Source organism: Hyposmocoma kahamanoa, unplaced genomic scaffold (genome assembly GCF_003589595.1).
Source record: "Hyposmocoma kahamanoa isolate Upper Pololo Valley unplaced genomic scaffold, ASM358959v1 185, whole genome shotgun sequence".
Lineage (NCBI taxonomy): Eukaryota > Metazoa > Arthropoda > Insecta > Lepidoptera > Cosmopterigidae > Hyposmocoma > Hyposmocoma kahamanoa.
Genome location: NW_020653715.1, coordinates 3,051,519 through 3,195,697, shown reverse-complemented (window position 1 = coordinate 3,195,697; position 144,179 = coordinate 3,051,519). Strand labels below are relative to the sequence as shown.

At 37.1% G+C, this 144,179-nt stretch overlaps 4 protein-coding genes across 7 annotated transcripts in view; 2 read left to right on the top strand and 2 right to left on the bottom strand.

Annotated features, from left to right (window-relative positions):
* LOC113226249 overlaps positions 1-10,366 on the top strand; it is a 46,575-nt gene extending 36,209 nt beyond the window's left edge. Inside the window, exons 2-8 of the mRNA XM_026458811.1 lie at positions 6,193-6,315; positions 6,413-7,147; positions 7,298-7,564; positions 7,653-7,785; positions 7,979-8,109; positions 8,523-8,715; positions 9,394-10,366. Coding sequence (XP_026314596.1) covers positions 6,220-6,315; positions 6,413-7,147; positions 7,298-7,564; positions 7,653-7,785; positions 7,979-8,109; positions 8,523-8,715; positions 9,394-9,422 — 1,584 coding nt within the window. The 5' untranslated portion in view covers positions 6,193-6,219 and the 3' untranslated portion in view covers positions 9,423-10,366. The remainder of the gene's footprint in view (positions 1-6,192; positions 6,316-6,412; positions 7,148-7,297; positions 7,565-7,652; positions 7,786-7,978; positions 8,110-8,522; positions 8,716-9,393) is intronic.
* An 18,972-nt stretch (positions 10,367-29,338) lies between these two features.
* On the bottom strand, positions 29,339-80,072 carry LOC113226252 (proline dehydrogenase 1, mitochondrial). 2 transcript variants are annotated; one of them, XM_026458813.1, is made up of 12 exons: positions 79,818-80,072; positions 57,046-57,167; positions 53,794-53,880; positions 48,010-48,200; positions 44,962-45,026; positions 43,218-43,396; positions 36,851-37,025; positions 35,938-36,042; positions 33,591-33,728; positions 32,377-32,487; positions 30,326-30,488; positions 29,339-29,821 (listed from the first exon to the last, which is right to left on the bottom strand). In XM_026458813.1, the coding sequence occupies exons 1-12, from the start codon at positions 80,019-80,021 to the stop codon at positions 29,616-29,618; spliced, it is 1,746 nt and encodes a 581-aa protein (XP_026314598.1). In that variant the 5' UTR covers positions 80,022-80,072; the 3' UTR covers positions 29,339-29,615. The 2 variants fall into 2 exon arrangements, with proteins under 2 accessions (XP_026314598.1, XP_026314599.1); XM_026458814.1 differs by lacking the exons at positions 48,010-48,200; positions 53,794-53,880; positions 57,046-57,167; positions 79,818-80,072 and adding an exon at positions 45,856-46,086.
* A 21,399-nt stretch (positions 80,073-101,471) lies between these two features.
* Positions 101,472-118,336, bottom strand: LOC113226256 (HIRA-interacting protein 3-like). Of its 2 annotated transcripts, none has more exons than XM_026458819.1 (15): positions 118,232-118,336; positions 117,925-118,140; positions 116,673-116,839; positions 115,751-115,838; positions 113,634-113,720; positions 112,246-112,290; positions 110,749-110,827; positions 108,996-109,074; positions 107,387-107,601; positions 105,654-105,870; positions 105,395-105,466; positions 104,552-104,735; positions 103,797-103,970; positions 103,279-103,442; positions 101,472-102,193 (listed from the first exon to the last, which is right to left on the bottom strand). In XM_026458819.1, exons 1-14 carry the CDS (start codon positions 118,332-118,334, stop codon positions 103,279-103,281), a joined length of 1,890 nt encoding a protein of 629 aa, XP_026314604.1. In that variant the 5' UTR covers positions 118,335-118,336; the 3' UTR covers positions 101,472-102,193. The 2 variants fall into 2 exon arrangements, with proteins under 2 accessions (XP_026314604.1, XP_026314605.1); XM_026458820.1 differs by having other exon boundaries at positions 113,634-113,690.
* A 3,038-nt stretch (positions 118,337-121,374) lies between these two features.
* Positions 121,375-141,772, top strand: LOC113226248 (cellular tumor antigen p53). 2 transcript variants are annotated; one of them, XM_026458809.1, is made up of 8 exons: positions 121,375-121,511; positions 126,110-126,207; positions 134,536-134,689; positions 135,500-135,598; positions 135,978-136,164; positions 137,408-137,639; positions 138,534-138,726; positions 141,212-141,772. In XM_026458809.1, exons 1-8 carry the CDS (start codon positions 121,488-121,490, stop codon positions 141,371-141,373), a joined length of 1,149 nt encoding a protein of 382 aa, XP_026314594.1. In that variant the 5' UTR covers positions 121,375-121,487; the 3' UTR covers positions 141,374-141,772. The 2 variants fall into 2 exon arrangements, with proteins under 2 accessions (XP_026314594.1, XP_026314595.1); XM_026458810.1 differs by lacking the exon at positions 121,375-121,511 and adding an exon at positions 121,672-121,722.
* The last annotated feature ends 2,407 nt before the right edge of the window (positions 141,773-144,179 follow it).

Genomic DNA, 144,179 nt, shown 5'->3' with positions numbered 1-144,179 from the left:
GGGTTGCTTTTTAACCGACTTCAAAAAAGGAGGAGGTTCTCAATTCGACTGTATGTTCTTATTTTTTTTTTGTATGTATATACCATTTTAAAACTGCTATTTCAAAGTTGCGATGCTGCTCATTGCTTTATAATAAAACTCTTGTGGATTTGCACTTCACATACAATTCATTGACATTCTAATGAAAAATATTGATATCTTGTATATTTTACTTGTATTTTAAATAACAATAATTTAGTTAATGATAGCATTACAAATGAGTTATATTTGTGTATTTATAATCTTTGTTTTGTGTTTATTCTTCTTTATTGTTATTGTTTTTATTTGTTTCGTTTATAACTTTTGATTTATTTGCCTAGATGGAGAATGCCGGTTTACGATCAAACCAAAAATGGTTTTTGTTATACCCTTAGCAGCTAGACTTAAGTTTTTCTTTTTGTACCTAATTCTTAATAAAATAAATAAAGAATAATTATTATAAACAAATAGGGTCTGCTGGTTTATTCCTTCGTTGCTCTACTATGTACCCATACATTATAATAATATCTGCTAAAAATAAATGACTCATTTTGCCTATCTCTGTTCTAGTTAATTTACTTTGAATAAACAAGTACACCATTGTACAACAAGGACACCATTTTGCATCAGACTACACATTTTTGTTCGAAAATCGCCTCTAGTGCAACGGAACAAGATACGTCAATATGTAGCTTGATATTTATTGTGTTAGCGAATAATTTCTAGTCCTATAATATTATGGTTACTTATTTATGTTAGAGCCAGCGCAAACCGGCGGGCGAGAAGGCAGAGGAAGTTAAATTTATCAATGTAGATTTTATGCTATTTAAATTTAAATAAGAAAAATTTCAATGCCTTGGGAGGATCGGAGCATGGCAGCGCATTAATAAAAATCTCGCCTGTCACCCATTCAGGGGTAGGCAGAGGCTGTTCCTCCATTTGATACGTCCATAAATAGTATGTTTCATTCATCATTCTAGGTCAAACGACAATAGTTTTGTTTTGCCAAAGGGTTACGCCTTTGTAACACAAACTTTTTTTTATTACGTATATAACCGTATATTAATCTTAAAATAAATGTCATTTGAGTAGAAATAAAATCACGCCGTACGGCATGACTCTATAGGGCATCAGTCGTTTTAGTCCTTTTAGTCCTATAAGTCTTTTAAGCTTCCTAGGGTTAAAAGACTTCGACTCGAATTAGTATTCAGTTTTAGTCTTAAGACTCAAGACTTGAGGGTTAAAAGACTAGACTAGTCGTGAGGCTTCAAAAATGAGTCGAGTTTTTTTAAAAGGCCTTAAAAGACTGAGTCTTTTCACTCACAATTTTACAATCACTGATCTTACTTGATGCGTCGCCAGTGCCCATAATGGTGCAGTATTCCGTTAGTTGCAAGAATAACCAAAATAATTTTAAAATTGCAAAAAACAATAAATTAATACGGTTACTGCCAGTTGTCTTTCGCACATGCATGAAAATTACATTAAATAAAAATACAAAATTACAGAAAAAATACATAACTAGACGGAAGGAATTCTGGAATACTGTTCACTGGTTTGATACACCGTGTATGACATCGACGTCCACGTTGCATTGAAAGAATAATTTGTTCTAAATCTGTCTTTTTTTAAGTTTATTAGATGAACATAACAGTCGACATCCATACATACATACATACATATACTTCACGCCTTTTTCCCATCGGGGTAGGCAGAGACAACAGTCTTCCACTTGCTACGGTCCTGACACACATCCTTCGCCTCATCAACACGCATCAATGCTTTCATACACACTCGTCGGTTAAGGGTACTCTTGATCTGGCCCTTCTTTAGGATGGCCTCAATTTGGTCATGATACGTTCTCCTTGGTCGGCCCATACCAACTTGCCCGCTCACACTCGCCTTATAAATCTGTTTCGTCACTCTTCTTTCATTCATTCTCTCTACATGTCCGAACCATCTAAGCATCCCTTTCTCTATCTTTGTCACTATATCTTCTTCCACGCCGCAACGCTCTCTTATCACACTGTTCCGTAATTTATCCATCCGAGTCACTCCAGCCATACTCCTCAAAGCTCTCATTTCTACTGCATTAATTCTACTTTCATACTTCTTCTGCCAAACCCAACATTCACTACCATACATAAGTGTAGGAACCAGCACCCCCCCATGCACAGCCAATCGTGCCTTTTTAGACACTTTCTGGCTACCCATGAAGGTATGCAAGGCACCATTCACCTGATTCCCTGCATTCACTCTTCTTTCAATGTCTCTTTCACATTTTCCATCACACGTAAACGTAGAACCCAAATACACAAACTCTTTCACTTGATCCACTTTCTCTCCTTCAATCAATATTGTGCAAATCGTCATATCTTCCTCTCTTTCAAAAACCATTACCTTTGTCTTTCCCACATTAATTTTCATTCCTTTCCTTTTCAGAGCACCATGCATAATATTTACCATCTCCTGCAACTCCTCCACTGACGACGCTAATACCACTGGGTATTGGGCGTATAGGAGGCACTTGATGAGTAAACCATTCATTCTCAGCCCACACGTACTCTCTTTCAAAACTTTCAAACAATTGTCCATAATTAGGTTGAACAGCCATGGCGACGCTACACATCCCTGTCTAACACCTTTCCCGATATCGAACCAGTCAGTGTAAGCACCATTTATTCTGACACAGGCACTGGAATCCTCATAGAGAGATTTCAGTGCCTGAACTAGACTGCCGTCCACCCCATACATAGGCAAAGTCGACCACAATTCTTTCCTTGATACTCTGTCGTAGGCCTTCTCCAAGTCTATAAAAGCGCAATAGACTTTTTCCCAAAAAAGTCTTTTAGCCAAAAACTTTTCGGTTATGTTACGCAAGGAGAAGACCTGATCCATGCATCCCATTCCTCTTCTAAATCCCGCTTGCACGTCCCAAATTTTTTCTTCCGTTTCTTTCATCACTCTCTCAATCAATACCTTTGCATATAATTTGCCGACAATGCTAAGAAGACTGATTCCGCGGTAATTTTTGCAGTCTTGCTGCGACCCTTTTCCCTTATATAATGGTATGATGACAGCCTTGCCCCAGTCTCCTGGCACTCGGCCGCTTGACCAACAAAGGTTGAAAAGGCGGTATAGCTGACTAGCGATCACACCCTGTCCAGCCCTCAGCATTTCAACAGTAATTCTGTCATATCCCGCAGCTGTACCAGATTTCATAGTATTCAATGCCTTTATAATCTCTTCCATGCTTATACTTTCATTTTGACTTCCGCTCGTCTCTATGGCGATCTGAGCCTGCATTTGTACATCTTCCTTTTCAAACAAACTTTCAAAATACTCCTTCCATCTCTTTAATACGCATTCTTCTCCTTTCACTATACTGCCATCGTGGCCTCTGATTTTTTGCAGTTGCGAGGTTGTGGTTTTGCCTCTAGCTGTTCTTAAGGACTTCCAAAACCACTTAATGTTGCTTTGAAAGTCATCAGATAATCTCCTGTCAAACTCGTCTTTCTGGCACTCTTTCTTCCTTCCCACAACATCTTTCGCTACATCTTTTATTCTTTTATACTCTTTCCTTGCCTTGTTTACATCCTCTTTCGTTGCCTTTTGTATTCTTTCATTAGCTTTCATAGATAACCAATCTAACCACGCTTTCTTCTTATCAGACAGAACATTACGGACATCTTCATCCAAACAAACATTCCTCATCTTCAGCCCTTTTTTCCTTTTGGATACTCCACACATATCAGTAGCGACCTCTACCATTCCTTCCTTAAATAGCTTCCATAAATCTTCAATCCTACATACTTCTTCTATTCCATCAAACCTTTCAATCAGTTTACTCACATATTCATTTTTCACATCTGTCTTCTGCAAATTCTCAACTTTTATTCGTTCTAGCACACTAACAGGTTCCTTCACTCGATGCCGCCACCTTGTAAAAAGACCACCTATTCGGCTAACCACCAGAAAGTGGTCGGTGTCGATACCAACTCCACGGTATGCTCGCGTGTCAAGCACCTTTTTTCCTAATCTTTCATCCACTATTACAAAATCTATCATACTCCTCAAACTTCCTTCTGCTCTTGTATACATGTGGATCTTTTTGTGTTGAAACATGGTGTTTGTCACTAAAAGATTCCACTCCAAACATACTTCGAGTAGACACTTTCCATTATCGTTCACTCTTTCATCTCCAAACGTTCCAAACACATTTTCATATCCATCACGCTTCACTCCTACCCATCCATTGAAATCTCCTAACATGATAATCCTTTCATTTTGTTGACTTTTATTCAAAACCTCTCTTACACTGTCCCAAAATTCCTCTCTTTCTATTTGGGCTTTGGTGATCTGCTTTGAACCCGTATCTGTCGGAGCATAAACCCCTAAAATAAAGATGCGAGTCAGGCCAACTTTCAACCTCACCCATAGGAGTCTAGGGCTTACACACTCAAACTCAAGAACACATTCATTCATTCTAGAAGAAAAGAATACGCCAACTCCTTGGCACCCTCTGCAGGTTTCGGGCACTCCTGACCAGTACGCTGTGTGCCATGCGTCGTCGTATCGCATCCTTTTCTCTTCGTCTCATTCACACAAAGAACATCAATTCTTCTTTCATTCATCATCTTACATACTTCTTCTATTTTATCATTCATACCTCCTCTAACATTCAAAGTAGCAAAGTGGCTTTCTGCTGTCCACTTTCCGCCCCCGCGGAAACCGAGACGTGACGGGTGGCGAACCACATCGCCGCCATTTTGGTTGTTATTTAACAAAGTAACCATTGCAGTCCCACGAGAAGCTGGGGAAAAATATAAGTCCATCCTGGCAGTGCCCCGCTTGCCAGGGTAAAGCTAACCTATTTCTGGGTTCGCTCGGTCCCAGGGTTTGTGGCACACTTTCGACTAGGCATGCCTCTAACCACGCATCCATAGGCACGGCAACCGTAGATTGGCGGAGGGGAAGGAAATAAAAATAGGATTGGTAAAGGATGTGGTCAGGGGGGAAGGAGAAAATGGATATTGGGAAATGAAATTTAGGTATAGGATACTACTGTCTCGGAAGGAAAATAGGAGATTAGAGACGGTAGTAGCTCGGGGAGCCGGGGTCACATACCCGCGTACTTGTTATGGAATTACAAGTACCCCTGACTAACATCCAACATAGATTAACACATTAATTTGTTTAAAACTAGATTTTAACCATAATGCCAACCAGGAGCGTGTACGTACGGCATGTTTATGAAAGTTACTGTCAATTAAACTACAAAATTTATACCAATATAAATTTTGTAGTTGTTTGTTTTGAACCAATTCCAACATATAAAAGAAAATACACAAAAAGAAAGAAAAAGTGTTAAAATGAATATAATTATTATTTAAATTTTTATAGTTTAACTGTACTACATGAGGACATCTGAGACAGACTTTTTAAATACGTGACACTTAGAATAAAATATATCTAGTTGTTTATTGTCCTTAATAAGGTCATTATATGTGCGACACATTTTTGTTATGGGATTGTAAAAAATGTGTTGTTTTTAAAAACATTTAGGTCAAAAGCCTTTGCCTTAAAACTGTTATATCTATAGACATTCTTAATATGGTATACATTTAAATAATAGTTCTCTATAAATGGTTTTACAAAAAAGAAATTGTTCTTATAGACTTATTTCACTCAAGTCAAAATTTTAACACCTTCTTAATACCAAACAACTTAATTAAGTGTAATCTCTATTAAGATTTACTCTTATAGTCCTTATTTTAAGTTCATCTGTAGAACAACTGATTATTAATAGTAAAATTGTTCTATACACATCCAGTAAAGTCTAATTCATACTCTAAAAACTAGTGTATATACAATACTATATATAATACTTATATTGGATGTTACATAGCCATGTTACTAAGCAACATAGACAATACACGTAATATACCTAACACAATTATATAATATAAAGAAAAGTTAAGAAAGTCCATAATAGGCAAGCGATAAACCCGCTGCGGTCAAGTGAGGAATGTGATACAAGAACTAAGTTTAACGACAGCTACCAGTAAACAAATCGATCCGAAATGCATCGTCAAACAATGGAAGACCATATAGCCCGAACGCCGCTGTAAGACCTTCAAAGTATTTGTGTCAAATTGTTTTCAAATGTTACAGATAACCTGAATATATAGGCGTCGGCGCATGGGCAGCCTACCCGAACTAACGGAGCGCGCGCGACCGTCCCGCGCCGCGCGAACCGTCTCCGACCCACACCGTCATCGTGCTATCATCACTCAGGTAGATATACATTTTAATAGATTGATTACAACTTGCGACTGTGTCTCAGTCTCGCTGAGTCTAAAACGTGTTACAATCTTGTGACCATTTTTTCCAGTTACCAGTCAGTACGATATACAAAAAAGAATGGCTTTGGAGGAAGCCGAAAACTCCGTTGCGGGCAGTGCCCGTTGCGCCGAATCGAAGAAGGGATTCTGCCACGTCCTCTGTTGGAGCTGCGTCAGTGCGCCGTCTAATCACTCGACAACCACCGAAAGTCCCACAACCTCTCGTCAGACGATTCACTCTACTCTGCATATCAAGCGGTCTTTGCGCCACTGCCCTAGTTCCGTTCACAGCCTTTGCTGGTGCCGAAGCTGGGGCCATGCCTTTAGCAGTCATGCACAGTGTCGCAGCAATCATTGCTCCCTTCTCACCCCTAATTCTTCAAAAGACTGGAACTAGAATAGTCATAACATTAGCTCATTTATTCGTTTGTGTTCTGTTATCAGCGCATACTGTTGCGACTCCACTATCGGTGCTTCTGCCCTTGTACGGGCTATGTGGAGTTACGTTGTCGCCGATGTCTTTGGCATTATCAGTGTCAGCCACTAATTTAGCACAAGCAGCTGGTGATGAACGGAGAAGAAAAATTGCTCTGAGAAGAGCTTTACGAGCGCTTCGAGCTGCTCAAGATTTGGGCTTGGTATTCGGTGCTCTGATGCTAGGAGGAGCGTTGACGATCTGGCCAGAAGATTTGACACCGCTGTCGCTGACGCCACTCCCGACGAACACGTCTTTACCAAAATGGCCTCCAACTGAAGATGAATATTTTCTGGAAGATGATTATGAGGTTTGTATTTTTAAGTTAATTATGATCAATGTGTATTAATTCTGTGATTAAAAATACATATAACAAAGCGCACGCATATTTCTCAAAACAGTTTCCAGACGCATGTTATCGAATGATCAGATTTATGATGGATATCGAAACTGTTTCAAGGAGCGAACATGCGGTGCTGCGGGCTGCCCAGATACACAAGCCGTATTAGGCACTGTATTAAGCGCAGAGGGTCGAAGGATCCTCGTTGCGGCCTGGGCCTTTCTGGCCCTCATAGCGATCGGGCTGGGTGTGTATGGGGCTACCTCGTCTCCCGCGCCGCCACCAGACACTCGCTCTACGCTGCGAGATCCGAGAGCGCTGCTCGGCGTGCCGATGGGATTCTTCATCGGTTTACATCAGGGATTCATATACACTTCTTATATGAAGGTAAAAGATTTCTCCCTGGGCTGTTACTATTATCGCCATCATCCTGAACTTAATACTTCAATATTTCTTCGTGTAATTGAATTTGCAGTGGTACGGCGTTTGCGTAGGTGGTTGGGCATGCGCATGGCGTGCTTTACTGGGCGCGGGGGCACTGCAGTCGCTCACCGCCGCCACACTCAGTATGGCAGCCGCCAGAGGGCGTCGCATCGCACTAGCTGCAGGTTAGTTTTGATTGTGTACCATCCTACTTAATTGCAAAGAAAAAAAACTAGCGCAATGATAGGCAATGAGATTTAAAACTTACCTACCCATTCATAATGTTAAAATACTTAGAAAGCGGCATTACTTACCACTAGTGGATCATTTGTTTGCCAGTTCGTGTACCTACCACGTGATGTTTGCATTGTGTGACAGGCGGGTGTGCGGCGCACGCGTCTCTGATGCTGGCGCTGCTGCGCTGGCGCGCGGCGCGCACGGACCTGGCGCTGCCCGCGGTAGCCGCCGCTGCGTGGGGCGCTTGCGCCGCGCTGTGGGACGTGCTGCAGGTAAACAACGGTCTGCGCGACCGTTTTGCGATTCCCGTATAAGCGAGCTGTCAGCTGAAATAAGCCTAAAGCAATATAAAACCTCGCTATCGTATATTACCTTGTTGTAATGTAGTCTCGACCGTCATATCGACGCGGCAATCCGCAAAACGCAACTATTTTTTTTTGTACAAATGTGTTGTACAAAAAAATATCCGAAATCCCACTAAAATCGTTTAAATATGTTTGTTTTCAATTACATAGAAGCACCAACATTACGCACGTAGAAGTAGTTTCACATTTCGCATCGGGCCGTGGTAGACTACCGCCTACATCCCGTCCCAAGATCAGACCAGTGCCCAGCACTTGCCTCAGGCGTGGTGGATTGGTGATGATATGAGTAGGTTTTACGCTAACGCCCACCTGTTCCGCAGAGCGGCGTCTGCGTGGGCGGCGCGGGCTGGCGCGGGCCGTGGGCCGCCACGCTGTGCGCGCGCCACTTGGGGCTGGCGCTGGCGTGCGCGGCGCGCCTGGCGCTGTGCGTGCGCACGCAGCTGGCGGCGCTGGCCGTCGCGCTCGCCGCCGCCATCGCCACGCACGCCGCGCTGGAGCTCAGGCTGCGGAGGGGTCAGTAACCTGTCCCGCGTAAACCTGTCGGATCTAGTGAAGTCATAGGAAATCTGCAGAAAGTGAAGAAGAGCATGTGAAAAGAGCTTAGAGCGTATACGGAATGCGTCTTCCGTGTCCGCAGGTGCTATCGAGACCAGAGAACAAATAAGTAATATCGAGACGATCGTCAAGTGCATTGAATTTAACTGCATCCGTGGCCGAACGGTTACCATGCCGGACTGACACGCAGAGGTCCCAGGTTCGATTCCCGAGCCGGGAGAAATATTTGTATGGCCTACAGTTATTTCTCTCGTGAGTTTGGGTGTAATTTGTGGTTGTCTATGTGTGTGTCCATGGCACCCGCGACACAGGGTTTCTCTAGTGCGGGGCTATGTTGACTGTGTGCGTTATTATTTATTGAATCATCAGACGATCGCACATCACAGAGCAAATAACACAACCTACATAGTCTCTTAACAGTGTTGGGGGTTTCAAGCAATGCAAAAAATCTCAGCGGTTGGACAAGACTTTACGCGGGAAGACCCGGCTTCGATTTTCGATTCGATTCAAAGACATTGAATGTAAGGTTTCGTTATCATGGGCTTTACTTTTCAACGTAATTATTTAATTACTTTTTTGTAAACTGTAATTAATGCTTTATATTTTCAAGAATTGTAAAGTGTCCTTCCTGGCCAGGAGCGGAAGCAGCTCGGCACAGGTCCTAGCGAAGGGCCCCGGCGCATCAGACGTTGACCACGTCCCTGACAGCCAACTCGGACGATGTCGGCGGCATCGATGAGCCCGTGCACATCATTAGTTAACCTATACCATTGCTCAACCCCTCTCAGGGTGTTACCGCACTTCTCAGGCATTTAACATCTTAATGGTCTTCGCTCATAATTATATACTCGCGGCAAACGCGTCAGTGTACCACGAAACATTGAAAAGTGAGCTTTATCTCTCGAACCGTATAGTAAAATGGAAAATACTTACCTATATAAAAGCAGAGGTATGCGGTTGTCTTTCATTATACTTTCTTATATACATGTATTTTTCTCAAGAGTACTGCGACAAACCCTTCACGATTCCAAGGCTTTATCAAGGTACCCCCTTAGGCCATTACTTATACCAGTTGAGTCGGTTGCATTTACCGCTGGTCCTTTCTAGTACCAGGGTCCAATAACTGAAGAGGACTGCTAATCTTCAGACTACAGATCGTGGCACTGAAAAAGGTCAATATTTCGTCTTATATCTACATGGCGCTGATCAATAGCCTGGAAGAAGTTTATAGTATGTAAATTGCCGTGGAAATCAATTAATTCTTCTTAAATATGAAATATAAGAAGTTATAGCGTGCGACAGGCTTCCTCCTAGGTCAAGTCGGGGTAGACCCCCGGCTCGTTACCAAACTGATTGAACCGGGGGTCTGCGTCGATTGGACACTGGCATTTGGACGCGCCCATCTCCCACGCCTGTTCTACCTTTTTCTTGTAATTTTGTATGTGTTTCGAGTGTCCTATATTTTTCCAATACTGAAATTCCATACGTGTAAGTTGTCAGTCTGTAATTAAACCACGAGTGCCTGAACTTGTGCTGTGTTTTATTTGTGCATAGGACGTTTAGCACGTGTGCATAGGACGTGTGCATAGGAGAGTTATTCAACCTTATCCCTTCCTCTCCTTTCCATCAGCGGACCACCCGTGCCGGACTGCGTTGCCACAGTTGGACGGTCAGTTTAATACCGTCCCGCACTAAAAAGTTTGGCAATTCGTTCTTATGCCGAACCATCAAATTGTGGAACCAACTCCCGGCGCATGTATTCCCTCCCCTCTATAACATCGGGTCCTTCAAACGTAGTGTGAAGAAGCATTTGGCCAGACCGGCAAAATGATAGTGACGGAGTGAAGATATTTGTGTTTTCCATCCGTTACTCTCATCTCTGGACTGTATTCGCACTTTCCATCAGGCGCGGTGCAGTCATTTTGCCGAGTCACAATAAAAAAAAAAAAAAGGACATCATAGGGCCGCTACATATTTGGCGCCCAACGTGGGGCCGAAATGTCTCAATAACTTGAAAGCTTTTTAGTGCCACACAAACGCCACAGCGGTAGAAAGCATTTAAATTATTTGTTTGTATTATTCAAATATTGATCATGTGCTAAAATTATTTTCTGAACATTGAGAAATATGCTTGTCAATAGATGGCAGTGTGTGATACAAACTAATTTATAAATTGACGCTTCCTAATATGTACCCATGGTCCTAATCCTAAACGAAATAAAACAGCCGGCACTATCCATAAAAAATCCATGCAATAAGCGCAATCTAGTTGATTTGTTTGTTCTTCTTCTTCTTAAGGTGCCTCTCCAACTAGTGAAGGTTGGCACTCGCTACCCCAGTCCACTCTCATATGTTCCTCAGCCTCGATTTTTGCCTACGACCAGCTTTCCTTTTACCAGTGACATTTCCCATCGTTATCAGTTGCAGAACCTCGTATCTGTCATGCCTAAGTACATGACTCAGATAGGCAACATTTGTCTGTTTGATGGTCTGCAAAAGTTTTGCAGATCACGCTTCTGTCCAACTAGTCGCAGAACTTCGTCACTGGTAACTTTCCGAGTCCATGATAAGTGCTGCCACATTTCAAATGCTTCAATACGTTTCCTGAGATGCTCTTTTATTGTCAAGGCCTCACTTCCGTATAAAAGTACTGGCCAGATGTAACACTGAAGAAGTCGAGTGCGCAAAGGAATCTTAGACCACGGCAGCATAATACTTTCCTCATAGTATTAAAGGCACTAATGGCAACTTCAATGCGGGTTTTAATTTCAGTTTCACTGTCCCAGTCTTCAGTTAGCCACGTGCCTAGATATTTGTATTTGCAGACCCGCTCAAGTCCTTATGATTTTTTAGAGATAACCATGAATTTAGTAGAAAACTACCGGCCTTCACACTTGACATTAACATTTGTTTGTTATCACTAGAAATTAGAGTAGGTTTGATAAATTGCAACTTGTCAATGTAAAACAAATAAAGTTACAAAAATAGCCATTTGGTACTCGTCGCGACATCTAGTGTACCAAAAGGTTCTAAATACACGACTACGCTGTCTTGTATCACGACTAGCACTCCCATCTTGACACCTAGAACCTCTTGAAGTCTGACTTTTGTAAGTGTACTTGTACATAATAATAGTAAAAAGCTCTCCTTAAAATTTTTCTTCTTCGCTACATTACCGATCAAAGGAATAGTGGTACACATGAGTGATGACCAAAAGCAATCTTGTGTATGTAAGAAATCTGTATAAAGTGTCACTGCAGAACGTCATGTTAATGGCGTAAGGTATAATTTTCAAGAAATAAAGTTTTTCTATAATGAGATTCATGTAGATGTAGCTTCACCTGTTATCTACTTTCTATCACTTGCTAAGTGTTCCAAACACTTATAACTGGTGTGATCTACATAATTAAATTTCATAATTTTATGAGCTGCAAAGATAATAGGATATGAGATTTTATGACGTACTCCTATAAGGATGTTAAATGAAATAAATGGCTTTTCAGGCCCAAATTGTGACTAGAAAGTAACTTAATAAAATCTCCGTTGTATTGAATTTTCTAACACAATATCTAAGTAAGTACTATTTTCTTAGGAATAATGTGATTCAAATATAATATTAAAATAAGAATTGTACCTATCTCTCACACGCAAATAAAACACACACACGCACGCGCGCACACTCACGCACGCGTGCACTCTCACGCACGCGCGCACACACACACACACACACACACACAAACAAACACACACACAAACAAACACACACACAAACACACACACCTTATTTTGGAAAGTCAATTATAATGGCTAGATAGAATCTCTGGTAAGGTTAGGTTAGGTGAGATGGAGGTCATGTGGAGTGACCTCCATCTCACCCAATAGAAAGTGACGATGAAGCATGTACACCTAAATAATGTCTATTCACTCTCGCCTTGAAAAGGCCCAAGTTATAACGTTCAGGGAACAAATCTCCAGGCAGGGGATTTCACTTAATAATAGCCGTGCGCCACATAAACGTGGAATAGAAAGGAAGAAAGAAAATACATTGATTTGTTTACCACAATGACACCACAAATAAAAAACCAAACAAAATAGAAGAAAAACAAAACATAATCAAAACATTCAAGGTTAAACAAACAAACAATTACGAAACAAAAACAAAATAAAAAAATATAAAAAATTTGATTAAATTAAAACACGCACTATTTATTCACACAAAAAGCAAAAAGAACACTAGATATAAAGATGGAATGGGGAAGGCGGAACTAGATCGTGCAATTCCCTCGCACTCTCCGTGATATATCCTGTAGAAAACCGATAAACAGGTAACATTCCGGCGGTATTCAAGACTCTGTAACTTTATCTCTACTAATTCCAAGTCACCTATTCCTAACACACTTTTCAACTGAATCTAAGGTGCCCAGTGTCCTTTACACACGATTTCCACGTGGGTCCTTTGGTGTGCCGCTTTTGCATTTTCTGCAAATACATACATATTATTCTGTTATATTTATTATAGTTATACGATCTCCCACTGTGGTTGGCAGAGACTATGCAAACATTTTACGGCAAATAATTCCTGTAAATATAACAAAAACTATTTTAAGCACATCAAAAACTATTAGTTCTAAGTGCGTAAATATTAAGGATTTTAAACTTTTCTATACTCGCACAGTATGACTCTTCACCGTTTTCTAATATTTTTAAGCTCATCTATCAAATTTAAGAAAATACATGTAATAATTGCTTTTATTTTCTACTTCAACTCCAATGTATAAGAAATATTGTTAAGTGGTTTGAATGTGCTAGAATAGAGTTGTATTCGAAACAGATGAATAAATTATTGATTGTTGACTGATGTCGTGTTTCTCTCATATCGATACGGAATCCTATTAGGCCGGGCAAAACGAAGTAAAAGTGAAATAACTTTTATTTCATAGTAAGTACATTACACTTGAAATCGTCATATTGATTAAATAAATAAATAAATAAAATGTTTTGTTTGTTCATCGTGCGAGCGTGCGTGCGTGCGTGCGTGCGTGCGTGTGACGTGCGTGAGACGTGCGTGCATGCGTGCGTGTGTGCATATTTAAACAAGCATGCATGCATGATTAAGCTCTACTACTCATTCGTAAGGCAGATTCCCCTGAGATGAATGAGCAAGAAACTGCAGGAATTACTCTTTGTAAATAAACATTTGTACACATCATACGAGGATTTCGCCATAACCGCAATTTTCTGTGTCCATGCACCAAAATCCACTTATTTATTAAAACAAAAATCTACAAAAAAAAGAGAGTACAATATATATCGAAAGCTAACTGGAGAGCACAAAATTTTCCCAATAAACCTTTCGGACCTTATCGAAAAAAAATCCGAAAGGTCTAAAACCTGACAACGGTGGCGTGTCTCGAATGCAGAATCACAAAGTGTCATTTTTCTCAAAATTGAAACCGTAGGTACATCAATATTAGACTTTACTTCACGTATAATATATTAGATCACAGTACTTCTAATCTGAATTTCACAACAAACTACACAATAGTTTTATCACAATACTAAAATTGCTGCGTGTCCCAGGCTAACGAGGTAATTCGGTGGTAGTGAAGTGAAGCATTTTAGAAGCTTCGGAATACCTTCGTATAGTTCGTCCATCACGCCCTTGCGGCTGGATCTTTCCAGTTCCTGTTGTTACAGGTGGACGATTTGTTGACGATTTTAGGACTTTTTGCGTATAAATACGTAACTCGGTGGATTTGGTCCAGGTTGATTTTTGAACTCGGTGTATACGATATTTCAAACACGAAATTTTATGGTTGTATGTAATATTTTTTATGCTATGTGTTGTAACGACTAAAATATAATAACAATTTATTGGTTTTACAAGAATTATCGTTTCCGAGTAATGTTAAAAATATTTATATTTTCTGAATCCCGTGTATTGGATTCGGTGGATTTTATGTCACCGAATCAGGAAACTTCCACCGAAGTCGGAAAAACCTGCCATAGAAGCCATATTTTTTTCAAAGCAAGTACTTTATACGTTTTTTCATATAAACTTTTAGTTAATACTGTTGATTTTCACAACTTTATATTACAGAAACCAAAAATTGGAAATCAAAAGAATAAGGAACGTGCTAGAAAAGCAAAGATAAAAAGCAATCCGATTATATATGAAAGGTTTAAAGAAAAAGATAGACGGAGGTATGCGAAGGAAAAGCGGAAGGAGCGCTATTGTGGTCGAGTTATGAATAAATTTTAGTTTTAAAAGCCTAGTTTAATAGTTAATCATATTAGTAAATGTTTATCTAGATTATTGAATATTTTTAATGCCTTTTTCATAATATTTACACAAAAATTACGCCTTTTGTCAAGAAATATGTGGTAGCTGAATTCGGTGGATCAAATATGTCACTAAGTGTTAAGAATCTAGTTGCCCAATTAACGGAATCTTATGTAAGTTTGAGTTATTTTTCCTTCCCGCTCAATGTTTTTTTCTGAAATCAAGAAAAAAAATTCGACCACTGAAGTCAGAGAATTTAACCCTTTTAGGAGAAATGCCCATATGCAATATTTACTTCAAACATCATAACGTCGAGACTACCTGCAAGAGCTAAACGGGTGGCTATCTAGATATGTGTCTGTGGTCGCTATATACGATGAATGTTTGTCGTCGAACCACGCAGAAAATGTATAATAATAATCTTTAGTGCTAAAGATAATTCATAAACATCACCTACAGTGAAACAAAAACTATACTAGTTTGTTATAATTATTAATACAAAGATCGAACACTCAGAAAAAAATCCTTCGAACCGGTCGGATTCGAACCGACGTCTTCTTGCATACCGTGCCAGACGCTATACCAACTAAGCCACGGAACGAACCAACGGACCTCACGAATTTTTCTATGTGATTGCGTCGTGTCTAGAAGACATAGTTTATAGAAGTTATAGTATAGTTTTTAGAAAAATTCATGAGGTCCATTGGTTCGTTCCGTGGCTTAGTTGGTATAGCGCCTGGCAGGGTATGCAAGAAGACGTCGGTTCGAATCCGACCGGATCGAGGGAATTTTTTCTGAGTGTTCGATCTTTGTATTAATAATTATAACAAACTAGTGGAGTAATTTCACAAAAAATAATTGAATACCAATTCAATAAAAATTTAAAAACTATACTTATAAAGTTTTTGTTACACTATAGTTTAACCTCGTGAATGGTGTATTTTGAGTAGGTATCAACCGGAATATTGTTATAGTAGAAGCGTATACATTATCCCTTAAATGTATTTGTGAGTTTGTGAAGTCGAAGGTCAGAAAGAACTTTATATCCATATTTTTTACATTGTAATAGAAATGATAAATCTTTCCAAGAGATAACATTCATCGGTGCATATAATATTTCTTCAACTATAAATATGGTGAAATTACAGGTACAGTACTTGTCAACTTGTGTCTCAGGGTGACGGGCGCAGTGGCAGTGTTCCTCAGATCTTTGCGACTTAAAGCTCTGAGTGGCACTGCAACTGTTATAGACAGGCGTGTAGCTTACCATCAGGCGCACGACTTGTTCGTCCCGTCACTTGATATTATAAAAAAAATATAGCTTTTGCACCCGATTAACTTTAAGGCTGACCAACCGACGACGTCAACTAACAATCAGACCACAATACTACTACGGTTTTAAGGTTAATATCGAAATAATTATATGAGTTAAATTAAACACGGCTCCATGACACTTTTGAGCATTTTGCACATCCCATTGTTTCATATTTAGCCGTCCACGCCCTGTTTGTAATGTAACTTTAAAAAAAATGTTGTATATGTAAATGTAACCATCCGGATAAAAACTCGTACAGTCTAGCTTCCCGAGACACGGCGTATAGTCTAGCTTTCCGAGCAGGATGGCTATCCGGTTGTTTTATTACACCAAACGTCGTCCGATGGAAATCAAATACATACTGTAATCGTTTGTTTGTATCTTACTCTGTTTACACTGAAACTGAATACAAGAGGAAAGGCTTACAGCTCTAAATTCCATAGCAGAAATCTATCATCAAAACAGTTACAATGTTGCTCTTCGCACTTCTACTTGCGTGTCCGAACATCTACGCGCTAGGAACGTTTAAATTAATTTACGAAAACAAACTTGATGAAGCAAATGGTGATGTGCTACAAGTCCACGTTTTCTTTCGCAACGGCGTCAAACAGCCTAAAGAGTTCTATCCAAACGATGCCAATGGAAACGAACCATTGTGGACCTTTGGACCTAACGGACTGACGATCATCGGAAAACAACAAGGATACGAATTGGGAAGAGCGCTGCGATTAAAGTATTACAAATTGTTCCCGATAGCAAGATCGTGGAATATCGTCCGATCGACTTCTTCGAACACTGATAGAAATATAATGAGTAGCTCCATGGTACTGGCTGGCATGTTACCGCCTAGCTATAACGACTTATGGAACAAATATATACAATGGCAACCAGCTGTCACATACGTCGATGCCTTACTAACATGTGAAAACTGTATTCGAAGGAATTACGTTTATAAAATTAGTGATCATGTGAAACGAATGTATGAGAAAGTTACTCTTAACTCAGGTACAAAGATTACAAATCCAAGTGAAGTATTGGACATTTACGAATGTTTAGAGATTGAGAATCAAAATAATATTTATATACCAGACTGGACAAACGGTCTGTTGGATTTAATGAAAACTGAAGCGGTCAAGGCTTTCGATTATAGCCACGAAAATGTTAAAAATAAAGTCGGAATAATTTTAGAAAAATTGTCAATGTTCAATGAGGCTAATATCACTCATAAAATCAATTTGTATTCAACACACGGTAGTATTATAGGAGGTTTGTTAAGAGCCTTAGAAGTGAAAATAAAGGAGCCGCCAAACTTTATGTCCGCGGTAATTATAGAATTCCGGCTTACAAAAGACGGTAATCGTCATGCTCAGTTTTGGCATAGATTGTCACCAAATCAACCATTCATACGAATAGCATTTGAAAACTGCGGTGTCAGATGTCCTATAGAAGAACTGAAGACAATACTGAAACCACATTTTCCTAAAAGAGTTACACAAGCTAAAACAACCATATATGACTGTAAACAAAGAATTTTCGACATTGTTTACTTTCCAATAAGTCTTAGTTGTGTATTAATAAGTTTAATTGTGTTTTCTCTTATAAAAACATGGAATATTGACTTGAAAATTATGCTTCTGTCCTTATGGGCTAAAACGTTAAAACTAGTTACGAGCAATTTAATTTACTATAATGTTATAAAATTCTTAAAAGGTTTCTGTAGGCATATAAGTGGCAGTAAGTGTAATAGTTTGAGAGAATCACGTATTTTCTAATATTGACTACTTCTCTGTCGTATTCTTCATTGCTGAAGGTTGTGTCCCCGAAAGGTGTTCGAGACTTTAGTAACGTTTTCCTTCCACCTGGTTCTGTTTTCAGCTTATCTCTGGGTAATTGCTTAATAGGGAGGCCAGTGACGGTAGTCTCTTGGTCCCACCATCCTTGGTCATTCTAATATTCTTCTTCTTCTTAGTGTGTCGCTTTCTCTACGAAGGTTGGCGACCATCATGGCTATTCTCATTTTTGAAGCTGCCGCACGAACGAGGGAACGTGTGCTAAGGTGGAACCAGTCTCTCAGGTTCTTCAACCACTAGGTTTTTCTTCTGCCTCGACTACGCTTTCCTTGTATTTTCCCCTGCATTATTGGTTGAAGGATCCGGTATCTAATATTAATCGTTATTTTTGCACGTTTGGTCCCTTACATCAAATTTTGACGGAGATGCGTCTTTTACTTAGTTTCATTTAGTCTTATGTTTTGACGTAAAGAATTAATTGCCATCAAAATTGTACATTACATTCAAAGTAGTGTAAGAATCAATATTATTTACGTCAGTAATTATCTACAGGCATGATATTTTAAGAGCTATCTACAGTAATATCTTGTATTTAAAACCCGTAATCGGCCCATAGGTGTTCGGCGATTATACTTATCTTGGATATCGTTTATCCTTTGACCAAAATCCTCAGGTTAAGAACGAAAGGCGTATTGGTTTGGGATGGGCTACTTTTAGTAAGTTAGACGACGTCCGTCTTTAAATTGTACTCCCACATTGCGTGAACACCAAGACCTACAGCCAGTGTATCTTGCCGACCCTCATCTGGACGATGTAGAAACACGGACACTCTCTAAGCAACTTCGACGAAAAACGAAGGTTGATGACGTAGGTAATCGCATCACGGGGCTAAGATGGAGATGAGCGGGATATTTGGCGAAGCGTGACGAGAAGTTGGACAATAGATCAAAGCACGGAATGGTGGTCAAGAGGAGCGAAAAGACCAGTGGGACTATCACTAGCCCGATGAAGCGTTAACTAGTTGAGTAATTATATTTTATTATTAATTATATATTAATGATGGCAATTTCTTTAAATAAAATTATTATTTCATGCTATTTTTGTATGTCCGTCTCCTTTGTAATATTAATAATTCAGTGTAGGTATAACTCAGTAAACATTTAGGTACTTCTTTAGCGAGAATTGAAATTAAATCGAGGATGTTCATAACATGTTACATCACTAGTGAATAGTGTTAAGACTTCACGTCTAGGGAACTATAAAGTAGCGGTCAAAAGGCTCCACGGGTTAGTAATGAAAGTAATTAATAAAATACTTCAATTTTTTTTTGAAGTTCGGACATAGTAGATGAACATAGTAGACGGACATAGTAGTACCCACTCATTTAGCGAAACATAAACATATACGTGTAGACATATACATATATGTATATTATTTTTGTCGTACCTATCGGAGAAACTACCTTGCAATGGTCTGACAATATCGGCAGATATGCGGGATTATGTTGGATGCGGATAGCGCAGGACCGGGAAAATTGACACATAAAGAAGAGGTACTATACACAGCATTGGGTTATCGAGTAGGCTGAATACGATGATGAATCAACCTACATGAATAAATTCTGTCTTCCGTGCGATTTTCCATTGACATGTGTCTACTAAATTAATCTTAAGACATCGACGCGTATCATAACTCCTTATTTGGACGCGAAATGGTACGCGGTTATGTCCAAACTAAGTTAAGCACCTCGATGATTATTTACTACTCATTACAGGCCGTACAACCATTTGTTCTGTGATCTGTAAATAAATAAAACTCTCAATTTTAACATTAACATTTATTTTCACATTCAATACAGTCCCATTTCACGGCACCCGAAAAGTGTTGGTTTCATAATAGTGCGTGTACCAAACCAAGGACCAGTAGATCGACAAATATATCTATAGGTAGTTAGGTAAAGGACCCAAAACGCAAGTACATTGTAAAGAAAACATTTTACAGTCCAATACAACATGGAAATGTCAAATATTTGTTGCATTTGTATGATATATTTTTATCACACACATATTTCATTGTCCATCGCCGTCCACACTTGTGTTTATCCTATATCTGTGACGTATCACAGACGCGTATCAAGATGCTAGTTTGGCGCGAAACATGTTACGCACGTCGCCTCTACCTGACTTGAATAAATGTGGGCTAGGCCTAAGAAAATCTAATTTTCTTATAACTTTTTCGGAAACCGCAAAACAAGGGACAAAACTACATCGATATGGGCATGATACATACATATACGCTACTTTATTGTCTGCTGTTCTGTCTGTACACAAGCTTAAACTAGAACACATTAATATGAAAAGCGCCAGCTGTTGAGCTATTTAAGGCGCGATATTGACGCTCCAACTTTGCTGGCCAACATTTTAATCGACCCGTATTAATACTGTCTGACACATTTCATATAGGTTCGAGTAAGTTTACTTTTGTTTATTGGAACGTCAATATTTAGCTTTATTAATTGACTTAAAAACTTTGTAAAACAACATAGCATTTTTGCATCATGAATGCACGTTTCGACATTAATAAAAAAAAGTTTGGTTTAAATTTTCATTAGAGTATTTTGAGGGTAGGTAGATGAATGAAGGGTGGGCGTTCATACTATTTGAATTGACTGTCGGAGAACAGTTTAAAAAAAGCAGATTTCTATCAAATGTCACTAATATAGAGACGCACAATAATGTTATACAGATTCAACAAAGTTAGTCGGTAAAAAGGCAAAATAGCTAAAATTGAAAAAAGAAATTAAAAGAAAAAATTAAAACCAAATTGTCTTTATTGAAAGTCTATTCGTTTAATTATCTTAAAATAAAATCACATTATTCGCGACCGTAAAAGCAAAGATAAATTATTTCAACTACCTGTAAATAATATGCTTAATTCATAATGAACGTTCCATTATGAACGAAACAAAGGCTAGTCACAAAACAAATAAGGGCTGAATGAACAAAAATATGGCTTAGAGGTTTACGGTATCATAAATTAAAAACTTAGAACGAAATCATAGGAACTTTACTGCAATACAAATGTAAGCAAAAACACACAGCCAACTGACTTTAAAAAAAAATTACTCCAAAATTTTACCAATTATGTAATACATTTCTCGAAACGCACTAATGCACATTACAGCGTGGCGGCAGAAATAGGTATAAATGGACGAACTCTTTCACAAGGAGGTCTACTGCTTACAAAACCTTCATCGAAAAGTTTATAGTAAATTAACGTCATTTATTTTTCCAAAACTCTTCACAAAGACAGTTATGCAGTTGCTTTATATGGTCATCGTTGATCACTAGCGTAATACTTTTGGCAAAATTGAACATTGAGTTTTCTATTTCAAGCGTTTAAGAAGACAACTTATATTGAATACTCTCAACGAAACAGTGCGTAGCGAAGATAAAAGACAATTATTAAAAATTAATAGCCTCCATTTCTACTCTTTTTGTATGATATATAATCTCGACAGCCACAGAAAGTCCGTTAGACATTTTTTTATTTGTTCTGACTAACGGTACGGTGGTGTATCGGCCAAATAGGTCAATGCACAAAATTACTAAGACATACAACTTTACAGATGACCAAAGTATCTTATGATTATTGAACAGAAACTTTATAACGGCAACTGCTTATTTTATGTTTTACCTTAAGGTATTAAATTAAGACGAGGAACGAAGTATTCATAAATTTAAAATTATAGTAAATAATATTTTACATTATCGTTACTTCATTTAAAAAATCACTTCATTTGTCGTATAAATAATATTCGAATATCGTTCCAGTCGAGTGTAAAACAAATTAATGGTAAAATTAACACCAAAAAGATATTAACAATAACATGATAAATATTGGCTAAATCGTTTCAAACATATTTTGTCTAAATGTTAAAATTTTCATTCCTAAATACTGACTATCAAAAAAACATTTTCTACAAGGTTATACAAAACATTAATACTTTCATTATTTATATCCATGTCCATACCAATAGGTCCAAAAAACACTTGCATAATCCCGATGACAACATTTTTTTATAACATTGTAAAAAAACAGAGTAATTCCAAACAACGTCCTGGAGTTTTCAAAAATTCATAGGAGTTCCGATTTGTTGTCAAAAAATACAGAAATACTTGACAGCAACAGACGTGTACAGGTACTTTATTTTCTTACCTATACCTAATTATTTTTTGACAATTCAGAATACCAAGAAGACGTTGTTCAGAAGTAAGTTTATTATCTCGTACATTAATAATTAATTACTCCTATAGCAGTTTCTTTTCCAATGCTAATAACGCTTGTTCAACATTTACATTAGTAATAACATTTATTTTTAATTTCTATGTACTATATCACTAAATAGATTGAATTAAGCGACAGATTAACTTACGATTCGTTTAAAAGAAAATACTGTAAATTACATTCATAATCTCAGAATTTATAAACATATACACGTGGAGGCTACAAATGTTAAAAGGTACAGTTATGAGTTTGACATATGAAACAAATATCGCTTACTGACTTACTATTCTAATGTCACATAATTTGTATAATTATGGCAGATCTTCGGTAAACTAGAAACGCAAAATGGTACATAACATAGTCATGGTTAAGGCGGCATCACGCCGTCAGTGATTTTACAGATTCCTTTGCACGACTGACGATCAATCAGTTACAAATGGACTTATGCACCATCAAGCTGACTTCCCACGGCCCGTCCCTTCACGGCTCGCGCCAACGCGTCAAGGGAAAAGTGCCGCATGCCGTCCGTCCCGACACACGATATATGGCGAATTCGGCGGATCCCTACCGGCGGCAAGTCCGCGCCGGCGCCGCCGCGCAGCTGGAACGGGCGACAGTCTTCCCACGACCTGTCGTCGCGTGCTCGAGCAGCGAGGCCCGTGAAATCACGGTCCATGGGAAGCCGCACTCACGACTAAGTCTGCATTACTTTACTTCTCTTGATGTACGGATGCGAGCTCGTGCAAAGTCGCCTTTACACGTAATTCGCGTCTTATGTAGCCCACGTGTAACAATCATTCTCTAAAATAATACAAATTTGAAACCAGTGTTCAAATTATTCACAACATGATAATAATTGAAATAGATCAAATGGTTTGACTTTATTATTATAGTTTAAAAAAATTCGTTATATTCTAAAAACGATATCCACATAATTCAGCAAACTAGAGTCCGACTCTTAAACCGGGTTTTCACTATACGAGTACGCTCGGTACGAGTCCACTCGGATGACTACTCAGACGCTACTCATAGCGTGTAAACACGTGATCCGAGTATACTCCAAGTAAGAACAAGTGGAATGAACAGGTCAATCATCACGTCTTAAAATTAATTTTCAGGCCCCGATTTTTCTCTTGCTTTGTTTTTCCCCCTTCCATGATTTTGTACTCTAGCCATTATCTATATTATCTGCTACAACTCATATACCTCGCAGCAGCAGATCAATCGTGATCATTTTGAATGTGCAAGGAGATAAATGCTTCTTGAACAGTGATAAACTTATAAGGTGTAAACCAAAACGAGTGGACTCATATACGATCTAACTGGTACGAGTGCTTTCGTACACGAGCACTCTCGGTCCGAGAGCACTCGTATAGTGAAAACCCGACTTTAACACATTCTGAGACTCTGAGAAATTCTTAAGATTTTGTCAGTGCGTTGTATTAAGCATTACAGGCACCGCGCCCAATGTATTTCTAAATTTTGGAAAATGCAAAATAATTGTGGATAATGGTTTTGATTCATCGGTTTTGATGTTCAAACTAATACAGGCTTCGGTGTAGCGCTAGACGGTCTACAGGAACTATTTTCTACACCGCAACTTCCCAATCGGTCGTAAAGACCTAAGGTTAGTCTAACTCTCTTCTGTCATCGATTGAAAAACGTGAATTTATTTATTAGAGCCTTGTGGATGACGTCACTTAGCAAACAACACCGCTCAAGTAATTTTGAGTAATTTTAAGAAAATGAAAAGAAAAAGCTGTGTATTATATTAGGTATATTGTATCCATTACACGGAACAGCTTTTCACATGGCCACCGGCCCATAAACCAAACATTTTGTCGGACGAAGATTTCTAACTGTACGAATAAGGTTTATTTTGAACCGACTTCAAAAAAAGGAGGAGGTTCTCAATTCGTCTGTACGTTTTTTTTTATATATGTTACGCGATAACTCCGGTATTTGTGAACCGAGTTTCATGATTCTTTTTTTGTTGGAAAGAGGGTACCTTCATAGTGGTCCAATTTAATTTTGAAGAAAATCATCCACCTCTAAGGGTGGCTATTCGCGCATGAAGATTCATTTTTATAAATAGCGTCTAAATTTTATTATAAGGAGCAATTATTTTAATGGTTGATTTTGCTGTTCTCCAATTAAAGGCGTTTTTCCCTCTTAATAAGTAAAATAGTAATATACTTTGAGCAGTGAGAACCGATTTTTACTATCTCCTGTGTCAAGTTCCGTATAGTAGCGAACTAAGAGATGAATCCGGGTTTGCGTACTTTCCGGTAACCGATTTCGATAAAACTTGGTAAATAGATGTAATTCCACGTACTATCGAGGTCGGTTTTTAGTACTCTGTACTGAGATTATTTTACAAATTATTAGTCGTATACCGATAAACTATGAAATAATAAAAATATTAAGAGACTCAACATACCTAGCTTGGTCACTGACATAATGCACTTAAATCGATTTTATAAACGTAAGAAATAAAAAAAAACAAAACTGACGGTAGTTAGCGACTCAGTATTTTTACGAGTGGTGTGATTACATTATTACGACTACGCCGATGTATATATTTTTAAATACCCTAATTTTGACATTTGAGTTTTGAGCATTAGCTTGTACGGACGGGCCGCAATGTTCGCCTATCCATAACAGTTGCAGTGTCACTCAGAGCTTTTAATCGCAAAGATCTTACGACCACTGCCACTGTGCCCGTCACCCTGAGACATAAGTTGACAAGTCCCATGTGTCTGTAATTTCACCAAAGTTTCTAGGTATAAATGTTTAATTTGCTAAGTATAATTGTAATGGTAATATAATGTCTCTTTTAATCTGAACAATTCCAAAAAAGACCCTAAAATCCTTTTTGCAACATTTTCTCAAAATGCTGTGTATAACAGTGTAAGTTTAACATGGTAGAGGTCTCTATGTACTTTTTATGTGTAAATAATTATATGTATTTGCGTTGATTATATCATTTTTATTAATATTAACGTTTTATTTTTATTTACGTAACGTTCTAAAGTAAATGCCGCCAATTTTCGAGTTGTGCGGTGTTACTTGCTAAGCGACGATATAGCAAAAGAAATAAAAGCAAATCTTGGGCTACAGTGTCTCTTGCCACCAATGCCAAGCGTGACATTATATTCTCTTCCGATGAGATCTCTGCCTATTTGTTATTATAGGCAAAATAATTGCAAGCAAATTAAATTATACGACATTTCGAACAACAATAAACTTTTTTATTTGATTATTATCACAGCATACAAAGTTACTATTTAAAAATAACATTAAATAATCGAGTAATTTACAGATAATAATAAGAAATTATGAATAAAACACACGGTTCAGATGACACACAAACGAGATTGTTATTCGCGAATGACTAGATGGGCTTATTTATTACTATTTAGGACTTTGTATCGACCCATCAGAGTCAAATTCATAAAATTTACGTACGCTTTATTCTAAAGTAAAAAGCCGACGCAAGCATTAAAACGCCTAAAAATCAGTCTTACTTCAAAATTATTTTTTAATGTTAACTACACGTGCAAATGATTATAGTATTAAATAATAGTGACCATTGCACTGTACATAGCTGTTATAATTCTTCATTGCTCATTGCAGTGCGATCGGGTTTATCCTTTATGAGGGTAGGAAGACAGTTTAACGTAATTTTGTAGTAAGACCAATTGTTATTTAAAAATCTCCTATAATGTACAAGCTTCTTGCTTTCAGTTATAAAAAAAAGAAGTACAAAGAATAAAAAATAATAAAAATTTATTGTCCTGATCAAAAACAACGATTGAATATGTTGGCAACTTAAACTCAATGCTGTCTGTGCAAAATGTATTGCTTTTTTATGTCAAAAACATCTTTGATTGCTACTTCATCGTATTATATTTATTCGCGAGTTAACCAATTTACAACGTATCTCAAAATTATAATTACAAGACAAATAAAAAACTCAATAATTCATAATTTAAAAAAAATACAATCAAATGTCATATAAATATCGGTGTATAAACGGCCGAAATGTTAAAAAAACACACTGACAAACAAAGATAAGAACAAATATACTTGATAGCCTATTTCGTAACTTAATGGTGACGGTAAATTCGCGTTACAATAATTAAAATTTAACGTACATTTTTACTACACACTTCAAGAGTGTCTAGGAATCAAGGGCGTTTTTGCCAACTAGGTACTGAAAATCAGATTTTTTAATTTTTTCTTTTTTAATCGATGGACTTTTCCCTTTTCAATTCCTTAAAAAACTTGATTTTCATTCATTAACAAAAAAGTGGTGATCCCTATATATAACTGCAATTAATCTGAATACAAAATGAAAGGGCACTTAAATAAAGGCATAAAGCGAATAAGTCCATCGAAATCACGCGGAATGGCCGTAATTGTGTACTATTTGAGGTCAAATACATATAAGAAATGCCGGGGGATTGTGAAGAGGCAAGTCCACGAGTTCGAAGAGCAACGTAAAACTCAACTCGACGCTAGACGTGACGAGATAAAGGCCCGCCCATCCTCTGCCATTAGCTATAGCTACGTTGGCGATGCACTCACGTGCCCTCAATGTGCACGAGGAGGGTTCGCCGCGAAGATTGGCTACATATACGGCGACGGCGTATCCGAACACGGTCAGATAGATACAATCTGATATTTAAGGTCTCTATAACAGAAATGTGTTAAAACCCAATGAACCGGCACGGGTTTTAACCTATTTCTGTCCAAAATCGTGAGCAGAAACGGTGAGTACTATAACAAATTTCGATGCAAAAAAATCTTTTTTAGACGAAGGAGGCAACACCACACAATACGCACCTTGCAATCCTGGGGATTCTCACTACTAAGGATGCACAATTCAATTTTTATGAAGATCGATTCAAGTGCATACGATCTAACGATTTTTTGTATCGATTTTCAAGCGTATCGATTCAATAGAAAGGCGAATCGAATCGTCCAGACAAGAAAGCAATAAACATTTTGTAATAATTTGAACAAGACTCGACTTACAACAAATATTTAGTTGTGAATAGTTTTACCCTCGATTTCGGGCATTCATATAAAATCTCTGCTTCCTAATAAATCGCGTGTCACCTATGCCTCTACCATGCGATTGACAGTTATCGCTGGCGACCGCGCAACATGTTTGTATACAAAATGTTGTTTTTTCTTGTAACGCTAGCGGCGCTGTATAATTTGTCATTTTGCGTTTGTGAAGTAATTAACGCGGTCGCTAACGACAACGATCACAGTAAACTCGTGGTAGAGGCACTAATTGCGACTGCCTCACGCCATCGAAATAACACACAATTACGACATCCATTTAGCTGGAGAATTCAACCTTTGGTGTTATCTATAGCTAACAGTCATCTTGCATGATCGACAACATCACGTTTGAACACGGTAAGAACATAAAAAGTATTATAAAGAAAAACTTCAAACTTTTGTAAATTAACAATGTTTTACCTTTTTCAAATGACCGGCCGCTATCTGCCGTGTATTTCAAGTACAGGCCATGCCCCAAGATAATTGACCTTTTGGTACCTAGAGCTTTGAAATTTGTATTCTGTATTTAAGTAAGTATACTTTAAAGCTCAAATTGGCTTAAATTGTTTCTTAGAACATCATTCACTAATGATAAATAACGTAAAGCACACGCTCAAAGCCCCGCACTAGGGGCCACACACATCCAAACTGACGAGAGAAATAAATGTAGGCCATACAAATATTTCGCCCGGGACCGGGATCGTGGCAAACCAGCATGGTAACCGTTGAACCACGTAAACAATTAATGCAATAAAGAAGTCTATACCAAAATGAATTTTACTTTTATTCCCACTTATCTACCCAGAACCAAAAGGTCGGTTGGAAAGTCAGGTATCATAAGGCATCAACTGTACATACAAAGAACACGTTTTACAAGACTTAAAGCCTATAAACTATATCTTCTTAAAATTAGTCAAATAACGATGAGACAATATGAATTCAAAACAAGAAATAAATATTCAAAAATCGACACAAGGACCAGCGCGGTTCGCTTGCATACGTGTAAAAAGTGGACTGATGAGATATTATAGGTAGTACTAGCTTGGTACACCAATACTCACAGAGCCGTCTTTAGATAAAATAGGGTCCATGGCAACTTAGACAGGGAGTCCAACAAAAGCAATTTCCTAAATAGTTGCCTATGTAAAGTCCAATTACACATGACAGAATCATAATATGAAAAGGTGTCACAAAAGAGTAAAATTATTTGCCACGCCATTTATGGGGATGGTTCCCGAACTAAACAGGAACATCCAAAACCTCTGCACTTTTCAGAGGTGTACGGTGTAGGGCCCCGGATTCCCGCATGAAGTATACATGGTGTTCAAATTGTTTATGAATAAATTCCATCAACATTTTTCCTTCAGTGCCAAAATCAGCTAAAATTATACAGTTGTTTGATAAATTCGTAATTACTTTTAGGGGTTACGCGATCGCGAGGACCTTGCCTAAAGACGGCACTGTGTCATATGTTTATTAACCGACTTCAAAAAAAGGAGGAGGTTCTCAATTCGACTGTATGTTTTTTTTTTGTATGTATGTTACGCGATAACTCCGTTATTTCCGAACCGATTTTCATGATTCTATTTTGTTGGCAAGAGGGTACCTCCATAGTGGTCCCATTTAATTTTGAAAAAAATCATCCACCTCTAAGGGTGGCTGTTCATTTTTACATTTTTATAAATAGCCCCTAAATTTTATTATAAGGAGCAATTATTTTAATGGTTGATTTTGCTATTCTCCAATTCAAGGCGTTTTTCTCTCTCAGTATACTTTGAGTAGTGAGATCCGATTTTTATTATCTTCTACGTCAAGTCCCGTACAGTGACGAACTAAGGGATGAATACGGGTTTGCGTGCTTTCCGGCAACCGATTTCTATAAAACTTGGTAATTATATGTAATTCCTCGTGCTTTTGAGGTCGGTTTGTTTAGTACTCTGTACTGAGATTGTATTGTCATGTCCAAGTCGAACTTAATAGCATTTGAAATTTATAAATTCGCCAGTTAAAAAAATTGTACCTACCGTGCTCAAAATTTGTTTTTGTCGTTCCACACGCACACGAACACAAATCAACTCTCCAATACACCAGCATTTGAATAATGAATCTAGACTGGTCGGTAATTTCCCACGGGTTTGTAAAACATCTGTCCGGAGGACACCCTGCGGAATATTTCTTTGAGAAGCAGGTTTTTTTCTTTCTTGATCTTGGAGAGAAAGCCTCTGTTCTCATTGGCTCGGCGGGAAAGGTACGGGAGGACTTCCGTTACTGGACCATATGGGACGTATTTGTACGCTGAGTAGCCTGCTTGACCTGAAGAACAAACAATGTACCTATATATAATTATTAATAAAAAGATCGAACACTAATAAAAATTCCTTTGACCGGACAGGATTTGAACCTATGACCACGCTGTACCGTAGCGTCGCTCTATCAATTGAGCTGCAGGTCGATAAGTATAAAATATATTGTTTTACTAACTATTTTTGAATTTTTATGCCTTTTACATTAAAGTGCAAATTTATAACATGTCACATCACTATATAGTGATGTGACATGTTATGAATTTCCATATGTTATGAATGTTATGAATCCATAGGCTTGGCGTCTAGACGCCACGTTTCTGTCAGTGGCGATAAAAAGGTTAATTAATTAGAATACATTTATTGTGCAGTAAGTAAATTAGCAGACTTTATCTCAGCGAGTGTCGGTTGGAAGAGAACTCTTCTATAGATAAGCTCAACTTTGCATGTCCTATGTTGCGTATGCCTTGTACAAAAACAGTGATAAAGATTTCTTAGAAAAAAGAAGACATACCTAGCGGGAAGGTTACATGGTCGCACATGCCCAAGAGCTGCCCGAAGCAGACGACCTTATCCTCGGGCTTAATGCCGTTCTCCTTCATCAGATTGATGGCATACCGGACCGTGTCCTCGTTGTGGGACGCGATCATGATTCCGACGCGCCCTTTCATGTCACCCTGTAGAAGAATGTCCTTGATAATTTTGATCTATGATGATCAATGATCGGAACTAGGGGATATAATTTACCTAAAGTTTGAACGTTTACTTAGTATGGACATATCCATTTCCGCGGTATAACCAAAAAAATATCCCAGGATTCATGTCACCATATCAACGCATATAATATTAGGCGACGAATAAAATTAATATAGGCATATTATTCAGTTTTATTTATTTCTATGTATTTCATTACAATAATTACAATGTTTATACATACTAAACGTACTTACTAAGGAATTGTTCTCTCAAAAGACGAAATCAAGATGTCAAACAATAGAAACCGTCAATATACCTTGATTTCGTACTGTGTGAAATGTGTGTGAAAGAGAAAGCCGTTACTTCTTTCTACAGCGAAATATGCGAGCGAAAAAAGCGCTCTTGTAAAATGTTTTGCTGAGCAGGAATCCACATATAAAAATACAACTATAATATTATTTTTTACCGGTTTCAAAAAAGGAGGAGGTTCTCAATTCGACTGTATGTTTTTTTTTTGTATGTATGTTACGCGATAACTCCAGTATTTGTGAACCGATTTACATGATTCTTTTTTTTGTTGGAAAGGGGGTACTTCCATAGTGGTACCATTTCATTTTGAAGGAAATCATCCATCTCTAAGGGTGGCTGTTCACACATGAAGATTCATTTTTATAAATAGCGCCTAACTTTTCTTAAGGAGCAATTATTTTAATGGTTGATTTTGCTATTTCTCCAATTCAAGGCGTTTTTCTCTCAATGTTCTTTGAGTAGTGAGAACCGATTTTTATTATCTCCAGTGTCAAGTCCTGTATAGTGGCGAATTTAAGAATATTTCAATAAAACTTAGCAAATAGACGTAAGTCCACGTACGTTTGAGGTCGGTTTTTTTAGTACTCTGTAATGAGATTATTTGAGACAATAATTCGTAACAATTTTCATTAAATAATACGCATATTCAAATTTAGGCAGTTCCGGGATTTGTAGAAGGGATGTCCACATTATTATTTACGTTGCTGGAATTTTAGGTTCTTTAACTCCCTCGATTCCGTTCACTGATGATGATGATTATCATGGCGTTTCAAATGTCTAGTTGGTCATTTTTTTACGACACCAGGTGATGGGACGTACAAGTCGTGCCCCTGGTGGTAAGCGACACGTCTGTCCATAGTAGTAGTGTCCCTATCGAATTCAGTTCGGTGCCCGGTCAGAAACGGACGCGTCCAATACGCAGTGAGAATTATTATAATTCGAGTTTCGCGCGGCATAGGCCGCTGCGCGTAAGTGGCAATGGGTTCCCAACAACTCATAGCCAATGAGCTTTTGGCGTTTGTCCCACACGCCATCGATACTATGGACGAAGTCAGCATCGTGCAGATTTGCAAATCCAACTTCAACGAGAGCCTCGGCAAAGCTGAGCAGATGCCATCTCGCCGGAGGGATGGAGGCGTGAAGAGTCTCCAGGATGTTATCACACTCCTGAAGGATACTGACCCGGACGACGGGCCTACATTCGTGGCGAAGGAGCTACACAAACTGGCCCCCGTCACGTTCGACCACGTCGATATTACCAGGTTGCTGAATGATATCATTTCCCTGAAGTCAAGCCTGGCCAAGGTGCAGTGTAGATTGGAGGCTTCAGATAGGACCGTAAGTGAGCTGCGTGCCCAAGTTGCGTTATTAAGCAACGCTGCTTCGGTATGTAGTTCAGTACATAATTAAAAAAGCGGGCCTTTTTAAGAACACTCTCAATTTGATCTAAGAATGTTCTTCGTGCCCTGTCGATTGCAGCAGGCTTTGGAAAATCCTTAATTTTTGGAGGTACTTCAAGACAATTGTGAAAGTACAAATTTCATAATTTAGTATAAATACCTTGTATCTGGAAAGGATCTCCTTGATGCACTTGTGGTAGGAGGCGGTGGTGGCTTCATAATTGGGACATGTGGGATCCTCATAGCCCATCGCGGCCGCTCGCGCGCGCTCCTGCGCACACCAGCAATTGTTTTTACTAAAGAATAACTTTTTTGAAAGGTTCGTTTCTTAAATGTGTAAATCATCCCCCGACCGTCAACGTCGTCAAATTATTTAATAGTCTCCGATAGTCCCAATATACCAGCTAACGACCGGTTACTAATATATAGGCGACATCATGTATCACGAGTATTTTGTACATATCGTAAGTATTTTGTGTCTGTCTAGTGACAACCCTAGTGCACAATTTTTGGAAAAATAATAATAATAATAATGAAGTGCGGGTAGTTACAAAAACTGGCATGGCTTTAACACCCGCCTTTTCAGTCCTTTCGAGACTATGAATGTTGCAACACGCCCGAAACGTCGAAGTAACAGTAACAAAACTGTATATTTACATGATTAAAGGTGGTTTTCCACCGGCGCGGCGAGATGAGACCAATTGCCATTAATAACACGCGCGAGTTCGCGCGAATCATCGCGAACTAGCGCGAGTCATTGTGAGCCAGCGCGAGCCATCGCGAACTAGCACGAGTCACCGCGAGCTCGCTCTGTGATTGTGGATAGTGAAGATTCAGTGCTGCTCAGTTCATCTAGCGATAAATACGCGATGGCTCTCGCGAGTCCGCCTGAGAAATCGTGTTTCCGTTGCAGAGTATATTACTGAATGTAGGCAGCACTACTGTTCAATATTACAACCACAAATATTTTAATTCTCGCCTCGCCCCTATCTTCGTCAATGCGGTCTGCATTTCCATCAAAGATGGGCTACGAGAGAATTGAAATTTTGTCATACAAGTTTCAGTCCTCGTCTCACCTCGTCTGGCCTCGTCGGTGGAAAACCACCTTTAGTCCCGATTTTAATCAAATTTGACCATTAAAAAATTACCAAAACCGTTAAGAACATCGTGTGTCTCTAGGATCCGTCACGAGTTAATGTACAGACGGCATCACATCTATTTTTTTTTATAACATCTAGCTACACATTGGCGGGTACTGTGCCGTTGCACTAGAGGCGATAATCGAACAAAAGTGTATAGCTTAATGAGCTATTGACTGTATCAAGGGGCGCTCCTGAGTATAATCAAAATCATATATTGTTATTATATGTTAACCTGTTCCATGTAAGCGCCACGCACGCATTTGGCGGCCCAATAGAAGTTCTGCCGTTGCGCCTGCTCCAGGTCCGCCACCAACTCGTTGTACGTGTGCTTCAAGTACGTCTGATACGTGTTAAACACTAGGAATTTGTCCTGACAACAAAAAAAAATCATATTTACATAGTAATAAGTGAGGATGTTGTATACTAAATCTTAATATAAAATACGAGAGACGATACATTTTCTACCCTAACTCGTCCAAACCAAGATACATAATTTGAGGTACCAGGTACAAAATTGAGACATCGTACTCTGGAGGCTGGCAAAGTTTCCATTTAGTAGAGCCAAACTTATTCTTAAAAATTAACTGGCAAATTTTGAATATCAACAGAAATCTTACTACAGAAGCGTATAACATTTCACCTTAGATAAATTTGTTGTGACATTGGAGTTGACTGTCTAGAACGAGAAAAATTACTATTCTTCGGAAATTGAACAATTTTTTAGATCTAAATCACCAGAGGCGTAAAACTAATCGTTAGTAAAGCCGGTCCAACATAAAAATCTACCTTAACAACTACTTATTTTTCCGTTAAAAAGCCACCTTGTGATACTTATTAGCACAGAAGATACTATATAACCCGATGGTTTTCGAGTTTTCAGCCGCCATTATTAGATCTTATCCTACAATGGTTTTACAGCAAACTTTTGCAAATGTGTGTATTTCGATACGGGCGTCTAGGTTTCATGAATGAAATAGAAGCCGGGATCCGACCGGCTTGCGTGATAGACCGCGCCCTGTGATTGGCAGATATGACGAGATCCACCATACTCCGTATTATTGAATATTTTGAACATAAGTTTTTTAAGAGGCGGGGTATATACGCGTTGTTTAGTACAATATTGTGGTAATACGTGGAAAATTTTAGGGAAACCGGGTGGAATCGAGTTATGTGGACGCCTCGGCACTGTAAATACCGTATATTTGTTTTTTTCAAAGGTAGCTTTCCAAATGAAATCGAAAAATCATTTATACCATGGGTAAAATAAATTTCCAATTGAAAAACGACATTTTTTAAGCTCGTGCTCATTCCCTGTGCTGACTTCCCTAAGAAAAACGAGCAACAAAATTTTAATCAAATCTGTGCGGAATCTAGAGCCGTCTTCTTCCCATACATCTTTATCTAACAAGTCGTCAATTTTGTAAAATACATTTTCAGTTAATGTAAATTTTAAACTTAGGCAACAATAATCTTAATATATGCTCAATTCCCCAGAAAAAATCGTGTACCTTAGTTAAACCACAATCGTTTCAAGACAACAATCGAGGGAAACCTGCTATTTTACCTTATGTAAGAGGTGTCACAGACAAGATCTAAAGAGTCCTCAGACAATGCATCTATCAAGACCTATTTCAAGCCCCTGTGGAAAATTTCCCATTTCCTCGTGAAAACATCCCCTTACAGGATGCAGGAGTTTACAAGCTTGAATGCGAGTGCGGTCTCTCTTATATCGGAGAAACGAATTAAAGTATTTGTATCCGCGTCAAAGAACATTATAGCTGATGTCAAACACCGTCGCGTAAACAAGTCTGCAGTCTGTGAGCATGCTTAGATAAACCTATACATTTGTTATCGCTAAATAAGATCCAACTTATTTCACTTCGCTTTTATTGAGATTAAATTCACTATTATTCTCTAAGTTCACCATCGGATCAAGACTGATCTAACCCTTACCACGGGTATTTTATGACTCATTAAGGTGGTAGTGTGAAGTTAGGCGTGAATACCTCGTCAACAAAAAGTCGTTGAAAAACCAAATACGAAGATCCGACAACAAGCACAATTCGTGAGGTCCGCAGGTTCGTTCCGTGGCTTAGTTGGCATAGCATCTGCCACGATTTGCTAGGAGACGTCGGTTCGAATCCGACCAAATCGAAGGAATTTTTTCGGAGTGTTCGATCTTTGTATTAATAATTATAACAAACTAGTGGAGTAATTTCACAAAAAAAAATTGAATGTTAATTTGATGAAACATTCTGACTTTCAATAAAAACTTAATTACATTCAATTAAGTTAGAAAAAACCATGTCCTTGCAAAAGAAATCCATTATCTACTTAGGATGCTGCGAAACAACATCCTAATTTCAAAGGAAAGATGGTTTCTCGGTACCACCATTTTGTAATCTCACGTTTATTATCGAGTTCAGCTTTACGTTGCTCTTCAAACTCGTGGACTGCTACTAAACAATAACTACGTCTACAGTAGTTATGAGGGAACCCACACCTCTTTGCTTAACTATAGTTAGGAAAATATTCGCAACTTAAAGAAGTTAATTATAAAAATGTAGATGGAAACACACCTTGTTGTACGTACGCATCATCTCCATCGTGATTCGGGAGATTGCAGGTTGGAAATACACTTGCTCAGCGTCGATCATAATCCTCACGTCCACTTCGTTGGCAATCTGCAAAGCGAAACACCGTATTAGATTTCAGTTGTGGTATACAAACCAGCTGGTAGGTATAAATGGCATTACCCGTGGCGGTATTTCGTATCATCGGAAAGTCTGATTTTAATAAATTTTAAATAGTCTGTTTATCGAAATAATTTGTTTGTTACAAGAAACGAAAGTAAAGCTTATACAGGGGTATGCAGTATGGTCGCTTCTTTTTTGGAGAACTAAATTAATAACTCCAATTCGACGTCGTTCAGCAATTAACCGCTAGATGGCAGCACATTGATTTAAATTTCTATATAATATCAAAACGTCGTCACTTGTAATAATAGGTATTGAACATTCAACGATGTGCCAACAGGGTAAAGTTTAAATTATATTAACAATCCAGAATTTGTTATTTCTTTTTAAATTTGAAACTACGTCAATCAATATCAAGATTTTGTAGTGTTTCAAATTAACAATGTGTGAGTTTTGGCGACATCAATTCTGATAGTAATCGAGCCTTAAAACACTTCCATTAAAAAAACAATTATTCCGTGGATAGGACAGTCAGTGACGAAAGCAACAATTTAAGACGCTAATTATAAAAGCAGCAAAAGAGCGCCATACGCCATCCGATATCGGTCGATCCTCCTATACATATTGTATATGTTGCAGCTGTATTGTGTAAAGCACCGTATTACATTACAAAAGCGCGCTGTTTTCTAATTTCGAAGCCGAAGCTAGGCCTGTGCATCACTATTACAGATTAAGAAAGTTCTCTAGATCGATAAGGTAAGTTGCTTTATCGCGGACTTGTTTAAAAGTAGCTTACCTGGATGATATGGTTAAGCCTAGCCAACATGTTTCTGAACATGGTCTCTTCTTCCTTGGAAATCTGACTGATGAGTCTTCGCATCTGGCCAGTCTTAGGGTCCGGCACGCGGAACGTATCGGATAGATTCATGTCCTTGTCCAAGATATTTGACCACGGGAACAAGTGGACGATACTGCAATTAATAATTATTATTTCACCTCACTAGCTCGGAAAGGCTTTCTTTCTCATTAGAAACTAAAAAAAATTTGTAGCAGTAGAGTTTTTGTGAAGGAGTTCGTCCAGGAAAGTACTGCCACCTTACCTACTTCTGCCGCCAAGTAGTAATGTCAGCATTACTTTGTTCCGGTTTTGCAGGGTAAGGGTGCTGGTGAAATTACAGGCACATGGGACTTGTCAACTTACATCTCGAGGTGACGGGCGCAGTGGCAGTGCTCTTCAGATCTTTGCGATATAAAGTTCTGAGTGGCACTGCAAGTGTTATGGACAGGCGTGTAGCTTACCACCAGGCGCACGACTTGTTCGTCCCGTCACTTGATATTATATAACAAAAAAATAAAATAAAAAAAAGAAATCTGCGCGGAAAAGCGTTTTCCACGCTAGCGTGGAAAGGTTTTTGAAATTCGAACTTCACGATGGATTGTGGTGTACCTAACTTTTACTTTCGATGAAAAAGAACATAATGACACGTTCAACTACGCGATTTGTCTCATACATTATTTATGTAGTATAAATCCGTTGGCATATTCTATTCTCATTTTTGTTGACATAGACAACGATAACTAATTTGTTTAATAAAACTAATTTGCTATTGTTCAGCTGTTTTTCTTTCATCTACCATTTTCCTCTAGTGAGGTGAAAAGTTGTGTGTTTCGCTCGGCAGCAAAGTTGTTTTGCGTCTCGTGTCTTGAAACCCTCGCTACGCCCAGGATTCTATTATTTAATCACTCGCGTCCTTCCCTTGGTCAGGTTTCAATACAAACACTCGCGTCAAACAACAATTTCGCAGCCTTGCATAACAAATAACTATTGTTACGTGAAGAAAATCATAATATTTATACTTATTTCATAAGTAGGTAAACAAATCACACTTGAAATAATCAAATTTCAATATGTTTTACTACCACTATATTCAATTATTTTTTGTGAAATGACTCCAATTATTTGTTAAAATTATTAATTAACACAAAGATCGAACACTAAGAAAAAACCCCTTCGATCCGGATGGTTTCTGGCGACCCGAAATCGAAGGAACTTTTCAATCAATGTTACATCGCTGTGTTGCTCAAATTTCGTTATTACATTTCGCAGATTCATTCTTAGCGATCTATTAACAGATTTATAGCCAAGTGACAAGTCTCCAATTTCAATTGTAGGTAATCGAAATTCACGTACAGATAAGCTCATTTGATCATCAATTTGATTAATTTGTGTAGGTATTATATTTGATAATCGCGAAATAGTATAAAAAATTTCGCACTATCCATCTCGTTTTACAAGCATGTAATGACGCGTGTTAAAACAAAAGAAGTAAAAACATAAATCATAGATTAATAAGCAGCAGTTTCTGACTACACAACAATAAAGTATTATATGATTATAACAGTTACTAGAGTTACCATATAAATTTAAAAATTACAAAAAAAGACTCAACGATATCTATGTACTTGACTAGGCTGCATGGTCTAAAGATCTTTGCCTTTCAGCAAGGAAAAGTACATAACATACTATCAATAATTTCAACAACTCGACTGTATGTACCTTTTTTCTTTTACTTAATTCGTTTTTTTTTTTTAGTAATATAATAATTATAAATAGTAAGCGGAAGGCCCCTGGGTCAAATGAAAATGGAAAGTATTGTGCAACTATTAGCGAGTTTGCTAAAGCTTTACATTAATTTCCCAACTACGGATAAATACCATTGGTAAACACTCAATATTATCTGCCTGCCCAGGTCATCCCCAATATCACTATTGATAGTGTTTTGTTTGGAACTATTTATCTATAGATTGAAGTCGTTGACTTGTACCTTATCCCAAAAACAAATCGATTAATTGATTGATTAGAATAGAATAGAATAGAATAGAATAGAAATCTTTTATTACTACGCTACAACAAAAATATACACAGTAATAAAGTGAATATAAAAAAAAGATGAAGCTACATTAAAACAAAAAATTAAAATAAAAATAACTGGAAAAAAAGGAATAAAAATACAATCATACACAACAACAAAGCAAACATGAAATATTTAACACAATTAGATTAAGTGTCATGTGCGCGGCTGTGGCGTATGTACTCGTAACAGGACTCAGCTATTGTCACCACCGAGAAAAGGCTGTGACGCTGATTTTCAGTGGGCCCTAAACTTGACGTAAATCAATTTGTGATTTTTTATGAGTGTATTCCGACGCCACGGTGTCGCGTCGAGTCCGAGTGCCTCGGGTCTGTACGTCACAGTTAAGACACACATTTGGCCTGAAGCCAGTATTACGATCTAAACTGATTCATTTGCAATTTTTAAAAGCTACCGCTCGCTATTGCCAAGAGCATTGCCCTGCATAATGCCAGTTTACATAACTATCGCAAGAGAAAAGTCATAGGACCTTTCAGCGCCTGCTCGGACAAGAAAAAACGTGAAAGATTTATTTTTATAATTATTAAACAAAGATAACGAACACTTAGAAAAAATTATCACTTAAATCCAGTTGGATTCGAACCAACGTCTCCCAGCAAACCGTGCCAGACGCTATGCCAACTAAGTCACAGAACAAACCAACGGACCTCACGAATTTTTCCATGTGTTTGTTGCAGATCTTTGTTTTTGGTTTTTAGCGACTTTTTAGCCGGAGCGCCATCTCTTGAGAAATTTATGACGTTTTTAAACGATTTATTTTAAATGAAATTTATTTTTGCACCTACCTACCAATTGGAATTTACGTTCACATGTGTTTACTTATAATTTGTAGATAAACGCTTACGACAATGCCCAAAGATGCCAATCTGAACCTTACGATAACTCAGTTGTCGACCGATCGCTTTTCATTTTTATTCACAACATCGAACGTCAAACTGCCGCTACTATACGCTAATGAACGTTACCAAACGTCCTATTGTTTACAAAGCAAGAACGTTATATGGAAATATCTTATTATTTTAAATGAAGTCTGGATTTTATTCAATTTTATTAATTTATTTCAATGCAAGAGGAATTCATTCCTATATTTTTAAAGTCTTAAAAATGTATATAAAGGGATTTTAGGTTAAACGACGATCCCTAAAATACATTTTATAATATAATATGACTTCCTTCTTGCATCACTAGTACCATTTTCCACATAGACAAGAGGTTATCTATGATTTTCCACTAAGCGACTAGCCGCGAGGGACCGCAGTCGTAGTGGCTAGTTTTACTTCATAGTCGCAGCCGCGTCAATGGGTATAATGCACAGACGTATATGGCATAATTACTTATTTGGATAAATAGGATACGCGCGCGGTCAGCCACCTGCGACTAGCCGCTTAGTGGAAAATGCGTGTTAGCACAGTATTACAATATCTTCCCTAGTTTTAGTCTTCTTGCATTATTAACTGCCTCAGTGGCCGAATGATTACCATGCTGGTCTGCGTGATGATTTTGATTAAAATCGGAATCGCAACGATCGAGTAGTCTCGTAATCAGATGGGTTTCCGAGCGAGAAGATGAACCGGGGGGGCCACTCTCGATCTCCGTCCGACATCCGTCCGAAACAATTACTGTGAAATAAGTAATATTCGACAAAATTAAAAGGCAAGTATCCAGTATGAAGCTTCATTCGCATCACGCGTCTTTTCATTTGGTCAAGTATTGCTTATTTGGCAATAATTGTTTCGGACGGATGTCGGACGGAGACCGAGAGTAAACCCCCCATTCCAACTATATCTTTCTAATTTGCGAGTTAAATGAACCATTGTTCCGATTTGAAATGTCAAAGTTTCCGATCGGCCAGTTGTGAATCGCAATTATGCGCCTCGACTCGAAAAAGACGCAGTTTCCAATCGGGAGAGGCAATCAAAATCAAGCTGCTGGTTCGATTCTCGAACCGCGGAAATATTTGTATGACCTATATTTTATTTCTCTCGTGAGCAAGCGAAGGTTTTAAGACACGAAACGCAAAATAGCCTTGCTGCCGAGCGAAACACACAACTTTTCACCAAACTATAGCGAGGAAAATGGTAGATGAAAGAAAAACAGTTGAACTTAACAAATCAGTTTTAATAAACAAATCAGTTATCATTGTCAATTTAATGTCAACAATAATAAGAATAAAATCAACCAACGGATTTACACAACATAAGTAATGTACGACACATCGCGTAGTTAGTTGAACATGTCATTATGGTTTTTTTTCATCGAAAGAAAAAGTTAAATACATCCTTAGAGGATGAAAAAAAATAAGGATGCACCACAATCCATCGCCAAGTTCGAATTTCAAAAACCAAAAAACGTTTTTGCGCGCAGATTTCTAACGAGAAAGAAAGACTGTCCGAGTCAGTGAAGTGTAAAAAAATTTTTATTTACTGTTGGCCATGCGTGCATAATATTTTATACGGAGCACAGACAGTACAATCATGAAGTATAAACGGTACTATTTGAGAGATTTGCCTATTTTACGTGTTGCCAACTTCCACTTGCCTGGATGCCAAAAAAATATTAAAAAACTCGGGACATTGACAAATCCACGCCGAATCAACATCCATTTCGGAGAACGGATTTCGTCTAAGGAGTTCAGAGCCGTTCATCGATAAAGCAGATTTTCTCCTATCTTTTTTGGTGGAATATCAGGCACATGGGACTTGCCAACTTACATCTCAATTTGACAGGCATAGTGGCAGTGCCCCTCAGATCTTTGCGATTTAAAGCTTCAAGTGGCATTGCAACCGCTATGCACAGGCGTGTCGCTTAACACCAGGCGCACGACTTGTTCATCATGTCACTTTGTATCATAAAAAAACAAAACAAAATAAGTGGGTATTTGACCTCCATGTTTGAGCATGCAATACCTACCCAAGACCCCCAACGTTATAGCGATTCGACCGATGATTGGAGATGACTCAGCGGTGGAGTTTGGGAATTGATCGAAAAAATTCGTCTATCATAGCTTAACCACGTGTTCATCTCAAATGCCAGAAATATTATTCTCGTGGTAAATGTCAACTGCATTGCTAGCGTCCCAAAGAAGCGTAATAAAGAAATGATTTACTATAGTCATACGTATAGTACAATAGTCGGGCAATATCAATTCTATTTTTACGAGGGCTGCAAGCGAAACAAGTGGGTGGCATGACATACAGGACAGCTGTCAGCTCGCAACGTGTCTATCGGCTCACATAATTGATTTGCTCACCTCCTCAAATTGATCAAGTTCGTCGTAATCAACTTCATACAGCCGAGATCTCGACTGCATGAAGTTGATAACGACTTCACTCATTAACTGCATGCAGTTGTAACCGTCTTCACGCATTAGATCGGTTACACACGGCGATTTTAAGCAGTGATGCAAACGCGATGTAAGCGCACGACTGCATCGATACGATTCATTGACCGTGGTCCTACTGCGTAGTTCTACTAGTAGTACCAAGGGCAACGTTTCTTGCTCGTGGTTCTACCAGTAGAAGTACAGGCAACATTGTATGGGCATTGGACCTACTGATCGGGTAGTACCTCTAGGTAAGGGGTTGGTATGGGCACTGGTAACTGGAATACTTAGAATTTATAGTCTTATTTCACCCTAGACCGAGTTTCTTGGCCTGATCAGTCGCCATTCCAAAGCATTCATCAGTGACTGCACGCACCGCACAATATTTTCACTTAAAAGCGATACTTACAGAAATAATTTATAAAATACATTAAACAGTGCACTTTATTACAAGATTATATCCTGCGTTTTTTTGTGAACTGTCACAGGGATCATCCTAGAGAACAATTGTAGTTAGCTCAGAACCAGCAACATTATTAATATTGATGGTGACTGTATTACCCGGTCCAATGCCCATACTATATTGCCCGTAGTCCTATTGGTAGAACCACGAGCAAAAAACATTGCCCTTGGTACTACTAGTAGGACTACGCAGTTGGACCACGGGCAATGAATCATCGATACAAAGGCGCGATTTCATCGCTACACTTGGGATTTATAGGCGAATGCATCGACATCGTTTGTATCGATGCAGTCGCGCGTTTGCACCGATTAAATCGCCTATAAAATCCAAGTGTACTGCTAAAAGTCGCCGGGTGTTTTACTCTTAACTGAAAACATGAGGTAAATCGATTCGCAGCCTCATAGTGTATGCCATCGATACGATAAAAAGAATAATACACACTTACCCCTTACTATCGGTAGTGATTTTTTTCAAAAACTCTTGTACTTCTGGTTTGTTTTTGTTATCTCCGAAGTAACGGTTGAAGTCGTCGATGGTCTTTTTCTGCGTCATGACGTTCCCCTTACCGCCACTCATCTGCTGCATGTAGTTACGAGCACGCATAATCACTTCCGATAACTGCATCTGGAAATTTAACGAAATTGAATTTATCCTTAATTCTTTAAATATAAAGTTTCGAATGTCGTAGGGCGTTGGTCGACATCTATACCAAAAGCAAAAAGACAGCCTCGCTGGTCTGCAGATTGCGGGCCAGCGCCAACTCCATCCTGATGACGTTGGTAGGGAGACGTGATTCCCCCATTATGCGCCATTTCCTTCAGGTGCTTGTTAGCAAAAGGTGTTTGTGAGAAAAAGAATTTGCTGACAAACACCATTAAATATTAGTATTAAGTATTATTTCTGCTAATGTTTCTTTTTTCTTTTTACTAACATAGTCACTAAGAAAACTGTTACTAACCAATTTATGGACCCCGTTGTCTGAATGAAAGAAATATAAAAAATTAAATAATATATACCGATATACTAACCCAACAAATTGTGAAAAGCTAGCGCACGTCCGCGCAGTACGTTATCTCAAACAGCCGATCAAGACTGCAATTTGTCAATATCTATTTCGAGGACGATAATATCGTTGACGGTATTATCGGTGTCAAAGACATAGCGTCCAAGGGTTTAGATGTAGGTACGATATTCCACAGCCACCAACTTGATTGAAAACGCTCGTATTTTTTGTGGCCCGGCAACCGATTCTGTAGGTAACAATCTGATTTGATTGATATTTATTTGCATAAAATATATTTTACAACAGATGGTGTATAGTAACAGTTTTCATATTTTATTAAAACTGACATGTAAATTTTAAATTTTATTACATTACAAATTTTATAAGTATGATGCTAATTTTAATAAAGTAATTAGAGTTATTAATTATACATGTTATAAGTAAGTAATAGTCATGTCATATAGAAGTACAAATAAAAAAAAAATATAATAAATTCATGTCATTTCAGGTCAAATTAATTATACTATAGTCAAATTTGGAGAGCTTTATATGAAAAGAAGTTTTTATCTCTCAGCCATGACATCAGCTTACGTTTAAATGAATTATTATTATTTATATCAGAAGGTTAAAGTATTACATATTTTCAAATACATGGCCCCAGATTGTCTCTGGTAGTGACTTAATTTGGTAACTACTGTGATTAACAATTATAATCTATCTGTGTACCTTAGAGAACCCCCATATACCCACACAGCGTCGTCGACCCAAGGTCCGTGCCCGCGACACCCAACGCAGTATCACTAACTAATTTGTGGATTTGCATCCACACATGGATGCAACGCCAGCACTGAGCGACTGCTGAATAGCGCCGACTGTCGGGTACAGTCAGGTAGTTGGTAATGGTTGGTAGCGTCGAGGTCGTGTGGACATCGCGTCAACGCTGTGCGTTTGTTGGCAAGACGCTATCGCTCGAAAGACGCTAGAGTGGGGGGTCTCTTACATTTCTATTGTGAACATCCCGAGTCCTTTTAAAAAGTTTATAATTATTCTTTACAAAAATAGACACTTCAAAAATGTACATACAAGGCTGTCACCATATTATGATTTTACATAAACTGCTTACTATTCATGAACACTACAGATAATACATAACTAATAGTAAATAAATACGCATGATGTAACTTACAAGTAACTGCGGCCTTCCGAGAGCGGTGAGCTTTATAGCCATTAACCCAGTGCTCTTTGTGGCATCTGAAAATATTGATCAGATATGTAACTAAAGATATCGCACTATTAAATCAATAGTGTATTAACTCAGAAAGTGTATTTTCTCAGAAACGATGAAAAACGAATTACCCACTTCCCGTGAAAGATCATTAAAATTTATATATACGTTATAGTTTATGACAGACGCGTAATTTCCTACTAATAGTAAATTCCAAAATAAGGACTATTTTGGCCAGTGGCTCATTAGGAGTTAAGTAGATATCTTACAGACAGACTTTCGTTCAAACACCTCCGTTTTCCAAAAACACGGCATCAAGCAGCGTCTGTCTACTGTGGTACAAACTCGCATCCTGAAATTCCTCGGTCACGTCTCAAGACGGAATTTTGACTCCATAAAGCGTCTTGTTGTATAGAGGTCTTGTGCAAGGCAGAGTGGAGGGCACTAGACTGCGCAGATGGTAACCCATTCGATGGACCGACCAAATAAAATCTGCAGTGGGCGGTCCTTTACATGAGTGCACGAATGAGTCCACTAACAGAGAGAGATAGCGACATGTCGTGAGGCAAGCCATATCAGCTGTTAACTAACGTGTACTCTTGACAGAGTGGTTGTGGTCGTTACGAAATGATATATGGAAGAAATGATATATGGAAGAAATGATATATATATATAGATGATACAAAAGAGAAGGAGAATCTTTTAATTATTTCTTACAATATTCTAACGACGGTTTTATTGACGTATAGAGAATCAAGTTTTACGTTCAATAATTATATAATATTGAATTTCACATATTTTGAGTTACAACACTATTGTAACAACAGTGCGATATGTTGAGCATAAAATTTCCACCTAATAAAAAATAGGCTACACCGCGAAGAAAGCTAAGCTAACTTAGCTTAGCTCACGTAGCCGGGACATCTACTCATATGTAACCTCCTTACGTCGTCATCCCACCTTTTTATCGCCTTTTCTCCAGTTCCTGGCCACTCGTTTTTAAATTTTGAATCGTTCTTTAATTCCTTTGCCACGCCATTCTGATTTTCTTTCGTTCCATCATCGCTCCCTGCTCGATCGCGGCAGCGTACAGTACTGGTAAAGTTTCAATTGCGTCTAATTTTGGTTCCTTTACCGGTTATAATACCGATTAGTAATAGCTACTACTAATCGTGCACTCATCATACTTAAACACACACACACATATACACACACACACATACACACACACATACACACACTTACAATAACGCACATTTAAACCTTCACACATTAACTTGCATGTTAGTTTTAAGTTAATTTTGTATTCTCAACAGTTCTTTTATTCCTTTTCTTGATTTTATATAAGACTAGTCTGAGAGGGCGAGGGCCTGGTGAGCTGTAATACAGGTTTAGTTGCCTAGTACGGTCTCCAGTCTCTCACAAGTGTTTCAATTTCTCATATTGTTAGTCTAATGAAATTTATATTAGTTTAAGTTCTTGTGTTGAGAAAAAATAAATAATCATTTCATTTCAATCATTTCATTTCATTTCAATCATGTGCCAATTTTGATAACAATTTGTGATAACTACTGCTAATCACTTGATTAGCAGCTTGATTGGCACTTGCCAATTTTAATACCAATCTGTAATACCGCATAACTCCGCCCTTTTGGTGTAAGTGTCTGGACTGTTTTTGTTAATCCGTAGTAAGAGAATGTTTTATACTGTTGTACCTGTTTTTATATACCCTTTCTTGTCTTTTTACAGCCTTTTCTTTCTTTACCATCAACTTTACAATAAAGGAGTTGTTCCTTTAGTGGTACTAAAATAAATGGAAAATTTAACCAGGCTATTAGTTGGTTTTTTGTAAAGAGCTCTCAAAAAATCTCGAAAGTCTGAATTATTTTTGGCCTGCAATTTCCAGAAAATCGTTAGGCATTTTTTATACTATGTAAAGTAAAACGGAACGTAATCCCACGAAACGGAACGGATTTTTATGTAATTTTTGGTTAATGGGCCAGTGGCTAAAGCCATAAAAAATATTGACACATCAGGGGGTCTACTCTCGATCTCCAAGTGAGCTTTTAAATGCTCACATTACTGCTTGGCGACAGAAATAGGTATAGTATACATTTATATATGTGACACACAGACGCTGCCGGTGCGTGGCGACGCAACGCTATGATTTCAATGTACGTAATATCATACGAACAATGCGGTGTCGCAACGTAACGCCACTTACGCATCTCAACACCCCTCGTCTTCTGCCGTCTTGTCCGATACCCACGCGTTACGTCGCCGAGCGCCGTTTCAACGCATCATGTGGCATGCGATTCTAATTTTTATGCAGTACAACGCAGCGTCACCGCTCAAGTGTCGCAACGTCGACGCAACGTATCATATGGCATCGCTATAATAAGTGAAAGCTTTAAGTAGATTAGTCAAGTGCACTTACTGTACTTTGATACCGATTATGTATTACACGTTTTCGAGAAACCTTACCGCGTAACTCTAACCAAGTATTAACCTTATAACTAACAAAGTTAAGGTACACTTTTAATTGCAATGAAATTTCATGTCTCGTATTCCGTAATAAATACTTCTGAGGATTGTGAGCTTTCTCTATTGTAAGAGAGTATATTACATTACTGCATTCGTCAACTTACGTAAAACACAAATTGCTTGGAATCTCAGATTATGTGATAAATCATGAACTTGAACTTCGGAAACATAATTAGAGGTGTTGGGTAACCCATATTAAATCCAGTTTCTTTTTTTCACAGAACGAACTAGTCGTGATAAGCGACAGCCCTGTCTGAACAGTGCCACTGACAGGGGCACTGCCATTACGCGCATCGCTGATACATAAGTAGACAAGTCTCATGTGCCTGTAATGTCACCAGCACTCTTACCCTTCGAAATCGGAAAGCAGTAATGTTTATATTATCACTTGGCGGCAGAAATAGGTAAGGTGGCAGTCCTTCCCTAGAACGAAGTGCTATTAATTTTTAATGTCAAAGTACATACCGTGTACAGCCTCAATGCTCTTTAGAAAATGTCCCATGTTCTTCTCGCAAGCCGCTTCATTTGTGTAGAAGTATGTCCTAGCACTCGTGACCTTGTACCGTCTGTCCGCGAACCTCTGTTCTACATTGAACTGCTTCAAATCTCCCTCTTTCTGGCCGTCGTTTGGTGTCTTCACCGATGAGGTCGTAGCACTGGAAAACAGGTTTTATTAATAATAATAATAAAGTACAAATGAAAAGGTAACGAAAATACTGAACCCTTTGCGCTTGACAAGTTTTAAAATAAAAACAGCAACGAGCGCTCAGTGAGTGAAACCCTAACACAACCATCAAGCGAATAGTAATGATATTTATGATTTTCAACATACATATATATATGTACATGACATACAATATATTGTTTCATACGCTACCCGGAACAATATAAAATAATTTACTTATTATTACTTATGTCTACGCTTTATTTTTATTGCACATCATTACGTTGTTACTAATTTTGTAAAAATATTCTACTAATTTGTTATTATTATTGATACAAAAAACGAACAACACAAACAAAAATCCTTCGATTAAAATGGACACGCACTAGCGCAGCTCCCATTGCTTCAATGTGGCTACCAGTCAGATCGAAAGAATACGTTTTGTGATCTCCGTATCCATAATAATAACGAACAAGAGTATAGTTCGTAAAATATAAGGGAAATGCGATACGGGCGTTGTTTCGGCGTTGCGTCGTCGTAACTGCGTTGTACTACATATAAATCAGAACGACATGCCACACATGGTGCGTTGAAGCAGCGCGTTTCGATGGAACAGTTCGAGTGACACTCAGTCCTTTGAAATAATAGCGTAACGACGCAACGCACCGGCAAAACCCGTGTGGCATCACCCTAATTTTAATCATCGGAGTCGAGCCCAGACCACGACTGCAAGAAGTTAATTACGACTGCACGCGTTAACTGCAAACATGCAGTCAATATGTTAGCAGTCTAATGTTCACATTACACGCGGCAGAAATAAGTAAGGTGGCAGTACTTCCCAGGACGTACCCTTTCATAAGGAGGTCTACTGCTACTTAAGGTCTGCTGCTAAAGTACACCTATCAATGCTCCAAAGAAATGAACGATCTATTGTGTTGTTAACATAATCGACGATGGTCATGTAACGCACGAGTAATATCTAAAACGGTAGAAACGTGCCGCTTAAACCATTTAGCCGTCATTTCATTTGGGCAAAGAATGTCGGTTAAGTAATTTATTATCATTGCAACCATTGACTTACAAATAAATGGACGACGGGTCTAATACAAAAACCACGAAAAAAATGTCCCAAGTCAACCTATTCGAAATTTAAATTGTTATGTCATCGCAGTATCGCGCTGTCAGTAGAACAAATGAAGACTAAAGCGGAGTGTCGCGCTCTGTATACGATTTTAGCGCCTTACAAGTGCGGACACTTTTTAGCGCGGACCCGACGTCCATATAATTGTAAGTCAATGATTGCAACCGAAAATAATACCACAAAAATATTCCACTTCTAAGGGTGGCAAATTAGGGGATGACTCCGGTTTCGTGCGTTTTCCGGTAACCGATTTCAATACAACTTGGGAAATAGATGTAATTCCACGAACTTTTGAAGTCGGTTTTTTAATTTCATGCATTTTTTCTTGTATTAACAACCATTGTTATAAAACATCGTTATTTTGTGTCATTTCATAAAATTCATTTTATTATAAATGGGTCGTATAAATCAATATAAATTCCTCCTAAAATGTACAGAATTTGGTGTTAAAGCCAAATAACGTCATTCTATTCGATTTGTAGCTCTGTGGTTGATATATTTAGCCTTACTCTAGAAACAGTTGTAAATAAATCCATTTAAACCATTTTCCTTGCGTCCAGTAGTTAGGACCGGTGGTGGATAAATCAATTAGCCTTATTCCAAAATAAGGGTGTTTTGTATCAAGCGACATTTATTTTCGGAATTATTAAGTTCATTTACTTGAGAGTAACACAGAATTTTGACGGGTTTTAAAAGAAAACCGCTTTTGTTACTTTTGTAAAAAAAATATTCACAAGTTTTTATTATATGATTTTTCCAAAATCGTAATCTTTAAATCGCTCTCCTGAACATTTCAAAAAATGGCGCTTAATACAATTGGCCCTTCACCCGTCGATATAGTATAAATTTCGAAAGTATGTGTTGAGCGTAGTAACGCGTATTATAGTCGCTTGTATTCCGCTACGTGTGTAGAGGCCTTAAAAGTTGGAGAAGCGTGTGTGATGTCCTCCGATGATTGGCAGTGATCGTGATGTGTGACGTCACAATTCATGAAGCCGTACGCACTGACGCATGCCATTGATGAACTATAAATAACAACAACCTCGCTACATACATACTTTCGATTCAAGTTATTCTGTAGGAAATTAAAACTGCCTAACCAGCGTATGTCATGTTGAAATTGTCAATTAATAATGATTAACGACTAATTGTATTGCACAAAAACGTAGCTTTTTTTTTACTTTGTCCCGTGGCTAAAAAGAACATCTTGTGTTCTTATTAAACACGTTGATAGTTTCGAGTGTTTTTTTAATCAAAGCTATACGAGCGCATGACTGTTGGCACTAATGATTTTTAAAATACTTGATGTAAACGAGATAAACAGAAATAGCTTCTTTTTTACATGAAATGTTTTCGATGGGATACTTACAAACATACATACGGGCGAGCAAAAAGCATTACCTTCCTGGGCTACGCCGCGGTTGAATAAATAAAAGGTGAAATAAATTAATAAAACGACAACATAGAAGGATAAATTATTCATAAAAGTAAAAAATAAAAATTAAATTGTAATCAATTGTTTAAAACGTCGACGTAGATAAATGGCAAATGTTAAATTATCATAACAAATTAAACGCAACATGGTAAATTTTTAAGGTTTAGAGGGCTGCCGCTTATTGACCATCAACTAATGTAAACGATAATGATACACACTCGCCTAAAGCTCAGTTTACATTGAGGCGGATCGGAACGAAAGCGTCAATTTCGCTGGAATGCTCGGGCGTTCGTGAGCTCTCTCGCGACTGCGCCTTGAAGCTGGGGGTCTGCCCTCGATCTCCGTCCGACATCCGTCCGAAACAATTACTGCCAAATAAGCAATACTTGACCAAATGAAAAGACGCGTGATGCGAATGAAGCTTCATACTGGATACTTGTCTTTTAATTTTGTCGAATATTACTTATTTGACAGTAATTGTTTCGGACGGATGTCGACCCCCCTGTTTAGTATTTCGTCGACGTTTAACGTCACACTGCGCCTGCCTTCGCGCCACTTCCCGCAGATTCGCCAGACGTCGCCGTCGCCGACGGCAATTGCGGAATTCATATTCAATACACGAGAATTCCGAGGAAGACGCGCGATGTGATTTTTGGCTCGTATCTAGTTTGTACGTTACACAATATTGACCATAAAGTTCATTACGCTATGTGCAATATCATTATAAAAATTCGCTTCCATTCCGTTCCGCCGCAATATAAATTGAGCCAAGTGTTTGATATACAGTGCTATTGAGGAATAAGTGCGCCTTCAATTTAGACGCTCATACATAGAAGCACCACAGTGGCGCTGCTGCCGCGCCACTACCAATTCTCATACAATATTTAGAAACGCAGTTGCAGAACCACTGTCGTAACACGCGGGCGCCACTTTTGCTGTCACAATTAGTGAACTAAAAATTATTGGATCGTGTTCAATCTTTGTATTAATAATAATAACTCTAAGGAAGGCATCCCACGGCCCGTTACGTACGTTCCTGTACGTCTGCGTCTGGCGCACCGTGGACACAATCAGCGAGTACCTTACGCCAATTGGCAAATTCTTTCACCACGATGGGGAGCATTTTAGTGTATACCACGGGTACGATATGTAGAAGAAGCATTTAAAATAACTTTATTCCATCAATATTGTATGTTAACTTATTTCGATTTTTAAAGCGGGCGATATTCAGTTTGAGAATAATTCCGACTTATGTATAAAGGACGCACTTTTAGAATGAAAGTGACTTATTACAAAACATAAAGAAAATTATAGTCTGTCTTTTTTGATGACGGAGTTTGGGTACGATAGAGTACGATAGAGCCCAACTTGCGCGAGAGCGACATAAAGTGCGAGAGCGACATAAAGCGCGAGATCTTTAATGCGAGAATACCAGTATCTCGTGCTTTATGTCGCTTTCGCACAAGTCGCGCCCGTTCGTGTTAGGTCTACAGTTTTCATAAAATTTGAAATAGTCATGTAGTTGTCGTCGACAGTTCTATCGAAAGACTTTTTTTTTTATACTAACGCACACACTCAACATAGCCCCGCACTAGGGAAACCCTGTGTCGCGGGTGCCATGGACACACACATAGACAACCACAAATTACACCCAAACTCACGAGAGAAATAAATGTAGGTCATACAAATATTTCGCCCGGCCCGGAAATCGAACCTGGGACCTCTGCGTGGCAGTCCGGCATGGTAACCGTTCGGCCACGGAGGCAGATTGTGAAGCAAGGTATATAATTTTGCCAAAAATGCATAAGTTGTGAATGTTACGATGTTCTAATAGTTACTAATTGCGTTTATTACCTTCTTTAGTCTTATTTTCACACTTGGCTTCTAGTCATCAGTCAGCCCTACGACGCCCACTACTGGGCATAGGACTCCCTCAACGATATCCACAACGATCGGTCCTGCTCTGCCCGCATCCATCGGCTTCCCGCGACCTTTACCAGATCGACGGTCCACCTGGTCGGGGATCTACCCACTATGCGTCGTCCGGTGAGCGGTCGCCGTTGAAGAACCTTTCCGCCCCAACGGCTATCGTTCTCCTAGCTATGTGCCCTGTCCACTGCCACTGCAGCTGAGCAATTCTTGGAGCTATGTCGGTTACCTTAGTTCTCCTACGGATTTCCTCAATTCTGATTCTATCACGTAGGGAAATACCGAGCATCGCTCTCTCCATTGCCCGCTGAGTGACCTTGAGCCTTCTTATGAGGCCCATAGTGAGGGACCACGTTTCTGATACATATGTGATCACTGGCAACACACACTGGTCAAAGACTTTGGTCTTGAGACACTGAGGTAATTTGGACGCGAACATTTTTTGTAGTTTCCCGAACGCTGCCCATCCGAACTGGATTCGACTTGGCTTCTAGTATAGAAATAAATTTTCACTCATACACATTTCAATAAGAACAGGCAGATTTAATTATCTATATATAATTAATACGAAAATCTTTAAAATATGTCTCCTCTTTATATTTTTAATAGACACAGTTGTATGCATGAAATTACAAAAATTGACAATTCAGATGAACCTGTGCCGAAGTTGATGATTATTTATTGCAAAAGGATAACCAACATTCAGTCGATAGTCGACAGAATGTTTATCGACTACAATCACTGGCTGCTCACAAGCGGGCAAGGTTTTTGCGCAATATACTGTCATTTTACTACATCTTCAAAAAAGATAGACTATAGTTTATAGCGTAAGACGACTTTAAAAATAATAATTTAATTTGGAATTAACCCATTAAAGTTTGAATCGAACATTCACTGCATTCTTTAACATGTTTGAAATTCCATTCCTGTATCGATATGTAAACGCCGCATTAAATAACGTGAAATGTCACAATTTCAAATCTTATTTTGCTTATTCCCAAAAAGTTAAAATTTTGTGTTGGGTTTCATTTGAAGGGTGCGGCGAGTTTTGGATTTTTTTTTAAATAGCTATTTATTTACCTCACTTCTCGTTTTTGGGCCTCGGACTCGGAGATGTCTTCCTCCACGGAGTAATCCAGGATCGACTTTACGCCGAATGAATACAGTCTGAAACAAAAATGTACACGGTGATACAAACTTAAGTAGTAACTATTCGGCCTAATACCGAATACTTAAAAACATAAGGAAGAACTAATGCAGTAAATTATCACAAACTTAAGTAGTAGGTATGTTTGTACCAGGTTTAGAAATTATAAAGATATTTATATTCTTTGATAATTATCTGAGAATATTTTTGGCTCTTTATTTTTATAAAACTAAATAAACACGAAGAAAATTATTTACTTCGATACGTGTCTCCTACAAACACATGACACAACATAGCTAGTGGTAGCATTTTATTGTTCCAATTAATTGTATAAATATCGCGTAAATTATCAATGATTATTATAACTTCGAAACCTGGTTCGTGCATAGTCAGAACCTAGACTAGACGTGTGCGCCGCGCCATCATCGCCACCGCCGATTAATTCGACCGGAGCGGCGTAAAATTGGCGTGGCGAAAAATTGTTTAATTTTAATGAAATATCATCATCTTTATTAATTATTTACTACATTTCAATACAATATTTCCGTGCAATTTAAATTAATTACGTTCTTTTTTATATAACATGTTACTGATATTAAATTTAAATAAAGAGCGTGACTATTTTTTATTTTAACCTGTTTGTTACCATGAGCACCATCACCAGTTAAAATATCATGGAATTTTTTTAGCTGATATTTAGTGTTTAACTAACAACCAATCAGGTACCGCTACTCGCAGATACGTTGGCTATCTGATTGGTCAGTTTCTTGACACTGAGATTTCTATTCTTCGAATAATTAAATACAATAGAAGAGAACGTAAATCATATTTAATAAATAAAGTACACATTATTGTTATAATCTAAACCTGTTGGTTTAGATAAATATTTAAGTCAGTTGGCAAGCAAAATACATAAGTATATGTTTACACAACGATCAAAATTATCTAGCCCGAGTTGGCGCACATCGTCTGTAATATGCCAATTTAAAAAAACCTTCACGGGAAAATTATTTTACAGTAAAAAAAAATGAAATATGGGTATTTGTACACAATATACATTACGTAAAGTAAAAACGTGACCATGTTGTCTCTTACAACATTAATGGACGTATCTTACCTACCATGTTGAAGAAAATTATAATTTATTAACATAACATTATGACACTTCTTACAAAACGTACTAAAATTTTAATCTTGAATGATATTTTAGGCGCAGGGAAACAAAAGTTATTTATATTTGTTGTTAATAGCGTTGCAACGAATAGTATATTCGGCCTCATTTTCACCCAGGAACGTGGCCGAATAGCCGAATATTGGGCCTGAAAAACGCACGTACGCAAAGATCTCGCAACCCTGCTCTCGAACCGCTGTAACTACACTTCGCCAATCGCGTTAAATATTGACCAGTTTTAATTGGATTTGTTACCCTTTTTTATCTCTGAAAAATAACATAAATTAGATGTGCTACATTTCCCTAGATCTTTTAGATAAAAAAGCGAAAAATTGCGCTTTCTGGAACTTACACCATAAGTTCAGCATCAATAAAAGTTGCATGATAATTTATTTATTTATTGCATTAGTTCTTCCTCATGTTTTTAGGTATGAGGCCGAATAGTGATTCAATATTCGATATTCAACTGAATAGCAAAAAATAGGCCGAATGGGCCAAATATTCGTTGCAACTCTAGTTATTAATGGTTAAACAAGGCCCCACCTGCAAACTTAATCGTCAACGTGTTACGCAAAAGCAGCGAAAGAGGAATAATAATAGCATAGTAACCAAAGTCAAGGTGATTTCGTGCATATGACGTCACATCAGTCAGTTGACGTTGAAAGACGAGCCTTTGTTGGTGAATTTCCAAGAAATGTTCCAAAAAAAAACCACATACGTCTCTTGTGAGACACAATCCAGGAACGGAACATTGGTTCACTCTATGCCAGTGACAAATTTAGCAGAAAAATGTCACCAAAATTAAACGGGCGCTGTGTAGCTCGATCGTGGCAATCAATCTTAGCAACATCTACATTACTAAGGACGTATCCTTAAAATCGTAAATTCGTTGATGATGGCATATAACATCTTAAAGCCAACATTAATAAATCCATCTCAAATGCTAGGTCGTTTAAGGAAACTGTCTTTCTCTCTCTATAACCTGAGTGCACATCGACCATAGCTCATCGATTATGTATCGTTTAAGAGTTTATCCTTTTATTAACAAATGTCACTTAGTAGGTACTTAAGCTACGGCCCTAGACTTTTTTCATGATACTTAGTGACGGACGAACAAGTCTGTGTGTCTGGTGGTAAGCAAACCGCTTGTCCATAACATCTACTCTACATCACAAAGATCTGAGAAGCACTGCCACTTCGCCCGTTACCTTGAGTCGTAAGTTGAAAAGTCCCATATGCCAGTAATTTCAGCAGCACTTACTCTTCAAAACTAACACAGAAATAGGTAAGGTGGCAGTATTTCCCTGGACGAACTCTCTTCACCAGGTGCTCTACTACTAAATCATTATTATTTCCTAATCAATCTTTCAAAAATTGGTCACTAGAGTTGGCATCGTTCAATATGTTTATAGTCAATTAATAGAAAAGAGGTTGTAATGCAGATACCAGAATTCCGGTATAAAAAATTATTATAGTTTTAGTAGCAATAGAATTCCTTCCGAAAGAGTTAGTCCAACGAAGTACCACCTTACCTATCTCTGCCACCAAGCAGTAATGCTCACATTACTGCATTCCCGTTTGGAATGGTAAGGGCGCTGGTGAAATTACAAGGACATGCCACTTGTCAACTTATGTCTCAAGGTTACGGGTGCAGCGGCAGTGCCCATAAGATCTTTACAGTTTAAAACTCAAAGTAGTTATAAATTGTTACTATTATAAACAGGGGTGTCGCTTACCACCAGGATCACGACTTGTTCGTCCCGTCACTGAGTATTATAAAAAAAAATATTAACAAGGACCAAAGTCTCCTGTTCCTCAGATTGCCTTGACTCGGCGTACCCCTCAATACTTACAAAGCAGTAAAAAGTGGGAGGTGGAAACCCTACCCTACCATCGGTGGAATTCATTAAAAATGTCATGTGGAATGCATCAAGTTACCTGGTTTACGAAAAAAATTAAGCTTTATCCCTTAACAGACGTAAATATTTCTTCACATACAGAGAAAACTGTTTACCTGTCGACAGTCGGTCGGATTCTGACAGGGTCTTCTCCGGCGACGAACTGGCCGTAGAAGGTGGCCTTCATGATCAGCTCGAACAAGGTTTTCCCAACTAATTGCCGCGACCTTTTCATCAACTACCGACAAACAAAGAGAAAACTTTTAATTTCAATGACTTAGGCAAGATAAAAAAATTTCAACGCCCACCACCACAAAAAAATTACTGAAAACACGTATTTTTAATATTTAACTTAACACAAAAAAATTACAAGGAAAAAATTATAAATTTTTGGTGTAGTTTATATGTTTAGAGCCTACTGTCAGGTGTTTTACACGTGCGCCCTGTGGATCAACCACACGCAGCGGACTCTCGACGCGCTGCAGATTCCGTACAACAATGCCTTTAGGGTGTTGCTGGGGCTGCCCCGATTCTGCAGCGCGTCAGACATGTTTGCGCAGGCTAATATAGATGATTTTAATGCCATCATGCGAAAGAAAACGGCCTCGCAGCTCTGCAGACTACGGAGTAGTTCCAATTCCATTCTAAGGATAATAGCAGAGCGACATGATTCCCCGATCATAGCACATTGTGTAGACAGATGCATCTCGCACACAAAAATAGTGACTAAGTAAGTAGTAGTTACAATTGTAATGTAATGGATTTCTCTATGACATGTGATTTCTAAAATTTTAGTTTTGTTCATGTTAATTATTATTATTTTATTAGCTAATTTGAATTTTAATTGTTATTTTATTAATTGTAAATTTTAGTATTTTAAATTTTTACTTTCGACTAAATTATCTTTATTATTTCAGTGACTTTAATATTATGTATTTTGAATATTTTGACATTTCGATTTTAAAAATTGTAATGTACACTTCATATACAATACACCACAAATTCACCATACAGTCATTTGTTACTAATATAGTATAAGGTTGCTTACTAACAAACTATGGACCTATGGTGTCTGAAATAAAAGATTTTTATTATTATTTATTAAGGCTTTGGCAAAGCCATCAGCCTAAACATGAAGTTTAATTATGTTTCTGTAAATGTGGCCGCCACAAAGAGAATAGGCAATTTGAGGCGGCGTGCTTGGATTGACTCGGGATTCCTTAGAACGGGCCGATACGGGTACTTTAGTTCGAGATTCGTATAATTTCGCGTTTTAATCTTCGATTAAGGCACAATAGCACTATCCTATTCCACTTTAAACTAGATTTCACAAAATAATTGAAAGTCAAAATAAAAACGACACTTTTCCCTCCAAAAGGTCCAGAGCGAATCCTTTTATTTTTATTTATTTTATATAGATAATTAAGGTTTTTTTTTTAAAGCAGTAGCACCCTCTGGACAGCATCAACGCCCATCAATTGCTTCCGAGGTCCCTATCGCTCGAGCTCGCGCTCGCGCTTTATGCGCTGTCGCGCAAATCGCGCCTTGTCGTTCTAGCCCTACTGATGTGGCTTTATTACACCACGGGTGCGAAATAATATCACGAACATTTTGCTTAAAACACACAGAGAACGGGTGCTGGTCAGGTGCGTGTCGGGTCGAGAGTACGGCGGCGGGTGTGATTTTATATGGACGACAGACACCACGCGCCCGACCAGCACCCGCTGTCAGTGTGTTTCACGCTAAAATATAATGACTAAGTAAACTGTAGATGCAACTAAGACGCCTGCGAAGCAAAATCCGTGTGACATATTAGATCAGGAAAACACTCTATCGGTTATGTGTAATACTGCTTGCAATAGCTATCAGATCAGATTTAAATAGATGCGTTGCCGATTCCATATGGATGTGACGATAAAAAAACAAAATAGCAACACTAAAAGATATTTATAAAGAAAAATAAGAGGACGGGCGTAGAGTTATTTACGAAAAAAGATATGTTTTACGGTTTTCAAGGGATTACATAACGTATCACAATTAATGTGTGTTATAGAACCATTGTTTCATTTTAAAATTATATGCTTATGCTTATACTTGGTGTCCGATGATCCGATTCAAACGACCGGATATTGTTACGGATTTGGAAATACCTGTGGACCATGACAATGGCCGTTGTTGAGATATTCGGAGCGTTGTGCAGGATCACCGAGTATATAACCAGAAATAGAGGCGAAATGTCATTTAATTTGTTTGAAAACTATTCTGCTATATCATTACTGTGACTATATACGGAGACATACACACAGGTCAGTAGTTGGCCTGTCTATATTTCAGTGCAAACGAGAGTTAATATTTAACAGCGTTTACAATAAATATATAATAATCATAAATATACAAAGTAAACCTTAAAATAGTACAGCCAATGACATGTTATCAAGAATAAAATTTAGTATATAATACAACACCATAAAAGCATGAGCCAGTATTGAATGCTTCTGATCTTCCCCAAAAACGTGTTTGGTGTGTGGGTGTGTGGGTTCGTGGGTGCGTTCGAGCGTGGGTGCGTTGGTGCGTGGGTGCGTGGATGCGTGCGTGCGTGCGTGCGTGCGTGTGCGCGCGTGCGTGTGCGTGTGCGTGTTCGTGTGCGTTTGCGAGTGCGTGTGCGTTTGTGTGTCTATCAATGTGTGTGTTTTAGACAGAAAAATAATGTGTCTGTGTGTATATAATTGTACACATTATTATAAACTGAAATATGAACCTACTTTAATAAAATGTTATTTTTATTTCAATATGTAGCTTTGAATTTAAATTTAAACCATTACTACTGTGATGAATATTAATCTTGATACATAATATAAATAATAATCGATATATTCAAAATAAGTAAGTAAATATCGGACAATTCACTGGCATTACTCAAGCGAGCTAATTATTCCTTTTTTAAATATTGCCTTAGATTGACAAAAAACATCGTGTTCACTAAAACGTGAATTATACAGTTTAGCAAGACGAGTCAGAGGACTGTTCATAGCGTAGTTTGTCGAGCACGGGGGTATATTATAAAATAAGGGCGTGTGACGTATGCGACGCACCGGCATGCGGCAGGTGATACCCGCACAATCAATATGACCATTCACAATGTCATGCAACAAACATACATCTATTTCGTCGTTCGTTTCTGGTTATATACTCGATGTGCAGGATCTTCCAAGAAAAGAAAAAGAAAATCCACTGTACTGTAGCGTGTAGCGCTGGCTGGTTTATTTTATATTTAGAATTGTATAAAAAAATAGAAGATTGTTGTCAAGTTAACATCGGGAGACTTCTATCAAACAAACCGAACAAACGGACAAATCTTCAAACCGAACGCTCACAATAAATCTTTAATCATGAATATACTCCTCATTCATTATTAAATAGTACCTCTCTCTACGCTACAACCACGGCTACGCTCCCACAGTACCTACTCGGTTTCCGAGTACTTTACAGATAAAAATCTCAGTGGTTCCTGTCAGATACTACCAATACGCTTATCCCTGTCGTCCCTTAACTAGAGCTAAAGATAATACTCACTTCGTACTGAATAGGATTTACGGGGAAAGCTTCAGTAGCAACTTCAAATATCTACGTTCATAGCGGTAAACTTTATCCGTACGTTAAAGGTCCCATGTCTACAAATTTTCTTGAAACCACCACTGGTCATTGTAATTCCTTTGAGACTCCACTGAATACTGGTAATATTTGTTATTCCGCTATAATCTTGTTGCAATGGCAGTGAAGTCTCGACAGAGTGTCAGTGGAATGGCGGAGAAGGCATTCATTCATTTCGACAACGATCGACGTCACCTTTTGTGATCTCATTTAATCAACGGTTAAGTATTCAGATTAAATGTATTATTTATGTCAAACAATAAGATCGATGTGCCAACGACTCGCCATTAGCGGGCTTTACGCAGACACTCTATCGTGCGTGATACAGCAATCATGTGCTGTGCGATTGAGCTCCCGTGTAAACACGTTGCATTGTTGCATTGCAATTGGAAGGAAAAGGGAAAGACCGCGCGTTTGCACTCACCAGTCGCGGGCGCAATCGCGCAATCCAACACGCGCCAGTTTCATGCGGTCTATCCTGCGCTATTAGACTTTACACGGACGCTGTTTCCGTTGTACCAAGAACTAACAAATGAACGTTATCGAGTTCTTAGAAAATGAAACTATTTTTCCGGACTGACCATTGCAATTTTTTTGTATTCTGCTCTTCAAAAGCGCCCTTTATAGGAATGCACGCGGGAAAGCCTGCACTCGCAATAGTGCGCGATGGAAAAATCCCAGACGTAAGACTGCAGTGGTGATTAATATGTTTTAATTTGTTCTAAGTTCCATTATTGATTAATAATAAATTTAACTTAATAAAAATTCATATTGTTAAAATAAAATCATTTGTAAAACGGATGTAGCGTAAATTGGAATGTTCTTCGTAAAATTAAAAATAAGGTATATATTTCATTAATAACTTTTTGAACTACAGTGAAAATATAGGGTGATTTGCGTTAATATTACACATAATTGGTTGATGACTATACCACCTCAGTCAACCGTGACTATGGGACTTGTAAAAGGGCCCGAAACGTTGGTTTGTTTGACAAAACAAATACCCGCGACTTGATTTTAAATCCGGAAAAATAGTTTCATTTCCTAAAAGAAGTCTTCAAACAGGTAATCGCGCACGATTGCGGGTGCAGGCTATCCCGCGCGCAATTCTGTAAAGGGAGTTGTTTTAGAGCAGAATACCAATAATCATAGTACAGAGTACTAAAAAAACCGATCTCAAAAGTACGTGGAATTACATATAATTACCAATTTTGTTTTATTGAAATCGGTTACCGGAAAGTGCGCAAACCCGGATTCATCCCCTAGTTCGCCACTATACAGGACTTGACACAGGAGATAATAAAAATCGGTTCACTACTCAAAGTATATTGAGAGAAAAAAGGCCTTGAATTAAAGAATGGCAAAATCAACCATTAAAATAATTGCTCATTATACTAAAATTTAGGCGCTATTTATAAAAATGAATCTTCATGCGTGAACAGCCACCCTTAGAGGTTGATGATTTTTTTCAAAATTGAATGGGACCACTATGGAGGTACCCTCTTTCCATCAAAAAAAATCATGAAAATTAGTTTACAAATACCAGAGTTATCACGTAACATACATACAAAAAAAATACAGTCGAACTGAGAACCTCCTCCTTTTTTGGAAGTCGGTTAAAAAATTGCAATGGTAATTGAATAGTAGCTGGATGGCTAGCCACTGACAAGTCCTACCAAACATAGAAAATTCGCCATTTACACTCTATCGAGACACAACTGAGATGGTGTGAAATAGTGTGCTTAAAATATCTTTATTAACAAAACTCAATCAACATCAATAATTGTTAGGTTTTTTTTTGTTTCAATTGAATCTTACATGATATTTTGAGCATTTTCAACGTATGTACTTAAAATAGATAAAATGTACCGTTCTGGATTTTTCTTTTCAAAATAGTTGTTCCGTTAGTTATACTAAAATAAAAGGAAATTTTAACCAAACTATCAGTTGGTTTTTTGTAAAGAGCTCTCAAAACCTAGACATTATGTATAACAAATCTTTTTTGAATTGCAATTTTCAGGAAATTGTTATAGATTTGTAACACTACGTGACGTAAACCGGAACTTAATCCCACGGAACGGAATGGATTTTTATGTAATTTTTTGGCTAATGAACTAGTGGCCAATGCCATAAAAATGTGATGACAGATCAGGCGTCAATGTCATTCTTGTTGCAATATATTATAAGTTTTATATACCCAATTTTAAGTCTAATGCTCATATTCCAGAACTCTACTCAATGCTCAAGTCAGGATTTAAGCAGACTTGAGTATGATTTCAAGCACTGGAAATACGACCCTAATGGCAAGGCATGATTTCTAGTGCTTTGAACCATACTCAAGTCCTGACTTGTGCATTGAGTAGAGTTCTAGAATACGACCCTAAGAATTTTTAACGTTGAGTGTTGCTACTATTTGGACTTTCTTTATTATAGCAGTGTTGCTGTTTTGTTTTAACACTTTTGTTTTAAATCAATAAAAAAAATGCAGGTTACATTTTTTTCTGCCAAGCTTTTTAATTCAAGTTAAAAAAAAAATTCCGCCCTCCCTAGCTTTAGATACCGCACCATTGACGGTCACATTGACTGAACGGCAACAAGGCTGTCGGCGAGCCGTTTTCGCGCTAAGACGGCTTTCATATTTGAATACAGTAACGCCATTGTACGTTAGTATTTATAATGGTCGTGAGTTATACGGGTTGGTTGCTGAGTGTACGGGTGTTTACCATAATCTAAACAGGATAAAGAGAGGAGTTGCTTTCGTTTTCCGAAAGATGAAACGAGGTAAGTAAAAAAAAATTGTCTGAGACTCGTTCAAGTCAGTTCACAGTTCAGAAAAAAAAATTCTTCTTCAATTTTCTCTCGAAAATCTCGAGAAAATCGACGGTTCGAAGAAGAGATAAGTTTTGTCTTCGGGCTCATGCTAAGCCTGCAGTTATTATTTTCTTCATTTATTTAGTGCAGAGTGTGCAATGTGCGTGTAATAAAATTTAACATAGTAAACAAGGGTTTTCGAATTTTCAATTTGTATTGCCGTTAAACATGTAGTGAATATAATTATTAACTAAGTAATTAGTGGTAAAGTTGGACGCGTAATTTCAAATAACTCGGTTACCTTATTTAAAAGTACCTGTCCATAATATAATATTTTAGGTGCTTTTATTTATTTTTATTATTTTTCAATAAACCTTCAGGATTATTCTCGTTAGTAAATTAATTAAAAATATATCATTATGTGGATGTAAAAATGTAATGAACTTGTGTAATTATGAGGCTTCTATTAATAGAATTATAGAGAACAGATTCGTGTTAGAATTTTTGCTATGTTGCTGCTCTCTGACCACGTACGAGAAAGTGATGGGTAACCCTGCCACTTCACGCACATATTTGCGCGTGTGCAGAAAGCACCTTGCTGTATGTGGTAGTGGTTGATACAAAACTTTCGACCTTTGTATGGAGTCTACGAGGTGTTGTATGTTCTTTACATTGTGACTTTCCTCTAGATACATTCATTAAATATGGCAATGTTACTTTTCAAAGTGACATTAATAGTTTTCAGTTTCCGTTTTTTAATTTAAAAATCGAAGTTTTTGCTATTCTTTTATTTATTTATTTTTTATTAAGGCTTTGGCAAAGCCATCAGCCTAAACATGAAGTTCAAATATGTTTCCGTAAATATGGCCGCCACAAAGAGGATAGGCAATTTGAAGCGGCGTGCTTGGATTGACTCGGGATTCCTTAAAACGGGCCGATACGGGTATTTTAGTTCGAGATTCGTATAATTTCGCGTTTTAATCTTCGATTAAGGCACAATAGCACTATCCTATTCCACTTTAAACTAGATTTCACAAAATAATTGAAAGCCAAAATAAAAACGACACTTTTCCCTCCAAAAGGTCCAGAGCGAATCCCTATTCTTTTATTCCCATAATATAATAGTATTCTGCCGCGTTTAGTTTTTTTTTATATCAAATATCAGAGGGGCAGTGCCACTGCACCCGTCACCCTGAAACTTAAGTTGACAAGTCCTATGTGCCTGTAATTTCACCAGCACTCTTCAAAACCGGAACGCAGTAATGCTACATTACTGCTTGGCGACAGAAATAAGGTGGCAGTACTTCCTTGGACAAACTCTTTCACAACGAGCTCTACTGCTGCTTAGTTGGATGAAAGGGCGCTTGTGACAACAACTCGAAATCGAGAAAATTATGTTTAAAGAAATGAAATTAAAAAAATAACTACTTTACTCTTGCGGTAACTACATACCTTAACCACCTAGGAAAAATAAAAATAGTGACAGATCGGCCTTTTTTTACTTATCACGGCAAGATTAAACATAAGTGTTTATTAAAAAAGTCACATGTGCCCTTTCAATTATTGGCGGCAGTATTGTACACACAGACTGTAATTGTACGGAAATTTGTGGGCGCCATCTACTGAGCATCTAACTAAAGAAACAACTATAGACAACATACATACTCGTATGTGAAATTGGTAACATTTTCACAAACACTAGCTGTCCTTTTTTCCGTATACCATTTACGTGTGTGTGCAAGTGAGGCGGAAATGTTCTTCATACGCAAAATGCTATGCCATTGCCGTTGGGGCCATGTACGGACACACCAACACTCGAAAACCAACACGTGTGTTGTTTACGTCAATTTGTGTTAATTCGCCTAGACTCGAAATTGTTTTGGAATTATATCGATGTCAAGTAACACGGCCACAATTCATATTATCAATTACTGACGACGTGACGAACAAAAACGTAGTAACAATCGCACGACAAATCGGTGATGGCGTTACATTATACCCGATTGTTACAGATTGCTCTATCTATGCAAGAAAATGATGACCCAAAACTTGCCTACGAGCCAATCATGTAGCCATACGTCAACATATTCAAAATTAAACAAATATATTCTTTATTGCACCAAATAAATACAATAGAAATATTAGTTTAACAGGAGGTGAGCATAGGTGGACTTATCTCAAGTGACGGGACGAACAAGTAATGCGCCTGATGGTAAGCTACACGCCTGTCCATTGTCCAACAGTTGCAGTGCCACTTAGAGCTTTAAATCGCAAAGATCTGAGGGGCACTGCCACTGCGCCCGTCACCCTGAGACATAAGGTGACAAGTCTCAGGCGCCTGTAATTTCACCAGCACCCTTACCCTTCAAAACCGGAACATAGTAATGCTGACATTACTTCTTGGCGGCAGGAATAGGTAAGGTGGCAGTACTTCCCTGGACGAACCGTAATAAATAACAATATACATATCTACACATAAATATATACATATCGGTACACATACACAATCATTATATCTTATTAATATATATCTTTAAATAAATTATTATTATTATTATTATTATTATTATTACCAGAAACCCAGACCATCCCCAAGTTCAGAAAGTTCATTTAAAAAGTTTGTTGTACTGGGAATCAAACCCGAGACCAAGGGCAACGGAATTCACTCCGCGGCACTACTTAGAACCCCTAGGCTTTCTCTTCCAGAACACCTAAACCTTCTCATCCAGTGCCATATTATTTGCATATACATATATTGTACAAATTCCATACTTGAAATTAGATTTATTTTTTATTTCGGCATATCTATATTGTCTAGTCATTGTTAGTTATTAAAAAAGATGCAACGTAAATATAACGCAATAACTAATTTATAAAATCTAAAATATGAAAACAAAGTCAAATATATATATATATATATATATATACACAAATTAAATTTAACACAAACACAAGTAAAATTAATTAAAAACAGCAACTGTGTGTGGCATAAACCCGCTCAAAAACACGCGCAGTCTACCCGTCTCGCAAAGCCTGGAAGGCAACTGAGCATAGTACTGCGCAGACCTCGCGAGTGGGAAGGAATTATTTTTTTCAAATTATAACACCTAACTTGTGAATTATATAAGTTAAAAAAAAGTGAACAATACATTCTGTTTGAAATTAAATTATCAATTTTTTCGTGTAAATTTTATAAACAACGGATGTTTGCATGTAAAGAGAAATTGCTTTTTATTCAATTTGAAGGACGTAACTGTAAATTTTATTTCGTAAAAAGAGCTTAATAAATTATAGTTTTTAACCGACTTTAAAAAGGAGGAATTCTCAATTCGACTGTACGTTCTTTTTTTTTGTATGTGTGTTACGCGATAACTCCGGTATTTGTGAACCGATTTTCATGATTCTTTTTTTGTTGGAAAGGGGGCACTTCCATAGTGATGCCATTTCATTTTGAAGAAAATCATCCACTTCTAAGGGTGACTGTTCACGCATGAAGAATCATTTTTATGAATAGCGCCTAATTTTAATTTAGGAACAATTATTTTAATGGTTGATTTTGCTATTTCTCCAAGTCAAGGCATTTTTCTCTCGATATACTTTGAGTAGTGAGAACCGATTTGTACTATCTCCGGTGTCAAATCCTGTATAGTGGCGAACTAGGGGATATTTCAATAAAACTTGACAAATAAACGTAATTCCACGTTCTTTTGAGGTTGGGTTTTTTTGTACTCTGTACTGATGCTCAATACATTCAATTATTTAAGGGCTACTAGCAATCATATATTTTTTTGTGATTATTGGACTATTATTATTAACAGGAATTTAATTTAAAAAGAGCCTAATTCGTCAAACTGGCATTTGTTCCAGCCTTAAATATAGAAAACATAAATCTTCAGTCAAATAATTAAGTACCTCTCAAGTTTTGATTCTTTTTTTTTTCAAGTCAAAATCAGAAATTTCTAATAACTAATAAATATTTTGTTGAATCTTGAGTAGCTTTATGACTTGAATAAATTAATTTGCTCTTGGATTAAATATTTCTGTCTTATAACTAAAATACACTTTTGAGACGTTTTTTACTATTATCAAGTAATTAATTATTCTCTAGCCACTATAGGAAGAGGATCGTTTTGTTGGATTAAATAAATTTGTGTTCATAAAAAGAATTTTATCTTTTTCTAAGTAATCTGTTTTTGCCGTCCCCTTGCTCTTCCAACTGAGCTACAGGTCGTGCTAGCAGGTCGATGAAATTCTTCAGTATTTATGTAATGTCACTTATGACATTTCAAATTTTCCTCGTCGATATAAAGGTAATGGATGTATCGAGTTTTAAAATGTCGTAAGAAAGAAATTATCGGACAGGAAAATGTTCCTTACGACATTCCAAATTTCTACCGTCGAATTATGCATTGAAGATGTACAAACTCATTTTCGAACGTAAAAAACAATTTTCAACGAAGACATTTATTATACGCGGTGAAACAAGAGTTCTTTGAAGTTTATGTCAAAGTGAGGTATTTACATTACAATGTCGACCACGAAACTATGAAGCGAATTATGTGAATAACTATACACGATATAATTGCACATACGTTACGTCAATTTGTGCTAAACGGGGCGTAATGTGGGTTGACGATGAAGTGGAATGAAGAAGAATTCCCTAGTTTGAGACCAGGCATTTGGTGTGGTTGTCTAACACATTATTATAATAAATAAAATGCAAATTCCCGGCGCTTTGTTGGCCGGTTTTAAATCGGGTTAAAACCCATGAAAGCCGGGTACAATTTACATGTAAATATTTGTTGTAAATCGAGTTTTTTGTAAAATTCATGCAAAAGTCTAAATGCTGTCTGATTTAGACGATTCGATTTGCCTTTCCATTGAATCGATACGCTTGAAAATCACAATGTAATAAATCGATACAAACAATCGTTACATCGTACGAACTTGAATCAATTTTCATAATATAAATTTTTATTATTTAGTTATTCGAATAAATTATCGCCAAATATTAAATAATATTTCAGCTTAATACACTCGAATATTAAAATAATACTTCATGATAATATTCTAGAATATTTAAATAATAGAAATTGCCACCGAAATTAGAAAGAGAAATCTAACCTGAAAATTACCCGTCTAGTATCTACTAATTTTATGTCCACATTTATCTAAGAAACTTGAATATTAGAATATAAACTATCAGAAGAAACTTGGTAAGGAAACTTGAAAATTGGAGACGACAAAATACAACTCTTTGAAGTCCCAAATATTCAATGAACATGGAAAAAACCAAGCCCCGCATTAAGACATGTACAAGTTAATACATAAATAAATAATTAACATATCGATGGGTTTCTAGAATAGCGACCTATATCAAAAACACCTAATTGGTCTAGAAGATGATTTAAAAACAAATTGAATCGTATCTCGCGCGTAATACTGACCAGTCTTGTATCTGCCCAATGTTGTAACGTGATTATTTTGGTTCATTCCCAGTGTACTCAATTCCACGTGGAACAAATTGTAACCAAAAAGTTCTATGCATGAAACTTTAGGTTTAACCAATGGAAAGCACAGTATCTTATTCACAATAAAATTTAGCACATTCAGAATACAGCTTGCAATACGACAAAAATACATTATTTTGTTTAGGTGATTATTATTGAAAAACAGCGATATTAATTAGAAGCGAATATTATTAATATTTTTGACCGATTCAAAAACGAATTGAAAATATGTCTATGATTGGCTGCCGGCCATATAGGTCAAATTTCTGAAACGATTGACCGCTTACAGAGTGTACCTATATTTAACATTCAAAACATAATGTTATGTAATTGCCACAGATCGAAATAGAATGAGTATGTAATGAGTTCGTAGTTTTTCGCGATTGTTGTGTGCAAATAAAACGACATTTCGGGCACAATAGTCAGACCTCCGTAGGTCTGACTAACTATTGTGCCCGAAATGATTTAGATCCAAAAAAGAAAAATAATTGAACTTCCAAGTTGGAAGTTCCAACAGTTTATCTATCTGAGTAGTTGATCGCATTTTGATAATAAGTATTTTAATCCATTTTTACCATTGATCCCATAATGTACATACCCAATTTATATAAAATTGAGCTCACCCTTATCTGGTTGGCGACCTGTGTACCTATTTCAAGCACCAGTTTCTCACAAATAAAGTTTAATATCAAAACCACTTGTTAGTAAGGATTTGCATAATTTATGTTGAGTGAAAATAATTAAATTATTATTCTTATTATTATTTGCCTAAACATATAATGGATATCCCTCTGAAATCCCGAAACAGTAAAAAATATAAAATATTTGTAAAAAACCCGACCTCGAAAGTTCGTAGAATTACATCTATTTGCCAAGTGTTATTGCAATCGGTTACCGAAAAGTGCTCGAAACCGGATTCGTCACCTAGTTTGCCACCCTTAAAGGTGGAATATTTTTTTTAATTCCCCGCACTAGGGAAACCCTGTATCGCGGATGCCATGGACACACACATTAGAACCGAAAAAATTGTTTCATTTCCAAATAATGAATTCCTTAAATTAAAAAGTCATAAGGCGAGTGTGAGCGAGCCAGTTGGGAGGGCCGACCAAGGCGCATTACCACCACGACCTAAAAAGTAAGGCCAGGTCAAGAGTACCCTTAACGTGTGTAAAAGCATTAAAACGAAGGACGTGACAGGATCGTAGCACGCTGAAGGCTGTGTGGTTTCTGCTTACTCCAGTGGGAAAAGGATGTCAACGTTATGTATGCAAACGATATTTCACGCCTGGACAGCTCTTAACTTTGCACAAAACACAAGTTCGATCTTGCATGAGTATTGCAGTCACCCGTGAGATGGCTCAGCGAAGTATCAATTTGAGGCTCTTTGTTCGAGCCAGGAGACTTATTGGCGATGATAAGCTGGAATGGGACATCCAGACGTACGGCGGGATATCATCCTTACTTGGTCGATATTCCCTTCAGGGTACTACGTACTACGGCGTACTAAGCGCTTTTCATCATCTTTTATTATGCGCACTGCCTAGGAATAGAATTCCCTCCCTGCGACTGTGTTGCCAAGCACATACAAACCGATTATCTTTAAGTTGCGACTGAATAGGCATCTTCTGGGCGAGCTCGTTCCATCGTAGACCCTATCTTTGCTCCAGAGCTAAGTAGTGGTCAAGAGCAAGTCCACTTAATTAATAAAAAAAATGTAAAACGTCCTCTACACGTGTACCATATTATTTGAATGACCATCAAACTAAACTATAATGCCTATACTGCGGGGCCCATGAGGACTGTAAATTTTCCTCTACCTTCAGAAACTTGTTGGTCTTTGACAAATACAAATATAGAAAGGCATTTAAAGCCTTTTTTTCTTCAGTGCTTAGAAGCGCGGGTAAATTTAAATCTTCTTCACGATCGTTACCACAGAACAATACACCAGAAGTACCTACTTAGGGGGCGGGCACGTGTAGCAACAGTATGCGGAAAACTTGAGCTCATTTTCCATTATATTTTCGCTTTCTACGCTATGTGAGGTGAGGAAGGTGGGGACACTCAGGCAAGAGAGCTGTCAGCCCATAGAACAATAAATACAGTAGATGTTAGTTGTTTGCGTGGTACGTGTGCCAACAGTACGCGAAGTTCCACATACTTAAGATCAGTGCGCCATTTTCGCTTTGTGCTTAATTACCTCGCGCAAAATCTCGAAAATTGTGGAAAAATGCCTTCTTATGCTTTTTAGGAGCGCAAAAATTATAGTCGTAGTAATTGTTATCCACGGTGTTGTTTCATATCACCCATAAGTCTCATTTTACTTTATTTTAATACATTTTCCATTTTCCGTTTATCGTAATAGATTTTTTGTTATAAGAAACGAAAGTCAACCTTATACCGCTGCAATATGGTCGGCCTTTTTTGGAGAACGTTAATAGACCTTAATCGTTCGTCTTTCAGCTATTGCCGCTAGATGGCCAGCACGTTAAATAAAGTTTCAATTATAAAATCAGAACGTCCTAACTTGCAATAATAGGTAATGGAACTTCCAACATTATGCCAACTAGGTAAAGTTGAAAATATATTTACAGTCCGGAATTTGTTACAGTGAAGATTTCATAGTATTTAAGATTATATAAGTGCGAGTTTCGGCGACAGCGGTTCTGATAGTTCTTCCATTGTTTCTTCTTTCGTGATCGTTACACACTCAGCGGCGATCCGAGCGGAAGTGAAGACTAACTGTCATTTTCGCTCTTACTCCATAGATATAAAACTTTTTCTGACAGGCTTAATGCGATTGTGTGCCGTGATACCGCAATGTGATCCCGTTGAATCTTTTGAATGGAAACGAGCTGAAAACTGTCGCTACGATTCAAAGCTTTTGCTGACGTCAATTATCTTATGTCACACCCAGAGCTAACACTAATCTATACACTTTTATAATTCAGGATAATAGTATGTGATATACCTACTTACTTATATACGTACGCATAAAACCCCCTGCTTTTGGTTTTGGCGTAGTCGAGTACTATGTCACCTAAATCCGCATAGCAATAGCCAATATACAAAAAAGGTCAAAGTCAAGGTCTAGACAATATAAATCAGTTGCACGAATGTGGTTCGGATGCTCGCACTCAAGGCCTCGCCTCCAAATACATTACTACTGTGTTATATAACAATATTACAGGGAACTAAGAGTAGGTGTGGAATTATTTTATATTAAAATCGGTTACTGCTTTGGTTTGGAAGAAAAAAATGTGCGTTGATTTACTGCGGAATACAAAACGTAATGTATTATTACGTGTTTTTCCTAAGATCACGAAATGAATAAGAACTGTATTCCTGAACATTTATATAATACAGGTTTTATAGAAGTTAGACATGCGTTAGCCCATGTAGCACCCGTGTGTAATCGACACCCTGGCGCCCTCTAGTAAAATGGAATACTTACACCTATATTTTCCCCAGTGACCGAAAATTCGGGTGCAAATGGTGCAATTGTAAATGATGCTAGGAAGCAATACTGCCTTCGGAAGAACGAAAAGCACAAAGCGAATTCTAAATTCGGAGATAAATGTGTTTAAGTATTTGTCAAAGTCAACGAATCATTTATTCCATAGGTACTAAATTTACACTTGAAAACCTCAGATTTAAGCTACTACTCGTTCACTACGCTGATTTCCCTGAGAAGAACGAGCAAGAAACTTTAGGCATTGCTTTTTTTTTTAAAATCTTAAATGCATTTCATGTATTCCATAGAATACACTTTCAATCAAATTTGTCTGGAAACTAGAGCCATGTCGTCTTTCCATACATCTTTATCTAACACGTAGTCTTCAATTTTGTAATATGACTTTTCAATCAAAATATTTTGAATGTAGTTTTTAAACTTAGGAAATGATAATCTTAATATATGCTCCGGAATCTTATTGTAAAAACGTATACAGTTCGCCACAAAAGAGTCGTTTACCTAGGATAAACGTAATCGTGGCTTGGACTTAGTTTTAAGGTTAATATTATGGATATCTTTCTTATTGAAATTACATTAAAAGTATTCTAATTGAAAAGTCAGACTACAAAATTAAAGCGTATTTTTAGATAAAGAAGTATGGAAAGAACAAGAGTCTAGATTCCGCACAATTATGATTCAAAGTGTATTCTGTAGCATTTAAGTTTATTTGAAAAGAGCACTCCCTAGAGTTTCTTGCTCGTTTTTTTCAGGGAGGTCAGCGTAATAGTGAACGGAACGAGCAGTAGCTTAAAAAATGACGTTTTCAAGTGTAAAAATTTTACCTATGGCATAAATTATTATTTGACTTTAACTCTGACTAACACCCAGACCAGAACCAATTTAGAAAAGTTTATTTCCCAAATAGGTACTACCGGGAATCAAATCCAGGACCTTTTCATCCAGTGCTCATAGTGCTAACCGTTGGGCCACCGAGGTCGTCAAATTGCGAAGTGTGTGGAATTCCTGAGGATGTATAATATACGTCATATACGTTGTATACATACACATCATTTCCTCACGGAGTGTGTTCGGCATGGTTCGGCCGGAACCTATCAGGGTGCGGTTGTTTGCACCAGGTGAATTTGGTACATTTAAGGCGAAGTATTTCAACGCGAGCCTAGATTTTAGGAGGTGAGGTGTGGGGGTCGCCTCTTCCGTCCCGCAATCCGCGCATAAGAACAGGCGGAGAATTTGACACAAAAACGACGTCGAATAGCGCCCGCCGGTGGCCAATTTGCAAATTTTGGGAAAAAGTGAATTTAATTACTATAATAGGGCTTCAGTTGAAAAGCAAAATTTAATAGGTTCTCTATAGTACTTCTAGACAAATTTTATCTTACTTTGTCAAACACGTAACTTAAGTGTATTATTCAGGACATTGCAAAACATTCTATTTATTTTAAATTTCTTATCAAGCGCTTTTCAATTTGGACGCATTTACTTTAAGAATAGGTGTGAAATCAGCCTGCAAAATTGTCATATACAATTATTTTTTTTGCATTTCAGTTAGTATTTGCTTTATGATACAAATTTGGAAAGTTAGGAGACGATATTTAGTTCATGCTTTCAAGATTTTATATGATCGGGTAACGCACATCGTGGCGTGTAACATTTTAGCACGTTCTTTAGACAACATCCTTACGTGTTCGTATACTTTGTTTAAGGTCGTTATTTAATATACATCGAGTATATAAATTGAAATAGAGACGAAATAAGGGCCATACAATCCTGGTAACTCATCAGTGATACATCACTTATAAATATCAACTCTCATTTGCACTGAAATATAGACAGCGCCAACAACTGACCTGTGTGTACGTCTCCGTATATTCAAAATTCCGTATATTCGTCTCTATTTCTGTTTATATACTCGACGTGTAATAGTAAATACCCAAAACCATTTAATCTAGCGAAACAGTTTTTCTCGCTTCCTCTCCAGTGGCTCGCCTTATGTGGGTGGTTTCAAACGATATTGACTGAGCCAACAAGTGTACACACGTATGGTTAGGCAGTATTGTAATTTATCTGTATGGATTCTATTGTTTTTTTGAATTGCAGCTAAATAAATAAATAAATAACGTTTAATGCAATCAGTACGCATTGTGACTAAAGTACCGTGAAAGTCAGAACCAAAGTATGTAATAGTACATTGTGTGTTAAATACAGTAAATAAGTAATTACTAACGAGGGCCTAATAGACGCCCGAAGCCAAAGGCTAAGGGCTTTAATAACACGAGTTTTGTATTTTTTTACGGTCCGTGATACATACAATGTTTTTTATCACATTTGCGAGGAAATAATTTTTTTTTTTTTATTTATTTATTGTATAAAGGACAAAATACACAAATATGTTTCTAATCGCATTTTAAACCATGTCTTTGTATGAATAAAATATAGTTCACAACACAACAACTACGGATTTTTGCAAATGACGGGGTTTTTTTTATCAATGGATAGCCAGTTAGTTATTCTTCCATAGATAATACAACTCGAACTAAAATGTTTTAAAAAGCAAAGACGCATACTGCCATGATGGCTGTATTCTAGAAGAAATTCTTAATAATAGGTATTTAAATAGTAAGTGGCTGAATTGCAATTAAATTTCTGTATAAGGCGAATGGTTTAATTTTGAACCTGACCTATTTATGCAAGCATATCACGCTACAAATTAAAGAAAAACTCCTTACCGACCATGGCTGTAATGGAAAGAAAGAATGCCTGAGGGTTTTATTTGGGGCATTACAGTCAAGTTAGCCACGATGCAATCATACTATTTACGAGCAAGTGTGATGAAAATAACTTTTCCATTAACGTTGCAGTTACGTTCATTTGCGATAATATTGCCTCGGCAACACAACACACGTCTGGTGCAAATTAGTAATCATTTAGCAAGGTGCAACGAACGTTAAAAGTTAACGACGGTAGTTAGAATACGTTTAGAATGATTATCTCTGTTCAGCTCTCACGATTTGGCGGATGCCATATTTGGATATTATAATGTAAAGTATACTTAACTTCAAGGGTAATACGTCTAGTGAATAATACCTCTCTTTGAAATTCCGAAATGATTAGAATGAAGAATAGTAAATTTTGACTTATATAATTACAATACTTTTCTTCTAAATACACTGTCGTAGTAAAGTGATTGGAAGTTAGTTACACATGAAAAATATACAAAAACTATATTGTGGGATTTCAAAGGGAGGTATTATGCACTGTATATGTATTAGTTGGAATTTGTGTAAATATTACAGGGATTACAGTGTACACTACTAGATGGCGCCAGATTATTGATTGCACACGGGCGCTACATGGGCCTGCGCCGGCGCCGCTGTTCGCACAGGCAGAAAGAGGAAGACAATAATAAGAGAATGGTAGGAAAGATGATGTAATTAGTGCATAGAACTTAAAAGGGAAGAGTGGATGTTAGTAGCGTAAAGGCCAGAAATTTATAAAGCGAATAGGGTGCACGAATGGAGAAGTAAGGCTGTTAAGAGATTGACTGCATGTTTGCACTTAATGCGTGAAGTTGTAATCAACTTCATGCAGTAGAGGTGTCTGATAACGACTGCACGCTTTACCTGTACGCAGTCGAAGCCGATAGCATGCAATTAATGCGTGAAGTAAAGTGAAATTAGATTTACACATGTCAAATAGACTGAGAATACCCTCAAAAAAGACTGTAAAAGGTAGACGAAGCGAAATAGGTGTATAAGGGCGTAGTGGATAGCCTCTGCCTTACCCAGTTGAGTAGCAGTAGAGCTGCCTGTGAAAGAGTTGGTCCAGGGAAGTGCTGCCTTACCTAACCTTACCTATTTCTGCCGCCAAGCAGTAATGTGAGCATTACTGCGTTCCGGTTTCGTAGTTTAAGGGTGCTGTTGATATTACAGGCATATGGGACTTACCTTGTTCATAGTTGTTTTTTTCCTAGTCTAAACTAATAAAACGAACGCGCCCTTTACATTGAAAGAGATCTAATGAAACTAACAACCACACATTTTTGTTTATGATTTATTGTGAGATAAACCAAGTATCGAGTTAAGAAAATACTCGTATGAGGGAAATTCTGCCGCTGGCAATGTGAGCATTGCTGTGTTCCGGTTTTGGAGGGTAAGAGCGTTTGCATACTACGTCCGATTCGTGTCAGAGGGTCGACTCCCATTCTCCGTTCGACATCCGTCCGAAAGTATTACTGTCAAATAAATAATACTCGACTAAATTAAAACACGCATGATGCGAATGAAGCTTCATACTTGACATTGTGTTTTGATTTGGTCGAATATTACTTATTTGGAAGTAATTGTTTCCGACGGAATGTCGAGCGAGAGTAGATACACAGTTCGGAATCCAAGAAATGACAGTCCGAAATGTCATAGGCATCATTTTATCTCTAGTAGTACAAGTGATATCGAGTTCTTAGGTTTTCGCGATTGTTACACATAGGAAATGAAACAACACACAAACCGACGTTTCGGGCACTTTACCCGGGTAAAGTGCCCGAAACGTAAAGGGTCCGAAACGTGGGTTTGTTTGAAAAAACAAATATACGCGATTTAAATCCGGAAAAATAGTTTCATTTCCTATAAGTACAAGTGATATTCGTATTCTCTCGGATTCGAACCGGATTTAGTGCACAAGCGATAGCCGAAGTGGGTTCGAGTTTTAAACCGACTTAAAAAAAGGAGGAGGTTCTCATTCGACTGTATGTTTTTTTTTGTATGTATGTTACGCGATAACTCCGGTATTTGTGAACCAATTTTCATGATTCTTTTTTATTGGAAAGGGGCTACTTCCATAGTGGTCCCATTTCATTTTGAAGCAAATCATCCACTGCTGCTGCTGTTCACGCATGAAGATTCATTTTTATAAATAGCGCCTAAATTTTCTTAAGTAGCAATTATTTTAATGGTTGATTTTGCTATTTCTCCAATTCAAGGCGTTTTTCTCTCCATATTCTTTCAGTAGTGAGAACCGATTTTTATTATCTCCAGTGTCAAGTCCTGTATAGTGGCGAATTTAAGGACGTATTTTTGAGGTCGGTTTTTTTAGTACTCTGTACTGGGATTATATAGATTTGTATAGTCTCGGATTTGGAATGAATGCGAATTGGATGCAGTGCTCAAACGCGCTAAGGGACCCTGAGACTTGTCAACGTCAGGTCTTTGTGATTGTGATTTAAAGCTCTGTCATTTACCGCCTTGCGTACAACTAGTACGCCCCGTCACTTGGTAGTACCATAAAAAAATCCTGAAACAGTCTTTTTTCTGTCCTATCATATTTGATAAATTACAAAACACACCTTACATTAGAAGCAGTAAATACTTGTAACCGTTTTGCTCTTGTTTCTAAAGTGTAATTCTTTACAGTGTCCTTATAAATGTTAGTGACTTACCACGGCTTCAACGATTTAGTCAAGAACTGTGGGTTTCGTGACGGACATAATGAAAACTAGTTAAACATTATTTCCGAAGTAAAGAAAAAGCAACTAAGTTGTTCGCTTACAATAGTCGCGAGGATTGTTTTCCATTAAGTTTTTATGGAAAGTTATATTGAGGACAATTGTCATAAAAAGAGATATGTTTCAAGATTCTGTGTTAATGGATCGTGAAAACTATAGTTTTTTCAAAGTGTTTTTTCATTTGCTTGTGCCACTCGTTAGCCGCATGAAAAAGAATGGGTTTCATTGTTATTATTGACATAAAGAACGAACAAACACGAAAAAAATTTCTTCAATTGGGCTGGTTTCGCTAGCAACTTTTTCGCCAAACCGGGGCTATCGCTCTTTCAAGCCCAACTGATCTTACGAATTTGTCCAGTGCTTGTTGTAGACCTTTGTTTTTGGTTTTAATAGCTTTTTTGCCGAAGCGTTTGGATTTTAGTTTTAGCCCAGTCAAGCAAATAAAGAAAAAATTCATCGCCCACCACCGCAAAAAACAATTGAAAACACTTCTTTTTTATATTAACTTAAGACAAAAATCACAAGGAAAAAATATATGTATGTGGTGCAGTTTATATAGATAATTCAGGTATTTTTTCAAATACGGTAGTATCCCCTGAACAACGTCCCCCAATTGCTTCCGAAGTCCCTACCTAGGACCCCCTAGGACTCTTGGAAATTATGGTTTAACCCCTCAACCATCAAAGAGACATTCAGTGTCCCTAACGATTTTGGTACTGTAGCGTCCTAGAGCCATACGGTATCTATACCAACACGCAGCTGTGATTTAATGCACCATTAAAAAAAAATATTTTAAAAATAAGTTACCAATATCGTTAAGGACACCGTGTGTCTCTAGGATGCGTCACGAGTTAAAAAAAACGTATTACTTCCATGGCAACGATATCAAAGATTCTTCTTCCTCCCACTGGGATTTTTGTTTATGGTGCTTCGTCGTGTGTCTGATGGTAAGCGAAACGCCGTAACAGTTGCAGTGCCACTCAGAACTGTAAAGTCATAAAGATCTGAGGAGCACTGCCACTGCGTCCGTCACCTTCAGTCATAAGTTGAAAAATCGTTTTTAATGCCCTTCAACGGCGCATTTTCGGCAGTATTTAATGGAAGTTTTACGTTAGTTAGCCGTTATTTTTAACTGCCTCTGTGGCCGAACGGTTACCATGCCGGACTGCCACGCAGAGGTCCCAGGTTCGATTTCCGGGCCGGGAGAAACATTTGTATGGGCTACATTCATTTCTCTCGTGAGTTTGGGTGTAATTTGTGATTGTCTGTATGTCCATGGCACCCGCGACTCAGGGTTTCCCTGGTGCGGGGCTATGTTGAGTGTGTGCGTTATTATTATTATATTGATCGCAGTTGCAAAACAGCGTGTAAAACCGTCTTAAAATTAAATTAAGAGACTTAAGGCCACGAAAGAAACGTTTACACAATTACAATAGAGAGTAGGTATGCATAACAAATTACGCAATCCATCATGGACCATTGAACTTGAATTAACTCGAGAGCGATTCATAAGAAAATAAGAGCTATTATTGAGTTCGTTCCCTTCACGATTTTCGCTACACGTTTTTAAATGAAGACGTGAAAACCAGTTCAAGGAAGCCGGTTCGCGAGGTGTCTGGACCACCGTCTGGTAAACACGCATGCGCTCAACCACCGACCAATGAACAATTTCTGTTCGCAATTCATTCCCTAGCTTTCGATCTCTCCGGCTACCATGTTTGTCTTGTAGAATAACTCTTATCGATTGACGATTAACCTAATAAAACGCGCATTTTTTGTAAATCACATGCATGTGAGCAACAATATAACCATCCTTAAACTACCGTCATTAAGTTTACCGGCTAGTAACAAGGACAAACTCATAATTTTAGAACAATTTCAGCACCGGCGCATTGTCTTAATGGGAGTCTCAGTATTACGTAAGATCGCATGCATTGTCCCACTCACCATGTCGTTGTTCTCGACGAGAAAATTCACTGAGCATATCTGGTAGACCAGGTAGGCCCGGATCAATTCACTGGTCTTTTTGCTCTTAAAGGCATCTATTGGGTTATTGAAGGAGACGTCCAGCTCGTCGCGCGCAGGTGGTGCGGAGGCATAAGGACGCACGTAGCGCGGCGTGATTATTACCAATCTTCTGAGTAAGGCCATGATATACGCGCACTGATCACAAGCGAATCGGAATTACGGCCGACAACACACGCGGCTACGACTTCCCGGTGTCGACTGACAACTGACACTGACGTGCGTGACGCTCGATACCGGTTCAGCTGCGCGCGCAGACGATCCAATTTTAAATCCGGAGGTGTGTCGACAACGCAAGCCGCCATTGGCCCATTTTTGACGCTACTGCTGCGTTTCATTACACAACACATCTTCGTAATCTTCGTGTAAGCCAAATCTTTCAGAAACGCAACTCTCCACGGGCATTGCAACCACTGGCGAACTAAAAATGCGCAAAGATCATATTCTAAGTTTCGATCTTGGAATATTTGTTATATCATAGCTTTGTAGTTTCAATAAGGCATTAAACCTTACTAACCGACAGTATTAAATTTGGTTCCATGTGCAACTTATATTTCACGTCTGAAGAGGTCCTACTCAAAATGAAACTTGATGTGCGTTTGAATGTGCATTATTGGTTAATAATAAATAATTTCATACAATTAACCCAACAGCAAAACAGTACGTAAGCCTATGCAATAACTAATATTTTATTTTTATTTTACTTTTTTATTTACTATTTTACCAAGCTTTTTTGAAACAAATTTTAAATCTCTATAATGAAAACATTTTGAGTACATTTCTGCAAAGTTTTTATTTGTAAAATCTTAGACCAATAACGCTCTGGCCTCTTAGAAATATTCATTGACGTTGTTGACTATGGCTACCTCATCACAATGAATCAGGTTGTTGATTGTTGTCATATACTGAGCAAACATTCCAATTTCATTTTGTCAGGCAGCTTCAGAGGCTTACATACTATGAATTTACATTACACGACGCGACACAACAACCCATGTCACTATATGGAAATGACAATGTTTTAGTCTTACGATATAAATAGGATTGTGTTAATGTGAATAATAATGTAGCACTGCGCGACATGAGGTGAAGATTTTTTAAATTAATATTAACGACATCTAGCGTCAGTCATAGGAAAAATGTTAAGGAAAGTTTTTTAATTCTTATAATAATAATAATTCATTTATTTCAGACATTATCAATCCATAATAAGTATTTGTTAGTAATAGTACATAAAAACTAATGTTAGATTACCACATGTCTAAATTGATAAACTCAAAATGAAAATACAACCAAAACTAAAAAAATACCATTATGTACCAGATAGGTATACCAGTTTCTACCATTTCAAAATTTTCGGATAAATTATAATTACGCAGTTACTAACGACATCTCTCTTACTGTGCAACCAAAACAAAATAAAAGACTATATTGACCTCTGGGGACCACGAGCTATAATCATTAAAATGGCTGAAACGCTAACCGTGAAAAGCCAAAAAACTACTTTTTTTTAAAGTTTTCATACGAATTCGGAGATTCGCTCTGGAACTTTTGGAGGGAAAAGTGTCGTTTTTATTTTGACTTTCAATTATTTTGTGAAATCTAGTTTAAAGTGGAATAGGATCGTGCTATTGTGCCTTAATCGAAGATTAAAACGCGAAATTATACGAATCTCGAACTAAAATACCCGTATCGGCCCGTTTTAAGGAAACCCGAGTCAATCCAAGCACGCCGCCTCAAATTGCCTATCCTCTTTGTGGCGGCCATATTTACAGAAACATAATTAAACTTCATGTTTAGGCTGATGGCTTTGCCAAAGCCTTAATAAATTTTAAAAAAATCATACGAATTCGCGCGCAAACTCCTCATCTCCATGTTTGCCGTGATAGTCTAAAAATAAAAAACGCGAAACTAGCTCCACTTCAGCTGTGTTTCGTTACGGTGTCCTCAAGGATGGCTCAAGTGCGTAAAATGGAAGTCCTCGTCATAACAACTCATATGCGCCCAAACACAAGGTAGCTGCTGTACACTGTTGAGGAGCTTCTCTCATCTGCCATTTCCATCATCAGATCATGATTCATCACGATTCAGATCATTTTATGCTAAAACTTGACCAAAATAAATTGTCTTCTCATATAGCAGTGTTAAATACAACTACAACAGATCATAACACCATTTTCATGAAACTGTCCAAACTTATTCGAAGCAGAAATTGTCTCAAGACAGTAATACGTATCGATTATGACAAAGCGATCACTACACTTATTGAGAATAATCTGGCAACGCTGCTTTTTAGTGATGATCCTAACTTTGTCGCTGAACAATTGATAAACAAACTTACTGTAACGCTAGAAGAAAATAAACTGATTAAAACTCTACCTAGAAGAAAACGTGTTATTAAGCCATGGGTCACTCCAGGTATGCTTCGCTGTATTAGAAACAGAAACAAAATGCAACTTCAGCTACGTTCCGACCCTTACAATGAAATACTTAAAATTACTTACAAGAGATACCGCAATTTTTGCAATAATTTATTAAAGAAATTAAAACACAAGCACGAAAGAGAACAATTAGATAAAAATTCAAAAAACTCGAAGCAACTTTGGAAAACAATAAAAACTATAACTAACTTAAGACCTAAAAAAACATTGAATACTGACTTATTAAATATTAAAACAACACCATACGATTCAGTAGATTGTGTCAATGACTTTTTTGCAAATGTTGGAAGGAACCTTGCTGAAGATATCCTCACAAAAAATATTACCGTTCCAGTTGACAATCTTCCGTCTTTGCCTACACAGCTGTCATCTTTTGTTCTTTTGGAGACTGATCCTCGGGAAGTTGACGATATCCTATCTGGACTTAGATCTGAGAGTGCGCCTGGGTGGGACAACATATCCACTAGGTTCTTAAAAATGTCAAGATCTTTTGTTGTTCCTGTAATAAGTCACCTAACTAATCTTTGTTTTCAAAAAGGAACTTTTCCTGTCTGTCTAAAAAAATCTTTAATTACACCTGTGCATAAGAGTGGGAGCAAAGATGACGTTAACAATTACAGGCCCATCTCAGTGCTACCCGTTATATCTAAAATAATTGAGAAGCTAATAAACAACCGTCTAATTTCTTACCTCGAGAACTTTAAAATTCTCTCATATTCTCAGTTCGGTTTTAGACGTGGAATGTCCACTGAGGATGCGGTTTCTGTTTTGACGTCGTCTGTGACTAAAGAGCTGGATAAAGGTAGGAAATGTTTAGCGGTGTTTCTTGATCTTAAAAAGGCCTTTGATACTGTTTCACATCCCATTCTTGTGCACAAGCTAGAGTGTATTGGCATTAGAGGTACTCCACTGAACTTACTTAGTGATTACCTACGTGATCGAACTCAGCAAGTGAAAATTGATAATTACACTAGTAAGGACTCAATGATATCGTTCGGTGTTCCCCAGGGCAGTGTGCTGGGTCCTACGTTATTTTTGATTTACATCAATGATTTGTTGAATATGAATTTAGAAAGTGGCCGCATTATTTCCTATGCGGATGATACCGCAATCGTTTTTGCAGGCGCAACGTGGAACTCGGTCTTTGCAAACGCTGAATCTGCACTCACAAGAGTAACTAATTGGCTCCAACATAATCTTCTTACTTTAAACACTGCTAAATCAAACTACATATGTTTTTCTATAAATAATACATCGCAACCAAGAGATGATCTCTTATTGAGAATTCATCATTGTGACAGTACTGCTTCTAGTAATTGTGCTTGTACTGTTATTGAAAGAGTTTCCTCTTGTAAGTACTTAGGAGTTGTCTTAGATTGGCGCTTGAGTTGGCACCCCCAGGTTGAATTTATGTGCGGAAAAGTAAGAAAATTGACCTGGATTTTTAGGAAATTGAGACATGTAGCTGGTAAAAAACTGATTAAACAAATATACATATCCCTGGCACAGTCGATAATGGGTTATTGTATTTCAATCTGGGGAGGTGCAACAAAATCAAAATTTTTGGAAATCGAAGGAAGTCAGCGCTGTTTACTTAAAGTAATACATTTCAAACCTTTTAGATTCCCTACGGAGGAACTATATAATCTCAGTCAGGTCTTGACAGTAAGAAAACTGTATATCTTGTCAACAATTTTAAGATTGCACAAGTCTCTACCATTTTTCTCTGATGCAATGACAAGAAGGCGAAAAGACACAGTTGCTAATGTACAGGAAATTAGAACTACTTTTGCACAAAGACAGTACACTTCGCAATCAGCATTTATATATAACAAATTAAATAAACAATTAAATATCTTAATCATAATCATTTATTCATTGCATCACATGGGTAATGTACAAAAGTAATTAGATTAGTGATCAGTCCAGCCATGTAACCCTGCTGGGCGCCGCAATTTACCTTAAATATAAATTTTTGATACAATTAAAAATAATAATAATAAAAATAATTAAAAAAAAATAAATAAAAATTTGAATAATTTAAAATATATACATTTAAAATAATTTCATAGTTTTAAGTCATGTAACATTATATAAATTTGTTCTAAATAAAATTGAAATTGAAAATAATAATCACTTAAATCATAATAGTAAATTTTAAAAATTGATAAAAAAAAAAAAATTAAACAAAATACAATTAACATTTGGCACATACAATAATGTTTACCTATAGTATATTTTTGCTCTCGAAAAACTCTTGCAACGTGTAAAAACATTTTTCTAACAAATAAAGAGTTAGTTTTTTATTGAAGGAGTTATCGTTAACCTCGTCCCTGATTGTTTTGGGGATCTTATTATATATTTTTATACACATTATATGAGTGCCTGAACTGTGTATTTTCAATTTTGACGGTGGAAGGGGTATTCTGTGTCTTGGTCGTAGATTGACTGCTTGTTGCTCACTCGGGAAAAGGTGCCTATACTTTCTTAAAAATTTACTGCATTCCAAGATATAAATCGATGGCAGGGTAAGTATACATAACTTTTGGAAATGCGGCTTGCAACTTTCTGTCGATTTAAGGTTTGCCAGTATCCTGATACATTTCTTTTGGTATATAAAAAGCTCATTTACGTCCGAACTGTTTCCCCACAATGTCACTCCATATCGGAGCCACGCATCAGCATAGGCGTAATATGCACATTTTGCGGTTTTGAGGTTGGTGATTTTCTTTAATTCCAAGAGGGCGTAAGTAAAGCTAGCCATCTTGGAGCATATTTTGTGTATATGTGTTTTCCAATTAATGTTAGCATCGATTTCTAACCCGAGTAGTTTGGATGTGTATATGCATTTCATGACCGTGCTGTTAAATGAGAAATTACAATTTAGGCTGCGTTTTTGGTGGGGATGAAATTGCATTACTTTAGTCTTATCAATATTTAATTCCAAATTATGAATCTTTAACCAGCTACTTACTTTATTAAGAATATTATCAAGACGGAAATTTAATGCATTTTCATCCATTAGAGGGAAAACAATAGAGATATCGTCTGCAAAAAGGATGCAATGTTCGCCAAGGATTTTGGGTAAATCATTTATGTAAATAATAAACAGTAAACAACCAATTAATTAACTTTATTAAATTAAAATTAAATTACAATTAATTAAATTAAAATCTTCGAATTAACTTCACGGAAATGTAAAGAAAATTTAGTAAAATGGCTCGAAACAATAATTATAATGACACAGAAGCTCTTCTGCAGCATATTTATTAGCTTATAGGCGACACGATTTATATATAAAAGCACGTTAGAACAATTAATAATTATTTCCATACACAGTTATCATACACTACAGCCGCACGCGCGCACACACACACACACACACACCACACTTTCCCAAAACACACACACATACATTTAGGTTAAGGTAGGTAAATGCCAACTATTCTTAAGTTTTCTTGATTTTTGTTTGTGTACATAGTCTATAGCATAAGTATGCATGAGTTAAGGAAGAGCGGGACCTCCTGACACAGGTATTTATTTACTTAATAGGATGGTCCCTACCTTTGTTTGTATTAATGCCGACTGTACAATGAATAAACATTTTTGAATTTTGAATTTTTGAATTTGAATTTTGAAAGATCAGCTGTAGATCACCATAAGATCTTTTACTGGAATTGCATCCATGTGTCAAGTTTTATTGGAATCGATTAACGGAAAGGGGTTAAGATCACCAAATTCGCCACGCTTAATGATGGAATATCTTCTTCAAACTTGTATAGAACCACTACTGAGGTAGGTACTCCCTTTTCAACAAAAAAGAAATCATCGAAGAAAATAGAATCGTCGAAGTAACATACACACAAAACAGTCGAATTTAGAACCTCTTCCTCTTTTAAAGTCGGTTTAAAAATTGCGATCCATATCCGCCATGTTTTTTCGAAACTTCTCTTCTATGACATTTTCACTGTGGTTCATTTTCATTTCATGTCATTAACCGTAATGCGACTAGCAGCATAAGCATTTAAGGGCGTCTTAGAATTTTAGTACTTGTCTATAATTACAATATTGTACACGTTTATATTTTTCGAGATAAATAAACTGCGTGCTGTAGTCTCGAAATCAGATGGGTTTCTGGGCGAGAAGATGAACCTGCACCTTGATTTTGATTGCCTCTCCCGATCGAAAACTGCGTCTTTTCCGATCGGGAGAGGCAATCAAAATCAAGCTGCAGTTCTGCAACATCAAAATTCAGAATCGAATATGAAAGATTGTATTACACTTTCTCACGTTTACTCCCACTAATACTTGTTGAATAACAGAACCCGCAGAAACCTCTAAAATTACTAAAAGTAAAACTCGAAGCTGTTGGTAGCAGTAGAGCTCCATGTGAAAGAGTTCGTCCAGCGTACTATTGCCATCTTATTATTTCCACCTTCAAGCAGTAATGTGAGCATTACTGCGTTCCGGTTTTGATAGGTAAGGGTGTTAGTGAAATCGCTCGTTTTTGCAATACAAATATGGTTTGAAGGAACTCTACTGCTACTAAAGCTTACGTTCTATCAATGAGTAATTAGAATTAGACATGTAAAAATACATAATGTGTTGAATACAATATTGCCCAATTTTATAGCTTGCAAGATGAAGCACATCTTGGTATCTTTATATGGTATATTAAACATATCAAATTCGAATTCTAGACTTACTAATTCGTCCGTTTGAACATCATGTTAGCAAATAGTCAGAGTCAGCATTTAGTTAGCACCAAACGCCATTTTTACACAATTTTCATGAGTTTCACATTGAATCATGATTCCCACAGCATATTATGTAAAGAAGTATATAAAGAATATCATCTATATTTCAATGTATACGTGCATATGTTGAAACCTTACTTACCCTGGTGGTTTGTTGTAAGATCTAAGTGGCTATTATAGTAAAGTTGGAGAAATATTATTCGCACCGATTCGTCTTACCGCTTCATCTTTAGAATACAATAGGACAAAAGAGTGAGCCGTTTCGGTAACGCACGTGCCATCTGTATAGTGCAAACCACCAGTTTAAACATTCTTACGGACGGACAGAAAAGATGAGGAGTAATAGGTTAGCGTGGTATGGACATGTCTTGCGGAGGGAAGAATGTCATGTGACGAGAAGAGTTAAGTTAAGTATGAATGTGGTGGGATATAAGGGGTAAGGAAGGCCAAAGAAAAGATGGATAGATTGTGTGAAAGATGACATAGGTAAGAAAGGTGTGAGTATGTAAATGACGGCTGATAGGGTAGTGTGGAAGAAAAATACATGTTGTGCCGACCGACGAAATCATGTATGTAGTCAAGATCGTTTCCAGATTCATATGGCGACAATAGTTAATGTCGCGAGTGTTGTGTGTCGGTCTAGTGGTAACCTTAATGCACAAATAAATAATGAAAACCAAGTGTGGGTAGTTAAACAAACTCGCACGGCTGGAATATGTTGACACCCGCCTCTTCAGTCTCTTTGAGACCATGGACGTTGCAATGCGTCCGAAACGTCGAGATGATTGAAATATGTTTTATAATACATGATTAAGTCCCGAACTAAAAATCAAATTAAGTAGTCTAGTTATATTTTGTAGTAATTTTAGTGTAAAATAAGTTAGAATTAGATTGTTTCTTTTTTATTTATTTATACTAAGATAATAATAGTATTATATAGTAGTATAGTATCCTTAATCAAGTATAATATATCCAAGTATATTTCATACTATTGTTTCACTTTTGACTTAATGTTTTTGGGCTCGTCTTTTAGTGCTTTAAGAAGGTCAATGACAAAATCTAATATAATTATTTAACATTAGCCTATTGCGTTCCACTGCTAGGTCAAAGGTCTCTCCTCTCGATTTCCACAGCTCCCTGCTTGACCCAATGTTAGGCCAGTCCTTATGCGTTCAAGTACTTAAACTAACGAAATCAACAAGCAAAGAGGAATATAAAGTGTATCTAATATATGAATAATATAACAAAATCAATTAAGAGCAAAATTTCGTCGATATTGCAGATGAAAACCTCCTAACTATGAACACGTAAAGATTACATACCAGCTGTAAAACTATATGTATTATATTTTATTAAAACACCGATTATTGGGAACCGGATTGCGGTTTTGAACGTTGATTATGATGCATTGGCTGCTTTTAGAATTTTACACAGCAACGGCGATATTATATAAGTATAGTGTGTATGTATTTTTTACCGCGATGTTCTAAGAGGAAAGTCAAATGAAGGGGATTGTAGGAGTATGTGTATAATAAATTGTGGACTCGCACGTGCATGTCATATTCCGGAAAATAGTCGCCATATGCTCCGATGTAGCAAAATGCAGCGTGAAATACCTTGAAGTGCCGAAGTCACTCCCCGAACTCTTTAGCAAATACAGGAGGATGTTAAAGATAGGGAATGACTCCTAGAGGAGCTCGGACGGCACGGGTATAACCTTGGGCTTTCATCACGAGATTTTTTTAGCATTTTCGAGACTCGAGATTTGATTTTCTCAGTCTTGGGAATATGGAGTTTTTAGACTTAAGTTTTTTTTATAACAGTTACCATGCTGGACTGCCACGCAGAGGTCCCGGGTTCGTTTCGGGACGGGAGAAATATTTTTAGGGCCTACATTTATTTCTTCGTAAGTTTGGACGTAATTTGTGGTTGTCTATGTGTTTGTCCATGGAATCCGCGATATAGGATTGTGTGTGCGTTATTATTATTATTTTTCTTCTTTATTTTGAACCATACTGGACTGAAATCAAGTAAATGCAATATGGCGTGTATCTATGTGGAGGGCGCGTAATAAGAGCCTACTTCGTCCTCTTCCATTTGCACGAACTTTCTGGAAATGTGTTTACATTATGTGTTTACAATTACAGCTTTATTACTATTATGTCACTTTGAGACATAAATTGATAGGTCCCATGTGCCTGTAATTTCTGTTATGGACAGGCATGTCACTAACTTACTTGACCCCGTCACTCACGTGATCCTTGCACCCACCTCACGCAAAATAAAAAGAAAGGCACCATGACGTCGGGATCAAGTATACAAATCAGCATAGTAATTATCGGATAATATTTATGATAATTGATCACTTTATACCCTGGTTTTTTTATAATACCAAGTGAAGGGACGAAGACGGGAAGGTTGTGCGCCTGTCATTTGCAGTGTGGCACACCTTTAAATCACAAAAATCTGACTGAGGGGTATTGCCACTGCGCTCGCCACCCTGAGACAGAAGTTGACAAGTACCATGTACCTGTAATTTCACCAGGATTGAACAGCATAGAAAACTTCCATAATAGTTTCTTCAATAAACCTATTGTGTCTAGGCAAAATCTGTTGCAGACAAACAAAAAATTCTCGAGCAGTGCGATCGAAAAATGGAGTACCAATTGTAGCCATTACAGTTCTAGGGCAAAACTACGCTAGAATATTACGTAATTCCTGCTCTTCTAGCGGATATGATGTCACGAACTCTTATCATGTTGATATGGAACCTGTAATGGGTGATAAAAGCCAGTTTAGTTCCTAGTCCGCCATGTTGACCCAATGCAAGACGGCTTCACACGTATAACCAAGAACTGTGGATCCTCTTTGTCATCAGGTTTCATCGCAATGCTTTCCTTGAAGATTTACAAATAATATTTCAGAAATATCGCAACTTAGAAATGATAAAGAAGTCATGTAAGTCGACTTTGAACATGAGAAACGAAACAATTCAAAGAATACCTACAGAAAGTATTTTCCTGTAAAAAACATTACGGGCTACATCAGGCAATGGAATGCAGCGTTGCCCTGTGTGTGCTTAACCTATATTATTATGTTATAAATGAGCGTGGAAACGCTTGCCAAACTTGCGCAACGGTTATGCCTATCACAATTATTACAAATTAGGCAATAGCTAAAAAATACCGAATAAAAGACAGAAAAGTTCAAACTCCTTGCCACACGGCGGCATGTACTAGATCTAACGCAACACACGCGGCGCAACACCGACACGTACCGCTTCGTTTGACATGGCTCTTAAGCTAGGCTAGGGGCTGTAACAAAAATCCTTTATTACGCGGCTGAAAAGACAATCATGCACAATGTCATTACACTTACAGACAATAAAATAATTAATTTTGTTCCACATATTACTTTGCAATTACTATTAGGTACCTACAGGGTTACCACACATATGGTCATGGAATCGCATTAAGCCGGTCAGGAAAAGCCGATTACGCATTAATAAATGTAGTGACCCCCTCATACATTACTTTATATGTAATAACACTTCTCTTGTAATTAGAAATATATGTAATCTTATCTGTGAAATTGAGTAACAGAAATACCCAATGTCAGATTCATTATAAAAGAACAACACACTTTAACGGAACATAAGAGGTTCAAGTGGTTGTTGAAGTATGGGATTTTAATTAGTCACACGTTTACCGTTACTATGAATATGAATAACACTGTCGCTCCCCTTATTGTTGTACCTACCTCACATTTTTGTCATTTTTGAGATTTACTCAACCCAGCCATACTAATTCGCAGCCTTGGTGTAATAAAGCAACATCTGCAAAATGACAATTTTCCATGAGAGAGGTTTGATGTAACCGATTTCAAAGAAACTTGGCAAATAGATGTTATTCCACGAACTTTTGAGGTCAGTTTTTTAATACTCTATATAGTAATCAGTATATGTATATCCTCAATTTTACTATATATTTTTTCCAAAGATGATTGATTCAACAGGTTCACTGTTATACAGAATCAACCAAAGCCATTTGAGGTAGTATAGACCCAATTTGACGCGGGCTCAAAAAGTGCCTAACTATGTGTAGGTATATGTATACATGCAAGCGCTGAAAACTGGTATAATGCTAATTAGGACAATTAGTCAGCAGAGGAAAGGATTTGTTTTAATAAAACCACTGGATCGATGAGAAATTACGTAGAAATTAAAAGTATTTGTTACATTACAACAATGCTCTATAAAAAGCCATGCAATCATATTCGTCACAAACAAAGTACGGGTTGGGAAAGTACATAATGCAGGATGTGTTCATATATACCACAGATTTGTCATTAATTATGTAATTTTTCCTTCCTTGCTTATTCATGATTTGATGAAATCACTTATTTAAATTGCAACAATTAAATATAGAAAGAGGCGCAATGAGAAGAAAGCCCAGGTGACGGCTTGCCTTAAAGGTGTAATCCTGGGGTGGTGCAGCAGTAGAGCTCCTTGTGAAAGGTCAGCATTACTGTATCCCGGTTTTGAAGGGTAAGGGGGCCGGTGAAATTACAGGCGATTTAAAGCTCTGAGTGGCACTGCAACTGTTATGTACAGGCGTACAGTTTACCATCAGGGGCACAACTTGTTCGTCCATCACTTGATATTATTATAAAAAAAAGGAGATTTATTCTTTTGTTTTAATCTATTTTATTACAATACCAAAGAAAATAGAAAGCTTTTTTCATATACATAAGTAGATGCAGTAAGGATGGACACGTTTCGCGATTTTTTTAATGCATAAAACCAGAACCTGCATCACCTTCCGCTGATGTTAAGGACAAAAATCGCTTGTACGTTATGATATGAAATTCAATATGCTGTCTATAACATATCATTACAAAAATAATCATTCATGCTATATCGCGCCAATGTAAATTGACCCGTAGGCGACCCTTTTCTCTTGGCTACCCGTTATTATTCGAATGCCAGTGTAAAGAACCGGTTAGCATAAAGACGTAAAAATTACACTGGAATCCCATAGGATTATAAGCATGTTATTTGTGTGGATAAATAACTCTCCGTTTTTAATACCCGACTGTAAAACAAGGGGATCGAGACAAGTCACTGTTAGGGTGAGGCAAGACTAGCGTTATCTTGTGAGTCGCGTTTTTTGAATCGCGTAATTTAAGCGGCATTTGATATAAATATAAAAATCCGGTTTGGCCATACAACATGTCGTGGGCTTAGTGGTAAGCGGCACGCATGTCCATAACAGTTGCAGTGCCACTCAGAGCTTTTAATTACAAAGATTTGAGGGGCACTGCCACTACGCCCGCCTGTTACCCTGAGACATAAGTTAACAAGTCCCATGTGCCTGTTATTTCACCAGCACACCTTTCCAAAACGGGACGCAGTAATGCTTACATTAGGCGGCAGAAATAGGTGAGGTGGCAGTACTTCCCTCTACTAGGTACTACTAAAATAAACTGGATGTTAACATTAACTTTCATATAGTATATGGAACTGCCCACACTTTAATCTTCTCATATTGAGTGGATTTATCCAGCTTCTTTTTCTACCATAATCTTCTAATACTTCATCAATACACATTATATCTAATGGATGCATTACACTATGTGACATGAACACCGCGTACAAACGTTTAAAAGCAACTGAGTAAAATTAGTTCGTCTGGCACCCCAACCACCGAATTTCAGTCGAACGTAAACTACGAGATCCAACTCACCTCAACAACAATATGAACCTCGTTAGCGCCTGACGATCAAACAACGGATTAGTTGCTCGACTCATTGTGTCACTAAGGCCACAAGTTCGAACCGTGTTGCCTTCAGCGGGGTGTTCAACGTTTGCGCGTGCATTACGCAAACGTGTGTCCTGGTTTGACATCCAACACAAGATCGAACACAAAACACAATGTACGAGCAAACATTGAACGCCCCGCTGAATGCACCACGCACCGATGCGAATTTGTGGCCTAATGGTTAACGAGTGATGGGATACAATGAACGGGTTTAAAGGCCGGTGTAAAGGCCAACAAGTTACTCATGGACCCTGACATCTTACTGCTAGTAACGACTTTCTATGTCATTGTTCGTGTCGTCTGAAGAACAAATTAATTCTGCTATATGGCGCGAATTCTAGTATAACTTGTCAGCTTTTACCGTGAATAAATAAAAAAGGAATAATTTCTATTCATGCCTCGTTTATTGGCAAGGAAAAATAATATATAATGAAGCCAATTTTCGTTAAATAAAATTATTGTGGAAAGCATCTTCTCTTAATCTAAATATTATATTTTTAATATATATTGTTGACTAATTTATGATCAACACTTTGTGGAGACGCCTCTGTGGTGACAAGGGTTTTTTTTTAAAGTTATCGGGGCCAAATAAATTTTTCAATGTTCTGTGTATGGCACGATAATTTGTATTCAAACTTTGTGTATTTTTTCCTCAGTCCAATATGGATGAAGATCATACAACCATACCACGTAATAAATTGATTTTCATACTATACAAAAAAATTTCATTTCATTTCTTTTTCTCTCTTCTCAAACATAGAGGTTGTTCTTGAAGACCTAGTGCCACAGGGGTGCCACCTCATAATGCTACAGTTTTATGGTAAAACAAACACTTCTATATATCTTACAATAGATATTTAACGTACTTAAAAATGATCGTCGACCTTAAATATTAATCTTAAGCTAGTATGTACAACTTTTCATAATTATAAATGATATTGTGATACTATGAAACCGCGTCCCTTGTGAGAACTAAATCATACAGGGTGCCAAATAAATGGTGCAAATTTATTTTCCACAAAAAATTTATACTATCTGGCACAAATTCCCAATAGTAGTAATAGTATTTATTCAAAATTACACTTTTAACAATTGGTTAATTTTTTTATAAAAACGTGTTAAAAAGAACTCGTTTTCGTTTTGATAACGTGAAGACTTACAGCTAACCCAGAACAGCTTTTTTCTACTTTCAATAGAGATATTTCTATTTACTTTCGTTTATTTTAGGAGAACCAATTTAACTGACACCCTGTATTAACAATCTTTTCGTCTCAAACCTAAAATCATACAACAGTCATCCGTTTTGTGTATTTATCCATACATTTAGTACGCAGCCCTACTATGAGTATGCAGTACTACATTCAGTATGCTGTCCTGCATTTAGTATTGACTTTACAGGCTGTGTCAAAAGGGTCAATAATAATTTAATAGCTTATTGACATGGTTTAAAAAAGTTTCAAGGAGATCTAATTGAAAATTGACACAACTGACACAACACAAAAAAAAACGATGACGGAACAGCCGGCTCAAGTGAGTGTTACAAACTTTTTTATTCATACAATAATCGCATAGTTTTCATTTTCAATTACCCTTTCAAGACACCTGTACAAAAATATGCAGTCAAACGTAATTTAATATGGCATACATGTTTAGTATGCAAATCATACACTTAGTATGCGATGATATATTTAGTATGCAATGATACATTTAGTATGGACATTACAAACATTTATAAGGCAAAAGCCAGGGGCTTTATGTAATTCGTTAACCATCATCTTAACCGCATGCTAAAAACCAATGTTTTATAGGATAATGTTATAATATAAGAATATAAAAAAAATCATAATTATGGATTTGTTTGGAAAATAATACCGAAAACAATTACCATAATGCAAATTTGAACGTTGTGGTTATAAAGGGAAGGTTCATTTTTCGATAAGACTGTATTACAATCAGCAACAGGGTAAATGCCATACAAACTGTCGCTTTTTAAATTGGACATTTGAACGCCATGGTGATGAGTTGAACTTCATTTTTTAACAAGACTAGTGCAAACAATCACTAAAACTGTCACTATATAAAATGCGAATTTGAACGGCAGTTCTCGAGCCCACTGGCATCTGTCGCAGGGACGGTAAGAGGCCTGACGGTGTGAGGCTTGACGGTATGACTGTCGGTCCACGGAGGCTAGGGAGACAGCTAGTGTGCGACGCAACCAGTGTGGATACTGTAGCCCCCTCCCATGTCTTTGCAAAAGTGGGCGGCACAGGCTCTGTGGCCGGAGGACCACAGGCGACACTTCTAGCGAACGAGCCGTCGGATCTTCTCGTGGAGCCTCCGGGGACCACAAGACTGGCAACTATTCTCGCCAAAGAATAAGTTTAGCAATTCAAAGGGGAAATGTTGCTAGCCTTCTGGAAATTGTCTATTTATAAACTTTATTTTATGTGTCTGGCTGTTATAAGTAGTTTAGATATGTGTAATTGATAGACAATAATTACGCTATGATCATTACCATAGCGTTCGTTTAAGTAAGGTACCTTTTTCAACAACGAATCTTATCAGTTTATTTCGTTTAGGTATGGTCCATTGTGCTCAGGTCGTCCTTTAACAGGTGACCTACACTGCCCGCCTTATTATAACCAACGTCATCGACATTTTAGCGAAATTGAGTTATTTATATATTTGGGATCAACGAAGCGAGATCTACAACTCCTTCTAATCGGTTTTTTTTAATATCTTATTTAGTAAATGAAACTATTTTTCCGGCGTTAAATCGCGTATATTTGTTTTTTCAAACAAACCGACGTTTCGGGCCCTTAACAGGTCCCGTGGTCACGGTTAACAACAGTCAACCGTGACCGAAATGTCGGTTTGTTTGAAAAAACAAATATACGTGATTTAAATCCGGAAAAATAGTTTCATTTCCTATGTGTAACAATCGCGAAAACCTAAGAACTCAATATTTTATTTAGTTTCAGTTTTATTGTAAGGGCGCGTTCCCATTATATCGTAACGACAGTTACTCGTGCAGTTTAAAGTAACGTGGCTTGTACATTTAAATGAACTTGTTCACACATTTTTAACTGTCGTTCGCGACTATTTTGACGTTACGACGACAGACTGTCGTGACAAAGAGAAGAGCTAGAACGATAGTCGTCTGACAATAATAAAACGTCATGATAAAAATTTGATGACAGATAATCGCAACTTCAAGCGATTCTGTCGTGCAAACGACAAGGTGGCCGTGAACCGATAAATTGTCGCCACGATCTAGTGGGAACAGCTAGACACGACAGTCGTTCAATGATAAAATAAACGTCCACGACAAATAGTCGTGATATGGGAACAGGCAAGCCGCGACAATCGTCCAACGGTATATATAATCTCAGTACAGAGTACTAAAAAAACCGACCTCAAAAGTACGTGGCATTACATCTATTTGCCAAGTTTTATTGAAATACCCCTAGTTCGCCACTTTACGGAACTTGACACAGGAGATAATAAAAATAGGTTCTCACTACTCAAAATATATTGAGAGAGAAAAACGTCTTGAATGAGAGAATAGCAAAATCAACCATTAAAATAATTGCTCTTTATAATAAGATTTAGGCGCTATTTATAAAAATTAATCTTCATGCGTGAACAGCCACTCTTAGAGGTAGGTGGATGACTTTCTTCAAAATTAAATGGGACCACTATGGAGGTACCCTCTTTCCAACAAAAAAAGAATCATGAAAATCGGCGCACAAAAAAAACATACAGTCGAATTGAGAACCTCCTCCTTTTTTTGAAGTCGGTTAAAAACTTTACGACATAATGGGAACGCGGCCTTAAGCAAAATCCGCGTAATCGACATTGGACAACAAAACTTTAGGTGCTAATATCTCGAAAGTTACCGAAACGCAAGCGTTACGTATAACATAGAGGGCAGTATAGAGTCACTTCCTATTCATCAATAGCCGAATTACATCCTCGGCTGAACATAGACCCCCTAGTTTTTCTTACACATTCCTGAATTTCAAAATTAAATCTACTACACTTAGTGATGTTGGTAGTTTTTTAAATCGCTATTCACAAACATACATCTAAGGGATACTCAAAGATAGGTAAAGGTAAGTACAGTACCATCAACTTATCCGTGATATGATTATAAAAAGAAATTTACAATTTCACGTTAAAAAGGTGAAATTAATTAATGAGTGGCTATAGGGATTTGCAGAATCAAAAGCCTTGGTTAGGGTAGGCCGGCCTGTTTGGAACCCATTTCAGAATCAATTTCATGATTGAGCAGTACAATACAACTTTGCAAGATTATCATTGTATTTTACCAGCAGTTCACATAATATGCATAAGCTGACGCAGGTAACTAGATGAGTTTGACGACCTCGGGAGGCCCAACGGTTTGCATTGTGGGCGCTGTCCCGAGTTCGATTCCCGGTAGGACCAATTTAGGAAATAATCTTTTCTAAATTGGTGGGTGTTCCGTGTGTAGGGAATTTCCTAATTTGAGACTAGGCAATTGCCTATCTTAAACTGACACCGTGGCCGAACGGTTACCTTGTTGGACTGCCACACTTCCCGGGCCGGAAGATTTTTTTATATAACATCAAATGACGGGGCGAATAAGTCGTGCGCCTGATGTTAAGCAACACGCCTGTCCTTAACAGTTCCAGTGCCACTCAGAGCATTAAATCGCAAAAATCTGAGGGGCAATCCCACAGCGCCCGTCAGTCACCCTGAGACATAAGTTGACAAGTCCCATGTGCCTGTAATTGCACCAGCCCTTTACCCTTCAAAATCGGAACGCTGTAATGCTCACAGTACTGCTTCGTGGCGGAAATAGGTAAGGTGACAGTACCCCTCTGGACGAATTCTTAAACTATCTGTATGCCCATTGACTTACAATTATATGGACGTCGGGTCCGCGCTAAAAAGTGTCCGAACTTATAGGGCGTTAAAATCGTATACAGAGCGTCATTCACGCTTTAGTCTTCGTTTGTTTCTTCTGACAGCGAAGCTTCTGACAGCAAAATTAGACAGTACTGCGATGACATTACAATTTAAATTCAACGTTTTAGCTTTTTCATATTCCTTTACACGTCACTACGTTTAAATAGGTTGACTTGGGACATTTTTTTCGTGGTTTTTGTATTTGACCCGTCGTCCATTTATTTGTAAGTCAATGTGTATGGCCTACATTTATTTCTCTAGTGAGTTTGGATGTAATTTGTAGTTATCTATGTGTGTCCATGGTGTCCGCGACACAAGGTTTCCCTAGTGCGATGCTCTGACACTCAGAGAATTTCCTGGTATCAGACAGGATATTTTGGTGTAGTCGTCTAGCACATTATTATTTATTTAAATTTATTGTAGTTCCTATTTGGTGGCATACACCTCTCACGATATTTCACGGTTAAAGTGAGTGATTAAGTAGCTGTACTGCACGTGGCTCTAAAATACCACTTGTGAACATGAATTCTATTTTTAATGAAATTAATATCTTCCCTAAAAAGTAAATTTTTATTAGCATCTTTACAGTCCATTGCTTTTATAAGAAAACATGAAGAAACAAATTGTAACCGACATAAATATTACTTATTACTTTTCTTTTATTCATAAAAAGAACCGATTTAGGGTACGATGAAAATCAATGACACAGCCTATTATCGGCTGCGGTTTTCGCTGAATGAGATCCTTTTTCGTACGCCACACGCGCACAATAAGAGTATAATATAATATTGTATAAATATGTTCTTTTTTTTCGTTTGCTTTTATTTTTATTTATTATTTCCTTTTGTGAATTTTTGTGTTGTGGTATTGCAACACATACTTTCTATTTATTATATTTTAACTTATATATGATATTTTCTATGCGGTCATTAGACGTTTTCCAACATAATTGTAGTTATAAGTCTTTTTATCACCATGTTACATACAAGTTGATGGATCTGTAATAAATGTATAAAAAATGGGAATGTTGCCATATTTAGAAATGCGTTCTTCATTTTGAGATTCTAATTTTACAAATAATATAAAAATGAATTTTATAGGAGAAAAATATATTAAATTCGAATTTCAAACTAACCCGATATTTTCAATTTCAATTATTATATTTGTTTTAAACCACTCGCTCGCATATTTACAAAGCCGATGGCGATACCGAAACTTTGTATTTTAACTCGACTTTATCTGTACAAAAATAAGAATAGGACACACATGTATTTCTAAAATATATACACAATCTAGAAGTAAACTAACTTGGTGTTACCAATTTATTGATAATTTCTAATAATATTTTTAATTTGTTTAAAAACTAGAGTATAAAAATTTGACTCCACCCAAAATACAACATCCTATATTCTGCTATTAAATGTAAATAAATGAAAAAGAATTATGTTGATATATGTACGATTCACACACTGATAGTTACATTTAGTTTTCACATAATTGTATTATAGGCACAAATGAACAATATTGAGTGCCTTATTATTATAAGCCTTCACTACCACTACTTATAAAGTAGGCGAGGGGTTTTTCCTACAATATACAATCTATTCAATACCACATTTTTTCTTAATAAACGTCACACAGATAAGAAATATTGTTTAATAAGCAGCTGTCAAAATAAGACGTAAAAGGAACCTGAAAGCTGCCAATTCTAGGATTAAATGAAACTTTAAAATACTAATTTCTGGCTATATTTTAAATGAATTATCAATTTTTTATTTAAATTAACATTTCATTTACTTCTAACCACATTAATTGGGAAAAACCTGAATTTTTTGACTAGGACTAATTAATAGAAAATTTTAGACATTTGCGCGTTCTATCACTTCAGAGATAGTGTTATGTATGTCTAACAAAAACTAAGTTGGCGAGCGCATTATTTTACTAAGCTACCACTTAAGGTAAGTATTGCATATAACAACCTGCCTTGATTAAAGGCAAGCAATGAACACGGCACAAAAAGGAAGATGTCATTTGACTACAACCTCTCCTTCCTTCACAGTCTTCGAATGTAGCTGTTATATACTGTGCCCAGATTTCACGAGACTATTCACATATTCACAAAGAGCGTTGAAATAAATGTCAAATTCCATAATATATTTTTATTATTTTACAGGTAATTAAATTACACTCGAAATCGTCAAATTAAGCACCATTGCTCATTTGTAGGCAGCCTACCCTTAGAAGAATGAGTAAAAATCTCAAAACGTTGCTCTTTGTTAATTTGTGGCCAAGCGTTTGTCTATTATATTTTAAAAAAAAGACAGTTGTTCATATTTATCATTTAAAAATGCATTTAAATATCATAGAGGCAATCTGAAAGGAACAGCAGAACATACCCGTGGATTTTTTGTCGTACGCAGTGTATAAAGTTTTTGTTTCATTATAGTTTTAAACCTTGTAATTAGCAAATTTTGAATATCAACAGCAATCTTATCTCACAAGAACATTAAGTGAATTTGTGCTTCTGTGAAGGCGACTATCAAGACAGCCACTTTTTTATTGTTCCATAATATTACATATATCTATACTTTTCATAAAAAAACTACTATTGTTCTTAACATAAATTACATTTTCATAAATGTAAAGGCTCATAATGTCTATACGTTCTTAAAACTTTTAATTATTTCGAATAAATATTACAGTCGCCATGAATAATACGAGTTTTTCTGTCGAAACTAAACATGTACTGGTTTTCACGTAACCCAGTAATGCAAAGAATATCAATGTAGTTATATAGAATTCATGAATAGATAAATTTGCCTTTCATGCCCTAAATATTTTGAGGCAACACGTTCAATATATAATTATTTAATTTATTATATAATTCACTCAGCCACACATCAACCGATATCAAATGTCCTGTTTTGAAACTGTTAAATTAAAAACTACGTAATTGACGTAAGTAAAGTTTTCTACAAACGTGCAACTATTTGTGGCCTACCGTACACAGTTTATTTCTTCAAAGGTAACTAGTATTCGCATTTAATCAATTTCCAACCTTATGGGTTCCAGTGGATTGGTGTATAATTTATTGTATTTTTTTTCTTCTGGCAACCTTTTTACTAAGATAGGCTATAAGTTTTCTGTAACTAACACGACATGGGCATTGTCTGAAATAAAATTTTTGTTTTGATTTATGACTATTAGAATAAAATAAATCGCACATTGGAAATTACTCTCATGAAACCTGTCACAGTACAAAAGCTAATATTTCATCACTCTAACCCCTACAACATATTCAGGCGCGATCTCTAACATCGTGTTCGTAAAAAGCATAATTGTAAAAAAATCATTCATATAACGTCAAATACACGATTGTGTATTGATATAGACTAGATTCTCATAGAAAACACATTGACCCACGTTGGGTAAAAAATTTTCAATGAAAACAGAACTGTGGCATATTCCCTAAAAATGTATCGATCTTATTGGTCCACATTTCTTTTGAAAACACATTTGGAAATGTTTCGACACAAGAGTGCAAAAAGATATCAAATAAAAACAGGATCATGACATATCAAATTAAAGTGACCATGACGTGCCACACTAAAGTTGTATAGGTCCATGTTGTAAAATTCACCATGAGCTTCTAGTCTATCATCGAACTTATAAATAAATTTCACTCTTTTGCATTGTTTGTTTCAAAACACAGAGTATATTAGTTCAAACCAAAGTGGAACATTCGTTTGGTGTGTTCACAGTTATAAATTTCTTTGAGAGGTGTAAAATTACCACTGTCCTTGTCACTCATTGCAAGTTTTTAAAGAAAAGCCTGTAATTTTATACCTGTCAAAGTAATTTAGGTTTAGAAATGGGAAACAGTTTTACGCTCTTTGTACAGAAAATCACTAACAGTTTCGAGTTACAAAAACGTAGAAGGGAAATTATACTATTTCATGTAGGGTACCGAAAATTTCATATCAATTAAAAATGTCAGTGCGCCCAATCGGAGCACGATCTCAGATCTCATCAGGAAATAAATAGTACACGGTTGAATTTCGGCAGGTGTGGCGCTAAATTAAAAATAAACTTATAATATTCTTCTTAGTGATGTACTCAATAACATTTACAATTGAACAGTGACTTTCTGTACTGCAGCGGCAGAACTTAAAAGTAGGAAAGCAAATAATAGCTTCACCAACATAACAGCCGTACATACTGTAGCACTTCGATACCGCCCGAGGATCAATCATCTGTCCTCAAGTGTCTTGCGTCGTGTACACTTATTGTATTGTCTTTTGCTCGCACTAGGCCGAGTTTGCGATCACCTAAAGAAAAATAACATTTATTAATAATGTAATGTGTCAAAAAAATGGTTATAAAAATGTGGCACATTCTGAAATGACATGGGTAAACGATATTATCTTAGTCGCCAGATATAGAAGGGGAGACTAGCGCAATATCATAGTGGATGGCACAAATTATGGGAGGCCTACACCTAGCAGATGGTGAAGTCGAGCTGCAGATGATGACGGTCTTGAAAGTGAAGATAAAGATAAAGATAAATTTATTTCTGTATAAAAAATATTAACCTAAATACATACATAAATCTTAATAAATAACCTATTATTTACATATATGCGCCAAATTATCGCAAACAATGAAATTATTTTATGTTTACATTACTTTAATTAAGGTTAGTAGTGCCAATTAATCTAGGTGATACCTAAACTAAGTAAAATTGTTTACTTGTGTCTTAGGTATCTAAATTGGTGATTATAGCATAACGGTTAGTCAACATATTTTGTTCAATAACAATAAATTACAATAATACATAAATCTTAATTATAATAGCTGGCGTCTTAATAAATATAAATATATTTATATTACTTAAAAACTGATATAAAATTTTCAGTGTCATTGTAGTTAATTCTTTTTAACCAGTCTTGTACGGTAAGATCACAGTCAATCCAGTGTTTCAATTTCTGAAAGTCGGCAACAGTTTTCGGAAGTGTATAAAATTTGACATTTGACTCTGAACTTGTCAATAGCTTTTAAGTGGTTAATTCACATGAGCACCTTTATATATAGAATTAATGAAAGTAACCGAGGGCATGACTTAGGCCGAAATAAATTTAGATAAATATGTTTCTAAAATTGGTTTTGCTGATAATAAGAGATCATGCCCCGCATATCCCAAGTGCAATACCAGCACAGGGTTTCACATCGCAAAAATGTGAGGGCATTGCCTCCGTCATCCTGAAACGTAAAATTGCGAAGTCCTATGTGCCTGTAGCTTCACCAGCACCCGTGACCTTGAAAACCGGAATACATTAATGCTCACATTACAGCTTGGCGGTAGAAATAGGTTTGGTGGCAATACTTCTTAGAAGTTAAAAAATGTGTGTCGCACCTAGTCGGAGTCGGAGTCGTCGTTGACGCTGGAACGCAGCTTGGAGAGCGTGCGGCGGGTAGCGGGCGTGTCGTCCTCCTCGTCCGACGAGATGACGATGCGCTGGCGCGGCTTCACGCCCGTCGCGCCGCGCGTCATGCGCCGCGACACGCTCGTCTCCGTCTCTGCAACACGGGCTCTATTAGGGGCCTGTCCTCCGGTCGTTCACACCGTCTTACGTTACAATGTCTTCTGCACCGATCTACGTATGACATGAGCCTTTAATCGATGTACGAACTAGACCAATCGGACGGAGGACGGCCGATCGCTAAAAAATGTAACCTAATATACACAGAGATGCTCCTGGATGTCCTAGATTTAGTACAATATTTAAAATTTGCAGCATGAAATTTACTAAAATTCTATGATTAAATGAAATCTGACGATTTCATTTAATCATAGAATTTTAGTAAATTTCATGCTATTGCATGTAGTTACATTTAATTTCATAATATTACATTTAATATAATAATAATTACCTTCTTCCTCCTTCTTGACCTTAGCTTCCTTCTTCGCCTGTTTGGCCTGTTCCTTCTTGTCTAGCTTGGCCTGTTTCAGCGCCTTGCATTTCTCCAGCGTGGGTTTTCCCTCGAGCCCCGCTTGGACTAAAAGTTCCATCATTTTGCCTACGCGCTCTTTGTTCTTCGTGCAACCTGTAAGCAAATAGTTTTTACCTGTCAAATAGAGTTCCCTTTACAAAGCGAATTAACGGGTAAAACGTGATTTCCCTGAAAATATTTATGTTTTTGCAGGCTTTAAGGGATCATACCCACTCATACCACACAATCACATTTAATATGTGTTAAAGGTCTATTTCATTTTAAAATTATATGAATATGCTTATGATACTTTGGTGGGCCATGATGTTTGCATTTGTAAGTCTTATGAGAGCATGCAATCGGAATCATCAACTCGTTACGTCCCAGTGCTGAACAGGGGATCTCTAAAAAGAGTCTGCACTGTGTGCGCTGAATGAAGAGGTCCCGGATTCGATTCCCGGTACGACCAATCTAAGAAATGAACTTTTCTGAATTGGTTCTGGTCAGTCCCAATGTTGAGACCAGTTGACTCAACAATCACATTGTTTGGCAAATAAAAAAAATGTGTGCTCATATAAATATTATTATTATATAATTTTACCTTTTTTACTGTTCCTCGAAGTATGTCCCCGAGAGTGTCCATTGATAATACTATTATTATAGTTCACTGGGATGGCATAACGCGTGGAACTCACCTTCCACCAGCTTCTTGTAGTCGAAGCGGATGCCCGCGGCCTTGCAGAACTTCTTCATGTCGGTGATGCCCGGCTCGCGCAGCTCGGGCGGCACGGGCGGCCGGCCGCGCTTGCCCGGGGTGGCCGCCAGAGAGGGGGACTTGGGCACCTTCGGCCGCCCGGGGCCCTTCTTCAGGGGCGCGTCCTGCAGCATCAGAACGATTCTCTCTTTTGGTCCACATTTTATAAAACCCGCAGGACAAAACGACTGCACGTACAAAAGCCCGACAGGATTGGCTTGCTATTTTCCATGCGGTATTATATAGTCAATGATAATTAATTTGACATGTCGTCACCTTAGAGAGGAACTCTCACATACGCAAATTCACATAATTCGTTCTTACTGATTTTCATTGAATAAAAACTTATAAACTTCTTGCTCAAATATATTATTAAAGTAATATAGTAATATATCTAATGAAAGAAAGAAAAAAAAAAGGTATAATTTAACTAATTAAAATGCTAACTACAAGCATTATGGCGTTTACTACATTTTGCACCACATTTTTATCTTCGCCCTGAAAAATTACATAGACTGATGTCTATTACGAGAATTACGAGATATTCACTCTAAGACGACGACATACAGAACGTTATATTTATTTTAATTGAATATCATGATGTTTTGTTACTACCATGATATAGTAGCCACGTTGAGGCAACAGACACTGGTTCGAGTCCAGCCAGATCGAAGGATCTTTTCTTTTTATTTCGTCGATCTTTGTATCAATTCAGACATTTAGTTATATTATATGACATATAGGAGGCGCTGTAATCCATTCCTGTTAATAATATTTAACATACCTCGTCAGTGTCGTCCGAATCGCTGCCTTCAGAGTCGCTTTCGTCCGACGATGAAGAGTCCACCGTCGTCACCTATTATCAAAAAAAAAATAGTTAATCCTCTCTCCTTTCGTTCTCTTTCCTCATAATCTTAATAATGGTCTGTCACAACCGCGACACTGTAGCCTCTGCCAGGGAGGTTCTGAGGTAAGTGCGCTCTGATGTAAGCGAATGACTCGTAATTGTCGGTAGGAATAAATGTGGTATAGCGCCGGCTCACCTCGCTGGTGAGGATGCCCCGGGCCTGCAGCTTGGCGGCGGCCAGCTTGGCGGCGGCGGCCTTCTGCGCCGCGATCTGCGCCGCCTGCGCCGCCAGCCGCTCGCGCTCGGCGTTGGCGTCGTAGTAGTTGAACAGCACCTCGGTGGCCACGGGCACGTCGCCGAAGTACACCTCGTTGGGGATGTGTGACGACTCCAGGCAGTCGTCGCTCCATCGCCTGCGCGTCCGACGTATAGTAGATTGTACAACAAGTGCACAAAACGCGACATTTTACCCGAGACGAGTTTACTTAAGTCGAGGGTAAAATGGGTTTTATGAACGAGTTATACACTCTGCTTTTCACTTCGATTGCGAGGAAATTAAACAACAATATTACAAATAAACGATTATTTAATTGAAATTGAATGTAAAATTACAACAATTAGACATATTTAATGTGATGTTTTTTTTTATTTTATGCACTAGAGCATAAAATCCTATTTCATGCATTCCAGCATAAAATCCTATTTTATGCAGCCTACACCTAGCATAAATACGAACTTTTGAAAAGTGAAAAATATTTTTCATCACACTTGCACGTAAACATATAAAACCTTGACTTGCATATAAAACCCTCGGGCTTTTTTCTTTCTATTAAAACCATGGTAGGTAACGAGTTTTTTAAAATTTGTAGCACGACACATTTCCTCAAATAGGTCAGGTTCAAGTTCAAGCAAGGAAGTTACTTAAGTTCAAAATTAAAATATTCGCTTAAAATGTTATCTGAACAGAAATTTTATTGCATTTCAGCCACATACTCCATAAATACTTTTTATTAAGCATTTCTTTTAATTGATTTTAATTATTTTCTGTTAAAAATTTAGCAAATTTTTTTACAATCCATCTCGACTGTATGCGTCTTCGCTGTTTACAACATTTTAGTTCGCGTTGTGCTAATTGGCCATCTGTTGATAAAAACTAAAACAAAAAATCCGCCATTTTCAAGAACCATTGTTGTGTTGTGAACCATATTTACAAATGTCATGAAAATGTCATTGTATGTATCACGGACGGTGAATAAAATACCAAACTCAAGTTATTAAAGCCCTCAGCCTTCGGCTTCGGACTTCTTATGGCCCCTCGTTGGTAATTACTTATTTACCGCCATTGATACACAATGTATTATAAAACCTAAAACAGGCTCCCCCGAATTTTTTTTTCGAAATGGCGCTTGTGCTCTTTCTATAAAACAACGAAGATAAGTTCGTTTCTTGCAATAAAACTTTAACAAAAGAAATGGAGGCAATAATCAATTGAAAATGCAACTGTTTGGCTGACTGTTACGGTAATTATGTATTTGAAATTCGTATTATTTATTTCACTTGAGTTATAATGAGGCCTTAATTACTGTAAGTCTCGTTTTAGTTATACTGTATTTGAAAAATGTGTGTTTTACGGAATAAATGATTATCTAATTCTATTTGAATACTTTTTTTAAGATAACTGGTGGTAAGCGACACGCCTGTCCATAGCAATTGCAGTGCCACTCAGAGCTTTAAATCGCAAAGATCTGAGGGGCACTACCATTGCGCCAAGTTGAAATGTACCATGTGCCTCTCAAAATCGAAATACAGTAATGCTCCCATTACTGCTTGACGGCAGAAATAGGTAAGGTGGCAGTACTTCCCTGGACGAACTGTTTCACAAGGAGTTCTGCTGCTACTAAAATTAATACTTAATAATACTAGTCTCACCTTCTAAACTGTATCCCTGAGAAGTCCTTCCTAAAGGGCCGTATGGCATACTGGTAGCCCGTGGCCCGAGGCCTCGCGACGACTGGCGCGGGCCGCGGGGCCGCACCACGCATTTGTGCCACGGCGCCAGGCATGTTGGGAGACAGTTTTGTGGGGGTCATGCCGGGGGGCTTCGGCTTGTTCGTTGAACCTTTTGGTCGGCCACGTTTCTTCGGCTGCAAGTATAAATTACAAGTTATGAAAGAAACCCAGTCGACTGCCAAGTATTTGGCATAGGAATAGATAAAACACAGCTTATAGAAGCGATCACGTAATCGAAATGATCTAATATAATCGAGGAGAGTCAGTACAAAATCCGATAAGTCACATTTTGATCTTCGAATTAAAATTGTTCCCGTACTAACACGGTTCATTTTGCTTGGGTGGAACGGCACGGTTTTATAACAGAATTTCTTTTTTACAAACAATATTAAAGCCATTTGAAAAAAGTATGTCGTACAGTACACGTCTTCTATTTAGTTGCAATGGATACTAAAAAAAATATTCGTTTATGTAAAGTACCTTCTGAATACAGCTGTTGTGGGTTTCCCACAAGCAAAATAAGCGCCTTGGCGTCGAGTTGGGGATACCAGCCCGTTACACCAAAGTTTTCTTGTAAAATTTCGAGGTAAGTTTGTGTTTTTTTTTTCTATAAAATATTTTTAGGAATTGCGTTTTCACACCACATAACAGTCAGTGTATATCTTCACTATATCGACACATCCGTAGAACAAAGGTCTATGTGCAAGGCTACTTATTCTCAGGACATAGTACATTTCGTTCGTTCTTCTTCGCTGTGAATGTCAGATCGACTATTGTTCAATTTTATAATTTCCGAAACGAAACAAGATATATAAATTCTCAAAACACCTTTACGTAGGCCTTAGTTTAAATAATGAAATTATTCTGTAACGTACTTATTCTCTTTTCGCTATATAATCACATCGGACTCTGTTCTTCGGATGAGTCGATATATTTTTCGAAAGTGATTGCCTCAACACTTTTTAAAGCCAGTCGATATATTTTTCGAAAGTGATTGCCTCAACACTTTTTAAAGCCATTTATTTTTTAATTTTATAGATAAGGTACATCAACAGTAGTACTCTTAAATAACAGTGTAACTTTACGTTAGGATTGTACTTATATGTCTACCTATTAGACGTACACAGCATTTAATGTAATGATATAATAATAAGCAACAAAAAGAACAAAGAACTTATGAAATTACTGGGGAAACGATTCGAGAATGTTATTTATGAAAAATAGTTTAAAAAAGTAAGAAGTTTTGTACGTTTCTATGAATAATTTATCCAACCTGAATAACATCCACTAAATGCTGGTTCAAAATACGTTTCAAATATATATAATATGTATATTTGAAATATATATAATATTTCAAACATAATGCGACGAATCCATTCAATGAAACTAGATAAAATTAGAACAAAAATTTATCAGACTTATCGGCTTTGGCTCAAAGACTCCTCAATTAAGAAAAACAATTAGTTGTTCAACAACTGACAACACCGAAGTGTAATGTCTTGATACGTGTGGAGGCAAAGCGACTTACCTCTGAACCAGGTGTGGACACTTTAATGACGCCTGGTTTCGAAACGTCCGGACTGTTGAATGGCTTTTTCTCCTCTTGGCTGCAACATACAGCATACATATTAAAATGTAGCCCAAACAGTATTTTTTGTTATACGAAGACATTGCACAATTAGGGAAAGTAACTTTTCTAAATGTGCTATGTTCTGGGTCGCCTGCGCTATGCCCCTGTAATTAATTTCTTTATTCGGGTAGTCATAGGTTCTAAATCATAGTTTCCTAGTCCTAGGGCGGTAAGGGCCTCGGAAGCAAATGGGGGAGTTGATGTTGTTTTTTTTTTTTTTTTTTTTTTTTCCTGGCAGGTACTGTTGGAGGTGTTACCGCATTTGAAAAAAAGACCTGAATAATTTATATAAAGCACACTAGAATTTTTTTTTAATTTTTAGCGGGCGGTGAGCTAAAATGTTTGGGAACCTATGTTCTAAATGATCAAGCTACTTTTTTCTTTGATAATTATCTCATCCGATATATCTTCTTCCTATCCTTATCCCATGCTAGGTGGGGTCGGCACAACATGTATTTTTCTTCCACTCTCCCCTATAAGCCGTTTTTTTTCCGCCATTTCCATACTTACACCTTTCCTATCCATGTCATCTTTCACACAATCCATCCATTTTTTCTTTGGCCTTCCTTTCCCCTTATATTATTATTTCTAGAAGCGCTGCAACCACGCGACAGTCGCGCTGCTGCAGTGCGTCTAGAATTGTATGAAAAGTGACAGTCGCGCGGCCACCACGCGGCCGCCGTGTGGCTGCAGCGCTGCTGCAACGCGGCTAACAGCGGCTAAAATGAACGCGCCCTTATATCCGTCCACATTCATACCTAACACTCTTCTCGTCACATAACATTCCTTGCGCATGACACGTCCATAACTATATAATTATATCCGATATATATATCCAAAAATGATCCAAGCTGATTCATAGTTTCGTTTCTTTATTTTTTTACTTAAAATGACAGTGATGGAACTAAATAAACACGAAGAAATATCTTTGGAAAAATTACTTGCTTTGTGATTTTTTTTAGATTGATTTTTGACGTTTGGAAACGTCTCTGATACAAACACATAACACGACATTGGTACCTTTCGTTGTTCCAATTCATTTTGTACATATCAAGGTGTATTTATCGAAATAATCATCTTAATAATTATAAACGATATTCGAACTCTGGCCCTGCACTTTAATTCTCCGTGTAACGTCCGTCCAAAACAATTACTTTGAAATAAGTAATACTCGACCAAGTTACAAGACGCATGATGCGAATGAAGCATCATGCTTGACATTGCCTTTTAATTGAATCGAATATTACGTATTTGACAGTAATTGCTTCGGACGAATGTTGGACGGACAATGAGGTAGACCTCCTGGTTTTGAGACGAGGCAGTTGGTGTGGCTACGTAAAGCATTACTTTATTCGTTTAATAAAAAATATATATTTTAACTGTAAACTGGTAAAATTTAATTTTTATTTCAAAATTAAAAGTTTGAACGTAAATTGTCTGAAATAAATTATTTTTATTTTTATTTCTATCAAATCAAATAGGCTACGACAATGCGCGGTGCTTTCGAGATTGAGATGCTACAACATGGACACCTAGCGTATGCTCTTTACTTTATTTGTACATAATTACATTAGTTCTAAATGACACTGTCACTCTTAATTTTGTGTGAAAATTCACATGTACATTTGTTATTACAAATGTCTAATATTACCTCTTTTCCGGCGTGACGCAGGCATCCACGGGGCGCGGCAACTCGCAGACTTTTTCGACAGAGCCTTCAGGTTTAGCATCTACAAAAAATGATAAATATAGCTAAGAAAAAATTTCCATGAAATAATACCTTTTGCTGATAAACACCATGTAAGACGATATTAGCTTCTGGGTTATGAATATCATTTCGATAGCTCCAATGAACACTACGGCCACTTAAGTTTTGGACCTGTTACAGAACAACAAAAACAAAAAACTTTTCTTTTTGTTTTTTGGTTATATCTTTCACAAAATTCAGGCAGCGCAATATTAGTAAATAAATATGGCCGTTTAAAAAATAACTGAACAAAAAATAAAGGCGTAGTGTTTGATTGGAGGTATCGATTTTCTAAAATTGGTTCTAGCACAAAATCCTTCAAAAACTTTGTTTTTGTGGTCACAATAACGAGAAATTGAAATTTGCCTACCATTTAAGGAAGTGTATATAAAATTTTCGGGTTTCGCTTTATTTAAAGACAAAAAGGTAACATTTGAAACCAATAGCATAACAATAAATAAATATTAGACAACATCACATACGTTGTTCTGATCCCAAAGTAAGTAACTAAAGCACTTGTGTTATGGAAATCGGAAACATAAATGGTACGACAAACGCCCAGACCCGAGACAATATAAAAAAGACAACTTTCTACATTGACCTAGCCGGGGATCGAACCCGGAATCCCAGAGACGGCGAAACCATGAAAACCGGTCTGCAAGCCACTCGACCACGGATGTCGTCAAATATTAAATATATTTCAACCATTATCAACTCATTATACTCCTCAAGCGAGGTCCGCCACACTGGCCCAATGCGGGTTGGGGCTTCACACGGTTTCCGAGTGCTGTGAACCTTCTTCGACGTGCAGGTTTCATCACGAACATATAATAATAATAATAACGCACACACTCAACAACGTCTCGCACTAGGGAAGCCCTGTGTCGCGGGTGCCATCGACACACACATACACAACCACAATTTACACCCAAACTCTAAAATTATTAAACCCAAAATGTAGGCCATGCGAATATTTCTCCCGGCCCGGGAATCGAACCTGGGACCTCTGCGTGGCAGTCCGGCATGGTAACCGTTCGGCCACGGAGGCAGTATACATATAGTTGTTTTCCTTCACCGAAAAAATTAAATTCCGAGGAACTCGGAAGAGGAGCCCAGATTCGAACTTCGAGCCCTTTTTTTTCAACCAAAATTCTACTAATTGATGACAAAGAACCTATAAATGTGTAAATTTGCGGGATTGTGTAAATATCACATGTAAATAGGCAGTCATGTAAATACCACTATGACGGCCACAGAAGCGAAGTTTTCGGGGTACTTGTAGCTAGAAACCAATATTATCAAAACAGAACCTCTTTGAAATCTTGTTACATAGATCTAAAGGTGTGGATATGTTTTTAGTAATAATAAAATTTTATAACATGCTTAGAAAATTGTACCAACCTGCTGGTTTCTCACAGGGTTTCTCAATATTCGGTTGTCCTTCATCTAAAAAAATACAAGTAACTAGATTTAATATAATGTCGTCTCTTTTTAATTTCAATAGTTATTCTCGATTTTTCAATCATAACATACTGTAGTGCATCTGAAATGTTTTTGTTAGCATGTATAAACCAGTTAGCTGCTGTGCATTTAAAGAGGGTTTCTTCTCTTAGACAGAGAGTGCTAGACAGTACTAAAAGCATTATAGCTGTTATAGCTCGCAGTTGCGACTCGTCCATACTACGACATTGGATCTTAGTTATTAATAAGTAATCGTATTTATTGTATCTAATAATTTGTTAATGATTTTTAATTCGTTTTTTTTTTGTCTTTCTATTGGATTTGTTATATCTGAAAGAAATGCTTATTATTATTATAGTTATCACTATTTAATTTTTAAGCACTTAAACATAGACCTATTGAATATTAGCTGCGATACAACTGAATGTTCGGTAGCACGCTTTTAATCAAAATTAATAATATTCATTTATTCTTTGAACGAACATTGAAATGAATGAACGAACATTCATTTATTACAGCAATTTTTAAACTTAAGTTAGTGGAAGGTATAATGGCCACATTGTCAAAGAGTGTCAACGTTAGCAAATTGGGCGTTGATAAATTTCCATAAATTTTGTCAAATTGTACATATTGCTCTAAACGTTTGCCATTAAAATATTGATACTTGTCAGTGAGATTAGTAATGTTGCAGAAGAAAACTCGATAAGCATTCCCAATCGCGTTTAAGATTTACTATTGAATCCAGTTTATTTCATCGTAAAAACTGTAGAATTAATTTTGTTCTAATGAATGATATTACTCTTTTATATTACTTTCTATGTTTATTATCTCTAATACTTCGACTGAACGACTTGTATCCATACAGACATACAGGAAAATCATTGCTGTAGTACTAGATACCACAGTGTTATCATTCAATAAAAAAAATTAAATAATTTACGCGTTTATTACAATCATCACCCTATTATACGACCCGCTGCTGGGCACGGGTCTGTTCCTAGGAGAGTTTAGGCTTTAGTCTGCTACGTATATCTTAATTGGGTAAGATTTCATAAATTTTTCAGGAATTGTGTGCCGTTATCGACACGAAGGTTCGTCACGATACTTTATCGTTAGCTAGAAATAACTGCTAATAAACATTCACAAATGTTATGTGATTTAGAAATTAAAGACATGAATCCACTCGTATTCAAACTGTTGACCTTTTATTGAGAAACAATTTTTTTCTCACCTATGGTAACACAGTGAGAAATACTTGTTTCTCACTTACGATTATCGATTATAACTTTAAAGTTACAAAATGGAATTATGCATTCTATTCAATGTACCTTTATTTTGTAATTGAATAGGCTTTTGGGCAGCGTCCATTGGTTTTTGGGAGGCATCTGAAACCAACCAATTCCTGTTTAGAGAACCTGAAATCAAACAATTATTTAGTACACTTAACATATGAACAAAATGAGAAAGTTAAAAGATTAAATTAAAAGTTCTTTGCGAGGTAACTTAAATATAAGTATTATAAGTGTTTATTACATCATTTGATTGATAAATAAATAATAAATTCGGGAAGATGTTAAAGCATCTTTATCAACATTAGAACAAGTATTAAAGAGCCCAGCTACATAACTGATTATGACAATTCAGGAAGTTCAACCCCATGATATTGATGTTCTATCCTTCCGCTCAGTGTTGCATTAGCAATACTGAGCAGAACTCAATAGAATTAGTGGGTAATAATTATTATTACCCACTAATTCTATTGAGTATCAACAGTTTGATAGTGTACATTTTTCACAGATAATTAATTATTACAAACAATTATAAAATGGCAAAGCTTCCTCCTTGTACATATAGTTGTATTTCTAGGTTCTTTAGATACTAAATTCCCATTAGGTAAACAAATAAGTAAGTTATCAAAATGGCTCAGTTCCTTACTGTGCTCGATTTAAAAAGTACGAAACTATCAGACGTATAGTCTGTCTTTTTTGAAGATGGAGTAAAATGACATTTGTAGGGTTGCCAGTTTTCATAAAATTTTAAATAGTGATGTAGTTGTTGTCGATAAGTTTATCGAGAGATTGTGAAAGAAGATTAAATTTTGCCAAAAATGACTGCATTGTGAATGTTACGCCATTCTAATTATTACTAATTGCGTTGTTGCCTTGTTTATTCTTATTTTGATAGTTAGTCTACTAGTATTGAAATAAACTTTATTCATAATACATTTCAAACGGAATAGACGGATTTAATTATCTACATTGAATTGAAATGAAACTTTAAAATATGTTTTCTCTTTGTATTTTACGTTAACATAGTTCTAAATACAGTGTGTGTATGTATGAACTTATAAAAACTGCAATTCACGGCAATTCAAGTAACCTTGTACTCAGGTCGACGATGATTCAAATGAAAAAAGTTCGGCTTTTATTCCGTAAGCGTGACCAATATTCAGTCGACAGTCGATAGAATATTTATCAACTGCAATCACTGTTGCGCAATGAACAGTCATTTCGCTCCGTCTTCAAAAAAGACACGACTATACAAACCGGCAGATAATAATATTATATATAATAATAAAGCACACACTCAACATAGCCCCGCACTAGAGAAACCCTGGGTCGCGGATGCCATGGACATGGACAAACACATAGACAACAACAAATTACACCTAAACTCACAGATTGCTTTACTTCAATTACTTTCACAGTTTAATAACAAATTTAAAACAAAATAGAAAGCTTTGTCATCTCTTTATAAGATACGTGTTTGAGAAATTAAGGCATCGATATGGCATTTTGCCTTGGAGTAATAATAATAATAATAATAATAATAATAAATTTATTTATTTAGGCATAAATCCCATTAATTTACAAAATTACATATAATTAAATTTAATGCGGCCAATATTAGTAAAAACGTGCCGTATGATTGAATTTGAATTTGGAACTGTCAAAAAAGTGATATACCAATAGTAGAATCAGTTGTTTATACTTCAGCGCTTAGCCGGAAAGATTTACTATCAAATTCAGTTTATTTCATACGTATAATTGTAAGTCAATGCATACGTGTATTTAAATTCATTATAAAATAATAACACTATAGAAAAATTTAATTAATTTGATTTTACTATTACACTATTACATTTTATATTATTTTCTACATTTATTATCTGTAATATTTTGACTAAGGGACTTGAATTCAACGTTATGAAATAAATAAATTAAAAAAAAACAGAATATCAATAAGACCAGCCTGTCATTAATGGACAGCTGTGAGCCGTTATTACTTCCATAGCAAAGCCGAAATGTTGTATTTAAAATACATATTAAATGGCGCTAATTGAGGTGCATATAAGCTGCTAAATTTCTCATGTAATTTACGAACTAATACCATAAAGGCAATGTAGAATTAAAGTCATAAGTAAATTTGTATAGAAAATACGTACTGCGAGCTTTGTCCACATCAGTTCTATGATCGTCAGGTTTAAATATATCCGTCTTTATCTTTATTTTCGGTTGATCCAAATCTCCTCCCTACAAGAAAACAAATGGTTTAGTAAAAATATATCAAACTGTGGGTTTATTGTGATTATCAGCCAGGACCAAAAATTTTAAAGAGCAGGAATTGTCTTAGTTTTGATTGTTTTTCGGGACTTACATTTGCCCAGGAGCGAGTTTTGTATTGGAAGGCTTTGTATCTCTAGAAGTACAGAGGCATCTCATTCACTTTGAGGCAGAAACAATAATTTCTGCTCTCATGTAGTTTATGCTTATTAAAAACGAAAACAAAAGTAGCAGTCTGTTTCTATTACCAGGTACATTACATTAAACTAACATTAAAGAAACGCAAGTAGTTCAATTTTCAGATATGTTGGCAAGCCCATTGTTAATACCATCTCACTAACATTGGCTTAAAATGTATAGCTCTGAGCATTTCTACCCAAATATACTTACCCTTCTGTCTTTCATATGTTGTGGTTAAAACCTTGTTGCAGCTAGTATTAAGGACATAATTATTGGTTCAAAAAGAGTGGGCATTTAATGTATTCGTCTCACTTATTTTAGTAAACCACATAATATTTGTAACTGATTTTAGAATGCTATTTCACATTGTATCAATGACCTCCAGAAATAAATAATTTGTAAAAAAAATAATTTGTAAAAATTGTAAAAGCGTTTTACAAATTTAAGGTCACATTTTCATAAGAACAAATTTATTTGTGCTGCACACTTCAGTTTTTGCACAAGTTATGCTCGGCATTACTTTTATATGACCTGTTTAACTATAAATGGGACCTAATTTGTAGAGCAGGAACACAGAATACAGTTGTTACTATTTTTGGTATATCTTTTATATAGAGTACTCACCATCATCTCTTCAGGGTGCGGTCGTTTTTGTGCATCGGTTGGCTCTAGTTTGATCTCAGGTTTTAGTTGCTTGACATCTAGTGGCTTTTGTGTATCCAAAGGAGGCAACAAATGTGGCTGTGGTGGCCATGCTGCTTTATGTACTACTACATCCCCATAGCCTTGTACTGAAATTTTTGTTGTTAATAATAACTATAATTTTTTAAAAGATATATTTGAAGATCTACATGTATAGATAGTCTACAAAGAAAATAGACAAGAATAGATAGATAGGAATGATTAAGAAACAAGTTATAAAACAACAAATCAATAAACTTTGCTCTATGTTGGGTTTAAAATACTTTATTATTCAAGTTCTTAGGTTTTCGCAATTGTTACACATAGCAAATGAAACTATTTTTCCGGATTTAAGTTATTATATAAGTTAAGTTATTATATAGCGTATATTTGATTTTTCAAATAAACCGATGTTTTGGGCACTTTACAGGTCCCATGGTCACGGTTGACATCGTTGGCAACCGTGACCATTTCAAACAACATCAGTTTGTTTGAAAAAACAAATATACGCGATTTAAATCCCGAAAAATAGTTTCATTTCCTATACTTTATTAAACTTTTGCTTTTTTGTTGAAAATATAGCATTCATAATTTTTTTTATAATATCAAGTTACAGGACGAACAAGTTGTGCGCCTGATAGTAAGCTACACGCCTGTCCATAACAATTGCAGTGTCCTAAGAGCTTTAAATCGCAAAGACCTGAGGGGCACTGCCACTGCACCTATCACCCTGAGACATAAGTTGACATGTCCCATGAACATCAAAACCATTACAATAAAACTATTATTATTAAAATCATATTAATAATAATGTGAGAATTAGAGCAGAGATTGAAAAACAGGCATAATATATACCTAAGCGTTAACCTATTGCATGTCCTAGTGACATAACCGTATGTCTCCTGGTTTGTAATGGTTTTGGTAAAATTTTGTTACTCATTTCTATAAATTAAAAAATTGTTAAAGACAACAACTGCAACGGCGTTTTATTGTGGTAGCTCTAGGATGCTACATTACAAAAATCTTTAAGGACACTGTGTATCAGACACAGAGTGGATAATATACTCTTTCTGAAATTCCGGAATTAAAAAGAAAACGCTATTACTAAGTTTTTGGTAAATATATCCTGCCTATTTGAATGTGTTAAGGCTTACCATTTAAAGAAAAAAGTAGAATAAACCAAGTAAATACATACCCATATGAGTTTGAGCCATGTGCAATTGAGCCTGAGGCTGCTGGGGAAAAGTCTGGTGATGTGGATAGTTCTGGTGAGCTGGTGGAGCGTATGACAGATTCTGGGGGGCATAGCCCCCAGGAGGCGGAGGCCCGTACGCCGCAAACGCGTCTGGAGGCGGGTAGTGCGTATTATAAGCCCCTGCGTACGGCTGGTACGGTATTTGATGACCATTATCTAGAATAAACATTCAATATGAAAACAAACAACTTATAACTTGTCCATTTTAGTATTCCATGATAGCAAAATAGTCAAAAATACAACGTACCGATGTAATTGAGCGGCAAACCGTTCCCTTGCACGACTCCGTGTCCCGGCTCCTCCATCCGCAACCGCTTTTGGCTCATCGCTCGCTCCGCCTCATAATTCATCTTGGTAACTAAAAACATAAAGCACTAGTACAAGAACCACTTCTCAACACTTCAATACACATCTCCGCGTAGTTCTTGCTACAAAATTGAGCCTATTACAGTTCGCGTTTGCCTTGACAGACGCCAACCGGACGCCAGTACAAAACACAGGTTATAATGCAAACAGAAGCGTACCTTTGTTGCTCGCTGATTGTTATTGATTTTACTTATTACAACCACTTGGAGGCTTGCCCGCGGTAGTTTGGTACATAATAAAGCACGTTATCGAGTCAAAGGAACTGTTGCATACAAAATATGCATCAAATTATTGCTCTAATGACAGAAAAATTAGAAAAAAACACACAAGTGAAGCGGAGTTGGTGTATTTTTTTTCTCATTCTTTAATTTTTTTGTACAAAACATGGCAATACCAGTTGCTATTTACGAAGACCTGTGAAAAACTGTCAAAAGTGTCTTCATTAAAATTAAATACTACTTCAATCGTAAAGCAACATTTCAGCTAGTTCTTTGAGTTAATTGAGCTGCAGAACCTAGTAACGTAGTAAGTATGGGTGAGAAAATTTTATGTTAGTAATTCTGATTTGTTACTTTCAAACATACTCCGTAAACGTATTAATGGTCCATTCACATTATTCGTGCATTCGTGCAATGGAACGTACGGTACCGACCGAAATCTTATAGATTAGATGATCTATCAATATTGCAGATTACTTATTTTATGACGTGTCACCCGCTCCCTGATTTATTGTAATTAAGTGGACATGTCTTGCACACACACACGCACTTCTACCACTGTAATTACTGTTAAAAATTACTATTAAATATGTGACCTCTGTCTACCCTACATAAGAGTAATTTTCCGAAAAATTTTAAAGAATGGAAATTTTTCCATTTTTCCGGAAAAAAACGTGTAAAGAATTGGAAAAATATAATATGCTTTGTAACCCCTAAGTACGACCCTAACCCGAGATTGAGGGTTGTATTCTAGAACTCTACTCAATGCTCAAGTCAGGATTTGAATATGGTTTAAAGCACTTGATATCATACTCAAGTCCCTGCCATTAGGGTCGTATTTCCAGTGCAATCTAGAACTCTACTCAATGCTCAAGTCAGGACTTGAGTATGATTCAAAGCACTAGAAATCATACTCAAGTCCTTGCCGTTAGGGTCGTATTTTCAGTGCTTGAAATCATACTCAAGTACAGCATTTGAGTATGATTTCAAGCACTGGGTTTTTGTTACTATAATATTAACAAAATATTATAGTAACAAAAACCCACTTTGTAATATTGCCTACGTTATATTATGAAATAGTTTCTCTTCGTAACATAACGCAATAGCACAGGGTTAAAAACACATCATAAGTTTCACGTGCTCTTGACGGTGCATTCCTCTACTTGATTCATATCTCTTGATCGATCGCTTAGTATGAACAACAACTATTATAATGGCCATAATCTTTAAATAAATAAATAAACGCATACACTCATAGCCCCGCAATAGGGAAACTCTGTATCGCGGGTGCCAAGGACACACACATAGACAACAACAGATTAAGTACACCCAAACTCACACGAGAGAAATATATATAAGCCATATAAATATTTCTCTCTGCCCGAGAATCGAACTCGGGACCTCTGCGTGGCAGACCATGGTAACCGTTCGGCCACGGATTTAGTTAAACTGTACCACGGAACAACCGCGAAATAACATTAGCGCTACTTCTAGAGCGAGGCATTAATTACGGTCAGGGTTGATCAATATTATTTATATACATAGAATATCTTCATCGGTTCCTCGAATAAATCAATCAACCGTTCAAGCTCGCGCAATTCCTGTGCTTGTGTCGGTACCACAGAACACTACACTCATAAGGAGCTCTTTACCGACCAATGCCAATGTGTACGGTGCCCTTTTCTATATACTTAATGTTGCCAATTGCCAAATTATCCTGCAGACCTGCCTGCCCCTAACAAGCCGCAGCGTGCCTCCGCCCCGTACCCCTTTTCGACTCATGTGACGTCATTTTAAAATACAAAAACCAGTGTTGCCAGATTGTTACATTCTTACGCATTTCGTAATTTTTGACTTTCTCGCTTAATATGTAAGTAACTTTTGTTTGTAAGGCAATTGTTGTAACTTTTGAGGTAGTTGAATTTTTTTAAATTCAACTGTAATTATGTTATTGTATATTCTAAATTGTTTACGAACGCTTCCAAATTAGACGATAAAGTAACTCAAAGATGCAGCAAACAAAATAAAATCTATCAATTTCTAATTATAAATTCATTTTTCTAGAGTGCAAACCACTTGCATAGGTACATATTATTACAGATACATATATTATATACATACATATTATCACACCTGTCTTCCACTGGGGTAGGCAGATGCCGTGGACCTGCTTCTCATAAACCACTCCACCACTATCAGTCTCTTCATACACGCCCGTTTCTTCTTGGGTATATTTTAACCGGACCTTTTTTAAGGATATCCCCAATCTGATTGAGATATATAATAACCTGTCCCCGTGTCTCTATCCAAGCGTATTTAGTTTTAGGATTTAGGCATATTTTTAGGCTCAACTCACACTGGCGCAGAGTCGAAGCGTCGCGTCGCGTAGTGTCCTATTTTTCAACAACAACGTCTGGCGACGCACGTCGTCGCTCGCATTAGTGCGCCCGGATCACAGTGTGGTCGGCGCCTCACTGCGCCCAAGTAACGGGCGGCGACACGCATCGACGCACGACTCCTTATTTGCATAACACAAATTTGTACGTTAATAATGGGAAAATAAAGATGAATATGCTATAGGCGAAAAACATGACGCGTCGCGACGCTTCGACTCTGCGCCCGTGTGAGCTGAGCTTAACAGTTACAATTTTTGAATTGAAAAAAAAAAAAGAAAAAAAAAAGAACGAACTTGTAAAATGTATGTAGCTTTTGCACGAGAATGGAACTTTTTATCGTAATGTAATTTTCTGCTCAAGGGTTCTGGTAACACTGACAGAAGCTATCGGGTTGCTACGGGGGTTTGTCGTACGCCAGGTTTATATTTACTTCTGTTAAAAAACTTTTAAAACTATTTGTACAAGTAATTGATTTATGTTTACCCAAAAATCGTGTTATTATTTTCAGTAAATAGTGCTTATCATGCCAGCATATAGACTTGACAGTGTAAGTTTTGAGCGTTGTGTTTTCTGACGACCATGTCAGTCTTGTCGGCTTGATAATATTCGTGTTGAGACTCTGCTGTTAGGTTGAGTATTAGCTACAAGGTGTTTTGTGAATTAGTGCATTTTTTGGCTAATTTCTTTATTTCATAACCCCTGTTGACTTATTTTATGTGTCTATATTAAGTAGTTTATGAGTGTTGTTAATTGTATTGGTAAGTAAAAGCTTTATAACTTTGTTGTAAATGTCGGATCCTCCCGATCCGGGGGGAGCCGATGCTGAGCCATGTGCTCAGTCATCTCTTCGCCTGTTTTCGCAATCTCAGACTGAGGTAATGGAAGTAGATAAGATCATCCAAAGTAGGAAATGAGCCCCCACAGACGTGGAATCATCTCAACCTCCCCAAAAAAACCAATACCTCACAATCTGTTCTGTCCACCCAATTTTCATTCACCAACCCAAAATTCTTAAACAACAAAAACAAATACATGGCACAAGATATCGCCCCATTCATTGTACATGTGAGCAAAACAGTATCGGACCCCTCTTCCGGCACCGCATTACGCCCCATTAAATTTGGCCATTTTTTGTTTAGGAACAATGTTAAATATTGTCAGAGATGGTATCAAACGTGTTGGCAGAAATAGAATATCTCTTGAATTCAAAACTTTCAGTGATGCTAATGCTTTCCTTGACCACCCAGCTCTTTCTCCAGCCAAATATGAAGCGATTATCCTAAGTTACAGCTTAACTAAAATGGGTATTGTCCAACATATTCCAGTTGAATGGACACTGCAAGAATTAGTTGAAGCAGTGGAAGTTCCAACGGGTTATGGCTCTATTGTTAAGGCACGGAGACTTAATAGGAAAACCCACGACAGTAATGGGTCACCTGTATGGGTTCCCACCCAAACAGTGGTACTAACCTTCTCAGGTCAAAAACTTCCCTTCCATGTGTTCTGTTTTTTCATCTACCTCCCAGTGGAAACATATGTCCTGTCCACAATTCAGTACAATAAGTGCTGCCGGCTTGGACACATCAAAACTCAATGTAGATCGGAGGCCCGCTGCTTTATTTGTGCACAAACTCATGAAGGCCTACATTGCACCAAGGAAACACCAACCTGTTTACACTGCTCTGAACGTCATAAAGCCACCGATCCCTCTTGCCCTGAGCAATCAAGGCAGAAACAAATAAAACTGGTCATGGCCCAAGAAAATGTATCTTACTCTGAAGCATCTGCCAGATTCACTCAAGTGTGAAGATCTTTTGCTGACACAGCGAGGTTTGATTTAAATGAATATCAGCCTACACCTACCCCTCAGTATACTTCTCCCTCCAATCCATCTCCCCAACACACAAAACAGTAGCTATTCCCAGGCACCAAACCCGTCCCAGCTTCTAGTCCAGTTTATAATTAACAAGTTCATAGAGACATATGTTATGTCTCTTAATTCTCAACTAGGAAATGGATGTGCACTCCCAAATAACTCCTCAATGTCTAACAATAATTTAATTTCTCATCTCCTCTCGACCATCATTAATCTCTTAGGGCATTTTAGTGAAGACCCCCTACCGAATAACCTCAAAGATCAAAACTGTCTCAGCTCATTCACCTCACCTGCTACAATGGCTCCTATTCTCCAGTGGAACTGTGACAGCAGTGAGAATAAAGAAAACAGAACAGAAAGATGCATTGAATCCATGGCCAAAAATGCAGCAAAGTAGCTTGGCATCCTTTCTAGGGTAAGGCGTTACTTTACACCAGGACAGTTGTTTCAGCTGTACCAAGCGCAAGTCCGGTCGTGCTTGGAGTACTGCTGCCACCTTTAGGATGGCTCTGCTACATACCAACTGGCCACTTTGGATTCAATTGACAACCGTGTCAAGAGGCTTATAGGCGACTCGGAATTAGTGGAGGCGAAGCTGCAGAGCCTTGAACACCGCCGTAAAGTTGCCTGCTTATCGGTATTTTATAGGACATGCCTGCAGACTTGTTCCCTGAACGTTATAACTTGGGCCTTTTCAAGGCGAGAGTGAATAGGCATTATTTAGGTATGCATGCTCCATCGTCGACCTCATCGTCACTTTCCATCAGGGGGGAGGGAAGTCAAATGCGCACTTATATATTATAAAAAAAAAAATCTGACGCTTTCGCAATCCAGGAGATGCGACGTAAACCAGGCGATCGAGTACGGTTTCCAGGTTTTTCGTGCCTCCGCGATGACAGGACAGACGGGCAAGGAGGCTCGGCACTCCTAGTGTCAAGAGCCGTAACCTTTTTGCAGATTTCCCTTCCCCCTCATAGCGAACACATTAATGCAGTTGCTGCCAAATTGCTAAAGATAACGTTTCTGTCGGTTTACATTCCTCACCCTAACCTTACATGCCTTGCAGAGTTTTCGGATATTGTCCCTTCCCGTAGTCCCCCGCTTATAATATTAGGGGATTTTATTATACGCCACACTTCCTGGTGCTCATATTACAATGACCATTTATCCTCTGCCTTTCTGGATATCTCGACAACCAAGACCTCTGCCTTCTCAACGATGGCTCCCCGACGCGAAAAGTCTATCCGTCCCAAAATATTAGAAGTGCCGTGGATCTCTCTGTGCTCCCACTCACTTTCTTCCAAACTCATCTGGACTATCCTGCCGGTTACTCACGGCAGTGACCATTTTCCAATTGTTATTCTAGCTCCGGAACACAGGGCTGACCGTTCGACTACTCAGAATATTCCTCGTCCTAAACTAAAATTTAACATGTCGAAGGCTGACTGGTCAAAATATAGATGTGTGTTAGACCAGGAAATGCAACACTTACCTGTGGCTGATCTTGAAAACTTTCGCCCAGCCTATGCTGATTTTAGAAATGGTCTGCTGTCATCAGCAGATAAATGCCTCCCCACCAAAAATGTATTCAAGGGTAACTCTCCATCTCCACCTTAGTGGGATTCTGAATGTACTGAAGTCTGCAAAGTAGTAGTAGTAGTGAGAAAAAAAGAGTTGGGTGGCGTAGATTTTGTGAAACTCTCTCCCCAAAATCTCATTCTTCCTTGATTTGGAGGAATCAGGAGATTTAGGGGCTCTATATCCTGGGGGTCTACTCTCGATCTCTATCCGACATCCGTCCGAAACAATTACTGTCAAATAAGTAATATTCGACAAAATTAAAAGACAATTGTCAAGTATGAAGTTTCATTCGCATCTCGCGTCTTTTCATTTGGTCAAGTATTGCTTATTTGGCAGTAATTGTTTCGGACGGATGTCGGACGGACATCGAGAGTAGACCCCCTGTTCCGGTAATATCTCTTCTAATGACACCTCAGAGTGGCTTGATCATTTTCAAAACAAACTGGCTCCTCTCTCAGTCCCCAAGGAAGATGAGGTAACTTTGTCCACATCCCCGACTCTATATCCAACCTCAGTTTTTGACTCCCCATTCTCTCGAGAGGAACTCTTGACAGTGTTAAACGGTCTCAACGATATGACTCTGGATTTGATGGTATGCCATATTCTTTTATCATTAACAGCAGCGATTCAACCAAAGACTTATTTCTTAGTATTCTTAATAACATATTTCTGACGGGAATTCCTCCGGATGAATGGAAAGTCCAAATCATTATACCCATATTAAAACCAGGTAAACTTAGTAATGACCCTAACAGATATAGACCCATTGCTCTTTCCTGCATGTTAGCCAAAGTCTTAGAACATCTCATTAAAAATCGCCTTGAGTGGATAGTTGAAAGTAGGGGTTTACTCGTTAAAAGTCAATATGGTTTCTGGAAGGGCATGAGCACCATGGACAGCCTCAGTATTTTTCTGACAGACATTTGGATTTACTTGTCTAAACGAGAATATGTAGTTGGAGTTTTTTGGATATGTCATCAGTGTATGACAATGTATTACTTCCAGTACTCAGGCAAAAGATGCTCAATCTGAGTATACCTGGGAAGCTTATCAATATAATTTTTAATCTCCTCTCTGCCCATTTAATTCAAGTCAGTGTTAACAACTCCCTTTTACCACCAAGAACTGTCTGGAGAGGCCTTCCACAGGGATCATCAGGGGTTTTATTGAAAACGGTTACCGGGTAGTGCGCTAACCCGGATTCATCCCCTAGTTCGCCACTAAAATATAATAAAAATCGGTTCTTACTTCTCAAAGTACATCGAGAGAGAAAAACGCCTTGAATTGGAGAATAGCAAAATCAACCATTATAATAATTGCTGCTTATAATAAAATTTAGACGCTATTTATAAAAATGAATCTTCATGCTTGAACTGCGACTCTTAGAGGTGGAATTTTTTCTTCAAAATTAAATGGGACCACTATGGAATACCCTCTCTCCAAAAAAAAAGAATCATGAAAATCGGTTCACAAATACCGGAGTTATTGCGTAACATACATACAAAAAACACCACAGTCTAATTGAGAACCTCCTCCTTTTTTTTAAGTCGGTTAATAATGTTAATATTCAATTACTCTTAATAATAATAATTATGGGCCACATTTTTGGTTGCCATTTTGTAAAATGAATTGGAGCTTGGAATACACAATGTTACAATCAAATGCTATAGCTAAACACTTCTTTGCAGGTCATGTTCAAGCAAGAGATGGATTTGAACCTGGTGGGCGATAGTTCTCCAGGTTATGTTGCGGAATTTGGCAGTTCTAATGCTGGATTTGACACACTGTGAGTACTGTTCACAACAAGTTCCACAGAATGGACCTCTTAATGCCAAGGCCTATAAAATTATAGGATGAATCTGATTTACACTACTACAATTCACAATACATCTAGATCACAGAACATCACCTACATGCAGTATATCACAAAACAGTCCAATTTACACAGGGTGATAAATATACCACTGACTGTTTAAAAGGAGCATATTGTATTTTTTTTTGAGCGTATACTGTCCCACTACTGGGAAAAGGCCTCTCTCTCCACACATTTTTGTATAATAGAAATAATAATTTTAATAATAACGCACACACTCGATTAGCTACGCGCTAGGGAAACCCTGTGTCGCGGGTGTCATGGACACGCATACATAGACAACCACAAATTACACCCATACTATGCGCCTTGACGTCGAGTTGCGGACACCAGCCCGTTACACCAAGTACCAAGTACACCCATACTCATGAGAGAAATGACTGTAAGCCATACAAATATTTCTCCCGGGAATCGAACCTGGGACCTCTGCGTGTGGAATCAGGCATGGTAACCATACGGCCACGTACGCAGTTAATAAGTACATGTTCGGTTACGCGAAGTATTTAATTTTAACAATGTCAATTAATCCAAAATTTTTATTTTAATAATTAATAAGGTAAGAATAAACAAAGTTGGTAGGTGCCGCAGTCTTATATGTGCTTAGGATTTTTTATCAAAGGGAATATTGGATTTCAAACTGGTGGTACGGAGAAACCATCCTTCCCGGTGAATGTGGAGGTTTTTAAATTCTATGGCCTCTCACTACATCCTGGGTAAAGAAAACTTTTGCAAGGATCTGGGGTTTGTCAAATTTATTTGTGTGTGTAGGATAATCCGTGACATGTTTGCATGGTTATTTTATCTGTTATTTATAATACTAGAACTCAGTGGGCATTCATAGCTTTACTGTAGTCAGATTTATAGTTAGAAATAATAAACTGGCATTTGATATGTTTAAATACATTTAATTCACTAATATGACACAAACAGATATTGACTATAGTGACTCAGCAGTTTTTTTTATTATCTTCCTAAGACTAGACTCGTAGACTACAATGGGAAAACCGCTACACAGTACACACCCATTCAAATTAAAATATACTAAATATAATTACATGCTTCAGGCCCAAGTGTGGAATCAGTTTTGATGAAAAACGCGACCGGGATTTTATATTTTTATAGATGTGACCTAAAATACAGGGTATCGTAGTTTATGCTCTAGCTTCTACAGATTTTCGGTTATAAACTACTATATGTCACTTGAAATTGTTGCAAGGAACAATGGCAAAATCGTAGTTAAAAGAATCCGAAAGTCTTCAAATGTCTTCATTTCAAGTATGAATAAAGAGAAAAGTATAAAGTAAATTCATTAAGTTTTTTATATTATAATAGCGGCCTATCTAAGTCTGCAAATAAAATCATATTTAAAAAACCATAACCAGACTGACATCTACAACTGTCAGTTTCTTAACGTTGAGCTACATCTAGCCGCCAAAAAAATAATTCCATTATGTTCACTTGATATCAAATGTACTGATTCGACCGATTTGTAATAAGAGATTAGTAAAAAAAAGTTGATAATTCCTTCTCCAAAATGCCACGCGAGAAAATGGTAAAACTGATAAAAGAGTTTCCGAAATCAGGAATAAATGGCATGTTTAAAAAAAATTGTGTCCGAGTTATCAGTGCAATAGTCTATGCTATGTATGTTATGGCTTAACTTAATGCCTTTTGACCTTCTTCTTCGTGTCCTTATCCCAAACTAGGTGGGGTAAAGGGATTTGGCATGGTGTTTCACGTCACAAACCCACTTAAGTGAAATATTGCTTAGAAAAAATGTTAAATGTTTTTATGCAAATTCAAAATAATCTTTATTTCATAGGTAAGCATTATTACACTTGAAATCGTCACAATGGTTAAACTCTACCGCTCTTTCGTAAGGCAGATTCCCCTGAGAAGAAAGAGCAAGAAACTCTAGGGGTTGCTCTTCGTAAATAACATTTACAATATTTTCTTTTTATTTGAAACATAAGAGATCGAGACTACCTCCATGAGCTAAACGGGTTACTACCACGGATTTTTGTCATCCAAGTACGCAGAAGTTGTGTAATAATAACCTTTACTGTAAAGTTTTTGTTTCGCTATAGTTTTAAACCTCGTGAAAGGCAAATTTTGTATATCAACCGTAATCTTGTTATAGAAGCGTATACATTGCCCCTTAAATGATTTTTTTACTTTGTGAAGCCGACTATGAAGAAAAGCTAGTTTATTTCTATTCCTCGTATTAATGTTATGTCTGTCACTATTTTTCATAAAGAAATTACTATTCCTTTTAACATAAATTACATTTTCATAAATGTATTGTGAGGCTAGTGTAAGAATGTTAATTTCCTTAAACTTATCTCTCAATTCTAAAATAAAAAAATAATAAATAATATCAATATCGTTTGTTTTTGATAGTTTGTTTCAGTAACATTAAACCCACAGAAATCTAAGTAGGCATAAGGAAGTGTAAACAACGCTTATTTCTTCGAAAATGTGACATTAGTAGGTGTGAGTTTGTTATCTTTAATTAAAAATCGCAAGTCTCTTCATTTACAGTTATCTATAACATTTTTTTTGTGATAGTAACAAAACAGAATATTATATCGCCTCCTTAGATCTTTTGATTTTTGCAATTGTTACACATGGGAAATAAAACTATTATGTTTCGGCTTTACATCGGGTATATTTGTTTTTTCAAACAATGCGAGCATAGAAACCTAGACACTCTGTTAAGTTGAGACCGACCCCAGGCTGCTGTGAGAGGCCATTGAAATTTAAAAAACATCCTAATTTCAACAGGGAATATGGTTTCACCGTATAATCAATTTGGGATCCAGTATTTTTTTTATCATACCAAATGACGAGACGAACAAGTCGTGGGCCTGACCCTAAGCGACATGCCTGTTCATAACATTTGTAGTGCAGCTCAAAGGGCACTGTCACTGCACCCGTCACCCTGAGACATAAATTGACAAGTCCCACGTGCCTGTAATTTCACCAGCACCCTTACCTTTTTCGGGCCTTTTTCGTCCCATTACAGACGTAGTCTTGTAATGAGAAGAAAAAAGTTCGAGGGTTTTATTTGGGGGATTACAGGTTACCTATCAGAAGTCCGATATGACATTTTCCAGAAATAACGTTTTCTCGGATTTTGATAACCTCGAAAGTAATTTTGAGAGGAATATGTATTTTCTTTTAAACCTAACTTAACCTAACTTTTTTTTATGACCGTGAGGAAAATGCGTTACGCATTCCCCGCCACTGGGAGACGGCGATGTGTGGGACTCTCTCCTGGGGACTATGTCGTTCCCAAAGAGCATACCCACTAAAAACCTCACGATGTTCCTGCGCGCACCTAGCGCCGGAGCCGCGGCGTCCCTTTCAGATGCGACCGCGACTCCCTACACCATCCCCCCCTTAATCATGGGGGAATGCCCCGGAACATTTGGGGCATCTACCGGCGGCGGAGGCCTGTGCAGTGCAGGGGCAGGGTCTCCCAACACTGCACCTTGCTGGCCTTCGCTGATGGGATGCAGGCGGTCGGCAAAGAGCCGTCGCGTGCGTCCTCTTCGCCGACGCCGAATGGGGTCTGAGAGGGCACAGTCTTCGTGGACCCATCTGCGGATCACATCCTCGTAGAAGGAGACCATCGCCTGCCATGACCTCTCGCTTCCCAGCATGGCTCTAACTAAGCTGAGCAGTGAGAGGTCTCGTCCCACGTCTACGAGATCCCGGCGCTGCTGGCTCCAGGTCGGGCACACCTCCAAGGTGTGCCTCGAACTTAACCTAACCTAACCGAACCTAATCGTGTCTTTGAGATTAACATTCAACATATCCTGAAAGAACAGCGGTTACATTATAATATTGTGATAGGTTACCAAATATATTTTGCCGATTGCTGGTTATTATATGCTATTTGAAGTTTACCCAAATTTCAACATAATAGGGAGTTTATGAATTCGGCTCAACTGATACTGGCGCAGAGTCGAAGCGTCACGACGCGTCATGTTTTTCGCCTATAGGACATTTATGTCTATTTTTCCATGATTAAGGTACAAATTTGTGTCATGCAAATATGGAATCGCGCGTCCACACTTGGTTAAAGCCGAGCGGTTTCGCGTGTTACTTACGCGCAGTGACGCGTCAAATGGCGATCCGGGCGCGCTAATACGAGCACTTGAAAAACAGGACGCGATGCGATTCTGCGCCATTGTGAGTTGAGCCTAATAACAAAATTAAGGATGTAAAGAGCTGTACTCAGTCCCTATGTAACTTTTACACAACGACCCATAATCTCTTACCCGATAAGCAATGTGCTATAATGATGACGCAATCCCTTATTCACAATAAATCTTACTCATATACTGTTTGCCATGTCAATGACCTTGGCAAATAACATATTAGCGCGTGTTATTAAGGGCATAGTGATAAGATATTTTATACTTATGTATAAGCGCTTTTGAAACTCCGTTTTATATTAGTCTTAATTATCTGTGAACGGAAGTTTTGATCATGAATATTAGCGACCTTTTTACGCAAAGTGGGCAACTATAAACACATAGCACACGTGGCATAGTTTCCCTGACTGGACGTCATAGCGCTTAACTAAGAAACTCGAGGGGATGCTCATTTAGCATTTATTATATTTTTTTTTCAATAATTTTATTATAACCTTTTTATTAAACAGAAACTGTCTTTAATAGTTTGTGGAATTACATCTATTTGCCAAGTTTTATTGAAATCGTTTAACAGGAAGTGGGTGGAATCCTATAAATCAGATTTATCCCCTAATTTATTATCCTCAGAGATGAAATAATTTCTTCAAATTTCAATGGGACAACTACTACGGCAATTTCTTTTCCAACAAAAAACAAATCATCGAAATCGGTTCATGAATGTTGGAATAGTCGCGCAACATCCACAAAAGTATTTTTTTTTTAAATAATCTCAGTACAGACTACCAAAAAACCAATCTCAAAAGTTCGTGGAATTATCTATTTGCCAAATTTTATTGAAATCGGTTACCAGAAAATGCGCGAAACTGGATTCATTCCCTACTTTGTCAAAGTCAAATAATCATTTATTCCATTTAGGTAAAATTATTACACTTAAAAACGTCATTTTTTAAGCTACTGCTCGTTCACTACGCTGACCTCTCCCTGAGAAGAACAAGCAGGAAACTCTAGATTGCTCTTTTCAAATAAACTTAAATGCTATAGAATACATTTTGAATCATATTTGTGTGGAATGTAGACTCACGTTGTCTTTCCATACGTCTTTCGTATTTTGTAATATGACTTTTCAATTAAAACACTTTTAATGTAAGTTTTAAACTTAGGAAATAGTAAACTTAGTATATGCTCCGGAATCTTATTGTAAAAACGTATACACTGCCCCATAAAAAATCGTTTACCTTAGTTAAAACGAAAACTTTCTGGTAAACGTAATGGAATATTATCTTCAAATTGAAATGGGACAAAAAATATAAAAATAAAAAATTAAATAAAATTAATCAAAATCGGTTCATAAATGAGTTATCGCGTAACATACATACAAAAAAAAATACAGTCGAATTCAGAACCTTGTTTGAAGTCCGTTAAAAATAGGTAGAAAATCCTGAAAGATAGGAAATGAAACTATTTTTCCGGATTTAAATCGCGTATATTTGTTTTTTCAAACAAACCGACGTTTCGGGCCCTTTACAGGTCCCATGGTCACGGTTGACTGATGTGGTACAGTCTTCAACCAGTTATATCCTAATATTGATGCAAACCACCCTATTTTTTCATTATAGTTACAATAGTTATTAATTAAATACCTTATTTTTAATTTTACAAAGAAACTATTCCAATTTACGCTATATTAAGTTTAACAAATTATTTTATTGATTTAAATCCGGAAAAATAGTTTCATTTCCTATGTGTAACAATCGCGAAAACCTAAGAATCCTGAAAGAGCTAAACATAACAGCTAAACATAATAAATCATTCCCATGTATTTTTGTCGTTTAAGCATGCCAACGCTGTTACAAAACCTTTTGTATAAAGTTTTTGTTTGACAATAGTTTTAAAAGCTCGTAGTGGTAAAGTTTGAATATCAAGAAAAATCTTATTATAAGTACAGCGTATCATCATCAGTGAATGAATTTGTGACTTTGTAACAAATGACTGTCAAGGTCAGCCAGTTTAATTTTGTTCTCTGTATTAATATTTCACTATTCTTCATTAAAAAAATACTATTCTTCTTTATCGTTAATTATTACGTTTTCGTAAATGTACTGTGTCGCCAAATGAATGAGTAATTTCTATAAGGCGTATTGCCGTATGTTATCAAATTCTGGAAGTTCTTAAACTAAACTAATATAGCGGTTTCTGCGTCTAAAAAGTTTACGTTTTATTTTAATCTTAGCCGACTCATTGGAATTTGGCATCTAAAGTCATACCAAAACAATACAACAGTGTGAATAAACTTCTTTAAACCCTGCAATGAGATATTCAGAATGGAGTTGAGTTTCGATTCTCGATTCGTCGAAGTCGATTCTCACCATTATACAATTCATGTCACTTAGTTAAGAGGTCATAGTCATATTTTTGGAAATGGTGAGAATCGACTGCCTAGATCACATCTTTAGGCGGTACGTGATCACAAATTTTCCAGTGTTTAACGATTTGAATTTATTTATCATCTTGAAACTTTACATCATTGCATTGCAGTATAATCTATTATATTACAAGAACCGTTACAAAATACAATCACAAATTTTACATTTAAAATATATAAGAGCTTAAACTTAAAACTTAAATATCCAGTATAAAATTTTGTATTATCAATAATTAATCGTAATTTTAACATAGTCAATTAAGAAATGAAACTATTGTTCCGGATTTAAATCGCGTATATTTGTTGTACTGAGAAACCATCTTCCCTGTTGAAATTAGGATGTTTTTTAATTTCAATGGCCTCTCGCGCAATAAGGTATTTAATTAATAACTTTTGTAACTATAGTGAAAAAAAAAATTGGGTGGTTTGCATCAATATTAGACATAACTGGTTGAAGACTGTACCACCTCAGTCAACCGTGACCATGGGACCTGTAAAGGGCCCGAAACGTCGGTTTGTTTGAAAAAACAAATATACGCGATTTAAATCCGGAAAAATAGTTTAATTTCCTATATGTAACAATCGCGAAAACCTAAGAACTCGATAGTCAATTAATATAATTATGTGAAATAATCTACGAACTAATTCTAAATAATTATGTATGCGTGAAGTATATATCTAATAATTTAATAATTATGACATACATATATTTATAAAATGTCCCCGTATTCTTTATAAGCATGCACGTCGTGAATTTAGTGAAAAAAAAATCCTTAAAATATCGTATTTAAAAAGAAACACCACACTGCCCTGGGCAAATTTCAAAAGATGATGCATGTAGTCAAGATTTCAAAATAGGTACAACACTTATCTCTTATTACATAATGTTGTAACATGCGTATCAAAAGTATTAATTAGTTAAAAACGAAGATCTGCAACAAGCACAAAGAAAAAATTGTAAGGTCTGCTGGTCATCCCGTAGCTCAGTTGGGAGAGTGTCAGGCACGGTATGCTGAAGGCGCTGGTTCGAATCCAGCAGGATCTAAGGAATTTTTCTTTGTGTTCGATGTTAGTATTAACAATTATAACAAACTAATAGAGTGATTTCACAAAAAAAATATTGAACGTCATGGTAGTAACACATTTATTTATTTATATTTTGGAGGGCACAAACAGCTTATATTACAATAAAATAGAGACTTAATTAAATAATTTGAAGCAAAACAGTTCCCTACTGATAAAAATACAATAATATTTGATGCATTGATAACAGTAAGACAATATAACATTAACAATATAAATATAACATAACACACACACATACTCTTCACCCTTACAAATAATGTATCACCACTCAAACCCGCCAACTCACTGTATTCATAAAAATGAATTAGTTAAATGTTTCTTAACACACGCACAGCTAGTGTTAAATAAGTCAAAATCGTAAATGGCAGAAAGTTTGTTAAAGTTTTTGCTCGCACGCCATATAAACATCGTGATATTCATAATATAAATATAAATAATATATAATAATGTTACATATCAAAAGTAGTTTATTAACAACTAGAATGTACGTAGCTACTAATTTTTAAAAGTAATCCTTAAGTTAATTAGCTGAGGTCCAATGTCATTATATTGCATTTTTGTTTTTTTTAGAATTACCGAGTGTATACTGAACATGCCCGATAGTTACGATGTTGCCAGCTCCAATATCGTCAACCCCAGTGAGAGCCAGGAAAACCACTTGGTTGCTCTGCATGACGAGAACACGGCTGATATTGCCACCTACAGCAACCAGCATTTCCAACCGGTATGCAAAACTGTATTCTACTTAAAGTTTCTATCATTTCTTAAATAACGCCCAAAGAACCAAAGAACTTATAAAAAATAGATGCTGAGAATTTCATTTGCAGATGGTGCAACTGCATTAGAAGCGGTCTGGCGTAATCAAATGAAATTTTAAAAATATTTTAATTTTTTTAGTTAACAAATTACGTTGGAAATTGTCGTATTGATTAAAAGCTACTACTAATTCGTAAGGTAGATTCCCCTGAGAAGAATGAGTAAGAAATTGTAAGGGTTGCTTTTTATATTTTTTATATCCTGGCATTGTAAAACTACGCGGGCGTCACGTTCGTTTCTTGCAAGATCCTGCACGATGTAGAATGGTTTCCCTCCGGACCTTTGCGCTATGACATGAGGTTTTTCAAAAACCGTGTGAACAGGGCTTTCAAGGGCTGGCAACGCATAGGCAGCCTCATGCTTTACATATAAAAAACATTAATCATTTACAATATTTATTTTAAATCATTAATATAAGCGGTTAGCATTTATGATGCAAGTTGTGATGTCTACATATATACCTACTGCATCCAAGCAGTTGTAGTGCATCAGAGATACACCTTTAACATATTCGAAAAACAAATACAACACAGGTGAAACTTGAAATATATAAAAAGTTATGTAGCCAAGGTGGAGCGGTCATAAAAATTTTACACACTTTTGTGCATGGTTTATTTCCAATGACAAGGTAATATAGCGCCCACGCTATAGCCATAAAAAATGTCAATATATACATTAAAGTAATAGTGTTCATGTGTATATTAGCTAAAATCCACAGATCTCCCCCCGTGGCCCGCCCGAGCGTAAAGTCTTCTCCGGAGACCTCGACTTCCAGGTGGAGATCAATGGATCTGATACGGACAAGTTGAAATATCTGGTAAGTTTAGCAGTATTATCTTCAGATTGTCTCTAAAACAACTGTGACATACATACAGGTATGATACGGTACAAGACAATTACAAAGAACATTGTTAACTACAATGACAAAGTTATTAATTTTAGTAGCAGAAGAGTTCTTTGTGAAAGAGTTCGACCAGAGATGTGCTACCACTTGACATATTTCTGCCTACATTATGTTTTATATAATGTGTATACTACGTATTTTTATTTAATAAACTAGATGCTATATAAATTATTTTTTCTTTATCCTGTAAAGTTGTCAAAATTGAGATAGTACCGGTTGCCAATTCACAGTCGATAAGTAACCTTGAGATATCTCTAAAATGATATCAATCATAATGATATCTCTCCCTTAGTATTCGCACAAATTGAACCGCATCTACGTGGACATGAAGATCAGCTTTCCAGTACAATTCAGATGGAACGTAGACTGCGCACCGCCGTATTTGTACGTGCGTGCTACGACCGTGTTCTCTGAGGACTCCCAAGCCGAGAAACGAGTTGAGCGTTGTACACAGCACACGCATGACAATAGTAATGAGGGTAAGTTATCTACCAAGTTCCTTTTTTAGTGGGCGACCCACATTGAGGCTACCGCGTTGTGAAATGGACTAAACCAGGGTTCCCTCACTTTTTGTCTTTTTTTTTATATAAAAATAATTGCTCGCCATATAAATGTGGAGTGAAACCCTTCCAGCGAATCCTGGGAATATCCACAACCCACGTCTTGTCCCTCGACGATGGAAAGGGGAAGGCGGAATCAAATCATGCAATTGTATCGCACACTCTCCGTGATATATCCTGTAGAATGTCTCGTAGATCGTCTTGCAATTTTTTTCTGTTTTGCGTAGACTCCCTGCTTTATTTATTTTTCAGGGGTAACAAGCTATTTTACGTGAATTCAGTGTTAGTTAATTCTAACATAAGTACACGTGCAATCAACAACATTATCCACTAACTGCTATTAAAATTGTCGTGTGCTTTTTAATATTTTTTTTTTACAAATTCATCAACTATGTGTTTTTGGCGGCCGACATAATTTGATAAGTTTAACTGTATAGTGATGAACAAAAATAGTACCGTGTCTCGTGGCCTAGTATTAGGTACGAGATTTTAAGACCTAATTAAGTAATGATTGCATACAATACTTTTACTACGAATAAATAATAAATAAATAAATGATAAATAATGCACACACGCAACATAACCCCGCACTAGGGAAACCATGAGTCGCGAGTGCCATGGACACACATAGACAACCACAAATTACACTCGCGAGAGAAATAAATGTAGGCCATACAAATATTTCTCCCGGTCCGGGAATCGAACCTCTAACCTCTGCGTGGCAGTACGGCGTGGTAGCCGTTCGGCCACGGAGGCAATTAAAATAATTAAACATTAAGTAAATTAATATATTCAATAAAATAAAAATTAAATAAAATAACTAAACACAACTAATATTTAATGTATATTTTGTTTGAGAAAAGAAAAGGAAAAATAAGGAAAATGATTTGCGCTGTCGTCATTATTCTCAAAAGAAGGCTGAGAAGAGATTTTCTGTATAATCGTACGTAAGATTTTGTATGCACCTAAATTTAGACTTTATATTTCGTTAAAGTGTAAATGGAGATTAATTTATGTACGTTGTTGTAAAGTCGCGATACCTGGGCGACAGTCTGCCAATGGGCGAATGAAATGCGGCAAGAAACTATCCTACTGACTGGTGGGTGGGCAATTAAGTTATTGATCCACGCCGTAACCAACCCCCCCATTAATTTGATTTCAGGTCTCAACAGGAATGTAGTTAAGAACGTGCTCCATTCATCCCGTGAAATGAATGCACAAGGGGTTTACTACTGCGGGACGGACACACAGTCTGACTCCTGGTACAGCGTTCTTGTGGAGTTGCTGCCTACCGGGCACGCCACTCATGCTTACCAGTTCGTCTGCAAGAATTCCTGCTCGAACGGCATTAATCGCAGGGCTATTAGCATCATTTTCACTTTGGAAGATAGCACGTGAGTATTGGACCAATCTAAATATAAATGAATGAATTTGTTTAACCCGTATGCATTTTATTATTTTTTTGGGACCAGTTTGGGAAATTTACTTTTCTAAATTAGTATCTGGGTGTTCTGGGTTATGCCCCATAGTGAATTCCGTTCTCTGGTACTCATTGTACATGGAATTCCTTAGTTTGAAAACGGGTAATCGGTGTGGTCTCCATTTTGAAAAATTCATATTTTTCAGAAAAGTATAGAAATAGAAATAGAAACCATTTATTGTAACGCCACATTATAAAAAAAAACACAAAAACAAAGACTAATACTTATAACTAAGACAGAAATAACACAAAGAACAGCGTAAAAACATTTCAACAACAAGTTGCATAATACTATACTGACATGTGTGCGGCTGTGGCGTGTACAAAAGGATCCCATTCAGCTAAAGTCACAACCAAGGCTAGGTTGTGACGCTGGTTTTCAATATATATATATATATATATATATATATATACATAGTATATATTTTTGCGGTTATTTTTCCTATATTTTTACTGTATTTTTCCACATTTCACAGCTGACATCTGTCGAAAGTTGAACGAAAACGATGGATTATAAAGATCTTTTTACCTATGATTCTTTGTCTTCCGCTGTTGTCCAATCAATTTAGATCTCGTTGTTTGCAAACTTGCTTTTAGCTATATAATTTTATTTTATAATTCAAACTAAATTAAAATTTAAAAGATATTTTTAAACGTGGAATTAATTAAATTTATCCAATATATTCCAATTTTTCCGAAAATTTTTCACAATTTGAAATTTTTCGGAAAATTACCCAACAGTAATCACATTATTGTCTAGTCGAAAATGTGGAATCCACTTAATAGCATCATGGGTATATTGTTCCAGTGGTCATGTATACGGTCGCCAAACAGTGGGCGCGCGCGTATGTTCGTGCCCGCGAAGGGACAAATCACACGACGAGGACGGCAAAAAGGGGGGCTCCAAGCGCCGCATCACGCAGCAGCCGCAACACGCGCTCGAGCCAAAGACGAAGCGAACTGGAGTTGCAGATGACGACACAAGCTATGAACTGCCACCGGTGAGGTTCATTTCTTTTTACCAATAAAATTGTTTTAATGTCACGTGATATGCAAGAATATGATTCAAACTGACCAATCACATGGCTTCAATCACAATCTTGACAGTCTTTTTAACCGACGTCAAAAAAAGGAGGAGGTTCCAATTCGACCGGTTTTTTTTTATGTTACGTGATAACTTGTATATACGTAATTTGTGGACCGATTTTGATAATTCTTTTTTTGTTGTAAAGAGTGTGCCTCAGTATTGGTCCCATTTTAATTCTGCCTCGGTGGCCGAACGGTTGTTATGCTTGACTGCCACGTAGAGGTCCCAGGTTCGATTTCCGAGCCGGGAGAAATATTTGCATGGCCTACATTTGTTTCTCTCGTGAGTTTGGGTGTAATTTGTGGTTGTCTATGTGGAAAGATTCATCCCCTAGTTTGCCACCTTTACACGTGGAATATTTTCTCCAAATTTAAATAATAACGCATACACTCAACATAGCCCCACACCAGGGAAACCCTGTGTTGCGGGTGTCATGGACACACACATAGACAACCACAAATTACACAAACTCACTGTAGAAATAAGTATAGGCCATACAAATATATCTCCCGGCCCGGGAATCGAACCTGGGACCTCTGCGTAGCAGTCGGACATGGTAACCGTTCGGCCATGCTATATCCTGTAATACGTCTTCTGTTAATTACTATTTAAATTCCGATTTTGTGTTTACAATTTGCGCAACGTTCGATTTGCATATATAAAATATTTGAACAATATTAATTTTTTTTTAAAAAACATCGATCAAGCGACATCTCCACTCAGCGATGCTAAGATGCTAGTAAAGAAATAAATTTCTCACAGATGGCGCTACGGCAAAAAGTCGTTAAAAACGAAAAACAAAATCTGCAAGAAGTAGAAAAATTCGTAAAGTCTGCTGGGTCGTTCCGTAGCTTAATTGGCAGAGCATCTGGCACGGATTGCCTGCGGATGCTTGAATGAAGTTTTCTTAGTGTTTCGATCTTTGTTATAATAATTATAACAAACTAGTGGAGTAATTTCACAAAAAAATAATTGGATGTCATGATAATGAAACATCGTGACATTCAATAAATAATTAAAAAAAACTTTACTAAATTAATATGTATTTTATTGTTTACCATGATTTAGTAGCAGAAGGGCTCCTTGTGAAAGAGTTCGTCCAGGGAAGTACTACCACCTTACCTATTCCTGCAACTAAGCAGTAATGTAAGCATTACTGCGTATGAAGGGCAAGGGTGCTGGTGAAATTACAGTTACACGGGACTTGTCAACTTATGTCTCTCTGTTGTACTCGTATTATTTATCGTATTATTTTAACTGCCTCCGTGGCCGAACGGTTACCATGCCGGGCAGCCACGCAGAGGTCTCAGGTTCGATTCCGGGGCCGGGAGAAACATTTGTATGGCCTACATTTATTTCTCTCGTGAGTTTGTGTGTAATTTGTGGTCTATGTGTGTGTCCATGGCACCCGCGACACAGGGTTTCCCTAGTGCGGGGCTATGTTGAGTGTGTGCGTTATTATTATTATGTCGAAATAAAATAAAATGTTAAGAGTCAATACTATCTCGGTTCGAATTCAATTTTTTCCCGTACTGATACCATTCTATTGCCCGACTCGAACGCCAGTGCCCCGGCTTTATTTCTGTATTTATTTTTTTACAAACGAAGTTAAAGTTATTTGAAAAATGTATATCGAATACTACGTGTTCTATTTAGTTCAGTAGATATAAAAAAAAATCATTGGTTTTCAATTTTCAATTCTTGTAAAATTTCGTAGCAACTTTGTTTTTTTTTTCTATCGTGATAATGTTTAGAAATCGTGTTTTCACACCGTATACTAATCAGTGTATATCTTAAATTTTTGGTATATATTTTTTCCAAAATGATCGATACAACACTTTCACTGTTAGGCGGAATCATTCAAAACCATTTGAGGTTGTATAGACTTTTTATGAGCAGTACGCATTGACTTAGAAATAAATGGACGACGGGTTTAATACAAAAACCACGAAAAAAATGTTCCAAGTCAACCTATTTAAACGTAGTGACATGTAAAGGAATATGAAAAAGCTAAAACGTTGAATTTAAATTGTAATGTCATCGCAGTACTGTCTAATTTTGCTTGCTTCGCTGTCAGTCGAACAAACGAAGACTAAAGCGTGAATGACGCTCTGTATACGATTTTAACGCCCTATAAGTTCGGATACTTTTTAGCGCGGACCTGACGTCCATATAATTGTACGTCAATGGCAGTACGGTATTATTATGTAACATGCGTCAGACTTACACGAAAAAAATGGTACGTCGTCGTGCGGGGTGGCTCATGCCGAAGAAAATTCTTTCTGACAGGCTCAAGCCGATTACGCATTAATAAGTGTGGTGACCCCCTAACTGAAATTCTGACCGACTCAGGCTCTACTAAATGTGATCATTCCCTTAAAATTACTTTACTTTCACAGCTTCAAATAATTGGGCGCCGCACGATGTCGACTGGTCTAGAAGTAATGCTCAGCATGATGGAACAGGCCGCGTCGCTGCGGAGCACGGACCCGCAAGCGGTAGAGGCCTATAACAAGTCCATACAGGACCTTAGAAAGTTTATCGACGGAATAAAGCAATAATGTTAAGTAACAACATTCAACATTTATTAGTTTAGTTTTTTCATTTTTTGTTGTTGTCTGTACTTATATTTGTAGCCTTGTCGTGCTGTGGTATTTTAAATTGAGAAGTAACTAATGTTATCTTACCCACAACACGAAAAAATTAATAACGTATTTTAGTATTTTTTATAGAGGTATTCTGGAATATGCAATCATGACGACACTTTGGTCTTAATATCTTTTTAAAGTTTGGTTTCTTTAGAAAAGAGCCTTTTTTCAGTCTTAATGACCAGTACAATTACTATCGTTCTTTTGAAGTACAATCTACTACAAGAAGAGAGAGGTAGTAGATTGTACTTCAGAATTATAGTCAACGGACCAGTGAAGTTCACCAATGCAGTAAAGTACAGTCTACTACCTCTTAAGACGAAAGAAGTAGTAGATTGTACTTCAGAACGATAGTGAGCTGACCTTGAAGGTCACTGAAGTTCTTTTAAAGTACAATCTACTACCTTAGAAGAAAGAGTTAGTAGATTGTACTTTTGAACGACACAGCGTAACGACCATTGAAGGTCACTGTTGTTCAAAAGTACAATCTACTACCATATACTTTTTCTTAAGAATATTTTTTTTTAAACTTTCGAGTTCTAAGTATACTTAATCTATATGTAAACAGAAAAATCCCACCAACTAATCAGTTCTTATTTGTTTACCGAGTATGGTATATCATCTTCAGTGTTGGGCAACATTTATTCTCAAAAAACCACTTACTAAACTAGCTACGTCTTATCTAACCGTAGACTAAGTAGATTAACCTTGACAATCTTGGTGGCCGGGCAGTTAGCATGAGGTCCCTAGTTCAATTGCCGTTAGGACCAATTTTGGAAACGGATCTTTTGTAAATGGTCTGTATGTTCTGGACAGAGCCCTGGAGTTAATTTTATTGGTCTGGTATAATTAGTACAAGAAATTCCCTAGTTTAAACTAGCAATTGATGTGGTGACTAGAGATGGGAAAATTGCTTATTTTTTTAAACGTTGAAACGTGCATTTAAAAAAAAAATAAAACGTGTCTTTTTGAACGTTTTTCATTTATAATGCTTTTTATGTTTGAAGTTTAAGTGCCATAGACTTTTATGTTAAAAAAATCTTGCAACATTGTGTTGATAGCGAAAAGCAAGAATAGACCACTAAAGGTTTTAAGAGCTCTCATGCCAAAAAAGTTTTGACGTTGGCTCCGCCCAAATTAGTGAAACAAATATACGCCTGAAGTTCGCGTGACATGCGACAGGAGATGTTGAATTTTGCGCATTAAAAGTACCAAATTCATTTAAGCGGAATAACTCTAAAACTAAAGGGATTTAAAAAATCCGTAGTGACAGTTGTCGATCATGCATAAATATAATTAATTATCAAATTTTTGACCTAATAACCTGTAGCATTTCGAGGATAAATCGAAAAAATGTGAAAATTAGAGGTCATTTCGTGATTTTTATCTATCGAGGAAACTTTATTGTTTTATGTTTCTGATTAATGTCTATGCTTGAATGTATCGTGTAGTTACTCATACAATATTTTATTTTTAACTTTAAAGTGGATATAGCCCTCTAAAATCAAATCGAAGATTAGGAATTTTTCCTCTGCTCCCTCTTAAGATAAGTTTGTTTGTAAAATACGATTTTTATTTTCATCTAAAAAATTATTATTCACAATGATGAATTTATTTGTTCAGGAAACATAGATGGTAGTACTTGAAACATAAGCAAGTTGTTACCGTTTACGCTTAAATTGAAAATTGTGCCTAAGTGCTTATTTTAAATAGCAAACTTTTTTAAGTGCGTTTAAACGCCCACCTCTAGTGGTGACACGTTGTAATTATTATAGCTACAAAGTATAATTACTTAGCTATGATTTTAACTAATAACGAATAGTGATGGGTAGTTTGAGGACGCTGATCACCTTTACAGTTGGTCGTGGGGTTGATTCCTACAAATGGGACCTACATTACTATGTCATTTTCAAATGTTTCCACATTGCTTTAACAGTGAAGGAAAAACATCGTGAATGAAATATTCTTTATTGCACATAAAAAAAAAATTACAAAACAGATCAATAATGTAAATGTCACAGAATAAGTTAATGTCCAACAAGCGGACTTATTGCTAAGTAACAATTTCTTCCAGACAATCTTAAGATAGAAATTTAAGAGTTGGAAAGGGGGGTGCACCCAAATATCTTCTAATGGAAATGTTTCAAATAAATACACTACAAAAACATGGCCATCCGTGATGGTTCAGATATATTCTCATGGCAAATTGAATTGGGCCTGTGTGATGGCCTAAACCTTCCACTTAGAAGAGGTCCGTGTTCAGCAGCAAGACGAATTGTCGATGGTAAACTTGCTTTACAACTAACTTAAACAAATTTTGCGATTAAGTATTGCCCAAGACTAAGTTTTATTACAAACTACAATAATGTAGGTACTGTGTAATTAATTTTAAGTATTAAAATATCACGGGCTGAAAAAGTTATATTTTGTCGTTTTAAAGATGAATTTCAGCCGGAAATTCAGCTGCGTAATTTCAGTGCCGAATGGTTCCAACCACAGATCGCTGTCCTGTCATAGATTACATACTCACCCTCAATAATAAAACAAACTTATTTATTTCTTCATTTATATATTATAACGTACGTGGCACTATACTTCATTTTTTTTTAGAATTAGAAAATACGTAAACAAAGAAGCGGCGATCGTGATTTTTTCACTTCAGACGACAAATTTAGTACAGGAAGACTTCGTGAGAATTGATGACAAATGACGTTTATAT

Excerpts from the sequence above, each read along its gene's own strand:
- LOC113226248 (XM_026458809.1), top strand. The coding sequence starts at position 121,488 with ATGCCAGCATATAGACTTGACAGT. Across the intron at positions 126,208-134,535 it reads AATGCTGGATTTGACACACT|AATTACCGAGTGTATACTGA; the intron begins GTGAGTACTGTT and ends TGTTTTTTTTAG. Across the intron at positions 138,727-141,211 it reads CAAGCTATGAACTGCCACCG|CTTCAAATAATTGGGCGCCG; the intron begins GTGAGGTTCATT and ends TTACTTTCACAG.
- LOC113226252 (XM_026458813.1), bottom strand. The coding sequence starts at position 80,021 with ATGGCCTTACTCAGAAGATTGGTAATAATCACGCCGCGCTACGTGCGT. Across the intron at positions 36,043-36,850 it reads GGCTTAACCATATCATCCAG|ATTGCCAACGAAGTGGACGT; the intron begins GTAAGCTACTTT and ends TTCGCTTTGCAG. Across the intron at positions 29,822-30,325 it reads CCATGTAACCTTCCCGCTAG|GTCAAGCAGGCTACTCAGCG; the intron begins GTATGTCTTCTT and ends TTTGTTCTTCAG.
- LOC113226256 (XM_026458819.1), bottom strand. The coding sequence starts at position 118,334 with ATGAATTATGAGGCGGAGCGAGCGATGAGCCAAAAGCGGTTGCGGATG. Across the intron at positions 113,721-115,750 it reads TGATGTGGACAAAGCTCGCA|GTTCTCTAAACAGGAATTGG; the intron begins GTACGTATTTTC and ends GTTTGATTTCAG. Across the intron at positions 110,828-112,245 it reads ACCCTGTGAGAAACCAGCAG|ATGCTAAACCTGAAGGCTCT; the intron begins GTTGGTACAATT and ends CATTTTTTGTAG.